The sequence below is a fragment of the Pithys albifrons genome, chromosome 2, assembly GCF_047495875.1.
Source record: "Pithys albifrons albifrons isolate INPA30051 chromosome 2, PitAlb_v1, whole genome shotgun sequence".
In the NCBI taxonomy this organism is placed as follows: Eukaryota; Metazoa; Chordata; class Aves; order Passeriformes; family Thamnophilidae; genus Pithys; species Pithys albifrons.
This window is the reverse complement of record NC_092459.1, coordinates 115,869,761-116,013,939: the sequence shown is the minus strand read 5'-3', so window position 1 is coordinate 116,013,939 and position 144,179 is coordinate 115,869,761. Positions and strand designations below refer to the sequence as shown.

The 144,179-nt window shown below is 44.7% G+C and overlaps 1 long non-coding RNA gene across 1 annotated transcript; it reads right to left on the bottom strand.

Annotated features, from left to right (window-relative positions):
* Nucleotides 1-42,198: 42,198 nt before the first annotated feature.
* On the bottom strand, nt 42,199-132,323 carry LOC139685406 (uncharacterized). Its single transcript, XR_011700103.1, has 8 exons — nt 132,159-132,323; nt 112,974-113,096; nt 104,474-104,583; nt 94,470-94,588; nt 92,844-92,933; nt 51,521-51,613; nt 47,817-47,991; nt 42,199-46,643 (listed from the first exon to the last, which is right to left on the bottom strand). It is a non-coding gene; the product is annotated as an uncharacterized lncRNA (long non-coding RNA).
* Between the last annotated feature and the right edge of the window lie 11,856 nt (nt 132,324-144,179).

The window sequence follows — 144,179 nt, the reverse complement described above, 5'->3', positions numbered from 1 at the left end:
AGCACCGCAGACACGCCGGGCTTTGGACCCTCGCTGGAGCAGCCTCAGTTCTGCTCCTTTGTGCTCCACTTACCCTACAGCTGCCCATTTAGAGGCACAAATGCACCTTGATATAATAACCAAATCCAGAGGATGTCTGGCCTTAAGGACAGCACGGATCGACAGTTGGTCTTAAAGCAGGGGTGGCACTGGGGTGGTGTCCAGAGCAAGGGCTGGGGGGGACAATAAAAGGCTGTTCTGTGTTTCTAAGCTGTGTGTTCCAGAAAAAAAAAAACAACAAAAAAAACCAACAACAAAAAACATGTGGATTTATTTTTTCTATTAAAAAAATTAATCTGCATCATTTTTTCCCACCCCAGCCAAAGAAAAAAAAAAACCTAAAAACACCCCCCACCACCACCCCCATACACCCTGCAGTATTTATTTTGGCAAAAAAGATGTGTTCAGAAGCACTCTTAGTGAAGATGCTGTGGTGAGTGAAGGTAATACTCCCATTACAGTTGAGGTGTGAGTAAAGACTGCAGGATCTGGGCACGATCGGCTCAACCTACTCTTTGTGGCAGCACAGGGTGGGAGTTTGTGGGACTGAGGATGTGGGGCCAGACTCTCATCCCACTTTTGTTGGTGTGATACTACAGGAGCTAACTGGTTCTTACTGATAAATAGAGGACTTTATGTGGCTCCTTTGGTGCAGGTGAATGTACCTGCATGCATTGCAAATTCACCTTTCAGTGTCGGTCTGAATCTCCCCCTTCCAGAATGGAGCTCTGGTCAATGGGCAGAATATTGCCTTTGAAATGATTAATGCTAATTGTGGAACTCCACTGATGGGATGGAAAGAAGAGCATTTGCACATATGCAGTGCAATGCCTGAGGATTGGTTGCAAGTATTTATCTCTTTGGAAACATGTCCATGGGCACAACTTTTAACCCCATCAAGCTTCTGCATAAATTCCGAGGGTCACCCTTATATTTTTACTTTTGAAACCAGGCCTTCCCTCCCTCCATGGAGCCCCATCCCTGCCCAGCAGGGCCTGTGGGGTGGCTCAGGTGCTCCTCTCTCCATGGAAAGGGGAGCTTGGAGCTGTGCTCCAGGTCACCTGGGAGGTGGTTTGAGATATTAACTTGAGCTTAGGGGGTTTAATGAATGGCATGAGGTTGCCAGCTCAGGCTCAGCAGTTGACCCAACAGCTCCTGGACATGTTCTTACCAGTCCAGTTGTTTTGTGGATGTCATTGCCATTCACAGGAGGCTCTTGGCAATTTTCTCTTCTGGTGGGCACAGCAAGAACAATCCAGAATTATTTTTTTGCCCAGACAAACTGGTTTCCAAATGACAGAAGGATTACTGGAGCAGGATGTGGAAAAAGGAGCCTTGGCCAGAGAAGGACCAGTATAATCATTGTTTGAATTAAGCTCCAGCTCCCCACATAGATCTGTGTTCTCATACTCTGTAGTGCTGGACACTCTCCTGCCCTGCTGCCCTCGTGCTCCTCTCCCAAGGGTTTCTGTGGCCCAGAGCAGGGCCATGTGGAGGGCAGGGAATGATTCCTTGTCCTGGCAGCCCTGATCTGCTGTGGTTGTGCCTGCAGAAAGCTGGCATTTATCACTGGAGACGCACTGATAGCAAACCTTCCAGAAGTCTTGGAGTAGCAGTCAGTGCGTCCTTTGTTTATAAGGAGTCTTTTATATTTAGGGATTTTCCTTCCCTTCTGCTTCTTCCTTTCTTAGGAAATGACCACGGGGTACTGATCTCTGCTTTTGTGCTCATAGCAATAGTCTCTCTCTGTTTTACTTGTCTTCTGGCTTTTTTATTTTTTCTCACTGTTTTTTTTTTAATGCAATTTGCTTTTCTTTTTTCCTTCTTTGCAAAGGTTTGCTTTACCCTTCCTCACTCGTGCTACCACAGCCAACCATCAGCCCCTTTTCTCCTCAAGTTGTTGCTGCTGGTGGGGTTCCTTTAGTACTACATTTTCCATGCATTTCCCCCCTTCTTTCCTAAACCAGTTGTACCTCTTGTTTCTCTGTCTCATACTTAATCTTCTTCCTATATCCCGGCAAAATATATGAGAGGTGCCACTTACTTTTCCTCTCTAATCCCCCTCCACAGCCCTCAGAAACAACAGAAAGGGGAATTCTCTTGTTGATTACATTAAAAAAAAGAGAGAAAGACAATTCCTGAATTAAGGGAAAAGAAAACCTGCCAGGGCAGAAGGCACCTACAGCCTCCAACTCCTTGTGCAGAGTCCCATCTGGGAGGCAGAGATGTGAAACCCTCCCCTCCTGGTCCCTGTTTCCTCTGCTCACGTGAAGGAGAGAATGGCTAAGGTATTTCAGAGTGTAAACTGAACTGCCATACCAGAAATTACATTTGTGGATTTACATCACCTGCAAATGAAGTCTCAGAGTTTTATGTGATCCAAGATCTTCATGGAGAGAAGTACAGGCATTCACATCCGAGTTCTTCATGGAGAGAGGTACAGGCATTCCCACAGGCCTGTCATGACACTTCCTGAATTATTTGAGGCGTACATTGATTTCCAGATATCTCAATACCAACATGAATGTGGAAATGCTGAAATTATCAGCATATTGACATAAAACCCATGCAAAACAAGACACTGTTGTTTGTGAGTGCTGTGGCTTGGGCTTTGTTGCTGCTGTCACCAATCTCTGCCATCAGAGCCCTGTGTAACACCAGGCAGTGGAAGGGGGAACTCCCCTAGTCCTTTGCGACGAAAAAAAAAAGGAAAACAAAAAAAAGAGACATAATTTCCTGCCTGCAGGAAAAGAACTGCTGGGGTAGAAGGTTACCAAGGCCTCTGGCTCCTTGTGTGTAGCTGAAGAGAGTATTCAGAGAGTTCAAACACAAGTAGGAGATCTCTGAGTGCAGGAAACAAGCAACGCAGTACGAGGTGAGAGAATTAAGCCCAGAGCAGGAGGGCAGTTACCCTGTGTGCACCCACCCCCAGCAAGGGAGGTGGCCAGCACATCCTTGGAAGAGGCATCTTTCTTGCTAATTTGAGAACTGCCAGGAATGGCAGTATTATTTTGCACTCAGCTGTCGGGATCTGTGTGTGTGTACCTGGTTAAATGGCACCTTCCAAAAAGCACAAATGGTCCTTGATAAAGTCTTTGTGCAGTGCCTGGCAGAATGGCACCCCTTCAGTATAAACAAATGATATTTTAACGTCTCTGTTATGTAGCAAAATCTCAGTGTTGTGGCTGCTGTTATGGGACATGAGCAACTCTGCCTGTTTGCTGCCATAAGGGTTGTGGATTCACAGCAGGACAGCCCATTGCTGGTGCCTTCCTGCCTGAGGTGGGCTGAGATCCACAAAGGTCTCTGAAGTAATTCTAGTTCACTATTAGGAAATACTGGAAGTATGCAAATCATAGGGAAAACCAAGAGCCTTGCATCTGAGGTTTTCCTCCCTCCAACACCACAGATACTGTCGTGATGTTCTCTGGACTTGCCTGGTGACAGTGGGATGGATGTCACAGCGGGTTCCCTTTTGCACGGACACTCAGGTTTCTGAACAGCACTGTGCATATTCCACACTAAAAGGGCATCTCAAAAGGCACATGTGGCTGCAGCTGCTACCTGGAAATCCAGAGGCCGTTGTTTTCCTTATTTCATCTGTTGCTAGTCAGCTGGAAAGCACAGTGACCTATGAGTAATGTGGTCATCCCCAACTCATGCTGATAAAACCTTTACACTGCTGCCTCTTGCCATCTCTCCTTCTCTATCTCTCCGAGATGTTCTGATCCAATCTTGACTTCCTTTGAGGTAGGGCATTCTGTCTTAATGCCCTAACCCCCTTGGAGAGTCAGAGAGAAATGATTTTGAGATGGTTTTTTGTTGTGTTTTTGCCTGATAGACTTGTCTGCAGGGCTTTTATACCAGCAAGAGAGGATGTGACTCCATGGTCATGACCCAGGAGCCCTTTAGGACTCTGCTCCTCTCATTTCGTGCCTGCCATAGGAGGCACAGCAGAAGAACTTCCAAATCCCAGAGTATCCATTTGGTCCCAGGGGCAACAAGCCCCCATGTGTAGCTTAGAGCAACCTGGAGCTGGGAAGTAGCAAATCTGTTTCAATTCACTCCCTCCACCTTCTTGGCAGCACTACACATGTCCTGGCTGCCACCAGGCAGTCACTTGGAATATTTGCAATTCCCTGAGTTCGTTTGTGCCACTAATAAATGTTTCTTGTTGGTTCCTTACAGACCAGCATGGTGGATTTCATGAAGGATTTCTACAGCTGAGGGACAACTCTGTGAACTTCCAGGTAATTGCTATTTCTTCTGCTTCATTCATGAGCTGCTCTGGATGTTCTGACCTTTTTTTTAGGCTGCAGTCTTCTTTCCTAACCCCTTAAACTGGCCACCTCATGATCAGACTGTTGTCCTGAGTTGCAACTTAGAGTTACATTGAAGTGCAAACTGAAGGAAGTTCTCGTTCCCACTCAGCATCCAGCTCTTCTGTCCCACCAGTAGAGTTGGACCCTAAACTACTAACTGCCAGTTCATATCTGAGGGGATTTGCTTGCACTTTATAACAGGATAAGTAGTTGAACATGTACTGGATAAAGAACTGTCTGTCTGTCTGATCCTGCCATGACTGTGCTTGATGGTGGAACTCAACTTTCTTGTCCCGAGACAAACACTCTCACACTCTGCCTGGACAGTCCTCATCTATTCCTCACCTGTTTAAAGGGCTGAGATTTACTGTGCATTTTTGTAGTGGATTTTAAACTATTCTATGCTTACATTAGCTTTGTTCCTTTGAGAAACTGAAAGGTCAGGTAAGGGAGAGCTGCAGTGGGGACCTGCAGAGGAGCAGTGGGTGTGATGGGTTGAGAACCACCACATGATGATCACAGGAAGCCTCAGTCCCGCTGTGCTGCCGTGCCCGTGGCAGCAGCTTTGTGCACTGCCTGACAAGGTTGTTGCAGACACAGCTTTAGGAGTCAGATAAAAGCAGAGTGTTTTTCAGTTTGGCACCTGTCCATCCTCGTTATGATAATGTCGGTGTTGGGAGCTCCTTGGGGCAGGGACTGTGGCTTTCCGTATGTCTCGAGTCTCTCCAAGATTGTGGCCAGCATTCTGTGAACCAGAGCTAATAAATCAAAGCCAGTTTTCCCTCATGCGCTTCAAAACCTACTCCATTTTGGAACGAGGAACCATGTACAGCTCACTGCAGGCTTTGTCAAATTATTCCTCCCCTTCACACTTGGACTCTTCTTCATTTTCCACACACTTAATACTCACCCAGCTCCTTTCTGTAACTGGCAGCTGATCCAATTACACACTAGAGGTAGAAATACTGAAGTCTTACAGTTCAAATGTGGAATGATATGCATAGTCACTTTGTCACTCAAATCCTTAAAAGAAAAAAAAAAGGGAAGAAAACTCAGAGTTGCTGGCCATAATTAAGGGCAGAAAATAGAGCACATAGTTAATATGTCCCTGGTTTGCCAATACTGGGATGTCACAAGTATCAGTCAGGAAGCCAGAGCCATGTGGCTTCCCAGATAAAAACGATGGCTTTTTACTGCTGGGGCTACAGTTCAAATCCAGCTTAAGGTTCTAAATGAAATAAGACCCTTAACCTGTGCCAAAACATGGGATCCCTCCAGGTCAGAGCTGAGGTTATTGGCAGGTCAGTGGGATTAAGCCTGTGTTCCAGTGCCTTCAGCACCCTTAATGGCACAAATAAAGGAATTAAAGTCCAAGCCCTGCCACAAGGCCGGGAAGCCTGAAGTGTTTGAGCACCAGCACAGCTACAGAGACACAGAAAAAGGAGAACCTGGATTCTCCAAGGGCAGGAGAGCAGGCAGAGCTGGGGCACTGCCCTGTGAGTCTCACCTGCTGTGAGGCCACCACAGTGAGGTCCTTGGTGGCCACGGACTCCTCTGCTGCTCAAGGGCAGTGGAATATGGGCTTGGGCAGGCAGTGCTGTGTTCTGCCTGAGCTATTTCCTGGGCTCCCTGACTCACTTGCCATGGCAGGAACAGCACAGAACTGTAGCCACAGTCCCAGGTGGGATCCCAGAGGCACCATCAGCATGGGCAGCTCTTCACTGTGTAAGTCAAACAGCAAAGCTGCACTGAGAGAGAAGTTGGTGGTGGTTGCAAAGGATCCCAGTCCCTCAATAGGGACAGTAATGAAGGCCTGACAATAATGACCCGCTTTGAATCAGAGGCAAAGGCAGGGTGGAGGCAGCTGGTGGCAAACAGGTACCCCTTGCTTGCACTTTGCCATTTGACTGCTGTGTGTGTAGCAGGCCTGCTGCCAGAGCTGCACCTTCGCAGAGTTCTGGTTCAGATCCTGGGCTGGATCTTTGTTCAGAGGGCGTTTTGCATTCAGCAGAACAGGCTTGTAAAGCTGCAGAGCAGCAGAAAAGGGTCTGCAGCATTACCAAAAATGCAGGAACCTTCAAAGCCTCCAAGCTCCTCCAGCTCCCACCAGAGAGCTAGAGATGAGAATCCCACATGACAGAAAACAAGCAATAATTAAAAATGCCAATTTTGCCCAAAGAATTCCTTTGTTCGAGGTATGTAAATGTCTTTGCCTGCTTGTAAGTTATTTCATTTTTGATAGTTCCTTAGCTCAGTAATCTGAGCTTGGGAATAGAGGAGTCTGAAAGGAGTGTTACTCTGAAACAAAACACCTGTCTTTCAGTCAAGACTAAATTGACAAGCAACAATTTAGTTGTCTAAACTCAGAGCTTTCAGGATTTCAGACTACATAAATGTCAAGCTGCCTAGGTAGGGCTCAAAGGTGAGCGACAGTGTAGGCAAATATACATTGGAACTTCAATTATCCAACCCCTGATCACTCTCAGTCACCTGAAGTTTAAGCATGTCTTCCTTCACTCTTGGTTTTTACATTTTTCTGTGAAAACCTTTTGTACTGAGTCACCTCTGTCTTTGCCCAGAAGAGTCTTTAAACTTTTAAGAGCTCGTCTCCCAAGGAGCTTAGTGTGTCTGCCAGATCACAGCACCAGCAACCCCTCTCTGACAGAGCCTGTAATAATCCTTCACCTTACCTGGTGCATTGGGATAGAAGAATTAAAATAAATAAACCACAGTTTTTATCTCTGTTGTCTCCAGCTCAGCTTTTCCACAGGCAGGCATGGTGTTGGTGAGGCACCTTCCTCCTAACAGTGTTGTACCTGCATGGAAATGTCTTTCCTAAATGGTTCCTGGTGGGGAGATCGTGTCCTCTAAGGGGCAGCCAGAGGGTGGGATGGACTTTGCTGGTTAGCAGAATTCACCATTAGTACTTTGGATTTCATGGACCAAAGTCTTCCTTTCATTGCTCTCCTGTAACATGTTTGACACTGACTGATAGCCAAATATGCCTTGATTTCCACAGTTTTGAATCTTTAAAAAGCTGTTGAGATCCCAGTCAAGACCCTCAGAGAAATTTTGCTTTGCATCTTCCTGCCTTCAACACTTTTTCTCAAGACATCCCGTTACTTTTGAGGGGGTTTGTTGTGTTTTTTATCTCAGAGGTACCAGCTCACAGTTGCAGGTTCCTGCACCGGCAACTGAACTAAACCAAAAAGATCTGAGTAGCAGAAGAAAATGGATGACAGGAAAGTATGTGATGCCTCTTCACCTCCTTTTGCACCTTAATGTTTTCCAGCCTTATTCTCGCCCCATTCTTGGCTTGCATTTGCCACCTTAATTTTTCCCAGCACTCCTTACATGTTCTGCTCTCCTCTCTGTGGCAAGTCACAAAGGGAGTCTTTTTCTCTCCCTTTCTCCTTCTTCTTCAGCAACTTCTCCTCTTTATCCTTCAGGGGAGGAATCTAAAGCAGAGAAAGGATAGGAGATTTTTGTTTCATCCCCAAGGAGCATGTGAATAAGCCAGACCCTTCTGTGAAATGAGGGGTGGCAAATGCTAATCCTGGCTGTGGCTCCTTTCCAGGGACACGTTCTGTGGGGTAAAAGCTGCTGTGCAAGTGCTGCTGCTCTGCAGGGAAGGGGTTTGGGGTAGAATGAACCCCCTGAACAATGAACCAGCCCCCCTGAGGAAGGAAAAGGGGATTTCAGGCCAGGTCAGGCAACGTCTGCCTTCCCCTTAGCTGAAGGCAAAGAGCTTGATCCTACCAGAACAAATGGAGTAAGACATGGAGGATCCAGTGCTGCACAGGAAAACAAAATCCTCTTCTGAGTTGAAAGCAGAGTTGCACAACTGAACTAGAAGGCAAAATGCAGCCCAGTCATCTGTTGCTCTGGGAATGGGAAGAAAACAAAATTAAATGGGGATATTAAATGGTAAGTTTTGTGGGTAAAAAGGAATCTCATTCTCCTGGCAGGAAACTAATACTGCAAAGAAAATACAGCAACAGGAGAAGACCAGACTGTGCCCATTTCAATATTTAGGAAGTTCTGGTGTCTTAGGTGTTTCATGGCCATCAAAAATGGAAATGAATTAAAGTTGCACTTTAATTGAATTACACAATGACATCAATTTAAACATTAGTAAACAGATGCAATTTTGTGCAATGCTTTAAATTGTGTCTTCTCACATATGCATTTAATTTAAATTTATTGAGATGGTTATTTATGTTAATAAAATAATTAAAAGCAGTTATTTAAGACTAACTATGAAGTAGCAGTGTAACTACCTATATTAATAAGACAGTTAGTTAAGAGATAATGTCTATTGCTTTATGGTGTAATTGCAATAAACAGCTGCTGAGTTTGATTAAGAGCTGAAGTGGAGCTAAAGTGTTTGAGCAATCTCAAAAGCTGTTTGTTGTAAGTGTACTACAAAGCTCCAGTGATTATTCCTCTTATACCAAAAGCCACAGCAGAAACATTGAAATACACCATGGAAAGAAGTGTGGTGCTTTCTCCTGGGTGAGTGGAGCCTCTCCATATGCAGGGTGAGGCTGGGGAAGGACAGCTGGGGCTTCAGTGCAGAGGAGGCTTCAGGGGACAAGAATTCTGCTCAGAGCCAGATTCACCCCTGTGAGAGTTTACACCTGAGTGGTTGGAGGGGAACAGTCTGTGCTTGGGAGCTGTGTTTGCTCAGGGAGGGATGGCATCACTTGAAAATCTTCAGCTGGATCCCTTTCAAATTTTACAGGAAATTTCCGGCCTTGGCTCTAGATCTGACCTAGAAATTTCTTCAGCTTTTTGTTGAAGGATAGAGAGGGAGAGTGAGGCATGTAGTAAAAACCCTTCTGCAACTTTGACCATGAAATGGCTGCTGTCACTCTATAACTCCATCATTAACACGTGGAGCAGACACTTCCTGGTCCCCAAGCATGTCCTGCTTTATGGCTCTGACACACACCTAAACCACAGGCCATTAATTTCAGTGGGATCAAGTAAGCAAAGAGGCATTCCTTGTATTGTCATTGTTATTTACAAACTCCACACTCCTCTGCCTCTGGGAGATGGACTGGGACATAAGACATTTGCCTTTAACATTTCTGCTATATTAGGGATAGCAAGTCAGGAAAGAGGTGCTTCATTACTTAAAGCTCTTTTATTCCAACTTTTATTTGAATGCACCTTTGAATGGTGAACTCTGACACGTTGATTGAGGCACAAATGGGCGGGAGTGCTCAACTGCCTTCTACTGCTCCTCATTCCTGTACTCCATGGCTGCATTAGCAGCCCAAAAGGGCTGTGAAATGCTGCCAGGCACAATGTTACCAGCAGAGGTCTTGCATATTTATGGTTTTGCAGTGAACAAGGTTGGCCAAGTCCTACAAGAAGGGTTTGTGGGATTGGGAGGTCAGAACGTGTCCTGGGTGTCCTCCTGCAGGGCCGAAGCTCCTTTTCACATCACTGGCACTTGGGAATCCTTCCAGCAGGGTTCCAACTTTCAGCCAGATGCAAACATCCTTGGGAAGGTGGGTGAGTCCATCACTGCTCTCAATCAAGCTCAGGAAATGTGTATCCGAGTCCATGTGATCAAAACCCACCAGTCCATTTCCATCAAGGTTGAAGGGTTTTCACATACAAATGCTAAAAGTTCAAAAGGGGGAAAAAAAAGGTGTTAACAGCAGAGTTACACCTGTTTCCTCCTTTCATAGTCTATCCTGGCAGAGATGAGGTATCTTGGGCTAACCAGTCATGTGTGAGGGTTTGAAAAGTCCGACAGGAGAAGGAGCTTGGCAAAGTCGGGCGCACAGCAATTAATCCAAGTGCCAATTCTCCACTAATCCTGTGTGGCAGGGGTTTGCTCCCGGTTCACTGGGGAGGCAGGCTGGCAGGTGGGTGGGTGCTGTGTGTGCACTGCTGGGCACACTCACAGCTGGGACAGCAGGGCTGCCACAGGATCTGCCCAGACAGTGCCTGGCGGGGCCGAAACGGAGCGCGGGACCCGCTCGGCTCCGCCGGCTCCTGCCTCGGGAGAGGCTCAGGCAGCGGCAGGAAAGCCCACCCAGGGTACTGCCTTGTTAAGCTTCTGGGGCTTGCAGGCCTTCCTAACTCTGCCCTGGGGAAAAACTGTGTAACAATGGATAAAAGACTTGGGCCTCCCAGCTTAGTTACAAAGGATTCTCTTCACTCATCCTCTTAGTGAGAAATCCAGTTGAATGCTTTTTGAAATCTTTCAAATATTAAAAATAAAATAAATCTTCTTATTCTGTTCCCCAGCAAGATTCTTGACTGCAGTGCCATGTTGTCACACACTTCAGGTCCTTTAGAATGTCAGAAGGACCCCCCTCAGTGATGTGGCTGCAGCCAGGTACGCAGAGAAAAGGTTATTCAATTCTTTGTGTGCCTTCAAAAAGTTGAAGAAAAAAGCCCAATGAGCCCTGAGAGGGAGAAGATACAGTGGATATTAAAATAATTGGGTGTCAGGCTGCAGAAGGCTCACTGCTACTGCCTAGCTTGGATGGGATGTGCTCTGGAACAGCTGCTGATGTTTATTTGTTTCAGCCAGAGAGGGGACTGTTGCTGCCTCACCTGGGGCATGAACCATTGCAGTTTGATGCTCTGAACGGCTACTCCACAAAATACTTCTCCAGTCAGTTGTGAAGAGAACCAAACGCTCTTTTCAGCTGCCTGAGAAACAGGTTTGCTTTCCACTTCCTTCTCTCTAAAGTGTCATCTGCTGCCTTCCCTCAGTGCCAAAATCAGCCTGGATGTGCCCTACTCCCTCTTTGCTTTTCAACCCAGAGGGGACACACTTCGACACACACTGAGGTCACTTAAAACCTGAAAGAGCTGGGAAAATGGGAGCTGTCCACATGTGCCTCATCAAGGGAAACCATCAAGTGACTCTGCTACTTGTGATTGTAGAAGTCAGTTTTCCTTGCACAGAAATCTTCGACCAAGCACATTGTTGTCATTGCTTTGTAAAGAAAATTTCTTCCTGGGAAGCTCTTGCAAGCAGTAGTGGGTTGTTCTCTCTGCCTTCTGCCTCTTTACCCTCAGAAGGAGCTGTTGAATATTCAGCATCACTTGATTTTAAACTCTTTCTTTAAAGTCTTTGGTGCTTCTCAGTCACTTCAGAGATCATGCTGGTGTGTTGTTCTACCCCCTGGAGTCAGAGCACATGGGAACCTGAATGTTTTAACAGTAGGGATTTTTTGCTAAAGTTTGTGTTTAGATTCATGTGAAAAACATCCACTTGCCTTAGTTTTGGTTGGGGTTTTTTGGGGTGTTTGGGGTTTTTTGACATCTTGCTATCTCTGAATTTAGCTTTGGTTCATTAGTAAAGGAAATAAATAGCCATATTTCTTATTATTCACACTATTACAGAGTGTTTTCCAAGCCCATACATATCCTACAGCTTGTTAAATAATTCTTTATCCTTTAAGAAATTCCCATTAATTTCTAACCAAGAAGAGCAATAATAAGTTAGTTAGTCATCATATATAAAAATCTGAATCATTTTTACAAGTATCTTTAATGGCTTCCATTAATTACATGTCTCCATAAAAAAGCTACCCCTCTCAAACACAGCATCCTTTCATTCTTCAAGAGGATCTAATTTTTGAAACAACGGAAATTAAGGCACTGATGCTTTGTTTGGGCAAATTAAGCAGAAAAAAATCCTCACACGGGTCAAGCAGAAGGTAGAGGAGTCACATGTTCTATTAACTTGTCAGCTACCTTGGTATTATTAGCAAAATTTCCCCAGTCAGCCCAGCACAGTGCTGTGACTGGTGTTCCCTGACTGCAGAGTGCTCCCTGTGGGTGGGCTGGGGCTTCAGCTGCAGCCCAGGGAGAGGACAGGCCTTCCCTGTGCCCATGGCTTTGCCCCACAGGCCCTTGGCTTGGGTTCCGTGGTGGTTGTGTGGTCACCAAGGACACAACGCGAGCCTTCCCTTCCCTTCCCATGCTATGCCATGCCATGCCATGCCATGCCATGCCATGCCATCCCATCCCTGCCTGCCCTGCCCCAAGCAGTGCTGTGTTTCTGTGTGTTCAGCAGCACCAAGGGGCATTTCTAGGGTCAGGTGATGTTTCCTGTCTTCAAGGGGGCAACAACATTCCCATTATGGCTGGGTGGGGGGGAGCGGGGCGCAGGACCAGCCCCTTCAGGGGCAGCTCAGACTCCTGGTGGATGAAGTGGCTGCGAACCCCCAGCCAGGATCATCACGTCGTTCCCTCCTTTTGCCTGCTCTTTGTTAAACTCAGTATTACTTTGCTACCTCAAACCCACAATAAAGGACAACATTCAGGGCCCTGCCATCAGAGCTGCACTGGACAATGTTTTCAAACCTCTTTCAAAAGGCATCTCCTCTGTGTTCATCTGTCTCCTTCAGAAGACACCAAAGGCCCTGAGTAAGGGATGAAAAGGTCAAATGTAAAACAGAGGCCACCCCTAACCCTTCGTGGCCTCTTTAAACCTTTCCATAGTCCATGGGCTGAGAAACACTGAAAGAGGAAGGATGGTGCTGAAGCCTCTTCCTCCCCTGTTTTATTTCAGGTCAGGTAACCTTGCTCACTCTTGTGGAAAGCCCAAGGAGCTCCAGGAGGGATTTAAAGAAGAGATCTTCCTCTCCTGTTCAGGTGAATAGTCATGAATTAGACTCTTGGGAGACCAAAGCAGTATAAATACGTAAGGAAAACTTTTGATTACACATACTGTTAAAAATGCTACAAATACTTCTACTACAGTTAGGTCTGAATTTTTATGTATTTACTTATTTATCTTAATTTATGCTATTTTCCCCCCCTTCCTTGGGAAGTGAAGACTCTCAACAGATAAGGGAGAGAGTTTTGTGTTTTTGTATGCAGTAGGAGTCCAGTACTTGGCCAAGGCCCAGATCTATTGTGGCAAGAAAGTAATAGATGAACTAACTGGGGACTCAGACTCTCTGGCTGGCGTCCAAGAAACATTAAAAAATGTAGTACTGCACATAACAAGTAGGAAGATGCATGCAAATGTTGATGTCTTATTGAAAACTGTTAAGTTATTAATATGTTGGGCTTACAGACACGCATTTGGATTTTAAAACCTGCTGTCCAAGTTCATGCCTTGGAATTACCTGCTGAACTGTATGTCTGAAATAATATTTAAAGTAGTGTCACATTGGCAAGGTGGTTCTGAAGGGAGTGACACGTCTGGGTCCCTGGACTGTTCCTTCTGGGAGCATCAGCTCTGGAGCAGTGGGACTGGTCCAGGGCAGCTCCCAGGGAGGTTCTAAGCAGTGGTCCTGCTTTCCTTCCTCACTGTGTCTTTCCCCCTGCAAAGCAGCAAGTCATGCACATGACCCTCAGGACCTTGAGGGTCCACTGTCCATTGGCTCACATGAAAGATGTGGGTCAAGAGCTTTTTTTCGTTCCCAGAGGTGTCCTTGCCCTCTTCCACATCAATCTGAATGTTCCTAAGGGTCTCTTGTTGCACACTCAGCAAGATGCCCAAAGTAGGTGTGACCACAGGAGTGCACAGGAGCAACCAGGCTGGAGGAGGGGGAGCTGCAGCTGGGGCAGCTCCAGGGAGCAGCCAGGGCTGGCCTGGGAGGCACAAGGGAACCAGAAAGGATAATTTCCTTCTACCACAGCAATAAGCAAACAGTTTTAGTAACTGCACTTTATTCACAACCATAACTATCATCGCTGATATTCACTAGAGGTGTCAGATCCCTGGGTTTGATGCTTTTGCAGTAGTATTTTATCTTTTGCTGCAGAATTCTTACTTTTTTAGTAGGGAGTAGGGCTAAGAGGTGAATGGTGGGATGTGGGTTTCCACTTTTTTTAACCTGACCTTCCTGACTCCCTATTCCCACCTCATTCCTGCCCAGGGCTTTGTTTGAGCTGGAGGACCAGTTTGATGGTTGTTGTATGAAGTGAGCTTGCTCCTACAGTGGGTTTTTTTCTAATCTCTCAACTCTTAATTGTTGCATGCAAATTGTTTAATAAATAATGTTGGACAGAAAAAAAGAAGAATAGATATTAATTAAGGGAAGGATTTAGGCTGACTCAGTCTCATACATGAGACAAAAGGTTAAGTAAATGCCAAGGCTGCTATGCCTCTTCAAACAATGAATATTAGTTTTAGAATCATTAATGTCTGCTTAGAAAACAGAGTCATACTGGAGTCTTGTATGCCAAAATAACCAAGGCCAGGGCTGTTTCTTTTCAATCTGAAGCTAAATTATTCTCCAATAGAGGGCTAAATGTATGCAATTAACAGTGCTAGGTAGGACAACAGGGAACGGCACTTTTAATATGTAGCCAAATTGAGATCAAGTTTTTCTTTAAATCTGGTAACTTGGACATTTAATATGCACAACTGAGTTCTGCAATAGAATTAGTGAAAAGAAGCAGATAATTAACTCCTTCACTGCTTGTCAATGAAGACAGAATGATTAGTCTGCTGTTTACTCATTTCTGTCTTCTAAAGTTGCTGGATCTACAAAAGCAAAGGTTTTTTTCAAGTGCATTCCATACATGGGAAAAGATGAAGACAAGTCTTTATTAGAAAGAGAATTACCACATCATGCAACAACAGCTCTGTACTAGACATGTTACTTACCATGTTACCCACTTAGTATGAATGTGCCTAATAATAATAATAATAATAATAATAATGATTAATTCTCATCCAGAGATCTCCAGGGGAAAGAATATTTTTAGTCCAAATTTACTGAAGGAAAGTGAAATAAAAGATGGTGATGTGACTTGCATAAGGTGACTGGGTAGAGCAATGGACAAATGGGTGTGAAGCTCAGCCCCGAGTCCCAGGCAGCGCTAAACTGGAAATTCCATGGAATTTGATTGGGATGTCTCTGAGGTACAGTTTTTTACTGGTCAAGAAACCAAATCAAATTGTCCCTTTGTTTCTAGGCCTGGTTTGACTCTGCAAGTTTGAAACCCCTGAAGTTAAAATGTATTTTTACTTCTATTATCTGGAACAAGTCTGCACTTCCTTGCTCTGGGTCCTGCCTGAGTCAAAGCCAAAGGGCATCATTTTCCACGAGATGCAGCACAGCCTTTTCTCCTGCTGAGGAGGCTTTCAAAGCAGAGCCTTTGGTGGCAGCAGTGACCCCCCCCTGGAGCCAAGCGCCACGTGCAAATAAACCCTCGGGTGTGAAAATGGGACACTTGAAGAGCTCAAGTTTTGTTCCTGAGGCTGAAGTGCATTACAACTCTCATTTAACTGAGTAAATACTGTTATGCTGAAGTCCTTGGCATTGTCATCAACAGGAAGAGATAGCTTTGCTCTAGGGCTCCTTTCAGTGAAGGGCCTGTCCTGGAAAGTGTTGTATTTACATTTAGTATTTGTGCCATGTCTAGATCGCCCTCTCCAGTCTCTGGGGCTTGGTGCTTTCAGGAGTGAAGAAAACATGTCTGGAGAACAGGCCCATCCAGGGACAAGTCAAGCCCAATTCTGAGCCTGACACTTTAATTTTAGGCTTTTCACCTGCTTTTACTAGGAAAAAGCAAAGCAGCAGCCAAACAGCAGATTGTCCTTTTTGATACTGAGCTCCTCTCACAATAAGGGGTTTATTAGTTTGTGCTCACGCTTGACCCTGTATAAAAGATACATAAGGGAGCTAACAGGGGGTATTTTACTCTCCATATTTAAATCATCTTCCTTAACACCATTTAGAAATAATCTGTACATTTTCTACTAGTGAGTCTTTGTCTTTCTCTTTCAAGAACTTTATTTCTGGGGACTCTGGGTGACTAAAACGGCTCTCTGCTCCCCAGCTGCCTGAGCACTGGATGGCTGCACTGCAGCAAGCTGGAGGTCCCTTAACATAGTGGTTCTACAGGATGTGGCTGAGGCCACTGGGAACATCTTCCCCTTGGCTTCTCTCTGGTTCACCCCTGAGTGAATATTTGATTCTGAAAATGTTCAGCTTTCACTTATTTCACCATGAGTTCACTCCAAATGTCCAGGCATGGCCTTGTGTTTGCTAAAGGTCTGGCTCAGGCAGCGCTGGCGTGGGAGGATCTCCTGTCATGCAAAACCTGAGGTCAGACTGTCCCCCTGCATTCCTCATATGGGCAGTGCTGTCTCTGCAGCTCTGAGGTGACGTGTTCCATGCCACCAGAGAGAAAATTTGGGGGTTGCTCAGTGTTATGGCTTAGTCATGCTCATGATTTTATCCCTCAGGGACAGACCTCAGAGCTCGCTGTCTCTCCTGACAGGCACTGTTCATTGACTCATCCTTCACCTGCTGGAATTGTCCTCATGGCAACACTGTGTGACCAGCCTGGGGCAGGCAAGAGGTGCCCAGGTCCCTCCTCCTGGGGTCAGTAACCACAGACCCAGGTAAGATCAGGGATCCTGCTGCTGTAGTGACAGGGACTTCTGGGATATATATGCACATAAAGATACATGCCCAAACCAACAGAGGAATCCCTCAAACAGTGAAGGAGAAGAGAACTGAGCCTGTGTTGGTGTAAGACTGCTCAGGGAGGTATTTGTGGTCACAGGGCCCTCAGTGAGGGCAGGCAGCCTTCAGCCACTGCTGCCCTGCTGGAGCCAGTCCTGCCTTGATCTGCCAGCTGCTCCAGTCATCCCTTCCCTCCCTCCAGGCTGCTCCAGGCCTTTCTCTCAGTGCTTTTGCACCCAGCTCTGATCTGTGCTCCCTCAGCTCCTGCTGGTGCCTCCGAGCCCCTGCCCTGTGCCTCCAGCCTCACTTTCTCTCAGCTTTTACCTTGTCTCACTTGGTGCTTCCCCTGCCCAGGTGTGACAGCTGTGATGGGTATCCCGACACTGCTGCTCCTCCAGCCTGCCAGCCTGGCTCGTGGCCAGGCAGAGCTCAGCTGTCACACCCCCCTGAGGGCAGAGGTGCTTGTGTTGGGCTGGGTCTTCCCTAACAGACCTCCCCCACTTTTGTCCCTCAGCCCATCTGGGAGTGCCAACAGGCTGGGCAGGGCTGGGCGCTGCTCCTGGCAGTGTTTAAGCCCCAGCTAGAGGCGCCAGGGCACAGAGCCTGTTGTGTTCCGCTCAGGCATAATCCCATCATTACCTCTGATTTGTTCGCTCACGCTCCCCACGGTGCTTTTAATCAACTCCCCATCTTTGTGCCTTCACACCTTTCCGCTTTTCATGATTGGCTCTGCTACCTTCTGCCTCTGCAATGAAATAGTACCATAGAAATCCTCCTGCCTCTTACATACATTAACAATCCCATTTCTTCTCTCTCTGGTCCAGTGAAGGGATCTCCCTCGCCCACAAAGACACCACTGTCTCTGGCAGGCGCTCGGGGAAGAGCTTCTATTCATTATTCCCAAAGTCCAGTACAATGGGTTATAATTAGTTACTGGCCTCTTTGGGTTACCCTACCTTCAAAGGCTCTTCTATAGTTTAGAAGTGAAGGGAGATGCTGACATTAATTTTGGCTGTCTCTCCATAGCATTGTGGGCAGAAGATAAAACTAACACACAGGTAAAGGGATAAGTAACTCACTGCCCAAAAAAAAAGCAAATAGGGTCATCATCACATTCATTTCATGAAAGTAGTGGTGTTGGGGAGAACTCATTAGCCTTTTTGTTCTGCATTATCACCATCATTTATCAGCAGTTGTATCACATGTCACAGCCACTATCCTTTCTGGCATCCAGAGTGGGACCAGAGCACTCCCAGGGAATGCTGAGTTCCGACGCCAGGGCTGTGCCGTGTGATGCACTAGGCACTGTATTAATTGTGGCAGATAGAATTTTTTCCAATATACTCCTAAAGGGACACTCAATAAAGCAATGCAGTGTGATTTACCAACTCAAAGAAGCATGGACAAATAAAACCACATCATGGGCCTGTCCTTCTTTCCCCTAAACCTTCATTTGGTTGTTAGCACTGAAAGTGGTGCAAGTGGTTTGAAAACAAAACAAACCCAACCCCAAGTGAAGAACAAGCATGAGGCTCATCAGTCCACACAAACACGGGCTGCTTTCAGTGAAACATTTTCTTTTAGTTATGTCTCCAGTGACAGGGACCTATTAAATCTTTAAAGAATCTGCTGCTTCTTCAAGCTGTGACTCTCTGATCACTTCTGTGTACACAAACACAGTTCTCCCCTGCAAAGCAAAGTTTTGGGGAGCAGTTTTAGAAATCAGCCAGGAGCTACTCTATGAACCCTGTCCTTTAATTACCCCGTGGTAATTACCCACCTCTTGCATCAATGCAGAGTCATGGGAAGGGAGAAAACTGCAGCCTTGTCCAAGTGGCTGAAGTTGCAGGTATTGGTTCAAGGCAGCACTTAATGGAAGCATCTCATGTATGGAAGGGGTGCACATCCACCATAAGGAAGTATCTCATGTGTGGAAGGGTGCACATCCACCATAAGGAAGTATCTCACATATGGAAGGGCGCACATCCACCATAAGGAAGTATCTCATGTATGGAAGGGTGCACATCCACCATAAGGAAGTATCTCATGTATGGAAGGGTGCACATCCACCATAAGGAAGTATCTCATGTATGGAAGGGTGCACATCCACCATAAGGAAGTATCTCACATATGGAAGGGTGCACATCCACCATAAGGAAGTATCTCATGTATGGAAGGGTGCACATCCACCATAAGGAAGTATCTCACATATGGAAGGGTGCACATCCACCATAAGGAAGTATCTCATGTATGGAAGGGTGCACATCCACCATAAGGAAGTATCTCATGTATGGAAGGGGTGCACATCCACCATAAGGAAGTATCTCATGTATGGAAGGGGTGCACATCCACCATAAGGAAGTATCTCACATATGGAAGGGGTGCACATCCACCATAAGGAAGTATCTCATGTATGGAAGGGGTGCACATCCACCATAAGGAAGTATCTCATGTATGGAAGGGGTGCACATCCACCATAAGGAAGTATCTCATGTATGGAAGGGGTGCACATCCACCATAAGGAAGTATCTCACATATGGAAGGGGTGCACACCCACCATCCCATACAAGAGGGGGGAAACAGCATCTTTTAAGTATTTTGAGCATGGGGCGCGGCAGGGCAGGGCACGGGGAGGTTGATCCCGACCCTCTAGACTTGGGCAAGTGACTGAACCCTGTGATTCAGCTGCTGGGAGCAGCAGCATTTGCTTACCCCACAGGCACAGTGCGAGGATTAATTAATATTTGCAAAGTGCTTTGAAGATGAAAAGTAGCATGTTAAGTACTATAAAGTATTATTAATAGTGATAACAAACTGATAATTTTGGAGTATGTGAGTCTTTTCTTAACCTTTTGTAGAAAGACCCTACATGGCAAACAGCTGAGCAAGTGACAACACTACAGTCAGGCTGGCTGGTCCTCTGCTTTCCAAAGCACTGGGGTTTTGCTGGCTGAGTGAGGCACTGAGGAAGTACAAACCACATTCCATTTCACCTTTAAAATAAGCTGAGATGTATCTTAAAACAGTATGTCCCAAGCTAATATGCCTGGGATGATTCAAACTGTTCAGTGTGTTGGAGTGGAGCAAAACAGCTTTGGAAAGATCCTGGCCTTTGCATTTGGGGCACGTTCTTTGGTCTCTCTCTGTTCTGAACATGTCCCCAAACTTTTTTCTTCTCCCACGTGCCACGCTGATGGCTGAAGCAGCCCCTTCCTGCTTGTGCAGTCCCTCACCACAGAAACACTCCCTGGGAGAGGTTCACCAAACCCTGAGCCTCTTGTGGAAGTGTTTGTAGTGAACAGGGAGAAGAGCTTTGGTTCTGGGCAGTCTCCCTCCCTGTGCAGCCACACGGGGAAGGCTGAGGGCAAGAGGGAGCCACAGGCAGAGTACAGAACGGGATGTTCCAGTAGTGGCTCCTGCCTTTACCCGTTTGGGGTTTATGCCAAGAAAATCAGGCCCTGGTGTCAGCCACAGTCAGGAGGGAGTCTGTCAACTTATTTAATTTGAAACAAGAAACAGTTTCAGGCTTGTATGGCCCAGGTCCTTAAGGCCAGTTTTCTGGCATTATGAAATATGGTTTTCCTCTGAAAACTTTGAGATCTAAGAATTTTGTCTGGAGTGTAAACAGTAGGACACTCATGAAGAGTAAAATTTATTTCTTAGCTTGATAGGGTCAAGTAACTCTAACTGGGATTAGCTAATGTTTCACAGAACCTGATGTTTTTGTGGTGGGGGAATCCCTGGAGGAAGGAAGATATTCATGTTTGATGAAAAGCTCCTAATAAAATTAGATACTGCTTTTGAGCTTATCAAAGGAAGATGGAAAGCAATGAAAATTAAAAGTGCAGCTCTGGAATCTTGTAAAGTCCTGACAAGATAGCAATCTGGAATCCAGTGTCCATGCTTTTTCCCTTTTTCTGCCCCGTATCCCCATGAACACACAATCCTACACACACTGCTCTGCTTTTTTCTCCAGACAGATGACCTTAGTTGTGCCCCTCTCATTTTCTCTCTCAGCAGCCTCACCTCTAAACCCCCACCAAAGCCCAAAGAAGAAACAAAAAACCCCCAGCAAACTGTCTGGGATAACTTACCAAATCCCAAACTTTCTCTGATGAGGTGTTGCTAAAGACAGGAATCAGCACCAAAAAAAGAAGGTTAAGCTCCAAGATATCAAATGAAGTTGTCCTGTTCCCTTCATTTCTTTCAGAATTATTAAGTGAAGACCTGGGACATTTCCAAAAAAATCAGGAATCCTTTCATGAAAGGGAAAAGGCTCCTGGCTTTGATGATTTGTTTGTGGTCATAAAGCAAACTTAGGGCCCAGTGTTCTTCATGACTTTTACATGAACGAAATAGGAGACAGTAAAAGTAAAGTAGAAATAAGGATGTGCTGAAGAAGGAGAAAGAACTCTCAATACTATTAAAAATATATATTATTCTTAACTGTTTGCCTCCCTCTTTGCAAGCAATTAACTTTTTTGCTCTCTGATAGACTGGAAATAGGAAAGACTTTCTGATTGTTTGTCCCATGCCTGTTTTCTGTGTTCCTGGACTGTTCTTGCATTGTGTGACCTTTATCAGGGAACCTGCTTGTCAGAGACACCAGAAGAAACACTCTGCAGGTTCCTTTTCTTTTCCATGGGGCTGTCCCAAGATAACCTCTACCACTCTTGGTACTGGTTTCTAAAGGCACAGTGTCTAGTTGGATGAATGGGGAGGAATACATGCTGTCAAAATCCAGGTGAGAATGGTGATTTTGTTATTGTCTGGTGTACAACAGGGATATAAAATCCAGCTGTCCAAAATCTGGCATCTGATCACTCTTTGGGTCGTTGCTGATGCACCCTGATACCTGAAGCTCCAGCAAGGACACTGCTCAGGTTTTCTTTTTCCTTTTCCCCCTCCTTTTTTCCCCCAGGTTGCTTTTAATCTGTAATATCAGCAATAATCACTGTGGTATTGTTGCCTAGGCATTCTTGAAGAGTTAGGAGTGGACTGTAATTGAAGAGTTCATTACCAAGATCAGTTGGCTCCTTGATTACAGTGGCAAGGTGAAATATATATCCTCACCAAAAAGCAACTGCTAAACCTTTAGAGAAGTCACCCACTTTTCACTCTTTTTCATTAGGACCCCGACAAGCTTGTCAGCAAAATTAAAGGTATGTCATTCACATCGTGCATGCATTGCAAAGGACTATAAACCTGCCAACCTCTTTGATGAAATAAAAGGGTTTTATTTATGATTCATGTAGGAATATGAGGTTATTTTTATTCTGTCAGTACACTAATAATCAGACAAGAGCTCAGGAAATGAGAAGGCAAACTGACAGGGAAGGTTCTGATAAAGGGGAACCCTCTAGGGTATTTTGCCCCCTTTGTAATCTCCTTTTTAGTGCGAGGTTATAAGCATGGCATAGCATGATCTTGCAACTAGCTTGGCTCACAGGAACAAAGAGAGTAACTACCCAGCAGGACTTGAGGTGTCATTCCACCAGAAAAAGGAAATGCTTCCACCAGAGAGGTCTGCATTGCTGCAGTGCTGTGAGCAGGAACTTCCAGTCTGGTTTTCCAAGAGCTTGGTGAGTTGTAAAGGAACCCTTCTTTTCTACTTGTGTTCCTGCTGGGCAACATAACCAATCTTCACAACAAAAGAAAAGACACTGTAAGCCTCTTATGGAGCCATTCCAAATTTGTTACCTGTTTGTTGTATATTAATTTTTACGGGACCCAAAGCAGGGCATTTTTCCAGGGGCTCCCAGTGAAGCTCAACATGAGACACAGCAGCACAGGAAAGGGAGGATGGGGAAGTGTCTCCTTCCCTGTCCCTGGTCAACATTCATGCCAGCAGAGGAGCTCAGCAGCAAGGCTGCATTTCAAAGCGTGTCTTCCCCTGCATGTTTCCAATGCCTTGGCAGTCTCTGAAGCTGCTTTAGCTGCGTCCCAGCTCTCAGAGCCTCTGGAAGCGCGTTGGAGCTCCTCGCTGTAAGCTGCCACTCAGCCCACGAGCACAGCCGTGATTACCCAAACACTCCTCGGGAGCAGAAAGGGATCACTGTGTTAGCTGGCTGCCCTTAAGTACGGGAGTTTGCTGAACAGTGGTGTGCTGGCAGGAAAACACAGCCTAGCAAAATATATGCAGGATGAAGTGAAACAAAGTTCACTGGAGGAAGGAAAATAATACTAATCCCTCATTCAATAAGCAGCACGTTAAGTACATTTTGCGTGTGGAAGAAATGTAAAAGCCAAGGGAAGAAAGCACACACATAAAGGTGATGGGACTGCCTTCCTCTCTAAAGACAACATATGGGGCATTTAGGGATTAACAATACAGGGAGTTATACCCAAGCTGCTCATAGGAAGGTTTAAGGCTCCACTGAGTTTCAGGGTGTTTGAATTTCAGAGAATCCCCTTGAAGTGAGGGACAATGGTAACTTTTCCAGGGATTGGTAATAACTGAACAGACGTGCAGAGGATAACAACCAGGGTTTGAGGTGGGATTACAGTCACTCTTCAGTGCCGCGATCTCTGCGATAATTTTCCATATCCAGATTTGAGCCTCACAGAGGTTTGGGAGGTTTGGATTTGGCTACATGGGACTGGCTTTGTAAAGGTGGTCCAGGTATCAGATACACTGATCAGAGCCAGTCTGGTTGTTGGACGTGAAGCTGGTCTCTGTGGTTGTTCTGGGATACTCTGGAGTGACACCTTCCATACTCTTGTTGCTTGTCCTGTGCCATCCTACTGATGCTGAGATTAGGGGTGATTTGTAAGGCATGTGTTCCTTTTAATGGAAATCATAAATCACAGAGGGCCTCAGAGAAATATAGAGCCTGATTGCACTGCTGCTTACAGCGCTTTGCCTGTTCCTTTTCTTTGCCTCATGGTGCTTTCTGGGTAGTGACTTGCTTTCTTTTCCCATGGATAGTCATGGAATCCACCTTTCTTCCTGTTAGTGTGGGGGTTTTCCTTCATTTGTTTGTTTTCAAACAGCTACAGCAAAAGGATCTACAACAATGTGAAATTCTTGGTGGCAAAACCTGCTGCCTTAGCAGAGGAGCTTTGGGACAGAGGCAGTGCTTGAAAGTATGTGAAAATGAGATGTCACAGGGGCTGGAAGTGGCAGGCTCCTGCTGTTTGCAGAACGTTTGGTACTCGTCCTTGCCGAGAATCTGGCCAACTGGCGAGAGCCGGCCGGGTTTCTGACTCCTGTGTGATGTTGAAAGGACACAGAGCAGCCTCAAGGTGTTGCTGTCCCTTTAAAAACCTCCTTCTGTCTGTTGACTCGGTGATTTACAACAAAGCATAATTTCATTTCTCTCAGCTAATTACGAACCGCTCCCTTCCAAACTCCTGATCTTTGCACACAGCCAAAGGCGCCGCTTGCAAAGCAGGCCCAGGATTTGGGAAGCTGCTATTCCCGCGGCAGCCGAGCGCTCCTCCTGGCACCTCTGGAGCCTGCCATTGTGTGGGAAGTGGAGCAGGTAACCACTCCAGCAGGCCGAGATTTCATTCTCGTGGAGCACCAAGGTTCATTATACTCACTTTATCAGCAGTGCGGTTTACTGCCGAATCCATGAGAGATATTCATGTGAAACATGAGCAGAGAGAGAGGCATTGCATCTTTTCATTAATAAGCCCTCTTCTGGGATCCGGCATTAGCGAGATTCAGCGGATCATAGAGCACAGGGGTATCATTTTTACATGATTACTCTAAATTCTTAAACCAGAGGCTTAAGAGAGAGGCTTCTCACAAAGGCAGCTGTGGGAATTGTTAAATGATTGGCACAGCACTCACGATGGGCTGAACCACTCCAGGTACCTCCAGTCATGGGGGGTACCAGCAGGCATTTTATTACCTGCCATCGAGGGAAAAGTGGGGAAGAGAGAGTGTATCAGACAGAGGAAGACGTGCTAACCCTGCAAAATATCTCTGTAGTTCTGTCTCCCCTCCTGAGCAGAACTCTTGCCGTAATACCAATGTAGGGTGTCATCCCACTGCACAGGCAAAGCTGTTCCCTTCCCTTTCCATGTCTTCCTTGTGTCCACGCTTATTTTTAACCTGGCTGATCCCACCTTCATTAGTATGGCTGCTGAAATAATCCCCTTGCAACCTCCACCCCCAAATAACTAACTTTTGACTGGGCAGAGGGTCATTGAATTCCACCAAACATGACACTTGTGGGATGTGTTGTGTGCAAGGATAAGCCTTGGGTGGCTCGGAGCAGTGGGACATGGCCAGCAAACCTCTGCTAGGCTGGGAGGGTAATGGCATTTACAACAGAGAAAGGATTCAGGGGACCTGCACTGTCTTCTTGATGTTGCAACATATTTCTTCTGTGATTTCATGTAATTTCATCCAAAATCCTTGCATTCCACTCCCACTGTCCTAACTGCTCAGCCCCATCCAGCTGGGCTGCATGCAAACCCAAATCAGGAAGTTGATGTGGCTGAAATAAAAACTCCCTTTTTTTTCCTCCCTGGATTAGTTTTCAGATGGATAAGTTCCTCAGTCAGTTCCAAAATACAGATGCACAAATGCTTATCCCAGCGTGAGAAAAGGGACCCCCACAGGGACCGAAGGGACTGGGCTGCTCCTGTCACTGACAGCCAGGAGTGTTGGCTGAGCTGTGGCTTCCAGTTCTCATTTAGGAATGGAGACAATAGTAATTCCTTATTTCTTTGCTTCTTATGTTCAGGAAACTGCCGGCATGTGCCTGGGGCTGGATCACAGGGCAGGCACTGACTCCATGCAGGCTGGGGGAGGTGGGTGTGCCAGGAATGGAGCACCTGCAGTGGGAGGTGAACTTCAGAATGGATACAGCGAGTGGAGAGCGTGATGCTGAACTGCCAGCCACGACCTGAGAACCTCAGTGCTCTCTTCCTGAGTCTGTACCTGTCCCAAAGCCACTGCTCTGACAGCAACAACCACCAGAGTCTTCCCAAGGCATCACTAACTCCGAAAGAGGAAGGGGACCATTGCTCCCTTTACTTTGCTTTGGGGAGTGTTAGCAGGAAAATCCTTCCTCAACTGTTTCTCCAACATGTTGAAGTCCAGTTGCAAAACCCTCCAGGCTCCCAATCAGCCTGATCCTGATTGCTAATAGCTAAAGATTGTTTTGAGCTCTGAAGTTTCAAAGAGAGAAGGAGGAGGTGAAAGGAAAGGAGAAGACCAGAACAGACCTATAAAAGCAATAATCCATACTGGAGATTTCTGAGGTATCCTGCCATAAACTACTTTCAGCCTTGGTATAAATCCATCAATTTTCAGGTTTTTAGTTACAATTGATTTTAGGCAGAGATGTCCCTCTTTCAGAAGCCTCCTTTCAATCTAGTGCTTTCTGCAAGTCTGAAAAGAAAAAGAAAAACAAGACCCAAGAAGGCGAGGTCATGTGGAGGGCTGAAAAATCCAGATCAAACAGCAAAGAACACCCGATTAGAAGCCAACACATTTCTCTTTTCAGTATCTCTGAAATTGTTTGGCAGACTTAATTAGAAACAGGTGCAAGCTATAATATTTATTGCAACAATGCATCATTTTTGTCTGTTTCCAAGGTCATTGTTCCAGCCAATAGGAAGCCAGCAACCCACAGGGAGTATAACTTAGTCTATATGGGCAAAACGTGAATTACTTAACCCTTTATCTAATGGAATGAAATACAACATTGCACAAAGAGCAAGCCTGGCAAAACAGAAAATCCTGAGAATCTGTCATGATAACAGGTTCCAGTGAAGTAAGTGACATCACCAGCTGAGCTAATAGTGAGCCTGGGGTAAAGTGGAGTAGGTACAGATAAAGAGTGGGAAAAACACCTTTCTCTTTAGTCCTGCTCTTTCAAAGGCCTGGGTTTATGTAGAATTTGCTGCAGTGGGAGACCATGATTGCCTGTTATCTGGCGCCTACTGTACAGCTGGGGCTCATCCATGAGCTCAGCAATGGATTTCCTTGGCTACCTCTGTCTCCAGAGGGCCGGGGCTGCAGATGCACCTGTACCAAGGCACCCAGGCACAGCCTCTCTGCGCTGCCAGGGGAGTGTGCCAGGCATTTCAAGCGAGAGAAAGTTGATCCTTCCTGCCTTTCAAAGCAGCAGATTCAGAGAGATGAGCTCCATGTGCTTCTGTTCCTCTGAGGAACAGTGTCCCAAACAGGATTCACCCACTCCCACAGCACTTCTGTTGGTTCACAGTGACAGTGCCCTTGGTTACAAAAACAGCCCCATTTTCAAAGCCTCCACTTAATTCCCTCCTGTGAGTTTTTCTCATAATCTTTGCATGACTTCTTTGTGCTTCTGTGCTCATTTGGGAGTCAGGATCTTCTTTTAAATTCTATTTTACTCCTTTTAAATGTGACAAATATAAATATGGAAACAAAGCAGCCAACGTTAATAGGAGGGATGTGTGAAATTGTGGCGTCTTTGCCTTTTTGCAAAAGCCGCGGGAAGTTGCCAATATTTTTGCAGACGGAAACTATTTTTTCCACCTTCAAATCATCACACAGCATAAAATCTGTGGGTATTTGTGTCTTTGGATAGCTGCTAAAGGTAGCAAGGAAATACAGAGTGTTTCTGGAGAACTTACACAGCCTGGAACCTCACTTGTTCTTTTGGCACCCCCAAAGACACCTCAGCATCAAGTCATCACCTTTGCCCAGATAACTGTCCTATGTCTGTAATCAATTACTGATGTTTCATGTGAGCCCAGGAAACATTCTTAAGAGAGAATCATCTGTTCGTTAAATCCAGAAGTCAAATAATCCAAATACATCATACTGATGGATCTGGGATTGAATTCTGAGTGAATGTTTAGGGAGAGACAGATCTGCAGTCATTTGTAGAGAGCTCAACAGAAGCAAAGATTGTTTAGAGAGGACCCCTTCTCTCACACACCCCCAACAATGTCCCAGCACTAAATTCTTGGCAAGTTCAGGCCTAGTTGGAAAGTTTGCAGCTCAGCATCCGTTCTGATTTGTTCCCTTTAGTGATTTTACTATCTCACGCTTCTCAACTGAGCCTGGCTCACGGCTTGCAAATCCTTTTAGTGGTGGGCTGGTGCACTTGTACATCATCCTGTGCATCACAGCTCTGCTTAGATAATCTGATTCTTGAAGACTTTGTCAAATCCCCTGCTCTGTCTCTCCTTCTCCCCAGAAGCAGAAGCCTCATGCAGGGCTGCTCTGAACCTGGGAATCTGTCACGTTCTTCTGGCCCAGGCTCTTGCCAACGTGTCCCAGGTGTGTGCACAATGAGGAGCATGAGGAAAACAAGGGGATTGTGCTTGTCCAAGCCCTGCTAGGATGGCAGCTGCCATCCTGTGGAGCATCCCTGTGCCTGGGAGCCAGGAAAGTCAGGGGAGGGCATCAGAGAGCCTCCCTGCACTTGGACAGGCATTCCAAACCCTTCAGGAGTGCCCAACATGAATAAATGTGTGGGGACCCAAAAGAGCAAGCAGAGCTTCTGTGAGGGAGCTGAGCAACATGTGGAATAACCACTTGGGACTCCCAGGAACACACCGAGGACAATAGGAATGGTGATCCTGAGAGGCTCTGCTCTGTTGGGCTGTTCTGCTTTGTGCCCTAAATGCTAAGCCATACTGGGGTTGTATTTAGCTGGGAGTCAGGCAGCTCAAGTCACAGGTGACCAGCTTCAGTCCTGGGACATTTCTGCATTGTACTTAACTCAGTAATACCTTGCCTTTCTTTTTTTTTTTTTTTTTTTTTTGCTCATTGATCAAGCTGCTTTTGAGAAAAGTGATACTTTGCATATCTGGCTAAGTGCTGTTAACAGCCTCTGCCTGCGGTTTGTTAAAATTAAAAAAAAAAGAAAAAGAAAAAAAAAGAAGTGTGATCTTGCTGGAGAAGTAATTTGCTTCTCTCCAACCAATGATGGCTTGCACTTTATGCAAATTGGTATCTAGGGACAACAAATCCCATTTAATACATATGCATAGTTCATAAAAAAAACGACGTGAGAGAAAGAGAAAAAAGATAAAGCAACGAGTCAGCAAAAGAACAGGTTCCGAGGAAATTTATTGTCCCAAATTGGACATTTGTAACAGATGATGTGAACAAGTGTTAACTTTGTTTTCAGCAGCTCTTCACGTACATTCACTAGACATCACACAGATTATGTTTTAAGGATCTGAACTGTAATAAAAAAAAGTGTCTGTGGGCTTTGGAGTGTTGTGTTCCATATGGTTGGGGAAGTGCGGAGTTATTGCGACAAGCATCTTGTGAAGCTCATTACGCACGGCGGTGTGAGATGCGAATTGCTGTGCATCGCTATAGGGTACGTACATGACATCCCACAGTCAGCAGATAGCAACTGGAAATGAAAGATATGAAGGCACAGAGTACAGCTTCAGGGAACATGTTAGACAAAACATCTGCTGGTATCAGAAAGCTGCATTATCAGATCATTGTGGCCATGAATTTTTTATAAAGACTTTTTTTTAAAAAAAAAAAGCTGCAACTTTGAAAGTGACATTTTGCGAGAAAGTTTTTGATTGAAGTGTGATGTCAGGAGAAAGGCCAGTCTAGTTTATTATGTGTGTAAGAGCCAATATTGGCAGCCTGAATCAGCTCCTTTCTCCCAGCAGTTGAGTTGGCCATTCATGTACTACAAGTGCTGTTTCTTGGCAGCTGATAAAACCTTGACCCAGGTCACAGGTTGTAGCTTTAGCACCAAGATCCATAGCCAGGAGGTTTCAAAGTTTTTGCCCCTGTGGTGTGGCTGGGGGCTGCTGAACAAAATCACCCAAAAAACAGAACCTCTCTGTTTAGAAGGTGGAACAAAGCACAGAGAGGAGAGCGCAGCATCCTCACCTAATGCCCCCTGGAGTGGGACCTGCACAGCCTCTGGGTACCTTCTCAGCCCTGCGATGCTGAGGGCCAGCTGCTCTGTCAGGGATGGCCACGATTAAAAAGTCTTTTACACATCCCTTGCAAAATGTGCTCATCCCTACAGGCTCTTTTTTGGGAGTATTCCCATGAGCTATGGACATCAACATCTCCCTGCTTAGAGGGGCCTCCTACCCACTTAACATTCCTGGCGGTCCTAAGGGCAGTGAGATGTACGTGCATAGTGAAACTATTTACATTAAACAGACAGGCATTTTCCATCCTTTCACCTCTCCTGACCCAGCTGTGAATTCTCCTGGAGCAACAGGTACCAATGAAAAACCTGTCTCTGGTTGCTCTGCAGATGGTCTCTCTGTCCAGTCAACTGCCTCAAAAGTGCATCCAAAAGTGACCAGACTGATTTCCTGTGCTGATCCATGAGTAGGTGCCTCAAAGAAAAGAACATTACCCTGATTTTTTGGTTTTCCTAAGCCTTCTCCCTGTTTATCTCTAGTAGGTAGGAAGAATGGAGGGACATGTCCACAAGCAGAATGGTTTATCAAAGTATTTAGTTGTCGGCAGCAGTTTTTTATGTAAAGCTGTTCATTGTGTAATGGGGCTGTGGAGAAAGCCAGAAATGGTTCATCTGCATCACTTGTGGAGCCTGGAAGTAGGTGAGGGATTTTGCTGGGCTGAGCTGTTGCTGACCAAGGCAATCCTGAGGTAAGGGACAGAGCTGCTGGAACGTCTGCAACGGCTGGAATGTCGTTTTCCCAACTGCTGCCTTTGGGTGGCATTTAAAAACAGCAGGTGTAGAGGACAGACAGATCCAGGTTTGGCTGTGTGGCTTATCCAGACAGGAGCTACATCAGGAAGGGAATTCAGTGTTCTTGCCATTGTATAAAAATAACCTTAATGGGTTTTTGTGATTGCTTCCTTGGGATGAGAGTTTTAGAAGATACTTAAAGATAAATCTAATGGAAAAAAAGCAGATCAAAGCTGAGTAGTTGCTTGCTTGTTCATTTTGTTGGTTTTTTTTATTTTGTTTTGGTTTTTTAACCAGTTTAATTAGAGTTTGGAGGTTTATTATTATGAGTGGAAATTTTGATTTTAAACTTGCTCATATATGTGGAAATAAAAGCTGAATGTGGATCTGCATTCCCCAGAGGTCTCTCCACTGGACTGGCTCGTACGTGTGTGTTCAGGGGTGAAGCTCCCAAACCTTGGGATGCTCTGGTTTGAAAGGGGATGAGAAGGAAGTCTGGCCTTATCTGAATTTAGATGATTAAGGATAACTTCATAGCTGTGAAAATGTGAATCAGAGCCTGGTACATTTTTAATATTCTTTAAAAGAGTACAAAGCTCCTTTATCTGAAGCTCAATGTTCCTTTACTGTCTGCACACCCAAACCTGCAGGAGCCTGAGGAAGAACCTCCCCCAGTGGGAACCTGCCTGAGCAGCTCATCTCTCCACATTGAGGTGTTTTCCTCTGTCCCTGTGTCCCAGCACCCCATAGGAAACATGGTGTTCCTGGGTTAGGAGCCTGGCAGTACTACAGCCCCTCAAAATGAGACATCAACCAAATTTATTCTTAACTGTTGTCGTATGCAGTGACCCAGCACTGAGCAAAAACGAGTCCTGCAGTCAGCTCTGTGGGTGCAAAGCAAGTGGGAACATTTAAGTACCTCTCTGGGCAGGCAGTCAGGTACTGCTTTATCTGCAAGCCAATATATCAACGTATACTAATTGGTCTGTGCTAGTGCAGTGACTTTACTTTTAATTGCAAAGGCTGAAACGTGGACATACAGTCTATTCCCTCCCTTTTTCCACCTTTGCTGTTGGTTTGGGTCTTCACCACATTTCAAAGATTTCCGTGGCTATTCTTTACCTTTTCTTTGTCTCTGTCCTCTCTCCCTGGTAGCAAAACTATTTCTGAACAGGTGAGTGTTTCAGTGATGGAACAGATACAATTTCTTACAGAGCATGTCTGTATGTACGTATAGATATAGATATACATATATACACACACACGTGCATATGTATATGTAAATTTGGCAATGTATATAAAATATTCCAGATGGCTGGAATATGGGAAGCTTGTCAGTGGCACAGGCAGTGTGTGCAGTCAGCAGAGCAAGCGGAGGGGCAAAGAGCTGGCACTGCGATGTGGCGGCAGAGCATGGAGGGATATATGGATGTGCCGCTAACGAGAAGGGAAGGGATGTGGCTGGAGGGGAAAGAGATATAATGGGTCCCAACTGTGGCAAGCACATATGCTGCCATACAGCAAATGCAAAGTGCCACCACGAGTGACAAGTGGATTGCACCTAAGGAAAACAGCTGTGCCAAGCGCCCAAGTCCACAGTCAGCCTCCCGACCCCGCGTCTCCCGGCCTGACGGGGATTAGACTGGTCAGCTCGGAGAGCCTCTCTGAGCACACGTTCCACAGAAATAATGGCTGGGAAAATCTCTGAAATACCCCTGCACTGCTGCCTGTTCTGCATTTGCAATCTTGCATTTGTGGGATTGTTTTATTTTGTTCTGTCTTAATTTATTCTGCTGTGCTCAGTATTGCACGAACACTTTGATTATCTGTGTAGATCATTGCATGGTTTAGTGCAGTTCTGTGTTACAAACCCTCCCACATAACCCTATTATTTGTTAATAATTTTTCTATTTTGAAGAAACACCCTTTGACACCTGAGCGGGATCTCACGTTCTTAGGCATAAATATAATTGTCCCTGGTGAAGAGCATCCCCCTGACTCGTCCTATCTGCTCTGTATATATTTGAATACATATTAATAAATGATGCCAAATGTTTAATCATATCCATTTGACTCCATGAGACTCGGTGTCTGTAGTCTTCCTATGTTAACTGCTTCTGTGATATCTACATACTGCTGATTTGTTGTTGATCTCGAGTTTTTAAAGCAAAATAAAACTGAGGTTTGCAGTTTGATTTGAATTAATCAGGTCTGATTAGATAGGAACAGATCAGGTTGCTCAGGAAATCACTGAATCTCTCTAATTCAATTTCATGTGTTATTAAAAAAGAAATAGTTCATAGCTTAAGTGAAAGTGCTATTTATTTAACACTGCTTTTTTTCAGAGTGGGGCATTATGGTGATGCTCAGGGTGTAGGAAAGATTATTCTATGAAGAACCAGATACTTTAGAATGGAGTCACCTGCTGGTAGATCTCATAAATGTACATAAAAAGATGTTTCCTAATATTATTAGTTTGGTTTTTATTTCACCTCACTCTACTGTCCACCTGGAAGCGTTGATAGCTGGAGTCACAAAACCAGAAGACTGTATTTAGTTTAATAAGCCAGTTTGAAGAGAAACATTGTAATTATGTATGACAGAGGACAATTATGCAAACTGAATGATTCTTCAATTAATAATGAGATCCAGGAAAAGCAAAGGAGCAAGGACTCTCCTCTCAGAAGGAGAAGGCTCGTGGTTCCCTGTGCACAACGGGATGTGCAAGGGTGGGATGTGGGGTGGGGCAGGGGCAGCTCCCTGCCAAAATTGAGGGGCTCTGCTGACGGTGGGAAGTCTCAAATGGGAATTTTCCATTCCTAAACAGGTTCTCCTCTGATGGTGTCCATCTCACAGAGCTCCCTTAGGAAGCAGCAAGTGGACCTGGGCTGGATCTACACAGTGAGTAACAGCGCTGGAGGCACCTTAATCCCAACCCGCTCTTCCCTTCCTCCTCACCCTCTGGGAAACAGGCCACGAAGAGACACAAACCAAACTCGAGAGTCATGAGTTTGGCCTTTGCATGCAGCTTCTATCCTTCTTTTAAATCCCTGACTGTTGTGTGCCAGAGCAACAAGCCATATGTTAAAGATGTTAAAGAGCAAACACTTCACAGGCTGTAGCAGCATGTGGAGTCGGGGGAAGCGGAACAACGCTGGGAGAAGGGGGAAGGAGTGATTATCTGGTAGCGATTATTCGGGAGGGCAATAGTGGGAGGTGCTGTAAGTGACAGGGATTCACTATGGGACGCAAATCACTTAAGGCAAAGCCATTAGGATCAATTTAAAATACCAAAGAGGGAGGCTAAAGTGACAATAGCACATTTTAATTGAAATCACAAATATCGGTCTGCAAGATACGGTTTAAAAGATGAAGCAGTTACTTTATCTGAACAGAGGGAAAAGTTTTCCTTTTTTATTAAAAAAAAAAGCAAATATCTAAATGGAACTATGTTTTTTTTTAAAAAATTAAATCTCATATATATATTTTCCTATTTTAATATCCTCTTTTCTCTTGATGGCCATGTTACAAATGGAATTAGCTACATTACTAATGCTTTTAATTTGGTTTTAATAGAGCCTAGGGCTGAAGCCTGGAACCAGCGTGTGTCCCATTAAAAGAAAAATACAGTTACAGGGACAATAAATAGCATGTCCAGATAAACATATTTATCTGTGTGTTAGTTTTCTTTATTGAGCTAAGTAGCAAAGACAGGGGGATTTTTGAGACACTCTTCCAAAGCTGATGTCCATAGGATGAGATTGTTACTGGTTCTGGCAGCAGCAACATGAACTTGGTAAAAGAGCCTGGCATGGAAACCCAGGGAGTTCTGACATATTCCATTTGCTCCGAACTCTTTGATTCCTGCTCACAGAATGTGACATGTGTTGGGCATTGACCTTGCTCTTTTAAATAAGCTTATTTTAGAAGACCTTTGCAGAACGCTGTGTGTTTGGCCTCGATGTAAGCTGTTAGGGAAATGTAGTACAAACACAGAAGTTGTATGTTTTGAATGCCAGAGATGTTGAGCTGCAGAGCAGTCGGTAAAAGCTGTACTTCTGTCTGCTTTCTGTGCTCTTAACAAGTGTCCTTAAAAGAAAAAAATTACTTATCCTGCATTTGTGTGAAGGGGTTTTATTTATTTATTTTTAGCAAGAAGTTCAGGACCAGACTGCTTTTTCAGTCTGAAATGCTCCAGTTGGGCTCTCAGACACTCAGAGGAGCAAAAGCAAACATTTTGAAAAGTGATTGTTCGGGATGTCCCAGGTCAGAAACCTCAGAGGGTCAGTGTCCTATTGTACTGTAGAATCACTCCCCATAAATGTCTCTCAGTAGAGGCACTGGGAGTGACTTCTGCAAAGCTTGGCCTTTCCTTTATGGAAAACCCACTTCCTCAAGAAGAGCTGCAACCTTCAGAGTGGAGATTTGATTTCCATTTGTCACAGGGGAGCAGCTGGTATGAAAGTTCCCAGTGAAGGTGCCGCAATCTTGCAAATGCCAGCTTGTAGCACTGTGCAAGGAAACAAATCACTGAGCCCCAACATGGCAACAGCTCTAATGAGAGAGGATTGAAAGGGCCTTTATGAAATAGGTAGAAAAAATGTCCTTCATTCAGCCTCTATCTGCTCCATCACTAGAAAGCTCCTGTCAACAGCAAAAGCAGAAAGAAACTTGGAAACACACTTGGGAGGTTGATGTGGTTGACACACTCCTGCACCCTTTACTTGGGCTTTGAGGTTTGGAGCCTGGAAATTCAATCAGCTGGAGAATGTGTCCCTGGAAAGGGTTGCTGAGTTTAGCCTATCCGAGTAAGTGGCAGGAATATTCTACACATAGGAAAGCAGGGATCAAATCACAAAAATAAATGTAAATTTGAATTCATGTTGGTGTGTAGCTCTTTGGGACAGAACCTGGCTGCGTGTGCAGCAAGGAGAGGCAGCGCAGCTGTGCCAGGACATTAATAACCCTCTCCCATGGCCCGTGGACAGCTCTGCACACTGGATTCCTCCCCAAGAACTTGGCTCCCTTGGCTCCCCCAGCGCACAGGAAGGGCATGCAGACCTGTCTCTGTTGACACTGGGTTAAGAGGCTGTGAGGGCTTGACGTGGAACATTTCCTTGGCTAAAGGAGCCAGGAATGGATTTTTTTTACCTCCCTCCCTGCAAACCCCTCTCCCTGATTCAGTGGCAGCACAGGGAAACCCTTCTGTTCCTGTGAATAATTAATCTTCAGCACATATACAGGGTTTGTAGCCTGACCCAGGCAGTTTTTTAGGGAAATAAGTGAGCATCATGCCACCACTGCCAGTGCTGGTGCTGCTCCATGGAGGATGACTTGGAGCTGTGCCATCAGCTGTGCCATCAGCCAGGAGGGGCAGAGCTGCTGCCCCTCCTGCAAATGGGGTCTGCCTGAAATTCCCTGAATCGCCACTCACAGGCTAGTTTTTCCAGGGAAATGGCTTTTATTTGTTGTGAATTCTTCACACAGAACAAAAACTAAAGAATGTAACATATTCTGGGTTCTGGGCAGATAAAAATTGAAAGGGCTGGGGTGTTTGTGCAAGTGGAATGATAGTGACAAGCACCACATGAGGTCCCCGAAGATGGTGTCAGGGGACTCGATCCCCCATAAAATGATGAAAGACTCTGGTGTAATGGTGTTCTGTGAAACAATTCAAACATAAATGCCACTTTCCTTCCCATTAACAACTGGCTGCCATTGTACCAGGATTTTTTATTTTTTGATATATATTTTGAGCACACTGAGACCAAAAACTTCCATTGTGATAGTGCTGCAGAAAGGTTGTGGTGGACTAAGAATTGAAATGCAAATCACACTTAGACACAACCTCCTGCTGAGGCCCAAATTTTTATAGATCAGGTCCTGCAGTCCTGATGAAGAATCAGTGATCTGCCTTTCCTGGGATTCACAAATTAGTTGCAGTCTAAGGTATCATTTCCTACGACAGAATTGTAAGTTACCACATGAAAGTTTGTAACTGAAGACAGCCCCCTGATCTTCCATTAATTTTTCCAGCTGCAGTGCCACTAAGGATCCTTTCCCACACAATGCAAATTCACACATCACAGCTCCCCACTCTGCAACATGCTCTTGCTGAATATGAACATACTCTATGTATTGATCCTCTCCCCCTTGCTTTTTTCCTCCCCCAGTGTGCAGGTGGTAAAACACTGGCTGCCATGAACTTTGTGATGGAAAGAAAAAAGAAAGAAGAGAAAGCTGTGGTTTGGAAGCTGCTGGATAGCAAACTGCAGGCTGGGAATGTGGCTGCTGAAACCACTACAAGGATAACAGGGCATACACACATTTGTGGATAGTTTTGTTTGCTAATTGCTCATGAAATTCAAGTAAGGAACATCCAATTTGCTATAACAGGTAATGGCCTGGGGTTTGCTTTCTGGGGTGTCTTTTTCATTATTATTATTATTATTATTTTTGTTGCTGTCATTATAAATACAGGCTCTCTGTGAGTGGAAGAACACTTCCCACAGAGGCTGGGGCAGTGCTGTGAGGCAGCAGGGGATAGTTTGAGCCATGCCCATGGGAGGCAGTAGCAGCCATATCCAGGCCCTGCTGAATCCCAGCAGTGCTCCTGCCTGGGAGAGGGCAGGCTCCCCTTTGAGGCTCCCTGCCTGCTCTGCCATCCCTGAAGCTCAGCATCGATGACCAGCCCACAGCAGGTACACAGGAAAGTTAAAGGAGGCAGATCCCACCCTCCTCTTCTAGAAATGGGATGCCAACCCATTTTTAAGGGCACTGAGCCCATCTGAATGGCAGCAACGCTCCATTTGTAACAGCTTTGAGCTGGTGCCTCAAACACAAGGAGGCAGCTCCGCTTCTCAGTGTCCTGACCCACAGAGACCTCCCAGGAACTGCTCTGTTCACCCTTTTCTCGACTATTTAGAGGTTCTTGACTATGTAAAAATATGCTGAGAATTATCCCCAACAGTGATCACAAGCTCAGAGCCGAGTCCCTCCAATTTGCATCCACTTGCCATCCTGCAACTTTAACTAGTTCTACTACTTACTACTAATTAGCTACCAGCTAATACTAATAGCTACCACTGCTGCAGCATTCTGGAGCTGCACACACATTAATGAGGATTAGCATTTGTTGACGGCCATGGTGGGAGTTGTCTGTCTGCAGCATTTCAGGGGTCCCCCTTGCTGTAATGTTTGATTGCCTCCTCCAGTAATTATCACTGACACTGAGCAAGTTTTTCACAGCTCTCACTTGGCTGTGCAGAGCTGAAAGACATATTGGGCTCTGTCTGTGGTGAAGAGAGAAGGGGCCAACAGTAATACATTTCCCAGTAACATCCCTTCTTCTCCCCACTCCCCTCACACAGGTCACACGCAGCCAAGGGATGGAGTTGGCAGCTCTAGTGCCACACTTTTCTGTGCTCTGTTGTCCTGCAGGAAACTCACTGCATTTTGAATATGTACAGAGCAATTTAATCATTTTAACTTAAAGTCAATTGCCTCTTTCATTTGGGAATATGGAGGTAGTTAAAATGCTGCAGAAATTTGGCACACCAGCAGTCAGTAACTGCAGTGGGCCTTTCCGTGCCTATGTAAAAGAGGGTGCATAATCAGAATTAAAGCAGAGGGAATACAGAGAATTACAGGCCCCTTGTAACTCTTGGATGGAATATGAGCACATGGCTGGCGCTTCTTTAGGAATACCAATTGCCAGTTTGGAAAAAGAGGTGATGGGGAACGTCCCTGCCTCCCTGGTCGGGCTCCCAGTCCTGCTCTGCACATCCAGCCCGGGGCTGGCTCAGCCTGGCGCTGCAAAGGAGCTTTTTCCATGTGCTACTGTGGAAAGGAAGCTGCTCTCACCCTCACCCTGAGGAAGATGAGCTATAGGAATATACAAGGGGCTTTTCTTATAGCTCGGGGGCCAGAAGGGGAAGCAGTGGTCATGAGCAGAGACTGGAAGTTGGCTTGTTAAGTAAATCTCAGGCTGTAGCTGGTTTTAATTTATTTTTTGGTTTATGTGCAGGAGACTAGGCCTTGCAGGCCTGGCTAATATCAAAGCCTGGAGGTTTGTAGATTTTTAATCAAGGTCCACTTTGGGGGTTCTGCTTTTGGGGCTTGTGGACGTGTAGGGGTTTTTTGTCATGTTTTTCTTTTCTTTCTTCCTGCAGGGTCTGGATTTCTTTAGTTCAACTTTTCCATTCTTCAGACTTCAGCCAAGTGAATGATTTCAAATTACCCACCACTTTCCAGAGAGGCCTTTTTTTTGTTGTTTGTTTTTTTTTTGGTTTGGGATATTTATTATTTTTTTTCAAGCAGACTTGCAGACCAGTTTCTCTGAAAGTCCCAGATGGTATCACAGTCCTACCCCATTGCCTCTCACTAATTTGGCATCCTTCACACTGTCTAAATAGTTTATTGTTCATCAAATCTGTGTGAAAGGAATTTTATATAATTTTTTTGTTTGTTTTGTCCCTCTGCTGGCAGGAAAAGTAAATCCCAAAGTATTTCAGCAGGTGCTATTAATATGCAAATAATGGAGAGTACACCAGGTCTAATAGACCTCCCAACTACATGGGAGGTGTCGCTGTTGGAGCAAATTAGCTTTCCCTAATTTGCATGCTTTTCACAGCCTCCTGGGATTATATTTTAGATCAGAGACAATAAAAGCATATGCTGTTAGTTTAAAATGTAACTAATTTTAGACTTTGAAACCATTTTAACCTAACTTCCCAGTGTTAAACTGTTATTTGCAAAGAAACTTTTCACAGAGCTTCTCATTTTCATGGCCTTTCCCTTTCCCCATTAACTGCTCCATCTCTCTTTTCAGGTTGAAAGAGAAGAAGGGAATATTCCAGGTGGCTGTGGCTTGAAAACCAGGTATTTCTCACAAAACCAAGTCCAGATTGTCCTCGCCTGGTTCTGAGTTTGCATTCGGGTCCTGAAGGGGTCTAGACTGAGCCTTTTATGTCAAACTTCTTCCCTCCCCTTTGGCATCTCCATGAGTTGTAAATCCATCTGGAGAGGATGCTGTGGCCCCTGCTGAGCACTCACAGAGGGAAGAAGCTGATGTGGCACAGATGCCCAGTGCACTTGTTGGAAAACTCTGTTGAAAACAAATGGGAAGAAAGAGCAAGGATTCCAGCGCAGGTCCAGTCTGTAGAGTCAAACATTACAGAACCATCCTGGCACATTATTGATGCCACTTTCCAAATTGATATGGACAGCAAAAATCATAGCGTTGATGCCTGTGGTTTGGGACAGCTTGGATGATGGGACATCAGCTCTCCTGCCTCAGCATTTGTGTCTGTATTTCAGGTGCTGCTGTGGCTGCTTCCTACTTGACCACGCCATGCTACCCAAAGGGACTGGCCAGGTGGGTGTAACTCTGCTCCTTATCCGCCATCCTGCTTCTCTCCTCTGCCCCTGGCTATTTGTGGAGCTGGTAGGAGGTGGTTCTGCTGGCTCCTGACTGCCCAACATCTGCTGCTTGGAAGGACTGAGAGGGGCAGCAGGTTTGGGTGGTGCAGAGGTGCCTCAGCACAGACCCCAGTGGTGTGGGGTGAGGGAGTCTGGGGGAGGGGGAGAGGCAGCCCTCGTGTTTTGTCTTTCTGCCAGCTGTCCCAGTGCCCAGAGGATGTGATTTGTGAGTCTCCTTTGGCACTGCTGCTGCTCCCTTGCTCGTACATCCCCCCACAGGGTTTCCAGGTCAGTTGCTCCGAGGGGTGGTGGCCATCTTTTATTTCAAGAGGGACAGAGTTCAGGGTAGGATCAGAGGTGTGGAGGGGGTGGCAGCCAGAGGGGGATCAAGGTATCATTGTCAGATTTATTTCTGGCGTGGTAAAGGTGAGTGTTAGCAAGAAAAAGTAAGTCTGAGAGGTGTCCTTTGAGACAAGGCCAGGAAAAACCTCTTGGGATGCAACTTTGGCCATAAAGCAACGTGTGGTAACATTTCTGAGGCCACAGCTTTGCCATCAGTGCTTTCATAAACATATTTCATACAGACAATATGGAAACACCTAATGAGTGCTCTATGAATGCTGGATTTGCTCTGGCGTGTGCCACATGTGCCATCCCTGGTGCCCCACAGGCCTTTCTGCTACAGTGTCACTACTGCACAAACCTGAAGGAGGGTAAGTTTTAAAAAAATACCCATTCCTGAGGCTGTAAAACAACGTGAAGGCAACAACGTGCAGGAGATGACTTGTGAAAATGTGGCAGTGAAAATGCTGGGTGCTTTTTTTCCCCTCTCATCTCACCCTAAATGTTTTCTAGATTAATACCAGTGACCTCTCACTTCTGCTGCTTTTCATTAATGGGATGTGGCTTGCCTATTATAAGCCTGGGCACTGGCATTGGAAACACTTGCTTTATTTAAAAATAAAAACAAAAAGGAGAGAAAAAAGGGCTCTGATTACTCAGGTGCCGGTAGAAAAAACAGAGCTGTTGTGCCAGATGGCTGCATTTGTGAAGCAGAGTGTAGTCAGAAGGAAAGTGGAAGGAGACAAGGCAACTGTACATCACAAGTGTGAAAACATGACCAAAATACCTTCAGCCTTGTTTCACCAACACTGGATTAGGAGGCAACTGTGGTGAGATGCAAGCAAAGCAAAGCAGGAGGGGACACTGTTTGGAAAACAAAAATGTCTTTCAGTAATGAACTGCTTGCCTTCCTCCAGCAAAAGCTTGGAAGTTTACAAAACTCAAGAGATTTTGCATTCAGTGGAAGGACTGTGGAGCAATAGAGCACCGTGTCGGTGTCACTGCGAAGCACCACGTGCAGTGCAGTCCACACTGATAGCAGCCTGTGCTGGGCTTGGTTTGCACTCCAGCAGGATGTGCTGCTGCCAGTCATCGGCCAGGAACCACCATCCCCAGTGACTCCCACGCTCCCACTCTATGCAGTGGCTGCAGATGGCCAGGAAGGGTTTTCCAGTAACACGTGGGAGGTGCTGGATCTCACCTCGGGCACGTTCCTGGTGTTTGCTGGTTGCTCTGCCCGTGCCCACATGGGTGGTACCCAGGAGCCCTTGTGCCAGGGTCTGGGGTGGTGTCAGCTCTCACAAGTGAGGACTGGTTTGTACCTCGGGCTGTTTGGACACACTGCTCACCTCATTGAGAAGCCTTAAGCAACTTTTGATGCCAGGGCTAAGTATGTGCTGAGCCCATAAAAGCTTTGGCAGGACTGTGGGTGGGTCCTTCATTACCCTTTTATATACTGAAATGGATCCTGGGTACTTTTGAGCTTTGCTTCCGTGCTGAAGCTTTTGGCTGGCACACAGGGAAAAGTTTAAAAAAATTGGATCTGAGATCAGAAATCCAAATTTTTTTTTCCTTCCTTGCTTAAGCTGGCTCTGCCCAGACTGTTTTGGAGCCCCACGCTCTCTCCTCCTCTGTGGCCTCTCAGAGGACAAGGGGAGCTCTGACATGAGCACAGAGGGGTCACTCTGAAGGCTTGGTCTCCTGGAACTTGGCCTTGGTTTATAAATTTGGGTTTCCACATGAGGGTCTGAAATCCTGGTGTTCTTAGATTGCAGCTTGTTGAGAACATGGCATGGAAAAGCTGAATTAATTTTTAACAAAACCATTTCCACGCAGCTTTCTCATCCCCAACTCCAAAACTACTTCACCTTTCACAGGTACTTTCTAGCAATGAACTTCATCCAAGTGTGTTGAAGGCAGGTCATGTTACTAACAGCAGGTACAGACAGTGTGGCAGGAACATGCCTCTTCCTCTGATTCCTGCTCTGTTGCTACTAAACCTTGAATGTGAAAGTTTCATTCTTTTATTGTTATAAAATCTGAATTTCTGTAATAACTTCGGATCAAAAGTTTATTCTCCACACCAGGATAATTTTTTTTTGTTTTTTTTTCTTTATTTGCTACAAACTGCATTGTCTTATTTGGGGAGTATGTTCACAATTGAGAAAGAATTGCCTTTATTAACAAATCAAAAGATTGTGCTGTCAAAACTGAAATCGTTCTACCTTTTTATGTGCAAATTAGAGCTTCTGTCAAACCTTCAGCCATGGTGCATTTAATTTGTAGAAATATAAAAATATCTGGCTTATTATTAAAATATTCTGCATGAGGAAGGAAATATTTTACATGATGCACTGCAGTCAAGATTCTCAAAAAATCAGATTTGGAAGAAATCAAGTGGTGTTTTAACAGAATTTATTTTCCCTACTTTTGCCAAAGCTCAGAGCAGTCCTTTAAAGTGGATTTAAGTTATACAGGTGTTTGAGTCTCTGGCTGGATCATGGCCTTTGGGAGTGAACCAAGCTAAATGGAAGTGTGTCCAGGGCAGGGGAGGTACATCCGCTGTGTTTTCCTTATAAAAGCATCACAAGATATCTTGGTGTTTGTTTTTTTTTTAATTAATGGCAAAGGTACTGAGAAACTTTTGAGTGTGGATTCAGTAAAGTTAGGCTAAAACAGAAAAAGGAACTGCTGCTTTCACGGTGATCACTTGCGTTTTGGAAGGTCTTTGTAGAGAGGATAAAATTCTGATTAGCTGAAGATGGGCACTGGTTCTGTGTTTAGGATTCCAAAATAAAGTTTGGCTGCCTGTTCTCCCAGCAGTGCCTGGAGGCTGCACCATTTGGCACAGCCAGCATGGTGGGCCTGGTTGTGCTGTTGTTGGCCAGTTTTTGTTGGGAATCAAGGCAAACCATGGTCTGTGGCTGCAGCGTCACAAACCGCCTGCAGAGCCCCCTCTGCAGGGTCTTCAGCAGCATTTTGGGTGTGGTTTTTTCCCAGCATCCCTGCAGGCTACTCCATGTGTAATTCCCAGCTCTCCTCCTTGTGTGACCTGGAGCCTTTTCCATGGCTCTGTGGGAGGAGGGGTCCTGTCCAGGCAGGCTGTGTTTGCCCGGTGGTTTTTTCCAATCAGATATTCCGATATCTCGGCCTGGTTTTAGGGAGGTTTTAACGGTGCTGAGTCCACTTTCCCTCATTATTCCCAAGGCCTGAACCAGGACTGGGAGGTGCCCATGAAATCACAGCCCAAGTGTTGTGTTTCCAGCCACCTGGCCCCCTCCAACATGGAAGAGTCCTTGCATCCATACCAGAATAGTTGTGATCACCCACTTCTCCCATGCAGAGGGTACAAAAAGTGTTTTATGAGCTTTGTCAACTGTCGGGAGTTCCTTTTGGGTGGTGAATTATTGTCTCCAAGCATCCAGAGCACCCAGTCCTCTACTGCTTCTATGCCAATGTTGTTAGCAATGCATAATTCCACCATCCTGGGGTTTAATTTGCTTGATTCTTCTGGGTCATGTCTGTAAGGGAGTTTCCACAGGTTGAATGTGCAGTGCATTAAATGTGAAGGTGTTTATTAGCCCATTAGCCATAATTAATGGCAAGGCAGCTACTGAGGCTGTGGGTTGTCCCAGGTTTTGCCCACGTTCTCTTTTCATATCCACTCCCCAGCATGAATTATATGATCTTCATATTCTGCCTCTCACCATTAGAAACCAACAGAGTGGTTTGGATTGGGATCTCCTATTTCAGGCCATAAACATGTGATCCAGCCACCCCATAAAGCACATTCCTCCAGCTTTCCATGAATTCTCCAGTATACCTGTGGCATGCAGGGGAGCTTGGCTCTGGTCCCTCCAGCTGGAGAAAATCCTGCCCAGCAGAGCTGTGAGGAACAGTGGGACTTGCTCAAGTGCTGAAGTTTCACCCAGAGCAGTAAGTTGTGCCTTTGTGCTGCGGTCATGACTCCCATGGCTCCTCCCAGGACCTTCTAAAACGGTGAATACTGTGCTGTCCCCATGACCTGCTTTCATGCAAGGATTCAGGGAGAAAGGTCTCCAGACTCCATGGTTTGCTGCCAGAGGGCTGGTGGGAGGCTCAGGCATGGAGGTGAGGGCACTGGTAAGCTGGGCCCCTCCCTGACAACTCTTCCCCTGCCAGGAACGCTGCAGCACTTGATGCTTTAATTGGCCCATGTGCACACTGGACAGCTCTCTCTTTATTATTGTTATTATTATGCAATCAGACACTACTTACTTACAGAATGTGCTGGAGATGCACTATTTATACAGAAACTATGTACACTGAAACCCATTTTCTCCATGGTGATTGCAGATAATGTGGAAAGCTCTGCTTTGATTCATTAGTATAGCAAAAGATATATTCAGGATTATTTTGTGTAATTCACGGCACTTCAAATTGCATATATTTTCATAATACTCTAAATCTACCTCTTGGGCTGGTAATTCAAGCATAGGACAACTAGTTTGCCATAGTGCTCATCTGGAAATTGTGTTGGTGCCATTTTTTCACTGAAATGGGCCAACCTGGAAGCTCATTTAGCACAGGATTTGTGGTGAGTGATGTGGCTGTTTGTAAAACTGCTCAGAGGTCACGAGGATCACTGACTGCACCAGAAAAGCCATGGGAGCCCCTCAGAGTGAAGGGCCTGAGGAACTGCCAAACTGAGAACTCGATTTCATGGAATCATAGAATGGCTTGGGTTGGAAGGGAACCAGAGGCTTATTTAGTTCCGACCCCCAAAAGGCACAACTCCAAAGTGATGCTCAGAAAAAAAAAATCTTTAAGTAATTTTGTTTCTTGAGTTGAAAAAAAACCCCAATTAGTTACTTTCAATGAGTTCATTTTCTTTAGGAGAAGAGTATTTCTTAGTATTTTTTGTTGATAAAATGTTGTGCCACTTCTACCTGGTGGTATTTTTCTGGCAGGGCGAGTAAGCAAACTCTTCAGATTAGCAATGAACCACTGGCATCTCCCCTCCCATTGCACATCCATTCCTTTCTTACCTTATCAGGGCCATCCTTGGGCTGCCTGGGCATCACTTCAGCTCAGCAGTGCTGGATGAGCCTCCAGAGACTTGCCACTTACCTTCACATAGACAAAACTCTGGGTTTGAGCATAACTTTAAAAATGGAGTTCCAAAAACTCCTTCTGGCCACTGGTAACCTTTGGCAAATCTTTATAATATCTAAGTATGGATACAGGTTTTTTTTAGAATGCAGATGGCAATTTCTGACAGCCATTTACAATTTTCTCACCCAACTGTCACAATAGACCTCACCACCCTCACAATAAGGATTGTCCAAGGAGCCTTTGGAGATAAGATTTAAAATACCACTACTTAAGTGTTTAAACTTTGTCTTATGCTACTGAGACCATCAAGTGGGGGTTTTTTTCTCTTTTCCTTCCCCTTTCCATTTCTCTCTGACTTTACTGGGCACTGCAGTGTATTTGCACACCTCTGGAAATCAGATGCATAATTTACATGTCTGACTTTAATTGGTTAGTGACCAGGGCTTTTCTTTTAGTATCACAGATTAAAATGTTCCAGTTGTCATCTGAAAATCTCCCTTTAGCCCCTCTGAGTCTCCTTGGCCTGTACCTGGCAAATGGAAATGTGCTCAGGCAGCCTTTTCCCTCAGTCCCAGCTTCTCCCACCTCTGCCCCTGAGGGTGCACATGTACCTGATTTACCCAACTCAATTCCTTCTAATCAGTTACATATTTTTCAATAATTCTTTGAAAAAACACACAGAAATTGTGAGGCTTATTTAACAATGAGAAGCTGCTTTCATTGCAGACATTCCCCCAGATATATATATTTACTTCCATCTTAACACTTGAAATGTTTGGGAAAAAATTTAAACATGGCCAATGACCGCATTTAATGGGGGAGACTTTGCACCTCTGGGCTCTGTATTTATAGTTCTGTCATGTTCCTTTCTTGTACTGACCTGAAGAAGAGGATTTTTTCTTATCTCATGAAAAGGTTGTCTGTCATGGTGTGGTTATTGCAGCACAAAATATTGCCTAAAACTTGACCCTGAACAAATTTTGTACAAGGACAGCTTACCCCAGAATTCCACAGGAGATGAAATCCTCTTCATGCAAGTCAAGGGAGGAAGCTGCTTTGGGTATATAAAACTGGGGTGAGTCTAAAAATCCTTCGTGGAGCCTCAATTTAAATGCATTCTGTGTCTTATCCCAGCTGGAGCCATTTTTCTCCTGGTGTTACTCCACTGAACTTGGTGTTTAACATGGATTAAGGTGGATTTTCATTGATGTGTGATTCAGAAATTTTAAAATTACATGTTTTAATCATTGTGTGGCTTGAAAAAAATTAAAGGTACTTTTAGCCTTATGAAATGATGGTGGTTTAAAACCTTACCCATAACCTTGGCCTTCAAACAGGGGGCTTGTACCCCTCAATCCTTGGGCATCACAGAGGGTTTCCCACTTGTATCCGTTACCTGGCGCTCATTCCTCCTGGAAGGAAGGGAAAGTGTGACCAGTTCTTTTACTGAAGAAACCAATGAGGACAAAAAGTAGATGAACATCTGCAGTGCTCTTTTCACCAGTGCTGACTGGACCCCAGCACGGTCTGTACCCAAAGTCTGCCTGCCTTGCTCTTTTCTGTCTACTCTGCACTCTTACTGCCCTTAATTTAATTTGTGTTCAATGACTTTTGCCAACCAAAATCAGGAATAATTGTTAACAAGTTCATAAATACCACATCCCTTTCCATTCACATCATCCATGGACTGACTGTGATTTTTTTTTTTCCCCAGAATAACCTGTGGAGGGAGGATAATTTTTCCTGCCTCTCTAGGTAGTTCAAAGGTAAAACATGATATTTGTGCAGTAAACAAAAGGTGCTGGGCACATGGACTGGTCACATGGAGCTGTTTCTTTTCCCTCCTTTAATGGATATGACTTAGGGAAGATTCTTTATTTTAGAGAAATGACCTGTTAGTTATCTGTGTTATTCATCCAGAATCTTTTTCTGCAAATATTTCAGGTGTTCTGGTTCACTCACTATTAGAATGGCTGGAGATAACAAATGCAACCCTTAAATGCACAGGAAATATTGCACATGGCAGTGCAGGATTTTGTTCTTTTCAAATACATAGTTCTTAATTAAGGGCTTAATTATAAATTATTTACTCATTCTGCTAATACTTGATCAGTCAATGCTTGTGGGTCCTAGAGGAGCTTAGCTGAGTTACTCCTCAGCATTGGGAAAAGGAACCTCCACTCTGGAAACTTTTGAAGAGCTGTAGTAAAAAAGAAAAGAACTTCAATAAATGCTGTCCAAGTCCTTATAAAGCTGAGTGCATGAGGCAGCTCTGCCCCAGAGGGCTGGTTTTGTTTTCAGTGAGACACAAAGCCAAGAGGGGTCTGTTTTCACATGGTAATGAAACCCAAGGTGACAGAAATTTGGCAGAGCCTGATCCCAGCAGTTACTGGCCAGGATATAAGTGGCCAGGGTGTTACATTGAAGCATCACTGAACACAAACCTGCAGCCTAGGCTGGTCCTTAAACTTCATCTGAAATGATCCCAGTGCCAAATGCCCTCCCCTTAGCCCAGTTTTTTTGGGAAAGTGATTTTCAGAGTAAGCAATAAATATTTTGTTAATTTAAAAGTCCATTGTCCAGACCTTGGACTGTTTGCTTCCTTTTCAAAAAAGTATTCTGAGATGCTGAAAGTCTCCAAACCATGCCCAGTGAGCTTCCAGGGTGAACCAGCAGTACAGGGTGCATTCACATAGGGCAGATGCATTTTAGAGCATGTGTGCTGTACATCATCACTGTTGTCTTCAAACTTTAGCAGTGCTTCAAGAAAAAAAAATTTAAAAAGAATAAATCAGAGGAAAAATCTAAAAGAAAGGCTTTCTTTGGGTCATTTACCCAGTTAACTTCGTATTAACTTTCCCATAAAAAGATTTACATAATTTAATTTTTTTAATGCCGTGCATCCTGAAAGTATCATGTTAGTTGATCCAATGGAAAGAAGAGGTGATACAAAATAATACCAAGTGTATATTCATATCAGGCTATCAGGAGGCAAAAGAAAAAGTCAATTTGACAATTACCATGTCAGGAAAATGTAACATTTTTGGAAGTATTTTTAAAGTTCAGCTCTTGTGTTCCAACCTCAGGCCCCTGAGGTGTAAATGCAAAGCTGCCCCACTCTCAGTCAGTGGGGCTGCTCTGAATCCCAGTCTGGGGATGCTCTGCCAGGCTGGCTTTGTCCCAGCAATGCCACCCCCTGCACTGGGCACAGGAAGATGCACCCACAAAAGCTCCTCCAAAGGAAAACCAAACAGCAAATACCAACCTCTGCCTCTGCCAGACCAAGTGATTTACCTTCAGGTGAACAACGGCTGTTCTTTGCCACTTGTTTCAGGAATTCAGCTCTGCATTTTGATAATAAATGTTTGAAATACAAAATTTTCAGCTGATTGGGAGGAATTTGAAGTTCCTCAAAGTTACTGTGAAACTAGTAAATAAATAATCATGGGGTGTGGTGTTCAGTTCCCTCCCTTTCATCTTTTCCCCCCGAAAGCAGTTTCCAGATGGATTTCCCCCAAGATGTTAATTCTGTGCTGGTTTCAATGCTGATTGAAGCAAGGGTAGCAAGTGGTTATTACAGGCCTGACATGCCTGTTCTGCCAAGAAACAGCATGAGCTTTCAACTCAGAAAACAAGGTGAACTTTGTTGTTTCATCAATCTGCTTTTGCCTGCACTGGCCAGGTATGTGTGTTCCTGCTCACAACAGGGATGACTTAATTTATGATCAGTTTATTTGGACTTTTCTTGGTCAAGGCCTGATTAGTAAGGGTGGAAACAGCATTCAACATGAAGATTTATTTTCTTTTTCCTGGAAAACAGTTCTTCTTTTCTTTTGAGAAACAGGCTGCTGGCACTGTCACCACCAAGTCTTCCCTTTTTGCCTTGAGTGCCAAACTGGTCACTGCCTCACCAAGCCATTAACTTGGAGCTACAGATTCCCTACCTGAGCATTTGCTGTTGTAACAGCAGAGGTTTGGAGCCATTTTGGGAGATTCTTGGGGTCATAAAGTTGCTCATATGACTCCTGTCTCCTTGTCCTGGCTTAAAAACTAACAGAGAGGGAAGTCACAGACTCACAGACTATTCTGAGTTGGGAGGGACCCACAAGGATCATCAAGTCCAACTCTTAAGTCAATGGCCCACACGGGGGATTGAACCCATGACCTTGGCATTATTACAACCAAGTTTTAACCAACGGAGCTAATCTCAGGGTCCAAGTCATTCTTTCACTTACAGTCCTCTCTATGCCATTGGTCTTTGTTTTCTCTGTTTCTCAGAGAGCCTTTGCAAAGGAGAACCAGCCTTTAGCTGTGCCTCTTCAGCAAGAATCCCTGTTCCATCTCCTTCATTCCCCAGATCTAAGTCCATCAGATCAGAGACAGGAATACAGGTCCACGTCAGTGTAATGTGGCACAGAACCAGCACTGCAAATGGGGTTTAAATGGTGGCACTAAGTTAATTCAGTTGGATTTTGACTTAGAAATGAAATGTCAATTAAAGGATTATTCAGAAAGGTGTGTGCAGCACTTTTAATACACCTTTAATTCTCAAGGTTCAAACATTCTTTTTCAGATGCTTCATTAGTCTAATTTTTACTTTGTTTTCTTTCTTTAGGCCCAGTGCTGCTGTTGGGATGGGTGTGCTTGTATTTGGGAGCATGTGCAGGCCCATGATTGTTTCTGCTGCTAGAACAGGCAAATATAGTGACTGTTTCCAAGCTGAGTTACTGTTTTGGCAAAACCTGGATATTCCAGGATATGAAAACTGCTCCACTACCTTAAGGGAAAAAATTCCATAGGTTTTTCATTCCATATTTTCCAGTTTACTCCTCAGTTACAGGCTCATGTTGAAAAATGTCCTCCAGTCTTAGAATTTCTGAAGAGCAAGCCCCAGAAATTGGTGGAAAGCTCAGTGTCTGCAGGCAGGACTGTCTGCTCACAAGGGAATAAACACAAAATAACACAAACAAATAAATATTAACTAAATAAATACACCTACACTTCCGAATTGCTTCCTCTTGTCTAACGCTTGCCGTTTAAGCAGCACAGCAGCATCAGCTCTCCTCACATATTGAAGCCCGAGAAAACAGCCTTAAAGGGCCAAAAGAAGCAAATAAAATGTATTTGTTATTCCTGCTGACCTTAGGCAGGCAGTATGTGGCGCTGCGGGAATCATACACGGAATCTCTGATTATAAGTATGGTGATAACTGGTAAGACTGTGCTGAACTACTGTGAAACAATTCAGGTAGTCAGCAAACAGGGCTAATTGCTAGTTTGGGGGATATTATGGGTAATTTACTGCCCACTGAGGGCTTCTACCTAAAAATAAGCTTTTTTTTTCTTTTCCCTTTGGACAGCACTTGCATGTTAATTTAGAATTCCTGATGCAATTACATGTGAGGAGGACATTCAGATGCACTTCCATAAATGCCCTTCTGCTTCTCAATTGCATTAACTGTCTTTGTGGATCCTTTGACAGAAACTGTATTCTTGACCATTTTTTTTAAAACAGCACTTATTCACTGAGCTAGACCTTGCTGTTACCAAGATGTCCCGATCAAAGGGCTGAGAGTAATACAATAAACACAAGAGAAGAAACTACTGGTGGTTTCCAATGCAAACCAACAGGAAAGTGTCAAGTGAGTGGCTACTGACAATTCCAGCCCTGAACCAAATGTTCGTGTGCGAAACTCCACCTCTGAGGAGGAAGAATAAATACCCACAGAGTGTTTTGGCTGTAATTACTTCATTTAAGGGAAGAAGAAAAAAGAGAAAAAGAAAAAAGTGCTGAATTCACTTTGCCGAAGTCAAGACATTAATATTTTTGGCATGTGAAGATGTAAACCAAATGTTTAAATGAAATGTCATCCCCTGGGTTCACATTTGCCCATTGAACTACGGTGCAGACCTTCATACAATACACATTTTTCAGTCCATTGAAGAAGGCCCCTGCTGCTTCTCAAGGCAAACCAAGTTGCAGAAGGCAAATAAACAGCGGCGTGGCGGCGGCAGCGGAGCCCGGCGAGCGCGGCTGCGCCATCAGATAAGGGGTGCTCAGACATAATCACCCCAGTGTCTGGGACATCCCCCGCTGCAGGGCTGCCCAAGTATGGCCTGGCAGACACACCAGGGTGAGCTGGGCTGAATGGCAACAAGCTGACAGGCTTTCATAACACTGCTGTTATGTCTATAGGCAAGTGTTTGTGTAATTTAGCTTGGGCTTTGAAATAGCTGCAGAAGTCAGGACACAAATGGAGCTTTGTGATGAGTTGTCAGAGATGTGGTACCTGCTGGATGAGGACGTTGGCCCAGGGAAGCAGCAGCCCTGGGGAAGCCTCTCCTGGTGCCGTCATCTGCCATTCCGACCAGCAGGGCTGCGCCTGGAAAAATAGGGATATATTTTTATATATACATGAGAGGGCCACCAAGATGACTAAAGGGGAGGAGCACCTCTCCTATGAGGAAAGGCTGAGAGAATGTGATTCTTCAGACGGGAAAAGAAAAGGCTTTGGGGTGACCTAATTGTGGTCTTCCAGTAATAAGGAAGACAAAGAAAGATTATTTACAAGGACCTGGAGTGACAGAACAAAGGGGAATGGCTTCACGATTAAAGAGAGTAGTTCAGATCGGATATTAGGAAAAAATCTTTATTGTGAGGGTGGGCAGGCCCTGGCACAGGTTGCCCAGAGAAGCTGTGGCTGCCCCATCCCTGGAAGTGTCCAAGGCCAGACTGGACGGGGCTTGGAGCAACCTGGGATAGTGGAAGGTGTCCCTGCCCATGGCAGGAGGTGGGACTGGATGAGCTTTAAGGTCCGTTCCAACCCCAGACCATTCAATGATTCTGTGATATATATATGTGTGTATATATACATACACATATGCATACATATGTGTCTGTGTATAGGTATAAACCCTCATATATATGTGTGTGTGTGTGTGTGTATGTGTATATATGTGTGTGTATATATATATGTATATATGTATATATGTGTGTATATATACCTATACATACACATACATATATTGAAATATATATATGTGACCACATGTTTAGCTATGGGCCCTGCTGCACTATGGCATGCAAAGGTTACTGGTGTCTGCTATTAGGCACGACACCTCTAGAAAAGTGAAGAAAGTATATTTAACCCTACAGAAATACAGCTCACTGGGCCTCTGGTAGTTCCTATTAAGATACACAAAGTACCTCAGCAAGGGAAAATTTAACTTATATACAACACATGATTTTAAGTAAAGAAATATTGATGGGGGGGGGGGGGGAACAAGTATTTTTTTAGCTCTAATTTATGGCTGAGCAGCTTCATTTTAGTTACTTCATGGGAATATTTTAAACCAAGCCTGCATAATATTAAAATAAGTTAAAATGTATGTAAAATTTATGAGAGCATGTCAGGTGCAATGCTTGATAAAGTAAGTTTAATGCCTCAGAATTTTTTTCTTCAGGCAGAGAAAGCTGAATCCTGCAATTCTAGGTTACAGTATAATTTTAGAAACTCTTTTCCATTATACCATTCTTTTATTAATGAGATCCAACCCAATTTAACAAAAAGAGGTAAATTCCTAAAGAGTTTGCGGAAAGTCCTCAGCAGGTTGAAAGCCAGGAGTGTGTGATAAAAGAGGGTATTCTCCTACTGTTCAGAGGATCTATCCCATTTTATACAAACAGAGGAAATCAATTTGCAGCAAACTTTCCAAGTGTGCCTCTCCAGTGCAGTTCTCCTTCTGGAAATGCTGCCTCGCTCTGCAAACAAACAAAAGCTTTGGCAGCTGACAGGGGCTGTACATCACTTTGAAAACTCTTCATTTACCAGGGGTGTGTCATGTTGCTTCATTGTGTGACACTCCCAATTATCGTGACAGAGCTAAATGACAAAGTAGTGTCACCCCACTGAAAATTCAGAGCAGCTTCTTCCCATTTTCCTGCCTGGTCATGGGAACGTCGCTGAGCCCGTACAAAGGAGCAGCAGGAGCTGCAAACAGGGGCTGGAATGGCTGCATTCTGCTCTGCTGTATTAAAAATTCAGCTCCTCGGCAATATTAAATCTGAATTTACTTCCATCAAACAGAAACTTAGCATATCTCATTCTTCCATTATAAAATATTGACACCAGGAATAGTGAATCCTGAAATGAAGATTATAAATGAAAACTATGTGCTTGGTAATTATCCTTTTTTTTTCTTTGTTATTATTCCTTTCCTCTGAGGATTGCACAGGCTGTTGCAAACAGTAATGAAGTTAGCATGCAATGCCAATGCAAAGTGTGCTGCAAAGTTATTCCTTCCCTCATTATGGATGAGGGAAGCAAGACAGCGGGAGGAGGGTGATTTCCCCAGCCCAACTCGCACACAAGCAGGACAGCCCTTTGCCTCACGTCTTAATCACCCTCCCTGGTGATGAGACCCTCACTGCCATCTTGTTTCTGTCTTCTTTTGTTCTGCTATTTCCCTGAGTTGTTTCAGGGCTTTACTTGGGCTCAGAGCTATTAATATCAATGACTTTTTTTTTTTTGGTCACAAACTAAACAGCCAGTTCACAAATCCTTCCACTCCTGACAAATCCACTGCCCTGTCTTGTAACATTCTCAAATAACTACAGCACTGGAAAACACAGTTACATGTTGGAAATAATCTGAGCCCTCACTCGAACAGCCCCTCCTTGACACCATGGTATGAAGAGATCAACACGCTGGACAACCTCCACTAGAATAACCCTTTGGCTCCTGCCTGTGGAGGCACCACACGGCTTGGGATGGTTCCCAACAGAACAGCTGTGTCATCACCCCCTGAAACTCAACCTTGGCCAATGAACTGGTGTCCCTGTCCCAGGTGGTCACTCAGAGGGGTCCCACCCAGCACCGTTTGCAAGTGCTCACTGGGCACCTCCACAGCTCCTGGCCCTGCATTCCCAGGAGTGTGAATTACACACCGAGTGACACCGGACACCACATCTGTCTCACATGCTGCTTACAAAAATCAATCTAAATCAATAAATTGTCCACCCTCCTCACGCAGCATTTGCAGAGGTTCAAAGACAGGACCAATTACTCTTAAGGTTGAATTGTCAGGTGTCAAATGAGAATATAGAAGTTGAAGCATTATATTTAGGAACAGATTTATTTAGAGAACCTGAAGAATTTGCTTTGCTATCAACAGGTCTATAAAAAGAGCTTTTAGAGTATATCTGGTAGAAATTGATTCCTTGCAAAATAACAGGGGGAAGTGTTGGGTTTGGGTTTCTTTTTCTTTTCTCTTCTTTTTCCATAATTCAAACATAAAGCAGGTAAACTCACACCCAGCTCATTGCAGCCATGGGAGCAAAGCTTCTGACCTTGAAGGGCTTTTGGTCCTGACCCCTCTTGCCAAACATATTACCTTTTTCTAGGTGAAGATGCAAATTCCCCAGGCTTTATTTAACTATAATATATAAATATCTTTGTCATGCAATCAGTTTCTTGTGTTCAGTCCCAAAACTGAGACCCCAGCCAGTCTCCAGGTGTAAAGCTCCATGTGAACCTTGCTGTCCATACCAAACCACAGCACACAAATGCCACAGCTTATTATTATTGCCACAGCTCACACGAGATGTTCCCAAGTTTACCAGTTCTCATCTCAGAGTACCAACCCCCCTCTCTTAGCACTCCTGACAAATCAATATGCATTATTATTACGTGCTCAGATACTACATCAGATTTCTGCTCATGCCAAAATTTCAGCTTGCTGTTCCCTGGAGTATTTATGCTTGTGTACTGTATTTAACAACAGCCCATTCAAAATGCTCACAGCTCCTAGGAATGAAATGCACATAATTTAGGAATAGCTGTCTGGCTATTCAGGCATCATGCTGTGTCAAGGAAAAATTAAATCTCTGACTCTTCCCCCCCTTTAAAACAAACCTGTACTTTGCATCATATTTTGGGGAGCTGCATGGAAGTTTCATAAAGAGTGAGAGGGCATGGCTCTTTTTCCTATTTAATGGCAGTGCCTCCCCATTAATGCTCCAAAATGATACAGTAGTTTTTAAAAAATGCTCTCAGCATGCAAGAATTGTATCACATTAAGAAATCACGATTTTCTAGGCACTGCACAGCATTAATTACACTGAGCATGCTGCAAATTTAAATTAAATGATATGCCATGTTCTGTTGTAAATATCAAAATGGATTGCAAGATACAGCCCCATATTTGCTTCTGATTGGCATTTGTGCACTGAACAGGATCAGAAAATCTCTATGATATATAATTTCTTTTTGTTTTAGGCACACCTGATGTAAATGAGATTTTTATTTTCAGGAGTACCTAAGAGCACAGTCATGGGTCAGAACTTGCCTGTACTGAAAAAAACCCCAACCAAATGCTCCTTCAATATTAATAACAATAAAACAACAAAAAACCCCACCCTGTTTGCCTTCATTTCCTTCATAACATTACAGAATAAAATATGTTTCTTTCCCTGGAACAAGTATTTACAATGTAGGGAATGGACTGGCACTGAGAGGAAAATGGGGAATATGAGGGGCTGAATCAGGAGGATCTGATTTCTGTCATGGGGTTTGAGTACCCAGGATACCATTTAAGCAAATGCTGTGTGGGGTTCAAATCACCTCAGCAGAGAAGAGCTGCTCTTAAAGCTGAGTTTAAGGCACAAGGGGAGCGAGAGCTGAGGTGGGTTTGAGACTATCTCAACTCTGCTGTGATTTGGTGATTGAATGAGAAGGTGAAGAGAAAATCCACAATAAACAGCAAGTCTATTGCTATTTGTATTTTTTTTGGTGCAGGTATTTTGCAATTTTGTAATATCAGATTGACTTGTCACAATCTCACCATCCTCTGCCCTCACACAGCTGGAGGAGGTTTATTTCTAGTGTAATTCTGCATATTTCTATGTGATTAAATACTGAACAAATATTTTACAACTTTGCACATCAGGGAATGGATGGCATTTAGTTATTTGTGTAGAGAAGGCATTAAAAAAAATCTGTCCTTTTCTGGGCTGGTTTAAGACCTTTATGAAATGATGAACACTGGGTTGAGAACCACAAAGTGAGTGCCAGTCTGAACAGGCACAAAAGCACAAGACACAAAGGAGGCACAGTGAAAAAATGTGGGCAGGGACATGCAGAGCCACCAATGATGCTTCAAACCCAGGATCACCATATTCTTTCTAAATTATCTTTTTTGTGTCTTTTGCTTTTAGGACTTAACTCCAGATTTCCTGGCCCATTTTGCAGCAGTCCTTTGTGTACAAGAAGTACAACTCTGGAACAACCAACCAAATAAATAAAATAAAAAGAACAGCCTGATCTACCCCAGAACAACGAATGGACATTGAAACCAAGCTGAGGGTGCCTCAACCTTGTAAAACCTCTCTCTCTGATCTGAAGAAGCAAAAATTCCTCTGGAGTCTCCTCAGCTAGTGTGAACTATGCTTCTCCTGGTCAGGCTGTGAAATATTCTCATGAGCTTGCTCAGTAACTACAGGTTGTCTGAAGGTTGTCTGACTTTCTGCTGTGTCCTGCATGAATTAGGTAGTGGTCAGTCACGTGAGATGGTCACCATGAGACAACCCCTCTTCATAAACAGGACACACCTGATGAAAATAGGTATTTGAGCTACTGGCCTTCAGCAGTCTCACCATCTCTCAGTGCTTGCAGAAATAAAACACACAAAAAAACCAATGCCAAAGATAGTTTATGTGCAGCTCAGGAAGCTCTCAGCAATGAAGGTGTGTGTGACTTAATAACAGATCTACCCAAAATGACACTTCTCCTAATATTCACTGAGAGAAAGAAGGCAGAGCAGTGTGGGGCAAAACCAGCACACAAGGCATTGCTACTGCAACAACAAACAGCTAAACTACCACATATTTGTTTTTCAATATGCACAACTGTTGGAATGAGAGAATGAAAATTATTACTTGACACTCTGATGGAACCATAGAAAGCCCTGTGCTTCCCCTCACTCCTATGGTCCTGACAAGAAACAACTCACAAATTCTAATCAGCAGAAAATAGAAATAAATAGTTTAACTACTGGCATCAGGTTCAAATGGTTTTCTGAATCAGGAAGTGCTGCTCGTACGTCTTCCTTATTTCTACAGCCCATAATGGTGGCTCTGCAGAAGTCAGAGCCAAAGTGAGATGGATTCTGCAAGGATCACAGACACTACACTGGGAAACCAAGTATCAATGGTACATCCAGATTTATGGTAGGTGAGGGCAGTAAAGTGAAAGCCAAACTGTTTGCACAGTCTGTATTGTTGCCCATTATTGTGTATTTGCCCTTTTTTCTTGCTTAGCTACGGCTGAAGGAATGGAAAATTGTACCTTATATACGGTATTAGGAGACACTTTCTGATCGTAAGGTCAATCAGACTAGTTTAGCTGCTTGAGGTATTTATGGCACAATCACTCAGTGTCTTTAAGGAAAGGTTAGATACATTTATGGGAAAGGTATTTTGCAGAAGCCTTCCTGCTTCATAGAGGTCCTGGACAAAATGACCCAGGAGGCCCCTTCCAAGTCTATCAAATGTGGTTCCCTGATTGATGCTGTTTCCCCCCAAAGTCTTTTCAAAACACAAAGCACTGTTATAAAATTTAATATGATACACTATATAACTTTAACACAATGCCATTTTCTTATAGGAAATGGTTAGCTGGTAGCACAGGAGCCTCGTGCAGAAGGAAGAAAAGTAGAAAAAAAGAAATTGCAGTGCAGTTTCCCTGCCAAGGGATATCGACTATAACATTTACAGTGTGTCTAAGTATGGACCCTCAGCTGTGCAGGGGACACCAAGGCATGAGGGATATAAGTAACCCAGGCTGTGGTGTGTATTTCTCCAGAAAAGCTCAAAAAGGCCTGAGGTAATTTTCTATGCTGTGCAATAAACACTCCCTCAATGCTGGAAAGCAAATGGACACCCAGCTCTCCTTGTAAATCACTGTCTGGTGCTGTAATTTGCTGAATGTTTCCTAAATTGACTATTTTTTTTTAAATTTCCAAACCATTCACATATTTAAGAGTTAAATTCATGCTAATTATTTTTTAATAGAAAAACAACCAGATTCTCTGGGACATTTGGTTGAGATGTTCTGATTGGCCTCCCCTGCTCTGTACTAAGTTTTAATTTTATGTTCTCACAGAGAAAAAATACCCAGAACTTTACTGAATTAGAGTTTGCTCTCAAAACCATTTTACACAAACCTTTTTATATTCACTCCAGCTGATTTAGTTAAAGGACAAACTCCTCTTCCAAAAAACAGCTCCCAGCCCTCATCTTCTGGGATAGCCCTGACAGGAAATAACAACATCCATACACAGACACTCCAAAGCCTTTTGAAGTCTCACGAATGTGAGCTGTTGCCTTTTGCAGGGCAGCCTGGGATTAACTCTTTTATTAACCTTCTAACCTCATCCATGAGGAAGAAAAATAGCCTTTTTTTAATATTTGGAAGCTTGCTGCCTTCTTTACCTAAACATTCATGAGCTCACCCTACAGACAGGGGGAAAAAAGCCCATGGAAAGCTCCCTTTCCTCTTGAGCCTTCCTATTACAAAGTGTCAAAGTTTGTGCATTCACTGGAAGATATTTTCCCTCTACCATGAGGCTTGGGTCTCTCTATTTGAATCATGTTGGTGGGAGCAAATAACAACCTTTTCTTCCTTTTCAACATGTTGCATCAATGTATTTTCCTGGTTCCTATGTCAAAAAAATGACTTTTAGCAAAATGAAAAATCTGACCTGGCTGTAATCCTGCAACAATTGCTCATCCTTAGCTCCATCCTTGCATTGCAGTGCTGAGAAGACACTCATGTCGGAATAGCTCCTCTCACTGGAGACAAAATGGTAAAAATGAGCCCCAGAGAGTGACAGGAGCAGAAATTTCCAAGGCAGGAAAATTTATCTCCTGCTCTTTGTCTTACAGTATGGTGCAGAGCAGTGGCTGGAAGATTTAGCTCCCAAGCATCCCATCTATATAAATCCTACTGGACAACAGCCTCTGGCTTCTTTTGTAGGGCAGTTGAGCTTAGCTTCTGGAATCTGCCAGGGAGGGAGGGTTGAGGGGAGGATGGAGAAAAACTTCCCTGTAGCCTTCAGGTGTTCATCAGGGGTTGGGATAAGGGAACAGCCAAGGCCAAAGCTCTCTCAGGTTCATCTCCTCGGGGTGTTACAGGAGGTCACAGATTTTGGGCCAGCCCTGTCTCTCCTCTGCTGCAGCTCAGACCATTAACAGCCCTCATGATACAGCCCCTCTGGGGGTTTCCACTTTTGAAAGATTTATACTCTGTTTAAATCTAAATGGAAAGCTCCATTTTAGCTTTTAGGAGGCCAAGACACTTAAAAATCTCTGATGGGAAGGACAGGTGACAGAGGCAGAATCTCTCCCTTGTAAAGACATTCAGACACCACTTTGATGAGAAGTTTCCAGCTGCTTTGCTGGGTAAACAGACACATCACAGTTCTAACCTGCAGGGATGCCTTTCACACCAATAGGTAAAGAGGTGGTGGGAAGGGTAAAGAGGCAGCAAAATAAAAAAAGACAGGATCCAACTGAATTTTTTGCTTGCTTTGATCTTTGAAAATGGGAAACCCATTCAGGATCAGGAATTTTCAGCCTGGGCTGCATGCACCATTAGCTGTGGCATGAAGCAGAGCTGGTTTGCTATTGTTGCCTTCTCCAAAAAAAACCTGTTACTATGAGCTCTTTGGGACTCAGGATCTCCACTTCCCACTTTTCAGTTAATACTTCAATGATTATACATAAATAATAGTAATGATAATCATAACAATATCTGGTTTGCCATTATGTTGTACTCAGTCTTTGTGATGCCTTTCTCATGATAAAATCTGTGTATTAAATACTTTAATTGAAACTCTTAATAAAACAGAGATATTTTCACTTGTGCAGTTATATCCACATAATGATCACAAAGCACTTTACAGAATCAAAAAAAAGTAGCCAGTCTGATCCTTCTATAGATGTTGTGCATCACAGTAGTGTCTAACAAAGCTGCTCTATAGACAATTAATTGTCAAACATACCATATTTTGGGCTCAGCAGCATCCAAAAAGCTCAAGTTTTGTCCTTCAGATTGTTCTGAAAGTGTGTGATGCCATCACAAATGACACAAGAGGGACTGGACAGTCTCACCAACTAGACAAGAGCAGGCTGTGAACATTTGTGCCTCATTATCAAAAGCCCTGGTTCAGAAGGAAAATAACAAAGAAAAGGTTATCATTTTCCTGGTTTATGAAAAAAGCCATGGAATTCTTGATGTGCCATGGAGCTGAGTACTGAGCAGCCTCCATGGAGTCTCTGAGAGAGGACAAGGCAAAACCTGGCACTGCAAATTCAACACTAAATGGTGCCTCCCGAGGTCTGAGAGGGGTCTCAAGCTTTGGGCCGTGTAATAGGTAGTTCTGGAGCTGTGAGATGGTGAAGAGCTTTGTTCCCTCTTGTGTAATTGATAAATTACCATTGTTAGTACTAAACAATACTACTGAGCACAGAATGGCAACACGCTAATGCTTTATCCATCTCAAGCAATTCCTGTGCTCATACTGTTCTTAAATGTGCTAGATATTTGTTTGATGAAACAATAAGTTTTAGAAAAGAGAAAAATAAGAACTTTAAAGATAATAAAAACCTTGACTGCATACTATACGACAGGCAGCTGTGAATAAGCTTCAGTACTCTTTTATTTTTAACATTCCAGATATGTAATTTAACGCAGGTCTAATGACAGTCTCAAACATACTGCTTTAATCGAAATTGTTCAAGCTCTGTTCTGTGACAAGGGCTCACAAGCTACCAGCAGGGTTGTCCATTTTCCCCATTTCTGTAGGGAAAAGAAAAGGGAGGGGAGGGGGACACTCTTGAACTTATGTTGCTATTGATGTGTAATATACAATAAAAAAACAGTTAAATTTCAATTACCCACAGGTAATTATAATTTTATTGTTTGACTGTACTATGGGGATTTTTGTAATTCCCAAGACTAATAATTTTCTATAATTTTACAGGTTGTCAAATAAACTATTAAAGATTATCTTTGAAAAGGATTCTGCAATTGTAAGGACATATCATACTGTTCCTGTACATTATTAGTAATTAGAGATCCCTGGATAGTGAAATATCTGCACTATATGCTAACTGCTGGATACCATATTTTCTCACAGCCTCCTGTAATCTTGAACCAAAGCTTTCAAACTTCTCAGCCATTGTAGCCTGAGTCACGTCCAAACTTTTATTAATATTCACTGAGCACTCATTAAGCAATTCTGGTGCGTTCGATACGTTAAATCTGTGCTTCCTGATGGGGAAAAGCAAAGGCTCTCAGGTCCATCCTGGAGTAGTGGAAATAAACACAAAAGGACTAATTCTGAACTCTGTCCTCCGATGAGGATATGGGGAAGAAGCAACATTTATAGCAGCACAAAAGATCTGAATCTGCCCTGAATGCCTTTTGACAGTGATGTGGCTTGCACAACAAGATGGAATTGTGCTCCCTGATTTTATGATAAAAATATGCATAGATGTGAATATGTTTGGGATCAGCATCGGCCGAACACAAGGAGGGGGGGGAATGGGATGGGCAGAGTCTCCAGCCCACAGGAAGCAAGAGATTTAGGGGTATTCCCACTTGCTCATCAGCGAGTCCCCCCAGATTCACTGGGGTGTGGGTGAGGAACTCCCCAGGCCTCTTTCTTGCCCACTCTGGAGCTCAGTGCCCACTCACCTCAGGCAAGCAGGCAGCAGCCTCGCCCAGGTGAGCTGGCAGAAGCCAAAGGCTACTGGAGCAGCATGTGTTGGGTGACAGCTTCCTTCACCTCTACATGCAGGGTTTGCTGAGACACTCAGCCTTACAGGGGTGTAATCCTAAGGAGGACCAGAGGAGGGATGAGCTGAGAAGCACAGCAGACCCCAAAATGTTGCACAGAGCATCTGGGCACAGGCTGTGAGGGCAGAGAGTGTAAAACCATGTGAGGGGATTAGCAGCTGGAGAGACTGTGGAGATCTCGCCTGCAGAGCCATCAAAAGCACCATTCTTAGCTGGCAGCATTTCTTTATTGCAGCAGCCCCAGGAGACAGTCATTATTTGTTTTATTGGCCTTTTGGACTGCTGTGTGGTGAAGGCTCTGTGTGGAGGCAAACTTCAATGCACTGAGATTTTGTTCTGGGCTGAAATCTCGGTTTCAGGAGGTGAGCAGTTTCACACCCCCCCCTATAGTGGGGTTGCCTCATCCCCAGCCTATTGGGACACCAAGCAAGAGCATCATCTCACAGCACTGGACACCTGCAGGGAGGGGTTTGCCCTCCTCCTGGTGCCAGGAAGCCTCCATGGCAGCTGCCACGCTCAGCAAGGGCCCTGCTGAGGGATCTCCCTCACACCAGGGAGCACAGAGGGTGCGTTGTGTTGGGTTTATGGCAGTGTGGAGCTGGAGCAGCAGTATAAAGATACGGGAGCACAGGGAAGGATTAAGGCCAATGGACTGCAGCCTTCCTCTAGAGACAACTTTGATCCAATCAAAGGTACTGAATCTCAGGAGTCACTATAGAGCTCTCTTTTCCAAGGTCTGCTTGTCTTGCTGTCTTGTGCTCATCCCACACCTATGGGAAGGTGTGGGGAGAAGGACAGTAGATAATTTGGAGAGCTCTTCAATCAGTGGCATTTCCTGCTCCTGGTGGCTTCTCTGCCTACCAACCCATCTCCGTGAGACCGAGCCCATTACTCCAGATGATTGGCATTCAGAATAAATAGAGAGGAGAAAATCCAAAGCCCAGAGAGAAGGCTCAATGTTTCTGGGTAACAGATGATACCATATACAAATACACAGCCTTCCTTCCCCTTAATTTTGGTCTGTGTTTTTCCTGCTTAACGCATTCCTTCTTGCAAGTAGAACACGTTCTGACAATTGAATAGTGAAAGCAATTAGAAACAGAATTAATTGATAAAATTAAAGCCCTGCTTTCCTTATGTTTGTCATATGACTACAAATATTGTCACTGCCATTAATATTAATTAATATAATTATCAATGTTTCTAATCCCTACACATTTTGTTGAAAAGTTACTCTTAGCTGAAGAATATAATTGTTAAGTCGTGGAAATGTTAAGTAGCAGCTAAGCAAGTCCAAAGAATTAATAGCAAACTGTAGTTTATCCAGGGATTAGACTTTTAGCAATACATAATCACCTCTTCATGTGTTCATCCACATAAAATACCTTCCCCATCCCTCACTACACTCCTGCCTACTTGTCCTTTCAGTGCACAGTTTCCAAGAATTAAACAAAAAAAAAGAAGAAAAGAGAAGACAGTAAGTAAATATTCTTTGCAGTTGCATGGTTTTCTTCAAGGTGAGTCACTGCACTAAGAGTTATGCGCCCTCAGCTGAAAGCAATGCCAAGGTCAATTATCTCATGCTGAAAGCCCTAATGCAAGATACTTTTGTGATCAGAATAATATATGTAACATTGCAAAGCCTTTGTATTGGTATTGAGGAAAGGAATTCCACTCTCTCTAGAATTCCCGATACATTGTCCCTCAGTTTTGACTGTCACAGATTATCCCAGTCATCTAAAGGACTGCCCTGCCACGCTGTTGCTGTTTGAGCAGCTTTTCCTGTGCCTTTTTCCTGAGCCTTCCCTCCCTGCCACCTGCCCAGTTCCTTGATGGACACTCCACAATTCCTGCCTGGCAGCAGCATCACAGCAGTAGTTCTGGGTGCAGCATTAATCAGCTCTTTTGGAAAACAGCCAAAGTGCTTTAAAGGCCTTCATTGGAGGTTGGAGGTTTTTTTTTCTGCTGGAAGAGAATAATGTAATCATTTTGCTATTAATTTTTAATTGTATGTTGCTATGCTTTATTACCAATCTATCCTGATTTTCCTAAGAGAAATGGGGATGCTGTGCAAGCGGTATCTGTTAGGAGAGTGTTGGGCCACACTGGAAGAGAAGTGACAGAAAAAAGCTGTTCTTTAAAGTTATTGCAGTCACCTGCTGCTGTCAGTTCCTCCAAGATATCACATTAAATACTTATAAAATGTACGAGATTAAGAAGATTCATGGAGAAGTGCCACAGTTTTCCCTGTTTTCAGGTGTTTTTCTTTGCCTGTTTTTGTTGGGGTTTGTTTCTTTCCTTTTTTCTATGGGCCACCCTTTGAAAGGAAAAGTTACTTCTGAGAAATCTTTTGTAAGCAAACCAAACTCACTGCTGTGGATGAAATCAGCAGCAAGAGTAAGAAATACTTACACATGAGTTCTTGGAAGACAATCATTATCAAAAATGCAAAGATTCAGGCCACTGATACAGGAGATACTGGTAGAAAAATGATTGTATCACTCACTTGTATCCTTCATTTCATCTAAGGGAAAGCTGCCCATGAGGACACAGGAAATCTTTAATCTGCATTTCTTCAAATATCTGGTTCTTACCAACCCACACTGAACATGAGCAACACGAAAACTAAATGATGTGTCCTCCTCTTAATAAAGCAAATGCAAACAAAGCACAGGCAGTTCTACAGTGTGAGATGGATTAACCACAACAAAATATTACATGGGAGCAAGTCTGCAAAGCAGTTCTAAAAAGGCAGCAGGGCTGCAAATTCAGAAAGAAGAAATCAATTAGACAAAAAAAAAGTATGTAGAAAAGTCTATACTTTGCCACCGAGCTAAGTGGCAGGAGGAGGGTTAGAAAGGGCCTTCATCTGTTCTCCCCAATATTTGAATATTATTCTTTGCCAAGAAAAATCATGGCTTTTCCTTTTTGATTAACTAATAATAATTATATATTTCTATATAACACTATTTTATGATAGAATGTTCTATAATGAACAATGCCTATAATAAATCACCCTATAATATTTTATACAAATATTTATTTACATTTTTATTTTATAGATAGCAAACACATGGCAAAATTATTACTATTTGTATGAAATATCTATCAATAAACATCTATTAATCTTTAATAATATTTCAACTATTAATTAAATTATTATTTGGTAATTGTTTGTTAATATTTGTATAGCACATTTATTAATAAATATTTGTATGAAATCTTTATTAGTAAATTTTTACCCATTGTTTACTACCCATAATATTAATTCATGTTAGTTTAAATATAAAAAATAAATTATATAATAACTATATAATACTATCAATTTATTTTATTTTTTGGTAGATATTGAGGGCTGCCATAACTTTGCAGACAGCTGAGAAATTCTGGTGAGAATTTGTGAAGTTTGCATCCAATTCAGTTGAATTTCTTTCAAAATGGAGAAATGGATTCTTTTCATGAAAAAAAAAAATAGGAACGTTAATTAAAAAAAAAACAACAGCCAAACAACCAACCAGGAAAAAACCCTACCCAGAAAATTTCTACCTGATGATTTCCAAATGACAGTTTTAGTCCTGGCATGAGCCCGTGATCATGTGACAATGTGCCTTTGCCTTGTCCACCCCCAGTGGCTCCAGGACTGGCTCAGAAAAGCACTGACACATCCCCAGTAGGTCCAGTAAAGCACCTTCCCAAATAGTGATTCTTCCCTGAGTTGGGGCCAGCATAGATCAAGTAAAGGGCACAGCAGAAATGCAGATAATGAAGCAACTTGCCTGTAATTCCCCAACAAAAGAGAGCTTAAACCTCTGGTACAGTAGCCAGTCCTGTTGCTTAGTTAACTGTAGTGTTGTCCCTTTCTAGGTCAGAGAAAGACCCTCTCAGTCACTTCTTTCAGGTGCTGACAATGACCCTGCACACTCCTTGATTTTATGAAGCACAAGGAAGATGTCAAAGTGAACAACATTTTTTGCTACTTCCTTCTTTATGGCCAAGAACTTCCTTTTTTTGAGCATATTTAACAATATCTGAGGAGCCAAATCTACCTCTCCTGTTGTGAGCACAGACACAGGGCAGTCTGTTTCCTTTGCATTTATCATCACAGGAATTTTAATCAAAGTATATTATTGTAAAACACACAGTATATTATTAATCTGGATTATCCTGTTGCTTCACAGCTTTGAAAAAACGAAACAGGAGAAAAAGCTCCTGAATTTGCAGTCACCTTTGGTAGGCGGGTTCTGTTCCTCTGCTTACTTGAGAAATTTCTTTCCATCTATTGCACCATCATGTCTCAGTTCCTGAGAGCTTACAGATATTTATTCAGTGCCCTTCTATCTTGGCCATCATAAATAGCTCCCTGATAACAAATCGTGCTCTCTGAGCATCATTTGCTACCAGAAAGGATCTTCAAGAAGCACATGCTCTGTGATACAGGATGTCCCCTGCTTTGTTGTGAATGCCATAAAGACTTTCACAAAATCAGCTTCCTTCCATTTAGAGGATAAGAATGTATCATCTTAGTGGCTTTAGCACTTCTTACTGCCTGTTTAGGCTTCATACTTAGTCACTGCTCCCTTGCTCTTCAAATGAATGCTGCTACTTAAATATAGAGAATGGTGTGTGCTTATTGAGAGATTCAAGGATTTCAGCTATCAATAGAGGCTTAATTATCCGCTGGTGATGCTCAGGTACTCTAAGATGGCTGTTGTATAAAGCCAGCACAGAAGAGACCACTCACAGCTCATCAGACGCTCTGATCCAACAATTTCGAAAAAAAATAAAATGTAATGCATAATATTAACTTGCATCTTACTTCCCTGTGTCATAACCCATCATGTAATGTTATGTTATTTCATGTCATGTCATGCGTAACATGATGCAATGCAATGTCACACTTCAGAAAATATTACTAAGTGAGAACTGATTCTTGTTATCAGTTCAGAATATGAGTCTCTGATCCAAATGTATTGTGGCTTCAGCTGATGGGAAGGGATCAAACTGAGAGCTACATCAGGCAAATGTTTTTCCTCTCCAGTTTGGCCAGCAGATGTCCATTTGTCAGGTTTAGGTTCAACTGAAATTTCTTTGTCACGAGCGCTTTCTCTTGTGAGAGAAATAGTAATTTTATGGCAAGCCAAATGCTGAAAAAAAAAGCCCTTAGAAATACATAATAAATGTGTATTAGTGAGACAGAAAATTGGAAAATGGCCACCTGCCAGCAGCCACATAAATTTTGGAGGCAATGCATTTTTCTGCCATTATGCATTATCACAGGACTTGCAAATATTTATTAAAAGTATTAAAATGGTGAGAATGTTAAATGTTTCCTTCAGTAGTGGAAATTCGCAGTGCCACATAGAAGATAGGATATTCTGATACAATGTTTATTAAAATGACTTCATTTTATTAGACTGTCGTACACAATAAATGTGCAGGTACAGTTAACAAAAGATCTATTGTGGATACTGGAGATTTGTGAGTAACACTTCAAAAAAATAATCTCTTCTGAACTCTATTCATATAAAAAGCATGCTCCAAACTTTCATTAACTTCCTTAGAACCAATTATTTTCTGAGCCTAGTTTCTTTTTCTGCCACCCTGCTGTATTCTGTTAGTCAATTTGTTTGCTTACGTTTTAATGCTTAACAGGATTAAATGCAGTTTGTCCTTAATTTATATACAAGTGAGCTGAGTGTATACATGCAGCAGGCAACAAAATATTACCATTATTTTGGGGTTCATTTACAGGTCTAAACATGAATGGCAAGAATATATTGGGACACCAGTATCTTTTCATCCACAAATAAAACATTATTAAAAGAGCGGTGGGAGCTCCATAATATTGACTGAGAAGAAATCACATTTCAGTGATTCCAGCACATTTTCTGCTGGGATTAATCACAGTGATTTTGTTCATAAGGTTACAGTGAGATATGGACACAGTGAACAGCACTGATGTCCCAAAGCCTCACGGAGCAGCTTTCCTGGTTGGCTTTGCCCCTTCCAGGAGGGTCTGAGCACTGATGGGGACAGTGACACCATCCCTGCAGCAACAGGTGATTGGAGCAAGTGAAGGGTTTAGGTCTGTGAAAAGTCTTTGAGTAATCGGCTCTCGGAACAGAGTTGGAAACCAGCTGGATTAGAAGGGATATCTTGAGATAAACAACATGATCTTAGATGATGACAAGATTTGAGAGGAGATTGTTGCCGTTGGATGGGAAACAACACCACTCCTGTGCTCAGCAGTTCCCTGAATCAGCAGTGAAAGGAAGAAGGGAAATACCAAAAGCTGCTGCCTTCACAGCTGAAAGTGTCATCTTAGTAGCTTTTAAGTCTTTTTTTAAGAAATGAGCAAGAAATAAGAAACCAGTACTGGTTTTTTCTTCCATGAGGGTTCCTCAACTCCTAATAGTCCATTAAGAGGTAAAATTGGAGTCTATGTTGTAGATAGAGGGTGAATATATCGAAGTTACAAGACCTCAGATTTATGGAGAGCCTTATGCAAAAAACCCCCCACCTGGCTCTGAAAGATAATATTTCAGAAATAAAGGATTTTTCTCTCTGCTTTTATATGGTACAGTTTCATTCCTTGCTGACAAACACAGAGTGTTGGTGGGGGGAGTAACTTTCATGAAAAATAACATTTTGTCTTGATCCAGATGCTTGGGAAGGATTTGTGGAATATCAGAAGTGGTGCATGGGATTTAACACAAAATGTACATGTTGGACAGAGACCTTGGGCACCTCACAGGCAGAGGGAAACCCTCTGTGACATCCTCTCACTCCTGAAAAAAATCACAAACCAGAGCTGAGATCTGCTCTGTCCAATGCACTTGTATAATTCAGTCAGTGCAAAAAGTGGAGTCAGCACTTCAAGCAATGCAAACCCATTTGCTTGGCCAACCTTATTTAATATGAAGCATGTTTTATCTTGATTTAGGTGGTTGTTGTTCTTTAATTAAAGAAATTATGGGAGGTCATTCTCATTAGTTTGGAAGAGTCCTCACAGAAGGGGTTTGCACTGATTTAACCTCAGGGTAAGCTGGCACAACTTTTGCATGTAAATAAGATTTAACACTGGACACTTCGTGCATAATCCAGCTCTTCACTTGTGACATTCAAGGAATACTTGGAATACTGACTGGAATAAAAAGATAATGATGATAAGCTGGGGTCTTACCGTGAAATTTGTCAAATGATGTGCGATGGCAGCCGGGAGCCTCTGCAGCAGCGGGAGGGGACAGCACAGGGCTTTGTGCTGGGGGCAGTCCAGGCAGCACTTCCCATCCCTGCATGACATGAGGCGATACTGCACTCAAACCCCACTGCTCACGTCTGGCCAGATGGAGGACTAGCCAAGGGGCACAGAAACTGGGCAGCAAGAGGGTGTTTCCCCACTAGCCAAGGAAGTCATGCCTTGGGGCTGGAGCCTGGCACGGGTGTGTGGTGGCACAGGGGCCACCACTGCCATGGAAGATTTGCTGTGAAAAGGACAAGGAAAGAAAGGGGAAAAAGCAGCGGTGTGAGAAGTGCCAACGGAATGGCGCTGTCTGTAATTGGTACCACCAAGGGCTTTGTGAGGCCAGCACGCTTCTCATGTTTATAATAGAATCCCCAAATTCGACTGATCTGAAGGGCATCTGGCTGTTTTACATTAATCACAAGCTCTACAGCAGAGGCTGAGAGCAAGTGGGCAGATACCCTGGTGGAGTAGCACTAAGGAGCTCTCATTATAATCATCCTGCCAAATCAAAAGAAAAACCCTAAGGCTCCTAATAAAGGAGACCACTGGACTAAACAAATTGAACAAGTAGCTAGACATGCATGAGCTTCAAACTACTGGTGTCAATCATGTTTTTCTGAGCCACTCATTCTGCTCAGTGCTCCAGAGCACAGGCAGATGAAACACAGGCTCGGGCTGTACATACAGGTGAGGTGCCAGCACACACCCCGAGTGCTGGGCAAACAGGTACAGGTGCAGTGTGTAAAGGCACCTGCAAGAACTCATTATTAAACACTCATCAACCAACCCAGCACTGAGGGAATGGACAGTGTAAGTGGGGATGTCTGAGCAGGCTTTCCAGTCCTGCTGGGGTGGGATGTCACTTCCATCAGTCACAGTTGAGAAGATACCAAAGAAAGGCTTTGGACCTCACAGATCTGTGTGTCTCTAGGACAGGGGAAAGGTGCAGTATCCTGAAAGCCTCGAACACTTCTCACCTCCCTGCACCTGCTGGTGGAAATTATATTTGTTACATTCCCTACTGGAAGGCAAAAAAAATTTAGTAATAAAGGTGGCTCGTTGCTTTCTGAACAAATGCAGCTGGCACTAAGGAAAGATCTCCAGAAAGGGGAGAAAGAGAAAATTCTAAATTTAGAGGCCATATATTACCTACTGGGTTTTGTATTTCTTTAAGACAAATGATCTATGTTTCCTTAGCTATCACCCCTTCTTAAAAGCCATCAGGCAGGAAACCAAGACTTTGAGGTACTTCCTCAAACCTCAAAAAAATGGTGCAAAAGAGTAAACATCAGGGAAGAAAAAGAAACATAAAATATCAAGGTCAGTATTCAGTGCAGCAACCAGGGGAGGTGGAAAAAAGAAAGGTTTCAGTAGGGAACATGGACAAGGGATGATGCATTTGAGGAATCCAGGGAAGGCATTAAAGGAGAGGTTTTATGGAAAGAAAATTCACGTGGAAGAACTGATGGCTAAAACATTGCCAGCTTTTTAAGTTTTGGGAAATTTTACCTTACCTGCATCATGCACATTGTCACACACATTGTCACACACATTGTCATTGCTATGAGGGCTCTGGTTGCTGTCCCACTGTCACCATCTGAGTGGCTGCATCTCAGTATGAACCTCCTTGTGGAGGAGGCAGAACTGGGGCTCCCCTTGCTGGTGTCCTTGTGCCTGAGAAATTATTATTATTTTTAAATGTAATCCTCATTTTTTTAGTTAATTTCTCTTTTTTCTGCTTTGTTTTTTTCCTATTCCTTCTCTCTCTGTTTTGTTTTTGTTTTTTTTTTCACTCCACACTGTAATAAATCAACATATAAATGTTCTGGATTATTTCCACCTGGAATGTTGGAAGACAAATAGTACAAAAGATCAGTTTGGTCATTTACCATATTGGTTTAGCATGGTAATACTCGTGGGTTTTTTTCATTTCTCATTTTGAAACTGTAAACAAATGCTGCAAGAACAGATCAAATGCTCCCTCCCTAAGACAGTACCTTGTGCAATGAAAACATCAAACCTGGTTTTTGAAGACCAAATTGCCCCTCCTTTACTTTTTCACAGGAAAAATCCAGAATTTTGGATTAGCCCAAAATCTGAAACTACATTTTGCCAAGCAGCAAAACCAGATGCACCCTTAGCCACATTAAATCACAAACACATACACACATGGAGATGAGGAAAATGCACATTAAATATGAAAAAGTATTCCTTTCAGGCAGAAGATAAACAGCCCTACTACAAATTAGCTCTCGGCCCCGTCAGGTGTGAATCTCTCTTGTCAATACGTACCAAATTCCCTGAGATAGAACCACATGGTCATGAATTTTATTTCTCTCCTGCTTAATTCCTAGTACCACTCTCCCTTGTGGATTTACTCAGGGATGATTTACAGTGGGAAAGGTGACATTAAACACGTCATTGAGCATGCAAAGATGCTGCACTCAAAGCAGCATATGCTTGACTTTGTTAAAAGATGAATGCTGTCAACTCCACAGTGCCCACCAAGATCTGGCCTCCTTTTTCTTCCCAACAAACTTTGAGGAAGATGCAGACATGAGTCTTGACACTGAGAGAAATAAAAGTTAATGTATTCATGACATGATTTCACTTGCAGCCTGATTTAGCAATGTCTTGTCTAGTTTGGATCTGCTGTTGCTTTTCCTAATTTACTCATTGCACAAAGAAAATAAATAAATAAGTGCACTATAGTCTTATTTATCCTTCTTTGGACATTTCTTTACCAGGCAGATGGTCAATTAAGAGCACTAAACAATGACACTGTTTTCTCTGTAAACATTTTTTTTCTAATAGCCTAACAAATGAGAATCTGTGCTGCCATACTGCTGAATACCATCTTGACTTTCTAATTACAAAGAACTGTGTCTTGATAGTAACAATTACAGCTGTAACAATGATGCTGGTACTTGAACAATATAGTTGGAGGCAAAGTGCTTATCGGAATATTCACAAATAAAGGCTTACATTTATGCCAGCGCCGGCGATGGGAGGTTAAACAGTTGGGGGTGGGGAGGTGTAGAAGAAAGGTTGAAAACATTGGTTTAGTAGCTACAGATGTGAATTTGAATCCAATTACATGAAAGGCAAAGGGGGGGCAAAGCATGAAAAGATGCTGTTTCCTTCTGTTTGGCTAATCAATAGGTTAAAGGGTTAGTAAATTAACATGTTAATAACATTCATTTTGCTATTTATATACCGGTCATAGTATTTTCAGAGAATTATGTCTTGTGGGTAATATACATATTATTATGCCTGCTTTTCCATTTCTTTTTTTTGTCTGAAATGGTGAAATGGTCAGTATTTTTTCCACCAATGTGATGGAAATTAGCTTCTCAAGTCTTTAATTTACCCTAGTTTTCTTATTCAACTTCTTAAATCCAACCCTTCCATGGTTTGAGGGAGTTGGTTTCTTTTTTTTTTTTTTGTTGAAATGAAAGGTTTCCTCTACTCCCAAAACCAGGGTGAGCTCAGCACACATCCCCAGCACTGATGGCCATGGGGAGCAGGTTGGCACCAGGGTCCCAGGTCACCATCGCAGAGGGAAGAGGTTGCCTGGAGGAGACTCAGCTCCTTCCTTCTGCTCCTCTGTGCCCCCCAGCACCCCTGGTGCCACAGGGCCCCCCACCCCACCCCTTGGCACTGCTCTCTGCCCACAGACAGGATGGCTCTCGCCTCCTCCTCCCCTTCCCTGGCTCCCGTTCCCACAGCGCTCCACCCGCTCTCCGAGCCGTAATTTAGCCCACACTTATTAATCAGTGCACATAATTTGTCTCTAATGCTGTCAATTTAAGATGGCAACCTGACTTTTTTTTGGAGGGGGCAGGGTCAACAATTTAATGAATCTCGTCTGCATTTTAATTCAGACCTAATAATCTGCCTCTGGCAGTTTTCTTAGAAAAGCACAACATTTTCCAGGATTTTCTTTCATCAAATCCAGCACAATGGGATGTTTACCTTCCTGTCCTGGGTATGCTCAGCCCAGGGAAGTCACATACAGATCTACCTAAATCAAACTGGGACATGGACTAAAATCTACTGATTTGGCCTTTGAAGGATTTTTCTGGGGACATGCACAGCACGAGGAAAGAGAAACTTGGGGCTGTGCAGTCCCTTTTCCACACTGATTGGTGCAGACTGTAGGCAAAAAAAGCCACAGATTTCCAAGACTTGCTGCCCCTTATGGAAGTAACTTCACAAATGGTCAGAGCATCCAAGGCACGACTCCAGAAGCACTTTCTTTATTTACTCCTGTGCTTTTCTTTTAGTCTTTCCTACAGTAAAGTCCAGCAGAAGGATTAAAATGTACTGAAAGGAAAGAGGGGAGCAGAAAATTCAGTCTGCCTGATGAACCGGCGTGGTTGGGTTTGTCTAATTCCATGGCAGGAGGCTGGAGCTGATGGAGCAGCTCAGCAGACTTCCCTGGGTCAAAATAAATAAAACTCCCCAAACAGGAGGCTGTGGATCCGCGTGTCAGATGTAAACGGAATAGACTTTGTTATTAGGAGCGATGTGCCTGTGCCTGGCGAGGGCTGCGCTGACAGGAGCCCCGTTCTGGGTTTCAGTCAGTGCTGTCACTTGCCCTGACAACACGGGCAGTTAATGTATTCACGGCGTTCCTGCACACGCATCTGCAATTCCCAGCATATTGTATTGTTTACCCCTGCTCTTTTGTAGTAGTGCGTGTAGTAATTTGCCTTCTAGCAGCAGAAAACTCCTCAACTTAAAATTTACCCTCATTTTGTTTGCCCTTAATAGAAAACCCTTTTGCAGCCCTGCCATCAGCACAGCTACAGCATCACACACAGAAAAATGGCATATTTCACATTTCCATCAGGAGTGTCTTCTACATATTTTTGTGCATATCCTTCATCTTTCTCTGCCACATGTTATTTTTCCCCTCTAACAGCTGCTTAGCATATTTTATGCCTTCTGGACTGGTTCTAAGCAGCACTGGAAGGGGCATTCCTGCAAGGTACCTGAGTATTGACAGTCACAGCAGAGGGGTTTTTGTCCCAAATTACCTCCTAGCACTGGTGTTCCTGTCTGCCAGCACAGCAAGGTGCTGCTGGGGCAGCCACTGCTTCACAGACCTACAGCAGCTCCAGTCCAGTGGCTCGTTGAGGTTTTGGGGAGAAAGTATCTGTCATTTAACTGATTTACCACTCATATTCATTATGGTCCCCTATTGCAAAACCTGCCAGACTCAGGTGTCTGTCCTCACTACATATTACAAGGCAGCCCCATCTGCCATACCATAAATATCACAAAGTCTACTCCATTTTCAAACTGAAGCTCCAAGCTGGCAATGAAAGGAGGCAGAAGACCAAATTCCCACATCCTGAGGTACTCCATGTAAAGCGTATCATTTCCTGGTAGATAAACACCTTTCTCTAGGAACTTAAAAATCCCCAAAAAAGATAAAATATTTCTCTTAGTTCAGGCATCTTCCAAACACAGGGGTAAGGTCATTAGAAAGACGCAATGGGAAATGCAGTGAAATTCTCTCATCTCAGTTGCAGGTCTACGTTCAATAGACTCGTGTTAATGCCCTTTGCTTCAGCTGCTGTAGTGTCAGAGTGATATAATCCAAGCAGAGTCACCTGAAGCAGTCCATAACACGCTACTTAGTTTAAATTCCTTTGTCTGGCCACAAATGTCCAGTTCTAGCTAAAAGCTTGAAAGTGAGACAAATGGTAAAATAGACACTTCAAGAGAATAAAATTGTGAAGTGCTCAGGTAGCACTGTGGAGAAGGGAGTTTCAATTCAGAGGGCTTTCCAGATGAAACAGACAATTAAACCCTTATTGAAAAGACATTCCTCCCTCCCCGCTTTTCCTTTTTTTTTTTTCCTTTTAAAGCAAGGGGAAAATAATACTGGGAATTTAGAAACATGAATTTTTAAAACCTAATAAGCTATACTAACAAACTACACAATTCCCTTCCGTTAAAATATTCATTTGGAAATACAAGATTTGTGAGGAGGGCAGGCTGGGTAAGCAGGTCTGAATGCTGCCTGTGCAGGGGTCTCCGTGGTCCCCTCCAAGGCCAGGCCTGTCCTCGGCCATCCTTGGCATAGCCCTGTCATGGTTCTCCTCCTTGTCCCTCTACATGTTGGAAAACAACAGGCAATGAATTCATAGTGCATTTATGAGGCAAGGGCTGTAAACTGCCCTTTTATATCTGTGGGCACTGTTGGGCAGAGAGAGAGAAAAAGCTGAGCAGTCTGGAGGAATGGAGACCTGGAAGCGGGAAGTTCCAAGCCTGAAACACTTTCCATGGCCTTGCCAAACCCCCCAAGAGCTCCTCTAGAAGTGCTCCCACAGACCAGCTTGCACCTGGCAAAAGATTTTGATGTTGATAGAGACACATTCCAGGGATTTGTTTCCTAGGCACCTCCAGCCACACCTTCTGTGTTGCCCACCATAGGACCATAATGTCTGCTGTACTGTTACTACAAAAAGGCACTTAGAAACTCTTGGGGAAAAAAAGGGGCATTCACACATTTTAATGAAACCTTCAAGAAAATGGAAGAAAAGCCACTCTTCAGTAGTTAGAAAAACTGAACAAACACTTTTCTACTAGCCTGCTTCATGCCTCATGCTTTTGTCCTGTCTTTTTTACTGTAATTTTTTGCAATCTGTTTGACCTAGCCCAGTTTTCTTTTCCCTCTGCTTCCCTTTCCTTATATTTATTTCCATGTGACTAAACTCCAACCTTCTCCCTCTCGCTCTCACACACAATGCTATTAAAATTAAATCCTTTTGTGTAACTCTCTACTTCATTATTAGGTCTTCAAGCCACTCCTGATATCCCAAGCCAGTCTTTGTGAAGTCTTAGTTCATCTGAAGGCACATGGTTTGCTTCAGATAAGTCACCTCCTTCCCACCCATTTGCCACATGATTTGTCGTAAGATTGCCACATTGGAGCTCCAGACTAACATAAAATGATCAGACAAAAGAAAAGTGCATGTTCCTTTTTTGCAACACAAAACCACGTACAATATAAAATAACAAAAGAAGGGGTCTGACTGAGGAGGATCACTCCTGAAGGAATGTGGTGCAGAAATCAGTGACAAAGTGCCTCTCTGCACCAGAAATATTGCTTTATGTTTACCAGAGATGAAAAATGCTCAGACCTTCCTGAAAACACCACTGGCTCCCAAGTGCCAACTAAGTGATGCCTTACATGTTTGAAGGAGAAGGAGGTGGCAATTTAACAACAAGGTATTCCACCATGTACTCCACACACCTGGGCACAGGTGTCACTGTGTTCAGCAGGGAGGATGGAGCTCACCTCTTACAGACCTCACTAGTTAGCAGGACTGAAAACAAGCATTTCTCACTAGTCTTCCAAACCATTTCTAAGTCCCATTTATTTTCAGCACCCAGACAATGCTGTGATCTTTAAGTCCTCAGCAGGCTGGAAAGTGGTGACAGAAGTCTCAGTTGATATGTACATGACTAACACACTCAAGGATATTCCTTTGGGAGAACAAAGATAACAGTGCCCAGGGCAAAACTGTCAGGAGAAAGAGGGAAGGTTTGAATGAGTTTCAAAGAAAAAAACTCTATACTGAACTCACCAGTCACCAAGTACTCATGCAAAAATTACTTTTCTTCTTTTTTTTTCTGAAAAATAAACTTTTCTTGCAAAAACTGAAGGTGACATCATCAGCATTGGTCTTGCCACTATTAATAATAAGCTCAGGTAAAATACAGAGTGGGAGAAAGTGTTAGGGGAGAAGACAAAGATGAGGCCATTGACTGACAAAGTGGAGTGAACAGAAAAGTAGACAAGAACCATTTCATTTGGACACTCCTTATTCCCAGTTCCCAGGTGTCCCATGACCAGTCAGGTATGTACCACAGATGTGATAAGAGCTGTGATTAAGCAGCTGAACTGCCCCGAGCTGCAGCAGTGCTCCCCTTGGCCTGTCTCTCCCCAGAGACAGTGCCAGGACAAGGACCAGAAGAAGGGATTTGGAGGGAGGCAGCAGTCAGGGAAGGACTGTGAGGGGTAATGACCCCAATTCAGGATTAACTAGCACAGAGGAATGAGCTACAGCCCTGGGTGCAGAAAGGACCACTGACATACAGTCCCTGGGGGAGCTGAATTTAGAGAGCTGCCCACAAAAAGCCCACAACACATGGGAGGGGAGCCAGTGCCCAGGTTAAACACTTGTCTGCAGCACGGCCTGCAGGAACAGCAGGAGGGAAGCCCACCAGGAGCAAACAGTGACAAAGAGGCTCCTCAAAAAAGGGATGGTCAAATGCACACCCTGAATGGCCAGTTCTGATTCAAGCCCTGTTTGATGAAGAGGGGAAGTGGGAAGACTTCACACATATTGCAACAAGAAGCCATGATTACTGCCCTGAAAATAATGATTTTGCGGTGTGGGCTGTCCCACTTGGTACGGAAGTACTAGAAAGAGTGACCAAAGGCAGAGGTGTCTTTCCTACACCATGAATTTGTCAGGGTGCCTCAACCTCCTTTCCCTCGTGTGCTGCAATGCAGTGAAAGCCAGGCACGGCACTTTGGAAAATGAAAATGTTGCAGAAGCTCTAGCTGCAAATGCAGCATGTGCAAAAGCCTTTTTATTCAAACTGTGCTACTTAACGAAGTGGTTTGTGAAACCATTTTCGAGCCTTCAGCAATTTTCCCTGCTTGAAGAAATCGTTTTAGCATCTTCTTCATGGGTTGTTCATAGACTTTAAGCCTCCGAGTTCACCCCACGGTGTCACCTGAAAGGTCACTGAAGGCTGTGGATCAAAAGTACAGCAGAACTGGAAAGTTAATTTCACATATTGTTTCTACCCCAGTACTTAATTCTGGGAGGAGGTGATTTTGCATCAGAATAAGACATACTAGGTACAAACCACAGATTACTTTTCAGAGGAGTTAATCTTTCTATCCATTATCTAGAGTAATTCAAAAAGCACAAAAAATTGAACTGTTCTCGAAGAAAGAATTCATGTTCAGGTAATTACAAATAACAGACACATCTGGTTATCTTAATTGTTTGGGAATGTCTCAATTATCTAAGGATGTTTTCATAAGGACTCAGAGACAGTAAAACTTTCTCACGGCAGATTGCATTCACTGATGAGAGGAAATTCAGTCGAGCTTACACACTGGAGTGTGCTTAGACCCAGAGAGCACTTTCAGTCCCCTTGCCAATGTGCTTTATTTGCCCCCAATGAACGACAGACTATCAAGTGAGAAATGGGAATGTCCCACGCAGGCGGCAGCAGCCCCTTTCCCTGCTGGCTGCAGCTCTTACAGCACTCCTGTGAAAATGAAGGTGGTTTTTTGTGTACTGATGGTTTAGCCAGAAAAATGACAGCAGTGATTTTTTAGACATCTGCCCCAAAGAGAGGTGAGTCAGGCAAAGGCCCTTGTCCTGCTGGAGGGCAGTGCAGGCGTTTGGTGGCTGGTGAGTGGCACTCCTTCTCTCACAAATATTTGAAGTGCCTCTTGCCCGAGGGGACCTCATTGCAGAGGAGCTCAGAAGTTCCTGCAAAGCTGAATTCACCTGCACAGAGTGGTGGCAGCTCATCAGGAACACAGAGCCAAACCCCAGAGAGGGGGACCTTTCAGACCCCTCAGGCAGACCCTGGCTCCAGGAGTCCATGTCTTTTCATCATGTAGACTACAAAAATCTGCAGTTTGCCATTGGGAATTACCTCCCCCAGCTCCAAAGCCTCCCAAGAGGTGGCAGGGAAGGGACAGAAAGGAGTTCTGCACTTATGTCAGGGTGCCTGCACCCCAGTGAGGGAGGGTCAGAGGGTTTCTTACACGTTTCTGTCCCAAAAATCATCCAGCTCTTCCACCAGGGCCACAGTCACTTGGCTCTAGCCTTGTCTGCTAAGGGCTGAAGAACCTCTCTGCTCCCAGCTTGCTTCTGTGTGTAGCCTAACTAGCACCTTTGCATGGCAGACATGATTGGGGTGAAATCCTGTAACTGGAGCAAAGGTACCCCTGTGGCTAATCAAACCAGCAAGGAGGGGTGTTGCTGAGGTTCCACACAAGTCCCAATCAATATTATTTATCTGGCTGAACGTGCAAGCCAGCCACGTCCCCACCACCTAATGCCCACTCCCATCCCCTCCACCCTGTGGGTATCAGCAGGAGGGAACCTGATGTACGCTGGTAATTATCTGCTGCTGAAAAGAAGTGCTATTTCTCTTATTTTTGTAATGCAGATCAATGCACATGTCACTACTGAAAAGCTGTGTCATTTAGGATGAAGCATTAACTGCTAGGAATGGATTCTGAAGCTCCCCACTTGTGGGTGGAATATTTTCTGGAGGAGTTGAGCCTTTCAAATGCTGAATTTCATTTACCCCACTGCCTCTTTAAGAGTAGTCGGTGGAGGGTGTTTGAGAAAGTGACAGTTTGTCATCTCCTTCCCCAGCGAACTGGAGCTGGGGACAAAGTGGTAGCAGGGAAAGCAGCAAACTGGCACAGGGAGGTGAGTGGGGGACATGGACAGCTTTCCTGGGGGAAAGCAACAGCCCAGCAGTGGGGCTGAAAGGGAGCGGACTCCAGAGGATGGTAAATCATGTGGGAGAGAAGGAAGGTGTTCCTGTGAGTGGAAACATGGAAAGCACCCAGGGAAAGAACAGAAGGAAGGCTTGAAAAAGGGCAAGAGCTGGATGCTTCACTGAGAGGGGTGCAAATCTGGAAATCAACACGCACACACAGACACCCACACAACCCCCTCCTGCCAGAATTGCTACCCAGGAGCTGTGCTAACAGGGACTATCCAGAAAGGAGACATCTGATTTGCAGTGTGAGGGAAGAGTTTTCCAAGTTTCTTTCTGTTCCGCACAGGAATGAAACAGAAACTTCTCCAGATACTCACTAAGAGAGAGCAAACTCTCCTGCCTGCCATCAAGCCCAGGTAAAGAGGAGCTCATAATGGTCACAACTGGGGTTCACTATGCCCTTTCACCGAGGAATTCCTCAAAATCTGTCAAAAGGGAAGCTATCAGTTTACAGTCATGTAAATTATGAACTCCAATCTTCTAACTGGGAATTTTTATTAACTATCCTTTACACCTCCAGAATAACCTGGTCACCATCAAACTGGAAAGAGAAAGAGTTCCTTTAAAATAAAGATTTTGGCAAAGCAATTACTCAAGTGCTGCTAAAGTGCTGCTGTTCTGCACCCAAAATAATTACTCGCTGCATCTCCCCCCTCACGCTGCACCCTCCCCTCAGGCAGGCAGGTGTGCACAGCCACAGGGAGGGTGTTGACAAACCTGAGACACACTAAGCATTAATAAAATGTGGCCCATACCTTTCTCTACTTGCTATTTGCCATTGTTAAAACAGGCATTTGCCTTACTTTGCAGCTCTGATTTTTAGAGCATATGCTCACTATGTACGGCTCCTCTTTGAAAGTTCTGTTACTCTTTGGAATTGCTCAAAAATGTCAATATTCTTTTGAGTACTTGATATTTACAGTTTGATATTTAAAGTGTGCAATTTGTTATCTAAATTGCATAGCACACATTCAGCTTCCCGACTGAATGACCTAACTTTTATGAACCTTTCCAGCTTTCACAGGAAAAGGTTTTGTTTAGACACGAAACACCTTTCCATGATTAGACAAATATCAGCTACCTCAGAAAAGCATTGCAAAAAGGGTTATGAACAAAGAGAAATAGAAATTATATTTAGAACTCCACAGAGATGCAAATAGTTATTCCTTCCTTCACCTACAGCCCATACGTAGTGCCCAGATTATTTTTTTTACTGATGTTGATTTTCTTTTCATACTCAGAAAAGAAGACACATGGCTAGTTTGAAAGCTGATCAGATTCCTCGTTCATTTGAAAAGCTTATTTCTAAATAGTACTTGCAAATATGTGATGAGCATAAATTTGGAAACTGCTGAAAAACTAGTTCTATGTGTCATAACACAGGGTGTTGGGTTTTTGATGTGGGACTGAAGAATGATGAAAAGCCAAAGTCCTACCAAAAACCCACTCCCTGATGACCAGTCAAAGGAGGATCGGAGAAGCAGCATTATTTCTGGACACATCCCGTGTCCCTTTTCACTCAAGCAGACAAGTACATATGACCTCTTTGCAGCGATTCAGGGTTTCAAAGCTGTCTCCTTAAGCCTCTTGATCACCACTTGTCCCTCCCCATTGACAAGCTAAGCACTTACAAGTTTTGAAGCCTCCTTGGCTCACTTTTAAATTTTCCTTTCCACATCTTATGCCAGCAGTTACCCAGAGGGAGAAAAAACCCTCACCATATCCATCCTTCAAAAAGTCTAACTTTCACTCTGCTAGTTCTAATCCATTATCTAGGCCCACTAATGTGTACTACATCATCAGAGGAGCAATGCTCTGATGATGTAGTACAGCCCATGTACATGTACATCATCAGAGTTATATCCTTCTGATCTGCCTGTGGGTTTAATAAGCATTCCAGATGGCTTGCTATGCCTGAAGCAAGAATGGATAATCACACAGCTCTACCCTCAAAACAATAATAAAATAAGGACACAGTAGCATAGGGGCTCGTGCCTGCCAAAAACACTCAATAGACTGTATAATACAATAGTCCAATGTGATTGGTGAGGCACATTTATACCCTCGCTGTTTACAGGTGAAAGGGACCTGGTTTTAAATAAAACAGAGGTTACAAATATGTGGTGTTATTGTTGTTATATATTGCGGTGCAGCTGCAGTGCCTGAGCCAGGAGAAGGAGCAGGGGGGCCACTGGAGGGTCCAGAGCTGCACCCCATATCTCACCCACACCAAGACACAGCTCTGCATTGGCAGCAGCAGCAGCAGCAGCAGGAGGGCGGCCGGAGCTGAGGATCGGCGCGGCAGCCTCTCCAGAGCCAAACAGGACGTGCATATCTAATCTGTTATCTACTGGATTTGCAGGGTATCCATCAGCCCAGCTTCCAGCCATCAGGTACAGCACCAATAAGTGTCAGGAAGCCTTTCCTACCCAAGTAAAATTATTCCTTGGTGGGGCTGCTTACAGAGAATAACCTGAGTGGCACACACCCAGCTGCCGATGCGGCCGGCACTGCAACAGCCGCTGCTGCCACGGCAGAGCTGCTCCAAAAATGGTGTTTTCCATTCAGAGATTATTGCCCCTTTCTTTCCACGCTGCTGTGCCACAACCAGGCAAGGCATGGAGTGCTATCCATTAATCCCAGAGATTTTTACATTAAGTATCTTCGTGTTATATAAAGGACCTGTAACTTCAAAGTGGTTGGGGTGGGGGTAGTTGCTTGTGTTTTGGGGTTTATGGAGAAGGAAAAAAAGCCTGCATGACCAAAAAGGAGTTAAGAGATGGAAGCTCTGTTCTATCCCTTCTTTCAATGAGTGAGAATTGGAGGAAGAAGGAGAAGCAAAGCAGCCCTTTGATTCAGTCCCAGGAGGGCCCTCTCCAGCAACTGGATATAGGGTATGTGATACAGGGATGGTGACTTGCTCCCCATTCCCAAGTGGGGAGCAAACCCTCAGAGCTGCTGAAAGATATACCCTCAAATTCATAAGAAATTTTGGCATGAACTCTAGCAGGGATGGGATTTCCATCTTGGATTGCAGAGAAAGACCAGATACCCAGATAGGCCCAAGTGTATCCCTCTCTATAGGAGGAAAAGGTAAATCATCCCAACTCTCAGCAGATTTAACTCGGAGAAGAGTAGCTTGTTGATGTCAACCACTTAGTGTGCTGATGGATAATTTTTTCCCTGGCCAAGCAAGAGGGTTCTACTTTAGTTTTAACATTAAACGCTATTAAATGAAATGAATCCAGCATGTTTCCATCGTGCGTGGCTGCTGGAGCTGCTGTGACAGCTCAGAGGCTGCTAGGCATGATGTGTCAAGAAAATGTACCAGGAGAAAAGTACAAGGAGCTACTGTCAAAAATACAAGCGGGATTGTGAACGGCAGATCGGCTTCATGGGCTGCTGAAATTATTTTTTAATTGCATCTGTATACCCAGGCAGATATTTAAGGGTTAACTGCACACAATGTAATGAATTCAATAATGTTGAGTTAAAAAAGGTCTAATTAGCAAGTAACCACTTTATTATGAAAGGAAATGGTAATGAATTTAATAGCTCAAAATCATTAACAATATTTAGTTTGCTGGTACTTGTTCTCTATTATCCTCATTAATATGAACATTTAATATGTTTTAAAATGGATTTGTAATACTTTCTGTACCATGAGGTTACACTGACAAAAAGAGTGTAATTATTCTGTTAATTGTAATCTCTGTCTGTTTGTGCCCCAAATAGTAGCATATTTAGGTATTAATAAAAAAAAATTAGAGTAATTAATGGCGGGAAATTTAAAAATGTAATCAAATAAAAACTGTTAAATTACAGACTGACTAACTCTGAGGAAAAACTTTTGGAAGGGAGATGTCTTAAAAACAAGTTTCTCCCACTGAGATGTTTTCTCATTAAAAAAGAAGAAAGGATAAAGGAAATGGAAGCGTTACTGATCTTCATTGACAACAAATTCTGAAACAGTCCTTTCCTGAGTTGAAAAAAGCTCAGGACTGTATTTTCTGGGGCCTCTGCTTGTGAGCAGAGTGGCTGGCAGGAGAAGGTGCTCTCTGACACTGCCCCATGAGTGTGAGGTCACAAGATCATGAGTGTGATGTCCCTGTGTGAGATCCTGTGGTCCCTCAGTGAACTGGTTGCCCACAAGACACCCGAGAATATCTCATACCAATCCCCACTGATATCCAACTCTCCCCAGAACTCCCTCCCTCTGCTTCACAGTGTAAACAACTTCATTTGTTGCCCCAACCCTTTTATTTTTGCTACACCTGCCTCCAATGAGGTGTATTCCTGTTTATAAATCCTGCATTAGCCAAAGCAAATCCTGACAAGTTTCCTTTTGTGCTATACTGAATGTCAGTTTCTCCTGGATCCACATGGAATTATTGCACCGCTATTACTCTTTTTTTCCACTCACCTCTTCCCTACCACATCAGTTTTTAGTGGCTGATTATTACCAATCAGGACCCTCTTCAAAATCCTTTCCATAAAAATTAAATCAGTGCTCAACCTTCCCTAATACCAGGAACTTTCATAGCAGTTTGCTCCGTTTACAGCACCATCTCCTTGCTGGAAACAGCTGTTGCTGTGACTCACCCCATGCTGGTGGGCAGAGCAGCAGGAAGGGTGGGAGGGCAGCACCCACGGGGTGCTCCACGGGTGGGTGATCCCCCACCTCCCCAGGGCATGCTGGGACTCCCCACACAGCCTGGCACAGCACTTCCCATCCCTGGCAATTGACTTAATAGGCTAATTCAAGAAACTGAGGATAATGCGAGCAATCATGGGAGGTATCGGTTATTCCTCGGAAATATTCCAGCTAAAATCTCTTTAATCTTGCACAATTTGTGGCATGTGCTGGAGGTGGGAGCAAGGTCCACACACGCGCAGGCATGTGGATCAGCCCACTAGGGACACCTTTAGTTGTCCGTGTGTCCATGAGAATGTGCTGGCCAAGAACCCCCACCCCATCCACATGAGCAGCCAGCCCACAACAGACCATTTCTTGTTTAATTTTTTTTTCTAAGAAAAGGAAGTAAAAAAAAATAAATGGTGGAATTAAAGTGAAGCAGCTCATTTGCCCACAAATGACATATTTCAACTTTCCATTTTATAGAAAAAAAAGTTGTGAAGGATTCTTTTTTTTTAAACTTATTACAATTTCCAATTTTTATTTTTTCTTGAATTGCCAGCGAAGAGAAAAATATGTGATTTGCAGAGCTCTAAAAATAACGAGTTAAAATAGTTTCTGCCTCTCAAAGGAGGCCTCTTAGTCCTATAATTTCTGCAGATTTTGCCTTTCAGGATGGGTATTTTAAAGAATGATATAATGTCATTTCTATAAGTATCGCCTCATAATCTGCTGCCACTGTTGGAAATGTAAGTTTAGAGACAGCTTGAGCAGAAGAAATACCAGCTCACCCAGCCACACTAAAAGAATAAAGTATTTTAAGGAGAGGAGCAGGATGTATATTGCAAAGGTGAGCAAACAGTGCCAAACATTTTTGAGAATCTTTCTTTTGATTTCTCTCTCTGGCTGCATTTGCAGCCCTTCTCTGTTTGTCTACTGCAAACAGTTCAGCAATGACTATTATGGGGGAGTTCACTCCTAGAAAGAAAATTTTAGAAAGAACACTCACATTTGGGCTAGAAGGGTGTGTACAGTGTTTCATTCTAAAAATAAACAATACCAAGTGTCCTGCTGCTCAAATTGTAGATATTTACCTTCAGCCAGCTAAACCGAACAAATTAAAAATAATATTACTAGAATTGAGAACATTTCGATTTACTATTAAAAATTAGAGTTACTCAATTAAAAAGGAAGAATAATCAATCTATCGTCTGTCTAATCCATCTGATCGATCACACTTTTCATTTTTAACTGAAACTAATCATCTGTGCTCAGCAGGGACCTTTCTGGCCCCCATGCCCAGGACTCACTCTGGGTGCAGAAGGCTGGGAGGGGAAGGTGGGCAGTGGGGCATCTCGCCATGGTGCTGTGAGGGAAACCACCACTTCCTCCTGCATGGCCAGCAGAGCAGATGTGCCCCTTCAAGATTAGCCCCTGTCTAACAAACACCATCCGGGGCCCACAGCAGCAGCAAACATTTGTGGGTTGCAAGGAAAGAGGAAGGAGGCAAATGCCAGATGGAGAGGAAAAGGAGGCTAAAAAACTGCTGTTGTGCTGGGAAATGAAAGAAAGTGGGTAGGAAGAAATTGGGGTGAAAAGGCACATTATATTTCATGTACCACTCACAGTGTTTCAAACAGACTTGGCCACAGGCACCCTGACTGTCGACTGCCACGGGCCAAGGGTGAATCCATGCAAGAGAGCTGGGGGATTATTATTTTGGTTTGCAAGCTACCCCCAGGCTTACTCTTAACAGAGAGCCTTTCAGGCTTCAGGAGCAGGCAGCATGGAACAGACCAGTCATCGAGAGCCATGTAGTTCTGTAACTCAACCTTGTAATAAACCTTGCCTCAAATTTGTGAGGATTTCAGGAAGGAGCCTTAAAGGTCTTGCTTTGGAAAGCTGCACTGCCCTTCCTGGTTTCCTTCTCACGCTCATCAGGACAAGAGCTGATCATATGAGAAAGATTCAGGAATTATTGAAGGAAACTGTGCTGCCCCTTGGACCTTAAGTTCATTTGGAAAATGGGAGGTTTTTTCTTGGTAATAGTGAAAACAGATGCAACTACAGCCAGAATGTCTCCCTCTTTCCACAGAGGAAAAATGGCAGTGAAAGCCAAAAAAAAAATAAAAAAAGGTTTTCTTTTGGTGCCAGCAAGCTTCTGGTCTCTTCTGCAAAACAAACAAGAAAGGACATTATATTTCTTCTCTGTGTCCAGGTTTTATTGACTAAGATGTAGGTTTGTATTATGCTCAGCCTTTGCCTTGCAAGTGCACAGTGAGATGTGTGGTGTGTATGCCGAGAACAGTTTCTCCCTGACAGGCAGTGCTGGTTCCCAGAGAGGGCTGCTATCCTGCTTCCTTCAGGAGAGCTGTTACTCTTTAATCCTTGCAATTGCTTTCCTTATCCTGCCCAAAGGAAGAATTGCTTTGAGAGATGAACCTTTCCCCATGGAGACATCAAACTATCTCCTCATGGAATTGTAAGAAAACTTTCATTGCAGAATGGGTGACCTTATCAAAAAGAATCTCTCTGCTCTGGGAACAACAGTGAAGAATTTGTCATCCGCAGTTAATTTTCCTAATGGAGGGCTGATTCTTTTAAGACTATTCCTTAGATGAGAGCTAATTGGAAAACAAACATCTCCCCAGCTTGGGATGCCTCTTAAGCATGCAGATCCTGACAACTTTCCAGAAGATAAGATGTCCCAAATGTCTGCTCTCCAGGGATACCTGAGCATGTTCGTCCTTTGAAGAGGGACTCACACAATTCCCAGGCACGACAGGCCCAGCACTCAGGTATTTTTGGCATAACAAACTCTCTCTATATGTATTTCCAAGCAAACAATTGTTGTTGTAGGTATGGATAGGAGAATCTTCATCTCCACATCATCAGGAACTTATCATCAGCACCTATCTTAACAGTCTGCTCATTTTATGGCTCACAAAACTTGGGTTAGTCACTGATCTCTGGGTGCTTCTAGAAAATCCTAGAATTTCCTAGCTCCCACTCTGGCTCCTACTCCAGCCTTCACTGAAGCAGATTTCCCACTATAAATTCAAGTGATCCATCAACTGAACTCTTACATAAGCCTTTTTACTTCCTTCTTATCCTTTAAGTCATAACTGCCTAAGCCAGAGGTAAATGACAAAGGTTTTGGTAGAGTTTGAAAGAACACTAAAGGATTCCCGTCCCCCCCAGTAACTTCCTGTAAACAAAAAACACTCAATCTGGACTTGCTTGAGGCTCAGAGGTACATTTAACACCCAACAGCAGGAAGCAGAGCAACGATGCAACTGTGCATTTGGCAGAGCACCACTGTAATAATTTCCAGGGTAAATGGACTGGCAATTTTAGCCACATGAATAACATCCAGGCCAAGGTGGGTAAATTCAGCCTGGCCTGACAGAAGGAATCTGTCATACGTCAAAAGACACAAAGATGCACATTATTCCTGACTCCACCCATGACATCTGCCAGTCTCCATCCTTTGGGTTATCAAAGCTAAATGTGAGCAACCACAACTACAGTGACATTGAAGGAGGCTTGCATAGCGCTCTCCTATGAGCTGTGATTTATTTTACTAAAAAAGAACACACAAAAAATTTTAGGAAGGAAAACAGAGGTCATAAAGTTGTCTAAAGCAATCAATCCAATTCTATTCATGTCTAATCTTTCTTTGCACGCTGATCATTACTAACTTGGTTCCTTTCCGGGCATCCAGCAGGGTCTTTTCAGCCATGTTGTCATCTTATGTGTAAGCCAGGAGAGGGTGGGAACACCCAAAGAACATTATCCTCTTGGAACGGCTGGAACATCACTGTAATAGCTCTACCCATTGCAAAGCAGACCTTCCGTTCCAGCTGCATCCCTGGGCAACCACACTGCCAAAGGAATATCTCATGTCCCTGCCTTTTTGAGGGCTGATACAAGAACTGTTACTTCAAACAGTCTGTGGTTTTGGGCCTTGCACATGGGGTTTGTGAGCAAGGGCTGTGCCTCCCTGAGTTAACACAAGGATGGTGGGTCCCCAGACTCACTGGTAATGAGGTTTGCCTCATTTATTAAAAACACCTTTTAAAACCTCCTCTTTACAAGAGAATACCATTAAACTACTGATGCATACCAAGAGGAGTGCAAGTCCAGAGGGAAATTCGGTGCTTCTGGGCTCTCTGGGAGAAGCCTTTGCATCCCTGCCTCACTGCATGGAGAATGTACCCCAAAGGAAGCACAAGGTGCACGTCCTTCTGCTGCTCACTAGTGAAAACACTTTGAATGCCATTGTCCCACCACCAAGCACATCCTATCAACTTTAACAGGCCATTACCATCTCCCTGCTGCCTCGTTCAGTTCCCAAGGGAACCCACCAGTGACTCACAGGACATTTCCAGAAAGTCTGTGGAAAGCCTTTCTCACTGTCTTTGTAATTCCAGAGGCTTCTAAAAGAGTTTCCCCAAAGCCCCAACGCATTTCTTTACCTTCCACAGCTTTGATTGTGCAGGTCTTCTCCACAAAGCCCAGCAGGCAGGGGTTGTGCTCCTGGCTCCTCCAGCAGCAGCCCTGGCTGCATCCTCAATCCAGATTTTAAACTTTTTGTGTACTCTGGCTATTTGTAGGGTCTGACATAAGAATGGACTTGGCTGGTGACAGTAGCTTGAATTTTTCTTGGAAAAGGGCCATATTAACAGATCAAAATACTGTTGTGGTGGGGGTTTTTTATATCTTTAAATATGTAATTTTATAGTAAATATGGGACACCGGTCCAAGGCTTCCGTAGTCAGTGAAATGAAACATTTTTGAAAGATGAATTTGGTGCCATGACCTTGAATCGCTCTCTATACACAGAGGAAAAATTGTGAATCTGTCACATAATGTCTTTTAACAACTTTTATGCCTCTTATTAGTCCTGTATGGTATTGCCATATACATCTCTATAAATGTAATCCAATGCTATACATATACACGAAATCCACAAAGGCATCTGAAACACTCCTGGGTCATTTCCACATTCCTATACACAAACAGGAATTTCAGTGCTCTCTTGGTGCAACCCACAACAGCCCATACCATAACCTGGTTTTTGGTGGTAGCCTCCTAAAAATCCCAATCTGCATTTACGAAAGCAGCCTGTAGCTTATGCCTTGGAATGGAAGGAAACCCTCGACTTGCCCACGCAATACTTTACCTGGCATTTGGGTGGTCTCAAGCCAAGACTATACAGAAAAGGCTACAGAAAACCACTCCATTTAATCACATGAGCAGTGTTTTTCTTGAGTCACAGGCAGTGGAAATTTTGTCTCTGATTACAAGCAGTCTAGGCTGAACACACACCAAAAAAGACTGAAGAAAATATTCCGGGGGGAGACTGCAACGTGTCCACTCCCAATTTTGACTTTTTAGGGCACTCCTGACAACATCTGGCTGTTTGCTTTTCCACTAAGAAGCTCAGGAAAGCAGAGGGCTCACATGATTTGAACACTTCCTGTGTTCCCATTTTCTCCTTCTTCTCTACTCTGCTCTCATCTCTTGGGGTTTTGATCCACAGAAATCTTTAGGAAGGTTTATTTTTTTCTACCTATAGAAGCTTTGCCCATTAATGAAGGACTCATCGAGATGACATCATCATGTTTCCATAACCTGCTATTCCCTCAATCACCACAGCAGGGACTTTTTTTTTTTGCTTGAGAAAGCCAGTACTTAGATAAACATGCTACTTGTAATAATAAATTAGTTCTGTTTAGGGTTTCTGAATAAGTTTGGATAAGCATCAGAATAGAGTTTTTAAATGTTATTTTCAAATGCAGCACAAGAGTAACTTCCAAAGAGATGGAAGCATAAAAAGTGTTCCTCATTTATACTATAAATCTACACCACCCCTGCAAGGGGAAATGTCTACAGACTCTCCTTGGATAGCTGGAGACAACCTCTACTAGGGCATATTTTAAGCATCTTCCAGGGCAGTATCTGTTCTAATGAAGAGCAACAACACTTTTTTGTTTCCTGGTGAGGTGTGCTGTTTTATCCAGTTTCCATGTATCGTGTCCTCTCTGTGCAGACACTCACAGTCCTGGCAAACCTGGCCAAGAAACACTCTGTTTCCCAGAAATGGAGGTTTGCAGCTGACAGCAAAGAGCCAGGCAAAAAAACTCCAAACCCAACAGTGGAAGAGCACAACTCTGAGCGCCCTGCTACTTTCAGCGACCAAAAAGTTCTCTTAGAAAGCACAGGGACAGTGCAAATATATGTATCTTAATTTTCTCATTTTAAACACACCCAGAATTAGCACACTGTCAGTATCCAAAGGTGCAGACCTTGTTGCTCCAAACCTCCTGAAGTTGTATTGCTGTGGGAAAGGACAGGAACCATAAAAAGCCTAAGCTGGGAGGCAGCTTTTATGCTCATATTCAGGCCCTAGTAAGTTGTCCCACGAAATGTAATGAGACCTCCTGCTTAGCCAGGGCTCTGATTCCCACAGCTTGTGCCTGCAGCACTCCTGTATTTTATAAGCCATATTAACTCACCTCTTGCACTGGGAGGTTGGGCAGTGGCACACTGTCTAATAATGGAACATATTTGTTAATACTAATAGACATTTGTAAAACTACCACATGCCTTCAGCCCTTCAAGTCAAAGCACAGGATGCTTGCTAAGGTTGTGAAATGTATGATGTAAAACTTGGGATGTTTTGGTTACAACATATCTCATTTATTTTTACTGTCATCACCCTCCCTGGTATATAATACCTGCTGCATGCAGAGTGAAATATTGCAGATGTTTTCAAAATAATTCTGGGCTGGTAGAGAAACCAAAAGGTCTCTTGTGCACAAGGTCTGGTTATTTTCAATTCAAAACAAGTAGGTAACACAGTTTCTGTGTGCTGGTATTTTAAAAGGCCTGGATTCCTGTGCACTGACTCATGCTTGCACTGCCCACCCAAAACCTCACCTCTGAGAACTTTGAGAGAGACTCCAGTCACCACTTTGATACCCACGGGATTCAAGAATGAAGAGTAAAAAGATAAAACTAGTTTTAACTATTCATTAGTTTTTGGTACTTTAGATAATTTGTGCAATGGCTTCAGGGGTTTAATTGAATCACTTTTCCCACCTTGTCTTAATTTTAATTATGCAGCAATCATTTTTACCAACCTGTGCAAAGGAGCCATATGAAAATGTGACATATGACAATATACATTTACCTAAGCTCTAGGACTACTCTGACCTACAGGCAATTAGCTACTGCCTCCAGCACTCAAACGACCAATTAAAGAGTTAACAAAATGCCCTCCAAATCACCTACATGTTCAGGTTTTTGGACTGCCATGAACATTATACTTCAACTGATATAATTTTTGACTGACTGATTTAGTAAGTCTGCATGGGCTAAAATTCTAGAGCCATGCCTGTAAAACCAAGGAATCAGGTTTTATGAGGTGCTTTCATTGTCATTAAAGATGATCCCACCTTAGCCCTTTCCCTAACAAGACAATCTTGCAGCAGTCATTACAAAATGTGATCCCAGCTTGTCATCAGGGAAAAAAATGGCTTGCTAGGTCAACGAGGACTGCACTAGGTTCAGCTCAAGGATGTAAGACATCCGTCTGAATGGCCACCAGCCAAGAACAAAAATATTAAAGAGATGTTTTTTCAGGACATGGCTCCCAGTTTTACAGGTAGCCAATTGCAGAAATCCAGAGAGATTAAATCAGTAGTCACAAATGGATGCCTTTAAATCTCTCCATGATTTACAGTGTACTAGTGAGCATTTCACTGCAGACAACAGATCATTAACAGCCAGAACTGCACCACTGAAAGGCCCCCAGGATGGACAATTTCAAAGAAAAAGGCATTCAGATGTGTTCTTGCATGGGAATAAGAGATCGAGGACATTGCTAATTATACCACCTGAGGGAGAAGTGAAGGGTGGTAATCTGCCCAGGAAATCCTGAGTTCCAGTCCTGCTTCCAACAATAACTCAAGATGTAGTTTTGTAATCTCCTTTCCTCCCTTCCTCAGCTGGCAATGGGGTTTAACAATAGTCCCTGATATATATTATACATGATGCCACAAGGACTGACATTCTGAAAGTGCTTTGTAATCAACAAATTGTCTGGGTGGCCCCCCAGAATCTTATGTGTTGGGTATTCTGTCATAATTTAGGAAAGTTCTGCCTTCCATGAGCAATGTGTTTTCATTATGCTGTCTCACAGGCAGAGTTTGATTTGCAAATCCACCATCAAGATTCCATGCAAGGAAATCCTGACTCTGCAATGAAAAATGCTGATCTAGGAGATTGGTACAGACCTGAGACTTGCATGCTGATTCTCAGGTAGTCTGGTGCTGTTTCTCTGGAGCTGACTGACATCACGGTCGTAATGCGCAGAAGAAACTTTCCTGGATTTGAACAGAAAGAGAAAAGTATTACTGGTGTTCCTTCTGCGGCCACAAAGCTGCCAGTTCTGTCCAGATTTATACAGGTGAAGTCCTGCTCTCGGAGATGCTGCTCTTCTGAACCTGAAAGCACACCGAAAAGCCAGCCCCAAAGCCAGCCCAATCTTTGGGATGCCATCAGAAACTGAAGATAGAGCTAAGTGATCCAGAATGGAATTTCTTTTCCACCCTCTGCACTTTCATTACTAAGACAAGGCCCATAGGGCATGCTGGCCAAACAGCTTCACTACACAAACATGGTAAGGTGAAGTGAATGGCATTGCAGAGAGAAATTAATCAGTCCAGTGACTTAAGGCTACATGTCTTCTTGCCTACCATGTGGGAAACCAGTGTCTGCCAACAGCAACCTCAGTACTCCTGTTTTCCAAGTCAGTGGCTTCAGGGAGCATCATGGAGGTGACACTCTAGGCCTTCAAGGGGTTGGAGAAATCAATATTGGCAATGTGAAGGACACTTAATGACAGAGGCAGAAAAATGGTTTTTTTATAAGTGGAGGAGATATGAGGGAAAATAGGTAGTTATAAATGGCCAGGTAGGAAAAATAAAATAAAGTAAAATATCCAAAGAATTCCCCAACCAACCATCACAACCACAAATCAAAAATAAAGACAAAAAATCCAAAGAAAACCAGTAACAACAAAACAAACACAAAACCACAAAACAACCCCCACCCACCCAACACACAAAATTCTCAATGCATTATTTTCTTGGCTGTATTTGCAGTAAACCCCTGTGAAAGGGAGAAAGGCAACTATTTGACACCCAGATCTGCTTTGCTCTGAAAAATATGGAGACAAACTTAACAATGAAGAGTCGGGATTCCATAGGGTTGTTTATGTATGGAATACAGGCAAATGCAGATGATTATGTAGAAGTGTGTCTGTGTGTAATGTAGCATTAACACCAATTCTAACAGCCCTATGAAATGATATATTAAAAAGAAAGAGAGGAAGAAAGGAAAAGCAAGCTAGATTTTTTCCCCTCTTTTACAAATATGGTGCAGTTTACAGAAGCATGGTCCTTTTTTAGGAAGAATTCTAAATGCATCATTCAAATATTGTTTGAGCTGAATACATGATATACATATCATGAATACATATAATCACAGCATGGTCTTTTGTGGAAGTTCTGAAAATAGCATTGGAAAAAGCTGACCATGAGTTTCCATCTAAGGATTTGCATTTGGTTAACATGTGTGAACTCCATTCATCTCATCCTCACTGTGAACTATCCTGCTGCTCCAAATGGCCAAGCTGAAAAGTTTGGCCTGAATGACAGGAATCGTTTACGTGGGTCTGATGTCAAGGACAGCACCTTCAGCTGCCAGGTGAAGTTATGGGAATGAATTTGGGAACTCCATTGCACTGAAAGATCCCTACAGGTTATGTACCATAACAGCTGCTGCCTTGCAAACTGCAGGCAAAATATGAGGAATCTTGTGGCAAGTTAAGTCCTAAGTTATCTGCTGATTTTCCTAACCTTTTTCCACCAGTCCCCCTTTGGCAGGAAAGTTTAAGATTGCTGTGAAGGCTCAAACTTCCTTCTCTCCATCTCCAGTCTTGCAGGATGTAGTTTCTCTCACTTTTCCAACTGCAGTGCTGGGGGGAAAAAGAAAAAAAAAGGAAAGGCATAAATTAGAGAAAAAAGGCAATTAGATAAGTGAGCTTCAAAATCTTCACAGCCCTCTCTGCTCAGCTGGGAAGGTCCGTGCTGGGGGTGCCCGAAGGGCAGAGGGGACATCACTGCCCTCTGCAAAACCTGTGGGAGTGGGTGAACAGGAGGAGGCAGGAAGGGTGGCAGGGAGGGCTGAGTGCTCTGAGTACCATGTTTCCTAGGAAACCTTCGACAGCAAATATCACATTAGTCCTGCCTTGTGGCCCAGCTCATGTGATGTCAAGAACAATTTCTCACAACTCAGCTCAGGAGGTTGGCAAGAGTTGGTGAAATGTTCAGTGACTCTGGCCTGGCTTTCCAGCAGGGAACAAAACAAGAAGCTGAGGGTGTTTGCATTGTTTTGGAGTTTTGTGACAAGTTCCTAACCAAGTGTTTGTCACTTTTTTTTAAACATTATGCTGGATTTCCCCCACAGGTTTGCAGAGACTCATCCAATTGCTATATTAACTCTTAAGGAACTTCATTTTACAAAAGAAAGAAAAAGAAAAATGGAAAAATGAGCGATCTCATGGAAAGCCTTAGAACAGTCAGATCACTGTTCAGCTTGTGCACTGATTAAAAAAGCTCTGTCATAGGCTTCTGGCATTACAAAACTTTGTTTACAACTATCCTTTCTAATTTCTGTCAGCTGCAGCCTGAAAATACCCATAGTCTAGCAGATTTAACAAAAAAAGACGTAAGCTCTGGCAGCTACACTCAGACACAAGATGCACTTCAGCCTCCCAGGAGGGCTCCCAGTAGCTCCTTAGGCTGGGACCCAATACCTTGGGGTGGGTCTGAGTGCAGAGATGCAGAGTTTTGGTTCTCAAGGCTGCACAGCATTCTGAGGTTGAGCACTTGGGGGGCTGTGTGGTACCACAGACCCACCCACAGTGTACCTGTTACGCACAGCTTGGAGCTTTCTGCCCTGAATTCTTGCCTGACTGGAAGGCAACTGTGGTGTGTTGTACAGGAAAAGTCCCACGCTGCTGCCATTCCTACTGGCTTCACGTTTATGACTTCAGTAGCGTTGGACTTCTAATTTTTTCAGAGAAAAGATACTAAAACTGAAAAATCTTCCTCTGGTGACACACTTCATCTCATACTTAGTGAAATATAAAGACCTTTTATAATAGAAAGTAATAAATTTAAACAAATTAAAAATAGCCCCACTAATTTCTTTTTAATCATAAGCTAACTTAGGTGTTTGACCTCTTTATTTCCTTTTGCTGCTTCTCCTCTTCAGTGATTTGAGCCCTCACATCTAGAGGATTTTTTCCTTTTTTTTAATCCTTCCCAGGGAAATAAGCAATGAATACAAAAAGAAGAGGGTTGCTTGAGGTATCTGAGAAACACCAGTGCTGAAATAGGTCCATCGCTTCTTTTTATCCCATTTTAGGTACAGGAGGCCTGATGGATCAGCTTTTCCTCCAGGAAAGCCAGGATTAAGGAGGTCAGGTCAGCAGTGTGAGAACGCCTGTAAGAGCAGTGTGGGAACACAAGGCTCCCTTATAAGCACGTTAATGTACTGAACCTGAAGCTCATTGCAACAACAAGGAGACAGTGGAGTTCTCCCCCCTCATCCCAAATCTGCTGTGCCCTCAGAGCTGTTTGATCCGCCAAGCGACAAATCTCCGAAGCCAAGCTCTACTGGGAATCTCATAAACCAGAGCAAGTTCAACACTGGGATTCACTGACCACTGCAAAGGTTTCTCTTAAGATCCAAAAGCAGAGGTTGAAGCAGGACAGCTGCTGAGATTACAGCAGGTGAAAATACAATTTCCAAAAAGTGTTCAGTCCCCTTAACCCTCTGAGAGGCTTTGTGGGCAAACAGTGCTCATGGAGTGACATGGCACCCACCAAACCTGACCCCCTCAGCCCTCATGGAATGACATGGCACCCACCAAACCTGACCCCCTCAGCCCTCATGGAATGACATGGCACCCACCAAACCTGACCCCCTCAGCCCTCATGGAATGACATGGCACCCACCAAACCTGACCCTCTCAGCCCTCACGAATGACATGGCACCCACCAAACCTGACCCCCTCAGCCCTCATGGAATGACATGGCACTCACCAAACCCGACCCCCTCAGCCCTCATGGAACGACATGGCACCCACCAAACCTGACCCTCTCAGCCCTCATGAATGACATGGCACCCACCAAACCCAACCCCCTCAGCCCTCACAGAACAACAATGCACCCACACACCCCGACCCCCTCAGCCCTCATGGAGCAACATGGCACCTGCACACCCCTCAGCGCTCATGGAGAAACATGGCACCTGCACACCCCTCAGCCCTCACAGAGTGACATGGTATCCACCAAACCCAACCCCCTCAGCCCTCACTGAACAACGTGGCACCGCACACCCTGACCCCCTCAGCCCTCAGAGAACAAAATGGCACCCACATACCCCGACCCCTTCAGCACTCACGGAACAACATGGCGCCAAACACCCTGACCCCTTCAGCCCTCATGGAGTGACATGGCACCCACACACCCCGACCCCCTCAGCACTCATGGAGTGACATGGCACCTGCCAAATCAGACCCCCTCAGCCCTCATGGAGAAACATGGCACCTGCACACCCCAACCTCCTCAGCCCTCACGGAATGGCATGGCACCCACCAAACCCGATCCCCTCAGCCCTCATGTAGCGACATGGCATCCACCAAACCTGACCCCCTCAGTCCTCATGGAATGACATGGCACCTGCACACCCCTCATCCCACAGCCCCCAGCCCCGGCTGGCACCTCCAGCTGGCCTCAGCTCACCTGTGCTTTCCCCACAGGGCAGGTGTTCTCACCTGCCCCAGGTGTTTCCATCATCCCCTCACGCTGGGCCATGTCCCCTCACGGAGGCTGTGAGGGGAGGAGGGAGCCGCCATTTCCCGCCATTTCCCACCATTTCCTGCTGCCCTCACCAGCGGCGCCACAGGGGAAGGGCAATGAGGAACGGCACTTACCAAAATCAAATGAAACATTTGCCAAATAAAAATAGTAATAACAATTAAAAAAATAAAGTTTTAAAACCACGGTGCTCCAGTATTTCTCGTCTGACAACACCACCTGCATTTGTTTCCCCACACACTCCCTGCCCTCACACACACACACGTGAGCTCCACACTTGTCATATCTCCCAGACATGTAAAAGTTTGGAGGTTTTTTTCAGTTAACTCTATCCCAAAACAGTTACAGATCTTATAACACTTCCAGCAACGCTTCTTGTTCACTAATAACCTGAACAAACCAACATTTAAACACTGGTAATGCATAAATAGAGGCACCACCTTTACCTGAGACACCTGGACAAACATTCCCTCTTTGTCCCCAGCTCCCAGTGGTGCAAAGCCACATGTCACCTGTGGGACCCTCTGGGGCCCCCACCAGCACGTTGTCACCTGCAAAGGACCAGGATGGGATGCAAAGAGCCAGATTAATACCAATGCAGACCTAAATAATATCTCAGCATCTTATAGATAAATGATTTGGAAAGAAATATCTGTTCTTATCACACGGAAAGATCTATAACTCACTCTTAGCCTTTCATCACCAGGAGGAAATATACTGCGACTTGTGCCTATCCATTATCTGTTCTTATTTCCCTCTGTACGGGTATTTATCTCTCGGGCTCCCTCTTTATCAACCTGCCCACCCGCGACCCCCCAACTCCTGTGGGGCCAGGCCAGCCCTGCCATCAGGTGGGGTCTCTGCTCTTCTCTGACCAGTAACAATAAGAAGCTCAGAGCTTGTTTTCATGCTCCTCACCACATTTTCCCAGCCTGCAGCTGAAACCCCACCCTCCCATGATGGCGTTTGGTCATGGTGGGACACTGGGTGGGGAAAACCTGCATGGCATCGATCTCAGCACTGCAAATTCCAGCAGGAGGGGCTGGAGCTGAGCGTGCCCCAAGACTGTCCATGTCCCAGCCTGGTGCTTTAGGCTGGGCATATTCTGAATTCCAGCTTGGCTCATGCACCCACCTGCCCTCCATCCACCTCCCAGAGAGGATCCGGGACTGCTTCCAGCCCTTGCCTCAGTGGCTTCCAATCTAATATTGGGATTAAGATTTGCAGGTATGGTTCTCAATTCCCAACCCTCTCACTCTGCGTTTCTTTCCCAGAAGTGCCAAGATCCCTCCTGTATAGATACGTGTGCCTGGTAAAACATGAATCTCTAGGATTTTGAGGCAAGATCAAATTCCAGCATTGACAGTCACTCATTCATTCATGGAAAAAGATACAGGGACTTCATCCTGCCTAAGTATGAAAGCTATTTCTTTGAGGCATATTGCATGCTGCAGCCAGCAACCTGGGACTGTGTCCTTTGTAGAAGATTCCCCCATCAAATCAGCTTACAAGAAAGCTTCCAAGTAGGAAAGTGTGTGGTATTTAGTTTGGCACTGGGATAATACTACTAGTAATAAAAAAGTAAGCATTTTCTGCTATAGCCTGGAAAGCATTTGCCAAAAGTCAGGAGTTTGTGTAAAAATAGCTGCACGTCCACATTGGTTAGTTTCTCTTGGAAACTTTAAAAAAAGTAAAATATTTCTTGATGGCTTTCCCCTGCACTGCCCAGCCACATTAAGCCACAGTAAACTACATTCTTATGGTTGTCATAACATTTCGCTCTGTGTTGCTTGTGACGCGAATAATCTATTAAGATACATAAGGTGCAAAGTGCTGCCTTTCTGTCTCCAAGTTCCTGTAGCAACCCCAGAATTCCTGCTGGAGAGGTGCAGGAGCAACTCCCTGCCAGTGCCACAGCCGCCCAGAGGATCTGGGCCAGCAACTCCAGGCGGACTTGACCCCAGCCATGGGGGCTGTGGGGCTCAGCCTTCATCCCACTGCACTCCCCCTCCTCCTCCCCTCTCCCAGCCTGTCATCAATCTCACTAAAATGACAGCAGACAAATGTTAGCCTTTGCAAAGATCAGATGAAATCTGTGGCTCTAGGGCTGCTCACCAAGGAGCGGTGTAGGCTACACCAGACACGGGCACCAGCAGTCACCTCCTCTGCATCAACCCGCTCAAATCAGCTTGGCAGCCATCACAGTCAGCTCTCCACAGGCAACCTGAGTGCTCAAATACATTCTGACAAACTTTAATGCTTCAGCCTCTCCACAGAGTTGGGGTTTGGGGTTTTTTTACAGCAACATTGCTCATTCAAAACTTTTTTTGGGGTGGGGGTTTTGAGTGTGGTTTGGGGCAGTGAGGAAGCCACACCGACAGCAGCTCCGGAGTGCTCAGGAGTGGAGTCTGTTTGGGTTTAGTGCACTTGGCCCTCACATATTCAGTAACCTCAATTTTCTAGCCAAGGGGAAGGGAAGGGGGGGAAGAAAAAAAAAGATTACTCCATGGCATAAATATGCTGTATGTGCCCTTGTCTCATGCAATTTCTTTACATCGATGTGCAGGAATATTTATCCCCAGTAGAAATGTTTAACTAATCTGGTAAATGTCAAGCCATATGGTGTACATTGTAAGGATTTCATCAGGCCTTTTTAACTCTTTGTGAAAGTCTCTCCCTCTCTTTCCCTCTGCTTCCCCCTTCCTTATTTTATTCTTTTTTTTTCTTTTTACCCTTTCTTTTTTCCCCTTGTTGCTGCCCTGCCAGAGCCTGTGAGGAAGGGAGATAGTGCAGGGAGTGTTATTAACTACAGTTAGATCAGGGATGGGATGTTCATGGTTTACAATAACAAGCTGTATTAACCAGAAGTGCAGCTCAGGAGGTGCCTTTACACTGGGCAAGGAGAGGCACTGAATATAATTTTTTATCAGCAGTGACCTGCAGAAGAAGATCACTAATACTTTTTTTTAAACCAAACTGTCCACCCCAACAATGCACAAAATTCCCAGGGGCTACCTCATCTCTCATCTCTTCCTTTGAATAATCAAGTCTCTGCAACAAATAAACGGCAGTTCTCCAGCACTTTCGAGTAAAGGAAACGTTTCTGGACTGTAACTATCTAGTGTATCTCCCAGAAAGATAGAGTGCAATTTACAATAAGCAATATCAAAAAAGAATAAACTGTTATGTTCGTGCCAATCCTTATTCATGGTTTTATAACAAGACATATCTGTTTTCTTCCTATAAATCTTGACTCTATTTTTAGAGTTTGCAAATAATGACTCCAGTCTTTGGCTGCCTGCCACTTCTGTGAAAAACTAGAATAGCCACAGTGCAAGACTGTAATATTAAAAATTTAAAAAGAAAAAAAAAAGAAAAAGAAAAGAAAAAAAGAGGAAAACCAAAAAGAGAGGATGATCTTGCTGAACTCTGTGTATTCCCTACCAGGACAGACCCAGTCACAATACTAATAAGTGATGCAAATATGCAGAGTGTGTCATAGAAAGCAGGAATGGGACAGAAATTTGGATGAACTTCAGCACCTATTTCTGAATAAAACAAATTGCTTGTGCCCAGAGGAGCCCTCTGCTGTATCACCAGTGGGCACTTGCACCCAGCAAGGCATGAGCAAGCCTGGACTTCTCTGCTGGGCACTGCTGCCTTCTCTTAGGGGCCACCAAACCTGTTTTTAGCATCTGTTGATGGAGACAACCTGTGAGGCCAAGGGACTACAGAGCATTTCTCACCATAGCACAGCTCAGGAATGAAAAAAAAAACCACCAGGAGAAACCACCACCTTGAGCCGAGGCCTCCGGACATTTCAGAGCCATGGAAGGCGAGGGAGGGGGAGCTGCAGGTCAAGGAAAGGATAAGATCTGGGTGGCTGGGAATGGGGAGGGAGAAAGAGGAATGCAGTGAAGGAGGTAGAGAAGGAAAAGCAGGGAAATGACAGCATTCAGATAAATTTAGCTCTGAATCCAAACTTCGGGGGGAGGGGAGGCGTTTCCTGCCCCCAAACCTCTGAACTTTCCAAGATTCTCCCATATTGCAAGTGATTTACCTGTAAAGAGAACTGGAAAGGAGGAAAAAAGAGGGAGAAAATTGAAATAAACAGTTCTCTGCTGTTTAAACAATCTTTCCATCCTACTCCCCCAGGGTCAAATGTTCAGGCACAAGGACAAAATCAAAAAAAAAAAAAAAGAAAAAAAAAGGAAAGAAAGAAAAATCATTTTAAAAAGAGGATCTTTACACAAATGCATTAAACCCAGTTTTTGTAAGTGTAACAACAGTATATCAACTGTTAACACAAAGTGCCTTCCCCATGTACCTGCCAGTTCCCAAGCTCCAAAATATTTATTGGTACATTATGCTTAACTTTTCATCATTATTAAGGCAAGTAATAGCACAACAGCTTACCAGTGTAGTTATCTGGGCTTTGTTATGTGCAAGTGATTTGGAAAAAAAAAAGAGAGGCAAGGCTAAGTTGTAAACACACCCAAAAAAAAGGAACAGGATGACAAACATTAATTATTAATCACAAGCACTAGTCTGAGACTTTTACTGTGAAAGCCATAAGATGAATGTATCTATTAGCCATGTATATCTATTTTATTTTGTTTTAATTTCTTACACTAATGTGTTTCTAATAACAGCATTATCTGGCTGTATAGACAGCTTATGCCTGAACAGCCTCTCAGCATTCAGGAAGTTGTTGACAAAGACTTCTGCAATAGCCTGTCTGATTTTGTGTTATTTCCTTTAATTGAACCAGTAAGACCTGCACTCCTGCACTCCTGACCTTTGCTCAGAAGGCTAATTTGAGATTAGGGTAGTCTGAGAGTAAGAAATGGGGAGTGTATTTTTAAAGCACAGAAACATTTCTACAGTAATAGAAGATTAAGATCAATTTCAGTACAAGGATCCTTTCAGCCCCAAACCACCCTGCTCTTAAACGGATCTGTGGAAGGACTTCGGTGAGACAATACAGTCTCTTAATTTCAGAAAAGTTAAAATCACTCAGCTTTGTCTTTGTACTGAGTGTTTTAGGGCTTGTAATAAAGATGATGCCCCTGACTTTGAGTCCTTGGTGTCTTTACAGTCACCCACGAGGACATTCAGAATTCCCATAGGAAAACTTACACAAGAGCATAAAATATGTCATGCCAGATAAATGATTCTTTGTGGTTCTTACATTATTCTGGTCTAGTACTGAAGGTTGCAATACTTAAGCCTTGGGTACTGCCAGGGAATGAATGAGAGAGGCTCCTCTGTGGGAGAGGGAGAGCCCAAGTGATTTGGGAGAAGACGGGAGAACAAATATTTTTATTCCAGCTGTGAACATTGTGCCAATAGAGTAGAGAGAGTCTGCTGCACAACTCTGCCAAAACACAGAGGAATGACTAAGGCCCAAGTGAAATATAGGACCAAACTGCTGGGGGGAGTGTGTGTGTTTTTAATATGTGTGGATTTACTCCGTGTGTTCTCAGGCACAGCGATAAACAAACAGAGGAGCTGTCTGAGGGACTGACCATGACCCAGGATCCAGCTACTCCTGCTCCTGCCTCTCTGGGCCTGCAGCTGCAGGAGTGCCTGGGTGTGCTGTGCCTTCAAGGGAGCCTGCCCTGATTGAAAAGAAAACTTTGGGAAACTGATAAGGAGTTTTCTCCTTGGGCTTCCCTTTCCCCCAGCACTCCATTAGGACCCAGCTCACATTTTCCTCACACATGGAAGTCTGGAGATGTGCTTTTCACTGCAAACAAGGGATTGGAATGAGCTGCTGTCCTGAATCTGTCCCCTCTACCATGCAGAGAGGGGACAGAACAAAAAGCACTGCACTATTCTGCAGTGCTGTACACAGAATATTCAGAGCCAGAGCAACATGTTTCCCTCAGCTGCAACGTTCCAGTGGGGCTGATCGTGCTGTCCTACACAAGGACATCCACCAAGTCTGCAGGAACACCTCAGGCAGGCAAAAGTCCCAACAGTTGCTGCTGTAACGTAGATTTAAAGGCTGTTCCTTCTATTTACACATGTAGATAGTGTAATGCTGCTGTGCAAACTTTTGCTTGTGGATTTTCTTATAGCACATTCCTGGCTATGAATGGCACCTTTCCTCTGCAATATCTGCTGCTGTGCCCTTTCTGTTTTACCTTCTGACTCTCTTCTGGTTCTGTTACTTTTCTTGCTGTCAGGATTTAAAAAGTAGGAAATGAACTTTCCCTTCTCTTCTCTAAGTGATGCTCACGGCATGTGAGCCACAGTTGCATTGTGTTCCCTGAACTTTGCAGCCACTGGAAACACGAACAGTATGTCAACTTGTTCCTGTCTTTGCAAGAGAATTCAAGGTCAAGCTGACCAGTGAACTCTCGTATTTAAACAGAGTAAGTCAATGCTCATCTACAGCACTGAAAGCGCCTCCAGGAAAGACGTTAACCCTGTGCTGGGCCTCCAGACAGCACAGCCCGTGTCACGGCTTTTAGAGCCGTTTGCTGCTGCTGTCAATAAGGGCTGGACATAGTGCACATGTCTACCGGGCCTAAACAAGTGTCCCTTCTTTGGATGTGCACGGGAGGCCCTCAAGGGGTTAACACATGCCATTCCTGAGTTCAGTGAAGGGACAGGGAGAGCCGAACAGCGGGAATTTCAGGATGTTAATAGCCTCTTCTCTTCCGATTGGCCCAGAACGAATGCAGGGTACAGTAAATTGTCCTTGTCAGCTTAGCTCACATGATGATATGCTTTATTTCTAGACATGCCTTGAATCTGTCCCTTGAATTTATGTTCAGAAAATAAACACTTCCAGACGGCAATAAAGCATTCAGTTGTAGCTGGCTGTTGCATAGTCTCAAGCCAACCAAAGCCATTTACTTCAGAGCTTCTAGAGCTTGCAGAGCTTTGGCTCCTTCAGTTCCTGCTCACATTAGCAAGTGCGCCCCTCACCCAACCCTTGGATGTGATAAGATGACCCAACTTACTTAGGGAAGCTCCAGAGAGTTCTGCTTGGGTTCTGTGCAGGCACCTTTTGAAATATGACATCAGGCCACCTCATGCACACAGGCAGATCCTCCTGTCTTTCACAGCAACACTGAGAGAAAAGAAAAGGAAAAAAATAATGTCAGCATGTTGCAAAATAAAGATATCAATGATTCAGGATATGAATTTCCTACCATAAAAAAAAGGTAAATTAAACAGCTGTTCCATTTGTGCCTGATGTGGCTAAGGAAACAATCGGTGGCTGGCTGATTTACTGATTAGGAAGGTTCTATGCAATAATCTCCAGGTGTTTCTGAGAAACACCCAAATAGAGCTGCAGTGTTTGTTTGCAGCCAGTAATTTTATGGCAATCTTTTCCCTCCTCAGCTTCCCTCAACAGCACCAGTTTATAACTGAATAGTTACAGTATAGGGGAGTTTGGCAAAAATCAATGGTAAATGCGCAGAGGAGACAATAAAAGAGCAACAGAGAAAGCCTCGTTACAGCTATAGTTTATTAGAGGTGTGTGGATATTAAAATGCTTTTTTCAACCCACAGGCACTAGAAGAAGAAGTGCTAAGTTCTATTCACCACATTTAGGGCTGGGCAGCCAGCACTCAAATGTTACACCTGGAACAACCTGGAAGAGCCTCGTGTAGAGGTGGATTTAATTTTTCTCCTGTTTGACATGACTCAAAATTTCTGCTCAAGTTCATTCCTACCAAGAAAAGCATCCAAAGAGGAACCCACACGGGGCCAGAAGCAGCTCTGAATGTGTCTGATAGTGAAATCATTTGATAAGAAGGCTGGAGAACAGCAAGGGTACTGTTCTGTTCTAGATTATAAACTCATTAGGAGATAAGGACACAAAAATAGGGATACTCCAGGTATCAGGTGGAGCTGGAGTAAATTCCCACAGACTGCTTGTTGGTGGAAACGACTGCCTGCTAAAGTGCCAGACTGGCCTAAAAAGAGTGTGACCACAGAGGTGCTGGATCTCCCACCTACAAGGGAGGGATGACCAAGGGTCCTAATGCAGAGATCAGTGCAGAGGTTGGTGGTGGGGGACATTCACTAGGCAAGATATTCACTAGAAATTGTGTGAACAGAGGAGGAAAATTCCTGCTGAACCTTTTCTTTCCTTTCTTTCCCCCCAGCATCAGTCCAGATGCAGAAAAAAATCCGTGTGGCTGGTTCAGCAAGAGTGTTCAAAAAAGTTTTTACAATTTCACAGGAAGCCAAAGGGCAATTACACTTAACATCCATCCCCTTTCCTTTTCTCTGGCTATCTTGCTTTCTTCTGTTTCTCATTGGCTCTCATTCCCATCCTTCCTTTCCTCTTCTCTTCCCTTGATCCCATTCAGGGACTCCAAAGGACTAATTCAGCACAGCACTGGCAGAGATAAGTTAAAACAATGAGGAGATTTGCAATTAGGGAGAGTTTTAAGGATTGGGAATTGTGCATGTTTTACAGTCATCTCTCGGTGAGGGGGTTTTATCTTAGCCAGATAGAGCTCCTTCCTCAGCTGCCACAGCCCCACCCTCCTGCACCAAGTGAAATTCCACATTTTAACTAAGGTGCTCCTGTATTTCAAACATACCCCACTGGGAAAAAGAAAAAAAAGTTTAAAATATACGATGTACTTTGGCCAGGGCTGATTATCAATGGTGTACATGCCTTTAAAATCCTTTGTTAATGAGGTATCCTTATTACCATAATCAAACACGCTTAGAAACTTGTCACAGATAAGCAAAATTCTTTACATTCTTTGCTCTGCACTTTCTTTTGGCATCTCTTCCCCATCCCCCTCGGTGACTGCCGAGCTTCTGAAGGTTGGGGACCGGCAGTGCTGGAAATGGGAGCCCTCTGTTTACCCACCCAGGCGGAGGAACAGTCAAAGCTTCCTCCCTCTGCTGCAGAAATGACCTGCACAGTGACCTGAGGAGACCACCCTCCTGAGAGAGGGGAGGTCACCCAGCCTGCACACAGGACCTGCTCAGGGCATCCTCTGCTCAGATTGCCAGGCAGAGATTGCAAATCATCCCAACTGTGCCAAATTATGTGTGAAGGTTTTGCAATGCAGACTACTGTCCACCAGGGATTAAATTAAGAACATCAAACCCAACACAGAAAGAATTTCATTTTATCCTTAAATTCGACTTGCAGTGTTTTATTTAATGCTTCTTATCAACCCTCGTGACCCAAAACATCTCGCCACTAGAAAATACTTAAATAAATTGGGAAATTTGTGCAGAGGGCCATGCAAATTCAGCATGAAAGACTCCTGCTTTTAATTTGTTCACACAGAACTTTAGAGCCACTCACTTGACAAAGCTGCTGGAAAAGCCATAATATACTTGGGATGGGGAAAGTCTAAAAAGGTGAAATGGTGCACCAAAAGTGTGGGGGGAAAAATGCAAAGAACATGCCCCAGGGCTGTGGATGTATCCTTGGAGATCTAAATCCCAATTTAGACCAATAATTGTAGCTATAGACCCCAGTGTGATCTAGACCATATAGGTGATCTAGAACTGGCACGTTCTAGAACGTGACCTAGAACCAGGAGCTGACCTAGACCTGCACCCACTCTGGAACCGGGTCTAGAACCTGGGTGTACCTGGAACCCTGGCCTGGGACCGTCATCCTGCTCAGAAAAACACACAGAAAGATCAAAAACCTCAGCCTTTCATCCACCCTAAAAGGCTCGACATGTGGCCATCTAACACCCAGGAGATGACAGAGCACTCTTACAACGCCAACCTCTGCCCTTTGCCAGGTGCTGAAAACCACCTGCCCTTCCCCTCTGCTCTGGGGGAGTTTACACGTAGCAGGAACACCATCTCTAGTAGCTTTAGATAGGCCTCAAATAGCAGGCTCAGACAAGCTACGCACTGTAACAGAGACAACTATTCCCTCACTAACCAACCAAACTAATACTTCACACCACATGATGCAAACCTGACATGGGAACGCACCACTGGCAACTCTTCACTCACTTCCATCAGGGATCAAGGACACGCAGGACACGCACCTGCTCTCTTGCTGCACTGGGCCCTCATGCTGATCAGACTACTGCCATTACCTTTCACTTCAACAAAGCAGAAACATTTTCTTCTTAGACTTTCTTCCTAACTGGCTTTTAAGCTCCTTAGAGATCTACAGCAATACAATCTGGGTTTCTGTGGGAAGGAGAAAATTGTTGGTATATCTAACTTTTGGAAGTGTGTCATATTATACTTGACTCTTCATTTTCTCTTTTCTCTACAAATAGAGATAGTTAGTTTAACAAGTTTCTAGGTTTTTTTCCTTCTCCCTTTTCTTGGCCAGAAGGAAGGAACCTGACTGTGTTGGGCAGTTGGCATTTTACCAGCTCAACCCAAGACAAGAACCTGGACTCCGACAGCTACTCAGGCAGCCACTCCCAGTCATTCCAGAAACCATCTCCTCTCCCTGTGTTTATAGAGTACCTGTCTAAATAGCACAAAAACTTGATTTAAATGTGAGTGGTCTGACATGAACCAAGTGATTGATAATTAGAGCAAAGTTAGAAATATACTCAGCTCAGTCAGGAGAGTTTGCACATCACCACATGTCAGCATCCAACAATTCTTATTCCGAGGCTGGACCATTTCATGTGGAATTACAATCTACAACAGCAATTTTCATAAATCTGACTTCTTGTTACATAAATATACATCCTATTACTTGGGTTTGTTTGGGGGTGTTTTTTAACCTATGGGGAAGAAAAGAGGTTCTGCTTTACTGTAGCCTTTAACATACAGATGTGTCTATTTTTAGATTTGAGAATATTTCTGAGAAATTACTTTTATAAAAGAGACAACCTGCAAGGGTAGGAAAAAACCAACTAAAATCTCTCACGGAAGGGTATGAGAACTGCATATTTTTAAGTACTCTTTGATGAGCTCATCAGGGCTAGGATAATACATCAACCACATTCTTAGGGCTCAGTTAACCCTTCAGCAACTGGGAAGGACAGTCAGTGGCTCTGCAGGGAGCACACGTAGCCAGAAACAGCATTTATTGCCTTTTTCCAAGTGTGGCAACGGAGGCCAAGGTTGTAGGACTGTGTCCTATTGTTGTCTGGTTGATTTCAGACATGAAGCTGCCTAAGACCTTTTGCTTTGCTGATGTTACCAAGAGCTTTTCAACTGCTTTTTGACCTGGTATGGAAGCAAAGGGGGAGTTTCTTCCCCTGGGCACCACAACTAAGACCAGGAGAGATTTGTGGATTCTCACCAGCCCATTTCCAACATCAGCTTTCCCTGAAACTATCCTTCTCCAACCAGAGAACAGCAGATAAACACTGAATAACCTTCATGTTACCCATGAGTGCAATGCATTACCATTACCTTACAGCTGGGAAACTGAGGCATAAGGATTGAATTATTAGTTTATGGCCACATAAAGAACCTGAAGTAAATCCAGTTATGAGTCCTGAGGATCCCTTCAACTCCTTTACTGCAAAACCACACTGACTTCCCTGCAGTTCCTTCCTCTGAAGGAAAAAACAAATAACCCAAACCTTACAAGAATAAAAAACCCCAAATCTAGGCTGGTAGATAGGACAGTGAAAAGCAAAAAGCTGAGGAGAATTCAAGCTTCTGAATATATGAAAATTTGACTACTAAACAGAATGTTTGCAAGCAGAGCTAACATGTACAAAGTGAATAGAATAGATGAAGAAAATAGAATATTGACCATGTATATATAAATAAATATATATACTTTATATTAAACAATAGTATTCTGGTTCTCCAGCTAGTAGGACTCAGTTAAACTCTTTCACCAAATATGGGTACTCATGAGCACCTTGGTGGCTGAGTATCAGTAAATGAGTGAAGAAAAGCCTCTGAAAACGTACATGTTACTTTGGAAAGTGAAACAACAACTCCTAAAACACGCTGTCATGTCATTAAGACTCTTGATACTCCCATCATCCTGTGTATTGATCCATTATGACTGCTCATGACCTTGTAAGGCAGTAAAAATCCTGTCATTTGGGATGGCAGGGGACCCAATCCTGTTCTGGAGCTCTCATCCCCAGGGTGGTTTGGGACAGGCTTCTGCCTGAGCAGCCAAAATGCTCATGAAAGGCTGCGTGGATTGGGGCTTATAATCCGACAGTACTTGGCTGCAATGCTGCCTATTAAAAGTCAGTGCTTGCCAGGAGTTACCACACAATTACAGGGATGGCTGTAGCACCTCCAGAGTTACAGGGTAGTATCTCTGACAAGCCAGTGTGGGAACTGCAGGTTAATGGTACCTCTTAATGGTGATGGCTGTAATGTAGGTTAATGGGATCATAATTTCCTTTCCCTGGGAGAATTTGTGAATTCTTCCATTCATTGCCATTATTTTTAGTAGCAAAGGAAGGATTTGATTCAGACCCAGAGATGTGTGCACCGGGAGGTTTGTTTTTAGCGAAGAGCCTGTTTGACTGACTGAAACCAAAGCCAGAGGAAGCAGGAGGGGTGGTGAGGAAGGCTCAGGGCACACACTGGCACAGCTCTGCCCCAGCATTTCAGAGAGTCCTTCTCTTGGGCTCATCCCACAGTGTGTCCCAACTGTAGTCCTGCTGGAGAACACTGACACAGCCCACTGAGCTCAGTCAAAATCCCGTGGGGTGGAGAGGGGAGTTAAAGTACTTTTTGGCTTCCAGTTGAAGTTTACCAGTGTCCTGAAGGCAGACCTTCCCCATCACATTGCTGTCCCTGCTTATTCCTGCTCTGCCCACTCAGTCTGCCCTTCAAGCCCTGCTGGGGAAGATGCTGGAGGGCACAGGCTGTTTGGCCACACAAACCCAAACTTTGCTGAGTTGTCAGAACGAGGCATGCCTGGCTGTCAGTTTATCAGCCAGAGGAGAGGGCGGGGGGAAAGGAGCGGAAAAGCACCCGGCTCCCCTCATTTCGTATGCGCCACCAAGGGCCCAGCTGGAAGGGGAGGGGGCTTGGTGGTCTGCCAGTGGTGAGGCATCACCCCCTTCCAGTACAGCCCCCAGTGCTGCCCTCCAGGTGGGTTTGCTGGGCACTGGTGAGTGTCACACTGCTGGCACGGCACACCGCGGCAAAAACACCCTCCAAGGGGGATCCTGTCTGCCCTCCCATCCTTTTTTTTGCTGTTTCCTCCTGCCCCCGCCATAACCCACTGGCTGTGGTCGGGGGTCTGTCCCTCCTGCAGCCCTGGCCAGGCTCTGGCAGGGTGTAATTGCCCGTGGGCTGCCCGCCAGTCCGTCCCCCATTTGGCGCTCGCCGACATCCCCCCGTGAACGCCAGGTCAGGGCTCGCCGGGGCCAAGTTCAAGGGCACAGGCTGGTACAGACGTATAAACAAGGGAATGGTATGTAAGCAATAAAGACATAAAGGTTAGGAGCAGGGCTAGCAGTACAATAAACAGCTGTGATAACCCGGTTTGTTTATAGATAAAGAATTTACTGTAAAATCTGCAATCTGGAGGATCCATTTGTTAACACTTTAAGGGACGTGTATTTTTTAAACCTCGTTTTATTTTTTTTTGCTGGCTCAGAAAATGCCTCCAAACACCCTCTTTTACTTCTGCTTTCTTTTAATTCAAGCCCAGGAAACCCATGCTTATCATATTAGCTGGAAATTTTCCCTTCAAAAACCCCTCCAAACAAGCCAACACGTTCCACAGGAGTTTAAAACTGCAGCTACAATAAATGCAGATTAGCCCAGTCCTTAATATTTAGAGCTTCCTGCTAAAACACCCGTGTTTCAAGCAAGGAACATCCCTTTATGCCCTATTTTTCCTAATTCAGTTTTAATAAAAGAAAGTAGAGTAAGTACAATTTCATTAGGGCTCTTGTAATTTCACACAGTGCATGTTTCGCCAACTTCTGCTTTTAAAATATATTTCAGAGTGTAGCCAAGTGTTTTGTGAAATTACCACGGTGCTGCTTAGATGTCCTGTGAGGCTCCCATCACAAGTGCCATATATTGTACTGCAACTATTGATCCAAATGGCTACATTTCTAAAGCAGAAAATGATTGTGTAGTGAAAGCAGTGCAGAGGTGCAGTAAAATGCCCTCAAGTATATAAAGACATAAAGATTAAAGTCACCCTGCAGGTTCCCTTTAACTCCTCCAAATCCACTGTGTAATGTGTTCTTTTAGGATAAATCAAAAACTTTGTACAAATTAACATGACAGGTGCCAGTGTTCATAAATAAGATTGCTCCTCACCAACAGGAGGCTCCAGGAAAGTTTACTTTGCTTTAAATACATGCAAACGCTGTTAATTAAATTCCCAGATGTCCAAAGAACATCTGAATATCTAGAAGGCAAAATAACACCCCAAAATCTCTCAGCCAGAACACGTATTCAGGATAAGAAATTGAGTCTTCAGTACGCAGGATGCCCTAGAGTGTTAATACCAACAATTTTCAGTTCTGTGCTTAGTCTTCGATAAAGTTCAAATGATCTTACAAAGAAAATACATAAGTGGAGCCCATCATAGGTGCTTTCTCCTCCACAGCACCAAAGTGCCTTTTCTAAACTGTGGAATACACTTTTTAGCAGCACGTGTGTTACAAGGACTTGTAAAAAGCATTTGACTGCAGGACAAACAGATTTGCCCTTGCATTGCTTTCACATTCACTCTTGAGATACTTTTTGGTACCAGCCATTTTCAGCACCTTTAACCTTCTCAAAATGACACAAAAAAGTGGGATTCATGTTACAGGTGTCAGACAGGGCTTCTGACACACCTGAACAGCACAATCAAGCTCAGACCACGAGCTGGGCTCTTCAGCTCCTCTTTAGGCTCATTAATAAATAACACCAGCATACCAATAAACTATATAATTTAGTGTCTGCTCTGAGCCAGATTCTTCTTTGTCCTGTTTCTGCTTTCACTGTACTCAGTGGACAAACACTCAAGGTGAAATATTTCCCCCAGTCAAGCTGATGGTTGAATTCTCCAGAATTATAAGGGAACTGGTAGATCCTAAACAGATTAATCTTTGAAGAAGGAAACCTTTCAGACCCTGGCTCCTAGCTGCTCCTGTACACAAATAAGGTATTTTCAGGAGCTTGTACTTCAGGAGCTCTGTCACTGAAATAATCAGTTGATCAAAACATCCTTCTAAGTCAAATTCTGGCCCTCTCCAGCTCTGGTCAAAAGACAGATGGATGAAAAGGCATTGCTAATGCAAACCCCTATCACGTCTGGGGCCTTTCCCCTGCACAATTATCCCGCCTGGATTATTCCTCCAGGACTGTGACTGATTTACACACTACAGGAGTGTATCTCATCTGGGAAACGAGTGCAGCTTTTTAATTATTCTCTGCACCACGGTATCACCCGCAGGGTTTGGGGTGGGGCTGCTGTGCTTGGTGCTGCACACTGCAGGGGGACAGCACGGGGCCACCCAAACTGCTCCCTACAGCTTGGGCAGAGAGGCAACACAAGGCTGCAGTGAGATGGGTGCAGTTCAAATAATGAGCAGTTGTCATTGCACCTACCTGCCTGTCGTCTTCAAGGGCTTGGAGGAGTCTCTGCCCAAAAGGAATCTGAAGGGGGAAGCTTGGTGTGAGTCCTGGGGAGCTGCACGGCTAAAGCCTGGAGGTGCTGGCCAAAGTTAATGTCTGAGAGCAAAACCAAAAGGACAGCACTTTAGGAAGGGCTCTGACAAGGACAACAAGGGTTTGATGTGGTGTATGAGAGCAAAGAGGCAGAGGATGGAGGAGACAGGAGATGGCATGTAGGCTGTGACAGATAAAGTCCCCCTGAATGCAGAGCCATGCTGGGGAGGGGGTGTGGTGGGCCAAGGTCAGACCCCAACAGGGTGTCCCACTGCCTGCCAGGGTGGAAGGAAACAGGGCAACGTGAAGGCATGGTGTGGGCCACCCGCCTCCAAACACCCTGACACAACAAACCCATCCCCTACAGGTACAGCAAGCAGTGGTAACAAGGAATTATTTTGCAACAGGGTTGGTTCCCACAACTGCACAGAATCATAGAATGGGTTTGGTTGGAAGGGACCCTAAAGCTCGTCTTATTCCAAGCCCCTGTGATGGGCAGGGACACCGTCCACTAGACCAGGTTCCACCCAGCATGGCCGTAAACACTGTCAGGGATGAGGCATTTACAACTTCCCTATGCTACGGCCTTGCCATCCTCACAGCAAAGATTTTTTTCTAATATCCAATCTAAACATATTCTCTTTCACTCTGAAGCCATTCCCCCTTGTCCTGTCACTACATGCTCTTGTGAAAATTCCCTCTCCTTCTTTCTTCCAGGCTCTCTCAGGTACTGCAAAGCCACAATTAGGTCACTCCTGAGCTTAAGCATCCTCACTACCATAAAGGAAAAAAACAACAACACAAAAGCCCTGCAAGGAACCCTAACTCATTTCCCAAGCCCCTGATGCATCTGACCTGTGGAGGAAACTGTTTGAAGTGAGGCAGCAAGTCTGTGTCCTTCCCACCCAGCCACCCGTGCCCCAGCATCCCTGGGCTAAGTGGGAACAAGCACAGAGGACTCAGACAGGTTGGACACGGTGCCTCCAGGTCCAAGCTCCAGCAGCTGCTTTTATCCTGTGCATCTGTCTGAGAGAGGCACTGCTGGAGGGGACCCTCACTGGCCACAGGAGGCATCATTAGAGCCAAGAGCTGCCCTTCAAACCACTGGGTTCACACTTAGAGGAAATGAAGGAAGAACACAAGAAGGAATAGAGCCCCAGCTCTGGCCTGCTCAGACAGGTAGTGTGTGGAGGGGTCACACATCTGTCGGGGGCTTTGCGGTGTTTCCCTTTGGAAACTGGCGGTCCCAGATATTACATGACAATTATGTAGGAATTCAGATTTACGAGATTCCTCGCCCGGCCAATAAAACCAGGAGGGAAATATAGAGATGTCCATAAATGACATATTTTCATGCTTTGTGCAACCCGTCCCTGCAAAGCGCTTTTGAGCAGCTAAGCAATTTACATCTAATAGCAAAGTGTTTTTTAATCAGTCAGATCAATTTGTGAAGAATTGGTACATTAGGTATAGCCACATAGCAGAGATCCTTATAGCAAAGGTTTAGAAGTAATTGCTCCCTGACCCACTGAACACTGTATTACTATAGAAGTTTGTATTCTATTAAGAGTTAATAAGTGACCAAAATCTAGACTAATACACTGTCAGGGTTCATTATCATTACAGGTTCTTGCTATTTTTCCAGTCCCTTTTGCTCTGCTGTTCTTGCTACGTATGGAAAACCTATATCAAGATGGTTGTCATGGCAATGAAAAGATTTGCATGTGTCTTATCTATCTATTTAAATACCTTCTTATGGTTTATAACTACCATAATACATCCCTCCAGCCCTGCTCATTGCTAATTTAGAGCCAGCCCAGTGTGTCTGAGGTCAGCGATACCATCAAAAGCATGTTGTCCAGACAACTCCAGAGCCACTGTCCATGGGATAATTGTTTTATGCAAATAAAAAAGTACAACGGTTACATGTTCATCCATGACTTGTGCAATGCACTTGTGCCGGGGCCGGACCAAGTCCCTGATCACATCCCCATCAAGAGTGTTTCCAGCATCCTCCAGCCACAGTGTCAGTGGTTTGATGGCCTTTTTTTGATACCAGTTTCTTCTGCTTGGGCCTGAAGCTGGTTTGAGATGAGGCTGATAGTCTGAGAAGAGACATTGTTGGAATCTGCTCCCTGTGTGTGTGCACTTTTAGAGAGTTGAAGAAAACCTGCCAAATCCAATCCTCTCATCCAAGTTACTCATTTTTGGAAGCTCACTTTGCACCCAGCATTGTGGCAGAGCACAAGTACATTGAGTTGGTACCAAGGGTCTCTTGGGAGGGTATTAAAATTTAAAAACAACCTGGTAAAGATTCCAGTGAGTTCTACAAAAATATCTAAATTTTCTACCTACCACAAATCTAAATTCTTCCTTTCTCCAGATATTTCCATCAATACACACTGGACTGAGAGAATTCTTTGAGAAGATTGTGTGGAAGGCATGGAAATACTTTGCAGACAGAGCAGAAGGCTCTGCATCACTCTGCTTCCCTCTTTTATCTTTACTCCTTCAGGAGTTCATGCTTTGCTGCCACATTCACGTGGCTGCAAAGGTAAATATGGCTATTACTGCATAAATCCATAATGCACACAAGGCAACGAGCAGTGTGAAAACACAGAGAGAGGCAGCAACAACCACCACCATGAAAGGATATCTCTGAAATCCAAAAAACCAGACTCTTCATTCCTCCTTGATCTCCTTGACTCAGTTGTGCCTTTTCAGGATGTCCACAGATTAAAGCTACTTTTTCAAGTACTATAAGATCTACTGAGGATTTATTTTCTGGCAAATTGTATGCTGTTGCAACCAGAGATTAATAATAATATTGGAGCTGTTTAATAATTTGAGAATTGACTGATTTGTTACCGGCATTTGAATCGCTCGACCACATTCACAGATTAGAAATGTATTTTTCCTCGAGATAATTGACATTTGTATTCAGAGTCTGAGGAAATGCCACCTATTCCTGCAGCAGTAAATCAGGAGCCATTTACCCTGCCAATACAGTTAGGCAATGTTTACATGCAGGACTACAGTCATTGTTTGACTAATCCGTAAGGGGTAGATTTTCTATTGCAGTTCAATAGCTCATCTACTTCAGACTGTTGTGAACTTTCTAAAGATGTGTTTTCACCGATAATAGCAGATCTTGGAGTGTAGTAATCTGGAATTGAAGCTTCAGTGACAGATTTACTCAAGTAGCATTTTGCATCAGGCATTACTGCAAACATTATTTTATATGTGTGCGTGTATAAATATATTACAGGTACACGCGGAGCTGACAGAAGCTTCCAAAGATAATTTCTGCAATTTAACAAACTAAGGATTTCAAGTCAAGCACCGGTTTCCGGGTGTTTTTCATAATGGATTTCACAGCAGATGACCTGACAGCTAATCTCAGGATCTGAACTGCACAGACCCAAACAAACGGCCTCAGACCCTCAAAGCATCGCTCGGCTTTCACATGCCCGATGTCCAGAGGTCCAGACTGACCTCTTCACCCCCTGTCTGGGAAACATTCCTCCTCCAGGCAGCTCTTTCTTGCCGACAAACAGAGCAGGACCAGTGGGCACTCGCTGAAAAGGGCCGAGAGAGGGGCCATGAATGGAGCGTGTCTGGTACAACAATGCCAGACAATGTCTGTGAATGGGGTTGCAAACCGTGCTCCTGTTAGAGGGGCTGCCAGCAGCTTCCCTGCCCCCTCTCCCCCCTCCCTCTGAGGGTCTCTGCTCCCCTCTCAGAAATACATTAGACCCCAAAGAGGGGGACAAAGTCAAGAGGTGCTGTTGCAGAAGGGGAGGGCGCTCGGCAGCAGTGCCGGTGACTGCAATTCCTCCCTGCACCACCTGCCCCTTCTGCCATTAAAAGTGGTGGCAAGGACAAAAGCAAAGCAAAAATTTGAGAGCAAGCTCTGCTTGCAAAAGCACCAGCACCACACTCTGGGATGGGCCACTGGCCCCCAGTTTAGGCCTTTTTTGAAGAGCAAGACAAGTGCACCACTAATGAGGTGTGGGGTTCAGACCTGGCTCTATTTCTCTTTGGTTTAAGTCGTGGGGTTTGAAGGAAAACAAAGAAAAGGGAAAAAATCATGGATCTACACTGTGATGTGCTTCTCCCATCTAATTCACAGCAAAGGCAATGACTTATTTAACAGAGAAAATAAGATAAAAGCAGGACATGCTGAGACATTTTGCAGGATACAGCTAAGCTGTCATCTCATGCTCAACCAAATCCTGAGTAACTCTACCAAAACCAGGGGAGAGAGTTCAAATATTGCTGGTGAAGATCACTATCCAACTATCCAGAAGTTTGGAAAGTATTTGGGCCTAAATATTGTCATTTTTGTCCTATCAAAAAACTACAATTTTCATTAGAAGTACTGAAAATAACATTAAATAGAAAATATATTTCTAATACTTATTACCAGTACTGATCTTGAGTGACCATTATGCCTACAGGATGAGCCTTTGAAACTGCATTATCCTCTAGTTCAGAGTGTCAAAAAATGAAATAAAAGGAAATTATGGAGCCACACAGCAAGTACTATATGAAACCTTCTTCCGAACTATATTCCTTAGTAATTTGGGATTTCTGCTCTTGGGAACCCACCAGCAACTCTAGCTCTACAACTGCAAATGCCCTTGGGAAGGAAGTGATTTGGTAAGGCAGAGTGATAAGGATGACTAAGACTGGGAGGCTTAATAATACACAAAAAATTCCTTCAAAGACTGGGAGCTTTCAGGATGATCAAAGCCTGACTGATGTGTCCATCTGTGCTTCTCTGTCTGCAGAGCTCTGCATGGGTCTATCTGCAAAGTAAAACTTCTGCCTGCATTTTAGATCATTTCCCAGAAGCATTTTGGGATGTGAGTGTCCAGACTGACCTGCCCAGAGCTCAATCAGCAGCTAATTTAAGGCAGCAAAAAAAGCTGTGACAGCGAGGTGGGGGCACCAGCACCACCTGCAAGGGCAGGTTTGTTCCTACTTGGCCCAAGCAATAGGAGAATCTACCAGGTCCTGTCCTGGTGTAAACAGGGTGCCTGGAGAGAAGACAAAAGCCACAGTTTACTGGGAAAGCTGCCTGGCAGCTTAAAGAAAAAATAATTCAACATAAAATAAATAAAACAGCAGAGCACCTTGGACTGCACAGCCCAGCTCTGGCTCCAGCTGCTTCATGCAAAGCAACCAGACAGGAAAGCCCAACCCAAGTGGCCGTGGGGCGAGTCCTGGCCACAGGGGGCCCAGTGGGACCAGTCCCATGGCAGTGCCCTCCCTGGGCACTGTCCCTGCTGAGGACAAGGCACATGAGGAGGCCCTGCCATGTCCAGCTGAGCCCTCCTGGCACAGTGTCCCCCGGGATGGGGGGCAGCTGGGGCAGACACAGAAGAGTCCAGGCTGCTCTGTCTGTTCAGGGGGCTGGCCCCAGGGGCAGGAAAGCGTAAAGGTGGTTTCAAAACCACAGCTTTTTTGTTGTTTTGGATTTGTGGGGCCTTTTCTCTCCCCCTCCCTGAACATCTGGGCCTCTCCTGGAGCGTGTGCTGTGGGCAAAGCAGCCCCTCTGGCCCTGAACCTGCAATGCCCAGAGGAGAGCCAGGACTGACGTGACTCTGAGCAGATAAAAACAACAGAGCGGGGGGGGGGGGGAAGTGGGAGGTTAAAACAATAAGGGAAATTTTTTTTCATTTCAAATGCACGCTCCTATCTGTTTAGTATAATATTTTAGTTGTACAGAGGGATTTCAAACACCCACAGGAGATTGATTTGCAGTTAAATTCAGAGAGATTCAGGTGCCTCAATCCAGGAATATGCCAGTCTGGACAGAACTAGCACAGCTCTTCCTATGGGTTTGGAGGCAACAGCCACAAAAGCAGTGCCGACCTCCACAGCGTAACAGACCAGGGCCAAAGTGACCTCCCTGCTCACCCTGCAAACTTGGCCCTGGCCAGCTGCTCCCTCAGCCCTGGAGGCGAGACAGGGACTGAGGGAGGGGAATAGCCGTTCCCTCCTCCCCGGGCTCATAACCAGATAAGTTTTTGTCTTGTTATGCCTTTTAACACAAGTAAATCCAAATAACTGGGCAGTAATGAATTATAAATGGAACAAAAATGAATATACTATTAATACTACTCCCAGAAGGGGATAAAAGGGATCAGCAGCTTTATCCCATGCTGCAGCTGAGAACTGACAGGCAGGCTGGGCTGACATTCAGAGGCCACTCTGTTTTCATGAAGGAACAAAAAAAATCCCTCGGTGAAGGCGAGGAGATATTTGACCTGCTCCTGCAGCCCCAGAGCCTGTTCACCAGCGCTCCATCCTGCAGCTGCCCTAGCACAACTCCTCCTCAGCCCGTGGCCCCTCTCACAACTCCTCCTAAGAGGACCATCCTAAAATGGATGCAGAGAGGATGCTCACGTTGCCAGCGACCGAGCCTTCCCTCTGCTTCCCCGCTGAAATTTGCTCCTGTAAAAGAGGGAGTAAACAAAATTCGGTGCTTAACAATCTCCAGGGCTTTCTGTGCTCCTGCAGCCTGACCCCTACCAGGAGGGAAAACAAAGCTGAAAGCACAGCCTGTCCCAGCACTGACCTTCCCCCAACCAGGTGCCACGGGGCACCAGGGCTCCGATAAGACCCAGGCACAGCCGGAGCTGCTGCTCCGCAGGAATGACGGGAGATAAGGGCAGTGTTTTCTCAATTATTTTCTTCTACAAGCAGGTTTGAGGGAGGGGAAGGGCTGCAGCCACGTGGTGAGGCCGCCCCTGCCACCTCACTCTCTCCAGAGTGGTTGAGGGGACCCCTGAGGATCATCTCTGATCTTTAACCCCACCCTTAAGGACTCATCCAGAACAATGCTAAGCACTATAGACCCCTCTAATCCTCAAGCACTGGGCAAATGGGACACAGACTTAAACTCTTTTATACACTTTAAAGTGCAGATAAACTTCAGCATGTACTGAAATCTGTAAGGCTTCAGTTGGAGGTACAGTAGGTCCTTCCACAGTTTTCCATGTCTGGCCATGGTCCCCCTGAGGGGCAGTGGCTCCAGGGCACACTCCTGCCTCCCGTGCAGCCCAGTGGTCACAGAGCCCGTGGGACCAACCCAAGGGTTCCTCTGAACTGCAGCAACACAAGAAAAAAGGCACTTTGGTGATGGTCTACTGTGGAGTTTCTTTGCTCATCAGTCTCACTCCCAACTTCAGCAAATTCCCAGAGGTTTTTTACCTCTGTGCAATTCTCTTCCTCTTCTGTGGGAAAAACCTGCAGAAACTGCCAAGGGAAAACTACACCAAGCAAGGGAGCTGGGAAAACCAGGAGAAGCATTTTCCTTTTCTCTGCCCTTGTTCAGAGCCACCTCCCCAGGTGCCACCTGCAAAGCAGCAGGTACAGGGAGACTGGGGGGCTGTGACAGGGGCTTAGTCCAGCTGCTTTCCAGTCACACAAAGCTTTACCTTGGCACAGGTGGACCATGTTCAGTTCGAAATGGGTTAAAATGTATGGAAAGCAGCAGAAGGTTTTCTCAACAGTGACTTGGCTAATTTGGGCAGAAAAGGAGGTGCTTCAAAAATTTTGCATGTGTTTAACTAGAAGTGCTTGAAGTGGACAGATTTTCTTCCTAATGGGCACATGTTTGGGCTGAACTCCACCTCTCCAGTCCACTTTCCTCATCTGCTCTGTCTTTGACTTGGCACCATCAATTTTAGCACAAATTAATCACTCCCAGGTTAATCTTTCTCTCTGTTGCCTTCCCCCTGCCCCATGGGGGCAGAGACACCAAGATAAACAGCCATACAGGGATTGAAAACAGATCATCCAAAGCATTTTGAGCAAAGGAAAAAACCCTCCACCCATGTCAGATGAAGACGATCCTACGCTTCCCAGAGCCCTGGGTGACACTAACGCTGTTTACTATTGCACTTAAGTTGCACTTATGTAACTCTTTGCCCTTACCAGGATTAAATAATTTGAAATAATAAACTGCCATTCCTTCACCAACACTTTGGAAACAGCAGCAGTCTATGCCTTTGCTCCTGTGTCTCACAGCCCATGGTTTACCTGAGAACTGGCAGGTTCTTTCATGGCTAGGGCAGTACAGCAGGGAACGTTCACACCAGAGGAAATGGGAAAGCAGCAGAACTCAACCAAATTAATGCAAGGATAAAAGCAGCCAACAAAGCTCCTTTCACTGCCCACTGTTCAAGAAATACAAAGTTCACCTTCAGTGTCTCATTTACAAATTAATAAATAAATAAATGAAAAATTTAGCAGGTGGATAGATTATTGTTGTGTCTGACCTTACCCCTGGAGCCTTCCCTGACACAGAAGCCATGCCTGACCACCAGGATTTGCTCACTTAAGCATGTTGTGCTCGGTACTGGAGCACCTGTGTATGGGTGGGGTGAGCAGCCTCTGCTCACAGGTGGGCTGTGAGGGGGTTCATGGGCTGCTGAGGCTCAGGCTGAGCAGGTGTTTGGTCATGTAACATGAGCCAAGCCAAAATAAAGAACCTGTCTGCAATGCTGAGGGGGTCTTGCTCCTGAGCTGCCCTGCCCTCCTGGGGACACTGCCACCTGCATGGTGTGGGGACACTGAGACACCGACCCCACCACTGCATGGCACAGGGTGACACAGAGGGAGGTATCTGGAGCCAGGTGATTAATGGGGCTGGTTTCAGGTCCTGTTCCCACAGGGAAACTGCAGGCCTCAGGGAGGAGATGCTCTGTGCCCTGAGGCTGGCAGAGTGACAAACCGTCCTCCAGCTGCTGCCCATGACCTGATGTCCCCTACCTGCTGCTGTCCCCAACCTGCCAGCCCCACTGCCCCCCAGGCCCCTGTCCCCTGTCCCAGGACAGCCAGGTACCCCAGGCAGCAGCAGCAGCTCCCCATCCCACAGCCAGGGTACCGCTGTCTCCATGGAGACCGGCCCCGCTCTGGTCACCATGGAAACGCCCAGCGGTGCTCAGGTTGGTGATGCTCAGGCACTGGGGGAGCTGCAAGAGGTCTGTCCCCTGCTGACTCCACAGAGGTGAGAGCATGACCCCGACCCTGGAAAAACCAAGAAAACCCAGAAAAGCATCACAGGAGAGATGCAGAAACACCGCAAATCTCTTCATCCTTCCTCCTGTGCCACAAGGTCTTCCACCAGGAACGGCAACATTTCCCGAAGAAACCCCAAGAAGAGAAGAGAAAATAATGTGGCTTTTCATGACACACGGAGTGGCACCATGAAACCTTGTCCCAGCTGCGCTGGCCAGCTCCAGGTCACAACCAGCTGCTGCCCTGGGAGACAAACACAGCCCTCAGGTCTGAGCAACTGCATAAACAGCTTAAAAACCAACTTTCTCCAAAGGATATGAAATGTTAATTGTTGCCACTGCTGCTCTCAGCCATGATGTTTTGCATGAGAAAAAGAGCTTGTTTCTACCATGACAGAGTGACCCGGAATTCACGTTGGATACGTATGTGCCTACACACTGTTGCATTTATTTACTACTTTATTGGATGTGCACCTCAGGCTGTGTCCACTTATGTCATGGAAGAGCAAGTCAAAAATTACTAGAAAGGAAATAATTTCTGGATGATATTTCTATTACAACCCCAAGAAGCCTCTGTACGCTGGGCTGTGTCAGCAGCACAATGTGGCACTGCATCTCTCCTGCCCTGACCATGGGGAGCAGGGGAATATTCCAGTAATTGTATCAAATCCCCAGTGCGTTGGGAGCTGGACTATCTAGAATAACCAATTTTAATAGCATGTCACTGCTCTGTTTCATAAAGTAGGAGTGAACAGGCTGTGAGAGATGCATTGGAGGGACCTGCTCATCCCAGGACCCCGGGGGTGACCTGCCTCGTGAGGGATTTAATTACCAGGATCTGTACATCCACCTCATGGTGCCAAACAGGACAACAAACCAGAACATAAAATGTCAAACTTGAACTTAAGCCATTAAAACTTTGCTTTCTATTTTAATGGTAAAAAGGTTGCCTGTGCTTTAAAAATAAAATCTCACACCCCCTGCCCAGAGCCCTCCAAAGCCTGAAAAAGTTGGGAGAGAGAAGGGAGTTCAATTTTCTTCCCCCTGCACCCAATTGTCTTCTACTGACCATAAAACCTGTAGGGACATCCTTGTGAAGTCCAAATCCCCAGAATGAACTTCAAAGCATTTAAAGCTAATATTAGCATTTTTCATAGCGTTACAATGATTGTATTGTGTTACAAAACCTTAACAACTATTTAAAAGGGGAATTTTTTTATATATTAATATTACAGACCAGGCAGACAATTTGCATGACCTCAAAGCTGCAGCTACCAATGAAATGACGGGATGAACAACGATGCTCCATCGGCATCCATGGGATCATTGCTGTGACAAACAACCCACAGCCAGGCACACTCCTGACAAATGTTACCTTCCAGGGATTCAGAGGCAGATTTTTTTTAAAAAATGTTAAACTACATCATGTTCACAGTGATATTAAAAATCACCTGCTGCAGATTGACTAAGTAACTGCTCTAAAAGTCAGCTTAGACACAAACTAGTCCCAGAATCCAAGGTACAGACACTTACAGTTCCTAGAAATAGTTAGACAGTCTTAATGAGAACACATACAGGATTTCTGCAAACAGAAATAATGCTCTCTGAAAAAAAACCCAAACACCAAACTCCAGTATTAATCTTTTTAAAGACTGGAAATACTGGAGGGGTGAGGGGGTTAATGTTTTTATGATGCAGTGTGATATTTCCTCAATTATTTGACTAATGAAAAATAGTTTAGCTTAAAAAAGTATTTGGTACAGCCTCTGCATTCAGCACTTTTACTGCCTACAGAGAGGGTTTAATTTCAGAGGTCTTGTCCACAAGGTCGGTAAGAAGAAAACTACAGGGAGTCTGATCCTGATTTACTGTGAGTCCCTTTCCCCACTCCAGTAGTGTTAAAGGTGGTTTTCCACTGTAACATAATTTATACTCACTTTGAAGATACCTCATGGGGCACAGGGAAGTGTGGGCTCTGTTGAGGATGGAGCTGCAAGGATTTCACCTGGGCTAAAGGAGATGTGTTATTAACTGGAATCAGGTCCGGAATGCTGCCCTGCACCTTGTTGGCTTTATCCAGGGCAGGTTGAGGGAAGCCAAGGAAGAGGGTCCAACATGTCCTGGGTGGCTCTTGGCCAATGCAGTGCTCCCACAGGCACTTCCACACAGGTCTGGCTTTGGAAAAGTGACTACAAGGCGGGTGTTGCACTTTTCTGTGGGACTGGGGGGTCAGGAAGGAGAAATTCTCCAAAGCAAAAGAACTGAGAGAAAAAAAAACCTGTTAAAGAGGAAGCAGGCTGTGGCTCCAGGAAAGTATATTTCTTTAAAAACACCTCAGGAAGTGATGTTACTTGAAAATTTTCAGCTGCCACCCTCTGAAGAAGCACACGCTTCACTTTGTCATGCAAAGGAAAGAGAAAACTGAGCACCATAAATCGGAGTTGTGCTTACAGCAAAGGTGCTGTTTATCTGTCTGATATTTAGACTGACCTTTGCTGGGCTGTGGAGTTTGTCTGTCTGCAAATCCTCAAATCTCAAACAGAGAACACTGCCGAGAACCAAGTGACCCGCGGGGAGATGAAATATTATCTCTCCACTGTATACAACTCTTTCCTGGGAGTCTCACCAGCGCCACGGGTTCATCTCCAACCTCTCGCAGGGCTACATACCCAGGGGGAACTTGTTGGCCCTGGCAGGGCAGATTTAGCCCTTCCCTTTGTGCCAGAACCATGGTTTGGTTCGTGCCAGGGCTGTTCACTTCACCTGTTCCATCAGCAAACTCAAAACCTGGCAGATCCTCACCCTGTTCTAACTCCAGTCCCAGTTTATCCCTGATGGCACCTTTTTCTGCTCCTGCCCACTGGGGATATCTCAGAAGCCAACACATGCAGCTCACATCCCATCTGCATTTCGTTTTCCCAGTGTTGTCTCCTTCCCTCCTTAAAACACTGGAGGGTTTTTTTAAAATCATCCCTTGGAAGATGATCATGAGACAAAGATGGCATCGGCGCTACTTTTGTTATCCCGAGGAAAATGTATTGCTGTGTTTTTGCCAACCATCTCCATTGCCAGTGCTTAAGATTCAGTGCTGGAGCTTGTGCCTTCCCCTTGCTTAGCCTTCCAAAGCCTTTTGCAAACATTTAAATAAACAGCCCTAGGAAGTAAGTATTAATAAATACATTTTACAGGGGCTGATTTAGTCCAGCCAGTAGGAGTTATGCACACACGAATTAGTAGCAGACTCAGAGAAGCAGTGCCTGTGCCTCGAGTCCAAGTGCTGCCAGACAAGAGCTGGCTGCAGTCACATCCCAAGCATCCCAGAAAAACAGGCTCTTGCTCCTCCAGCCAGTCCCCTTGCACATTTCTTGCAAGAATATGAGTTCCCATGAATAGTGAGGTTCACCAGTGTGGGCTGAAATCAGCTGCACCCTGATCTCCATCCACCCCTCCAGGAAACCCCTTCCAGTGCAACACCTCTGGTCCTTCCCTCCAGCTGCAGGAGGAATCCCCTAAGGAGTTAACACTAAAGGAAGCAACAGGCAAGATTTGTGAATGAGGAGGCCACATGTCAGGCCAATCTTCTCACAATGATGGCTTATTCACAAAAACTAGGCTTTGAACAACTTAATTAGGATTAAGAATACATCATCTGGACAGTACTGAGAAAAGTGAAATATGTTGCAATTGCCAACGCTCTTTCTATTGTCTCCAGATATCAGCTGAGCAGCCAAGGAAACCTCCTTCCTCAAGCAGGAAGAGGGCACAGCGGGCTCTGGGTGCCTCTGCTTTTACAGTGTGGGGACCCCCTGGTGAAAAGCCCGGGTGAGGTGCAGCAGCCAGGCCCTTCCCCAGGCTGCAAACCAGCCCACCTGTGACAGCCCGGTCCACCAAGACCTGAGCCAGCTCTGGTGGTGGCCACAGTGATCACTCCACTCCCCAGTACGAAAGCCCAGGATGGAAAGTCACCCTTAAAACCCCCTTTGAGGGTGCATTTGGGGGTACAGCACCTGCAGGCAGCAGTAGCCCAACCTCTCACCAGTCCTTGCTTGCATCCCTCTGGCTGATGCCCCATGCCGAGGGCACTGCAGGGCTGTGAGAGGGTTATTGCCTGCCCTGGGGAGAGGAGGGAGAATTTTCATCCAGAATCACAGCAATCAGAGAGCTGTCCTTTCCCTCTGAGGTTTTCCCTGTCCACACCTTCACCAGCGGCTTCCCTGCCACCAGCCAAAAAGCGGCATGGCAAGACCCAGGCGTGAGCTGGAGGAGTTAATCCTCCAGCATTTAAGCCCAGATGGAGCCAAGGAAGACTTTCTTTCTTTAAAAGTACAACTGTTGTTTGGTTTCCCACAGGTACAGATTCATTAGCTCTTGACTGGCTCTCCTGGCTTGCTGACTACTTGTGGAAAAAGCCATTTACCCTGGTGAATGTCAAGGTTAGTTCAAACCGTCCTTGTCATCAGTCTCTCTGGCAGAAGGTCAGGGAGAAGCTTTCCTCAAATGGGCAGCATCAAACAAAGCAGAGCCTGACTTAACTCACCTAAGGGAAGGAGACCTTCTCTGCTAGGCAGTAAACATTCCCCTGGGTGAAGAGGACAAGAGATTAACCCCTTTCCCTCCTCCCAACTCCTCTCTGACTGCCTTCAGGGAGCCACCTCCATGTCTGTGGGGCTGATCACATCCTCATCTCCCTTTGCTGGGCAAGACCACGTGGGTGCACCAAACCCTGCAGGGAAGATTCAGCCTCCAAGGATGTTATCCCAGCAACAGTTTATGTCCATTTTTATTTCTTTAAACTTAGAGTTTAATTCTTACACCTCCAGCAGCACAAGCCTCATCAGTAGATCATATGGGAAGTATTAAAGCACATAACTGAACAATAACCACCCATTTAATACCTGTTAGCCTGGGCTCCTACAGTACGTGCTGTGATGTCTTCAAGGTGGTGGGAAGCCCCTTGATATATGCAAAGAGAGGCACATGTGGTACTTAAGGGAAAAGGAAAAAAAAAAAGGAAAAAAAAAATCCCACCAAGCCTCTGTACCCTTTTGTGTTCTGTGAGTGAGCTGGCCCAAGGGATAATTAATGTTAAAAGGAAATGGTTTTGGAGGTGACACTTTTGATAAGAATACCATGGGTAAATTACAGGAAAAGTTCCCTGGCACCTGGAATGGGTTTTGTCCACAGGGTTTTAGCATAAGAAAATGAATGGGAAAACAAGAGGAGACTTTCGGTGCTCCTTTCATGCTCTCCATTCACATGGGAAGAATTAGAGAAATTTTTCAGCAGGAGGGAATGGTGGTAAATTATAAACGGCCTCATCACAGGGAAATACTGAGGTTTTGGACACTCAATCCTGCAGCATTACCAGCTTGCTTCTAGGGTTTCACTCTCAGCTGCCCCTGTGAGGCCGGAACATGTGGGCCAGCTCTGAGGGTCCCAGAGAGCCACCCCAATGCTTGTCTGAGGGGCTGCGACCACAGGAAAGCAGAAAGGATGGACATGGCCTTGTTACAAAAGCACAACACAGAGCACACCCATGGCAAACACTGCAGACACTATGAGGAAGAATGAAGATTAAGGAAATAAAGTCTCCAGTGCTTGTGTCTTACATAATTTCTCAGCTGAGAGACTGAGAGTCCCCTGTAAAAAGCTCATTAGAAATCTTAACACAGAAAGAAAAAGTCCTGCAATTATGCAGCTTCACTGGAAATCTTTTTGGAGATTGTAGTTAGCTTTTGAATTCTCTCAATCACCTTTTAGGCACTGGAGAAACTTGGTTTGAGAGTTCTGGTGCAGAAGAGCTCTCCTGTAAAGAAATACTCACCTACAGTCAATTAGACATTAGCTGGTGCTTTGATGTTTAGAGACTCTGAGATTCTTCAAAGAAGGTCTATTTTGAACCAGTATTTCAGCCGAGGTCAAACATGACACCCAGACCTTGCCTCAGACTTCTCTGCCCTCACGACAACAAACATGGTTTGTGGTATTTCTAATTTGTGGAGGTTTCTGAGAGATGAGCAGATCAAAAATGTAAATGGCTTCAGCCCTCAGGTCAAGCAGGCAATCTGTGCCAGCGTGTGAAGGAAATGAGTATGACAGTTCACAAAACGTTGCTTCCAGGAATAAGAGCTCTCCATTTCCTAATAAGCTGATGGTGGGCTCAAAGAGGACGCTCTGAATCCCTCTCTCCCTGCGAATTTCCTCTGGGTTGCAGCTGGAGAGCAGACCCTGAGACTGTCAGAATTGAGGAGGGCCCAGGCTCGGACCTGCTGTTGGTTCCCTCATGTTTCAGCATCTGCCTCGCCGCGGATGGGATTCAAAGGAGCCGGAATCTTTCACCGTGTGCAAAAGAGTTCTGTGTAAAACCCTTCCTGGTTTTATTGTCTGCAAGGCTCCTTTCCACACTAATTCTCCATTTGTAACACACTTCTGTAAAATGAAGCCAGAGATGTACAAGACCTGTCCTGTCTGGTTCCATTAGAGATGGGGAGCGTTCCTATCAGTTTGAAAGTAGGTCGAGGCCTTTTCATGTTCATTCAGTTTTCAGGTTTCATTTTTACACACACTCACGTACATGTTATAGGTGGGGCTGATGGCACTGTCTGTTGCTAAGGTTGTGTGACACTTCCCATTATAAAAGACTGTTTCATTTGCTTATAACTTTGACAAACTCAAACCAGACTTTTTCTGCAACTGCAGCTTCCAGCTGCAGGAAAAGGGGCCTCGGAGAGAGCAAGGGGAATTGGTTTTCCCTGGGTATCTCCAGGTCTGAGAAACACAGAAAAGGAAACAACTTCAGTTAATGGGGGGAGAAGAGGACATGTGAGGCTGGAAAGAAATTCATGGGATAACAGGTCAAGCACAATTGAAATATGGGATGGGAAAGATGGGTTACAGCTGGTCTTGCTTGGGTGGACACCGACCCTGCAGTGAGGAGCTAATGCTAAATGATGAGTGGAAGAGCAGGACTGTTGGGGCAAAGTAATGAGACAAATTGTATGAATAATAATTATAAAAAAAGAGTCCCTGCACCTGGCCAAGCAAGGAGACCTGGAGTCAGCTGGTGGCACCAAACCAGTGGAGCTGGACAAGGATGTGGTTGTGGGGCAGGCTGGGTGAGGGAGCAGGAACAGAATCCAACCCAAGTGTTGGTGCAGAAGGTCACTGAACCACACCACTTGATCTGTGTCAATGGGAAAATGTCAGGCATGTCCCACAGTAAAGGAAGAACTTTGAATGAACTTCCCAACCTATCCTGGAAAAATGAAGCAGCACAAAGCTGAATTCAACAGACACAGAGTTTCCTTTGCTTAGAAACAGGCACTATTTGTGCTCATCAGCTTATGCAACAAGAGGTGGAAAAGCTCTTCCAGCCCCTTTATCCCAAAACAGCACCAACTTCTGCCACTGCTGCCAGCAAAAACACTGAGGGGGGGCGGGGGGGAATCATACAAAGATGATGAAGATTTAAAAATTAGCAGGGCTATTGTTGCTCAAATCAAACTGAGAAAATGCTTTGGCACCAAGATATTAGAGGATTTTTCTTACCCACGGTCATATGGTGTCCCTATTCAAGGCAGAGGGTTGGAAGTAGATGCTCTTTAAGATCCCTTCCAACCCAAACCATACTGTGATTCTGTGATACTGTTGGCACATGCTACAAGAAACAAGACCCTACATGGACAAAGTCTACCTGACTGCCAAGAGGAACGAGTTACAGAGGGAAACCAGCCAAGCAGCCATGGGCACGCACTCCTTTTGGAGGTCCCACTGTCCCTCGAAAGGCAGATGAGAACTGAGGTGCCCCAAAACCACAGCCAGTTCTGTAAACATAACAAGTTAAACTTCCCTATCACTGTATTTCCAGATATAACTCTTAGAAACTATTTGCATATCCTGGGATTTAAAAAAAAAAAAAGAAAAGAAAATTTTAAAAAATAAGTGAGATCATTAGGCAAAAATAGATTGGGTGCAGATGGGAGAAGGTTAAAACTAGTCTTTGCCTTCATGTTTGGAGCTGGGAGGCGTGAGAGCATCTCGCGGTAGGAATGCACCACTGCGGAGATAATTTGTGTCAAATTGAAGCTCTGCATTGACAGATAGCTAAGTACAATAACAATTATAATAATAAAAGCCAGGCCCCAGCACACGCTGCGTGTGCGGACATCTCTTGCCCTTGACAAGAGCAGGAGAATGGGAGAGCTCTGCGCAACTCTCGCTGAAAATGTGAGAGCTAAAAGTGTGTGTGTGTGTTTCCAGAGGAATTAGAGGGATGAGTTTGATGATGTAAAGTCTTAAATACAGGTTTGAAATGGCAAGTACACTGTAAAGCATTGGAAGATGTCACTGTGGTTTTGCAAAAGGAATCAAAGGGAAGGTATTATTTAGAAGGATTCATCAGAAGGATTCGTGCATTATAAAGGACTGGACATCACTTCAGAGTTTTTCTTAACCAAGTGGCATTTAATGCTGCAGTTTTGAGGCCTTTGCCTCTCCTGTTGGAGGCTGTTTCTTAGCAATTGTTTTGGACCACACTGAGCTTGGAGCAAACCTCAGGAATATGAGTCACCACATTCCTCTGACACACTGGGAAGTGGAAATGGTGAAGGGGGGAAATCCAAAACCAAAACCACTGCCAAAAAAATAAACAAAAAGTTGGGTTTGGAAGGGAAATAAAAATTATTCCTGAGGGTTTAAAACAACCTCTGACTACTCGTGGCTTGGGTGAAGTCTTCCTGTGGACAGACTGTTCTACATATGTGTATTAATTTCTTTCATTTTCTTTGGTGCATCTGATGTAGACTAAATTCAGTGCCCATCTGACACAGCATAACAAACTGTACATAATAACAACCCAAAAAGTCACACTGTTCCCTCCTCAAAGGGCAGTAGATGAAAGTTGTACCCTCTGTCCCAGTGGTAGGTGTTTGGGAATCTGGGATTCCACAGTTTCTGGGCTGAAACTTGGATTGTGGCTAGAGGTGAGCTTGGCCACAAACCATCAACGTGCCATAAATTCCCTTAGGGAAAAAAAATCTAAGATTGCATTGAAAAGGAGAAATAATTACAGAAAATTGATTGAAATCAAGTTCTTGAAATTTAGGAAATGCCAAACAGAAAGTTGCATGGTCAACTTTAATTTAGGCTCCTTCCTGGTACAATGGAATTTTGAGTCAGTCTTTAATTACACGATCACTTAATGTTTGTTTCACAAGATCATTTCCTCATTCAGTGCAAAGCAGTTGCCCAGGCAACCTTCATCTTTGCATTTTCAAATTTTGAGTGCTCAATTCAACAGTCTCAAAAAAAAAAAAAAAAGAAAAGAAAAAAAGGGAATAATCATAAGAAGCAACTGTGGACCTGGTCTAGGTGGTTTCCTTGGGGACGTGCGGCGCTTCTCGGAGAGGAACGAATTTCTGTGTGGAAGTGCCCATTTTTCCCTGATTGCTGCAATAATTGTTCTGGCAGCCAAGGGCTCCTCCCCTTCCCAGCCAAAACAAGGCTGGGGATGACAAGCGCTGCCGGCGTCTCTCTCCCGAGATCCATCACAACACAGAGCAACCCTGAGCCTTCAGAGCGTGCTCAGGCTCATCTCCAAAGACACCAGACTCCAAAGCCAAAGGATGGGCTGCTGGTCTGAGCCATGGGGTGGTTGCCCAGCTGGCAGCAGCTCTGACACCGGCACGAGCAGGACCAGGGACGCGGCCGGCGCAGAGTGAGAGATGCTTTTGGCTATCACAGCACTACGTTAGTTACTGTTCCACCCTGGCCCCCAATTAACTCCCTGCTCCAGCCTCAAATCAATTAGGTTTATGCCCCTGCCCAGTTCTCAGTGTGCTCCAGTCTCACATCAATTCTGCCTGCAGTGATTTAACAGTGATTTAGCCCCTGTCTCAAACGTACCACTTACCCCCCATGACATTGCAATCGTTCTACATTTATTTTCTCCTCTTTTTCATGCCTCTCCCCGCCCCTCCTCAATATGGGGAATTTGTCAAAGCACACCCTTTGCCTGGAGTTGTTTGGCTTTCACAAATTAGCACTTTCCAATAACAAAATGGTTTGCCTAAAAAGAAAAAAATGGAAAACATACATCTCCATACAGGCTCTGGTGAGAGCTCTGTGGCCTCAGTTCTTCCTCAGCTGATGGTTTCTTTCTCTGGCAACCTTTTGCTGCAACTCTTCTGCTTCCCAGCTCTCCTGGCTTTCTTCTGGGAATCCTGCAGCCCCTGTGTTTTCTTACGACAGTCAGTCCATGTTTTAGTTTGGGGAATGCAGGAAGGTTTGCAATCTAAGCTGATTTGCACCTGAACTGCCAGATAGAGCTGCGAGCACAGGCAGCCTTGTCTCAGGTTGTCATGCATGAGCTTCAGAGCAGAAGACAGCAGCTGGCAGGAATCAGGGGTCTGGGTGTTCAGGAGTGCTCCAGTGGCAGCAGAAAACTAAGAAAAATTAAGAAAACTTCAAAGCACAGAACTGACTCCAGCCTTCTCAGTACAAACTCTGGGTTTTGGTAGCAAAAGCCTTCAGGTGTTTTGCTCTCGGGTGCCTGAGGTTTATCTCGGGTCAATAACCACTGAAACAGCACAAGCTCTCAGGGGATATCCAAGTCTGCTCTGGGTTTTATCATTCTTTGGGTTCCCTTGTGGTTCTTGGGTAAAAAATTGGACAACAGGATAAAGACTGACTCAGGTTCACCTTTACAAGGCTTCATTCTTGCAGAGTTGCTCTTTTTGTGCACCCTGAGTGCAATTTCCCTGTCCAGGAACTCAAATCGAAATGACTGTGGCCATAAACGGCTCATTTTGAGTTCACTGGGAGGAGCTGAAACAACACTCCAGCCTTGCTGGCAGGAATTGCACTGGGCCTGGGCCTCCTGGGGCACTTGGGTGTTTTGGGAAGGTGGAGGCATCAGTGTCAGGCTTTGGGATGGATTTTACCGTTTCAAATGGGAGCTCAATGCCATTCCTCACACACACAAAAAAGTGTGGGGGGGAATATTTTATATTCTAAGTCTCATTTCAGCACTAATTAGTATTTCCAGCCCCCTATGCCCAAATGTCAAAGTCTGCAGCACTTCCCCAGAGTTCTCACTGTGCAGGAGGGTTTGATCCTGCCCCGCTCAGTTCTGATGGAGTTATCCCCTTGGTGTCAGTGGGAATCAGCTTTGGCCTGCAAGCAAACTGCTCCTGGGCAGTGTGGAACACCCAAAGCTGTCCCTCCCTGAGGGCTGGGCTGGGCATGGCAGCTCGAGGTGCTGGCAGGGTGGGCAATGCCAGCGCTGGGCAGCAGGCGCGGCTCCAAGCGTGGCACAGCCCCTTCCCAGTGGCACAGATTCAGCGCCAGCTCAGCTCCTCGGCCCTCCCACCCACCCCTCCCGGAAGCTGCAGACATTATATTTCAGGGTGCTAAAACATTTGTATATCCCTGCCTTATAAAACATGCAAAAATGCCATCTGCAGTTAGCATGACTAACTCCAAGCACGCCGTCCTACTACAGATCCCCTCGCAGCTTTCTTCCTTTCATTGCTAAACACTCTTCAAGAAAGAAAGAAAATCCATTTTTAGTGCTAATGCCACCTGCAGGTTGAAGAAAAACAGTTGCAAGATCCCTGAAAACTGAACAAACATGCCTTTTTTTCCTCCCCCTCCTCCCCTATCTAACCACAAGGAATGTTATTGTGCAGCTGCACCTTTCTCTGGACGGAAGCGACTTTGTCCGTTGGAAAAGTGACCTTTTCTCACTGCTTGTGGCTTGTGTGGAAACTTCCACCTGACTGGTAGCTAGTGGCTTATGGGAAAGTAAAATCAACTATCCATCAGTGCTTTTGTCTGATGTTCCTTTTGTAGCTGCTCCTGGTTCCCCTGCTCTAATGGGATGTAGGGATCTCAGTCGCCGAAGAGCCACTCCCAGAATGTCTCATGGAGATGGAAGCTCAAATGTGTGCTCATCCACCTGTGCTCTCCCTGCCAAGACACTGGCTGGAGATGCTCTGTGCTGTATTGAAATACTGGATGCAACACCTCAGTTGGATAATGGACCCCATCCCAGACTGACAGGGCTGGACACTCCAAACACAAAACTGGGAGCTGCAAATTCCTTATTTTGACACTGAGCACCTTCACTGTGGTGCTTTCAAGCTTCATCTCAGTTCCCACTTCTTTAGCGTGCGATTAGTGACCTCAGCCAGATCCCTACCAGGAAGAACCTCCTGGCTCTGATGAAAAAACCAATGCTGAATGCCCTTACCCATCCTCCCATTATCTGGCACCATGTTAGTACCACAGCAGGACCACCAGTGGCTGCCACCTGTAGGGACTAGTTACACGTTTTTCCCTCCACAAAGACCCATCCACTTGTTCTCCTCCCAGCCCCAGGCAGTGCAGCTTTGAACCCAGCTCTTCCCCTCCCAGTATTGCTGCTGGGAACCTCATCACCACCGCTGGTTCATCGTTGTCCTTCACAGTACGTTTTCAATCACGCCATGGACTCTGCTCTCAGTTGTACAGTCATTTTTTCCTGCTGTGTGAATTCTGTCTGGGATACAGTGAGCAGAGCTGGAACAGTCAAGTGTATTTGACTTTGCCCCCACCCCGGAAAGGGCATCTTGGACTTACATTCTGTAACCACTGGACTTAAGTACATGAGACTGCACAACCTCTGACATGACGTACCATGGAATATGATGACATAATGTTATAGGAACAGACAGAAATAATGTGGAAAAGCCCTTTCTGACTCTAACAGGCAGCTGGTGACACAGGTGAAACACCTACTGTACCACTTAATAAAATTATTTTAATTTAGAATGGGAATGAAGAAATGGAGCCAATTACCTTAGTGGATCTGACAGGCAACCCTAAATGGATCCTCAGCATCCTCGGTTTGGGCCATTTTTATCCCTATGAATAATGATAAAATGACTCAGAAGAGATGCCTGAGGAAACACTGTGCGCTCCCAGCCCAGATAATATTAATAAGGCAGATTCCCAGCTGCAGAGAAAGAAACCCGAACAAATCATCCTGTTTTCACTTCTGCCCCCTTTTCTTTGACCAAATTAGAGGAGAGGTGGGTGGGGATGGGGGGACCGCCTGCCCCTCCGCACCTGAGCGGATGGAAATGTCCCTGTCACCCCCGGGCATGCTCCAAAAAGAGTTTGCAGAAATAATATTGGTGGCTGCGCTTAGCTGGGTTAAAAAAAAGTTTCAGGGCAAAGAAATGCTGATGCCGTAGGGTGCAAAGGGACTGTCAGTCAGGAGCAAGGAGAAACACCGTCCCCCCCGTGATAAATAATAAATAACTGTGCAGGGTGCAAGTATAGGAGAAGCGATTTGCCACCCCCACGGACAGTTCCAGGCTGGCTCAGTGCACTGGCCTGCATGGACAAATGGTCTGTTCCAGTATGGCAACTCCTATTTTCCTGTGAAAATACAGATTTCATGGTGCAAGATCAGTTCTGTCAGATTAAATCAAAATGCAATAATCACTGAGCAATTGCCATCTGATATCTAAATACCCCCACCAGCCTTATCCTGCCACTAATTTTAAAACAGACACCTCTGAGAAGGAGGATTTTCTTTTTTTTTTTTTCTTCCCAGGGAGAGGAATAAAAATCCTCTGAAGTGATAAAAATTAATCTCAATTCATGTTAGTTTCTGTGACAGCAACAGTACCAGGCACACACTCTGTCCGGTGGCATTTCTGGATAAATTCTGCATCTTAAAATAAGGCAGAGGAGCCTCAAAGATGTTGTTTTGTAGGAAGAAATTTCCCCACCTTCTCCAAAAAGCATCTTCCACTGCAACTTCTGGGGAGAGAGGCCACAGGAACCGCTGTGCCTTTAAGACCAGATGTAACTTGCAGATCAAAAGGGCACAGCATTCACCCATGTCATTGTCCCCTGAAGATCAAAACCTCATTATATACTTGGTGCAATATCTGTTCTTTTAAGGCAGTTTACATATTTCCTCTCTCATTTTTTTTAAATTTTTATTTTATTTTCCTTACAGCCCCTGCTTCTCCTTTTCTCTCTCTATTCTTATCACTTTCGAATTACAGAGATCTATTTTCAGATGAACGCGCCGAACAAAACCTTCATCTGGGGGCTTTTTTTTCCTCTCCTCTCTCTTTTCCCCCCTCCCCTCTTTTTTTTTCTTCTTCTTCTTTTTTTTTTTTTATTTCCCAACATGGCGGTACGTGCTTATGCCTGCTATCTGCATAAGTCTTTTGTGTATTGCTAATGGAGTGCTGGAATTGTGGCAGCTCTGAGCAGGGAATACATGTGAGCAACAATATGCTGACAGACCCCTCGGTGGAATCTAATCTGTTCCAGCTCATGCACTCCTCAGAAACTATTTAACTTTCATTAAACTGTGTTTGATATCAGCTAAATAGAATGCATACGGCACCAATATAGCTCATATGGTCTCATTCATTCGATCACAGCAGTGCTTTTTTCTTATATTTTCCCCCCACTTGTGTCAGTACCCGGTATAGCTGGGTAAATAGGAGACCTTTGAAGATATAGTTAGTACTCAGATTTCTTTATTCTTTTGTGCTGGTTTCTTAGTGTTGAAACAGTGATTCATGTATGTCTCAGACAGCCTCCATTAATTTCATGTAATGTAGCTTTTATCTCGTAGCTGGGACAACTATCTCCAGCGCTGTCTCCCTATAGCATCTCTGGCACAGCAGCCCCACCGCCTTCCCACCCCCCCAGCGCCCCTTTTTCTCTCGCCAGCAGCTCATTTCGGCAGAATTTACTTTTGTTTTCTTACGCTGGGTGGGTGGGGGGAATAAATAAAGAGGCTAAGATTGCAGAGGAGAAGTAAGGTAAAGCTCTCGCTGTCCGTGGATGTCTTTATGTCTCACGTATGGAGGGAAACAGGCAGGGGGGAGCGGGGAAGGGAGGGCGTTGTGGGGAGTGGGCTAAAATATCTTTGGTGGCAGCGGCGGGATAACAGTTTTTTTAACCTATTCACAGCGCACTAATTTGATTATGAATGCAGCACAGTAGGAGCACGCAGTTTCTGGGGAGCGGGAGGAGGGGGCCACGGGCACGGGATTTACAAGCCGGGGCTGTTCAAAAGTTTGAACAGTCAAATGCGTCAAAAAAAGAAAAAAAATTTTAAAAAATTATCAAGAACAAAACTCCCATCTCTGAACTGTCATGAACCCCCCCAAAATTTTTTTAAAAAATCCCCAGAGCCAAACCAGGCAGCCCTTCAAACCAAAGGGAGATGCAGCGGGTGCGTTACCACCACAAATAAACACTGTGAGTCCATTTGTAAATAAATAAAGAAAAAAGCTGCTTCGCTTTTTTCCTTTTCCTTTTTTTTTTTTTACCTCTTGAATGGTCCAAACGCATTAAAGACTTCTTCACCTCACAAGGAGGATGGAAGAGTGAAAGCAACATCAGTTTGATTGGGAAAAGTGAAAGCGATTACCTTACGCTTTCTTTAAAGATTTTTTTTTTCCAATTACGTTTTATTAAGTCCAAAGGAATAATCACAAGTTTTTTTTATATATTGCTTAAGAGAAACAACATGGGGTCCTTTGGTAGAGGGAACCCAATTATTGGGGATATTATTTTGCGAAACCTTTTCATTTTATTAGTGTACCAGAGGGTTTTCACATTCGCGAGGCTAAATCCTGAGTATTATTACTTTTTGGGGAGAAATGTCTCACCGGGGCAATTAATTTTGTACATTAACACTGGTCGCTGCTGTGTCGCACGTTTTGAAAAGGAGAAGGAAAGCAAACTCCTCGCACGATTTATCACCCAGTTCATAACGGGGTCACCGACGCCAGCCCAGGTAGTACAAAATGAGCTTTTTTTAGAGAAGATTTTGCTGTGCAGCAACTTTGCAAAGTCCTGGGCTGCGCCAAGTTCGCCGGCGCTGCGAGCACAAGCCCTGGCTCTGCGGGCAGCGCTCCGGCAGCCGCTGCCAAGGGGAGAGCAGGAACGTGCCCTGTCTGCTCTCTGGAAACCAAATCCTGCTGCGGCAACTTCACTCCCGAGCGCGGCGAGGCTGCGTCGGGAAGGGCTCGCCGCTCCCAGCCAAAAGGCTCATCCAAACATTATGGAGATAAGCTTATTGACATTTTTACTGTGCGGTATTAATCTTATTAATAGCGTTAACAAAGGCTAATTGAAAAGGCATCATCTATAATCATGTTAGTTTTCAGTTTAGGTGGTTTTGTCAAAGTAAACTCAAAGAGAGGAGTAATTCACGCCCTGCTGTTATTTGCCCCCAGTTTTGGGCAGGCAGTGGCAGGAAGGAGGACGGACTGATTTCACTGAGCTGCACACAGCCCAGAGTCAGAGGCACTGAATTTAACAGCCATGGTTTCCAGTATCATAAGCCCAAAGATAAAGCAGCTTTAATGTTGCAGGATGAGCATGCACAGGACCAGGGGTAGCACAGGCGATGCTTGCTCATTTCTGTTGCAACCAACACAGCACCCCTGGTTCTGGCACCTCTTTCCCTGCTACAGGTAGGCAGAGACAGCCACAGCCTGTCCTGATGCTTTCCTATTTAAAAACCAGGCCATGATAAAAATATTCTTGTAGGACAAGGGGCAAGCAGGCAGGCACATGGCAAGGGCCATGGCTGGGGAGTGAAGATACTTCGCTCTCCAGAGAGCAGGAGGAAAACCCAAACAGTGGCCCTTCTCTTTTGCACCTCCTGCCATGTGTGCCAGCACCACGAAGCCTCTCCTGAGGAGATGGTGCCAGCACAACCCCCAGCCACATGCAGCCCAAATGGCCACTGTAGAGACCCTGCTGCAAAGACTCCTCAGCTCGCCAGAGGGAAAAGTCCCACTGGTGTCCTTGCAGCATCATCCTATGCTGCCTCAGTTGCTTCCACATTAGAATCAGCACGGCCCTGACCTGTACTGTGGACACCCCACAGGGCTCCCTGTGGATCCCCAGAAGGATGTTGGGTGCAAAGTTACCCCCTCTCTGGTCTCCTGAGTGCTGCACCTTACAAGATACACACGGTTGGGGCACTCAGACACACAGTGTTACTCCTCCTCTCTATGCTCCATGTTATTTTACTTTCCTCTGCTTTGAAGGAGTTGGGGAAGCCCCACTGAACCCTCTCATCCAAAGTATCATATCATAGAAATTCGAGAACTTTGCAAAACCCTCCAGCAGCTCACACAAGCCCAGATCACTCCCCAGGACAGGGACAATGAGCTGCACTGGCATAACCCACAAGGTTTGGGGGTGCAGCCCTCAAGGGTTCACACCTCAAAGTCAGAAAGAAGTGTGCAGTGATGCACAAGCTTCCTCCCCTCCCTTTTGTTTTTTAATTATTCTAAGTTTTCTGCTCCCAACAGCAGGGAAAGGGGAGAACAGCTAAGGCTGGAGCGGTGGGGAACGGGGGCAGCCCCAAAGAGCCCCCTGCCCAAGTGCTGTGCAGGCAGGTAGAGCCCAGTGAGGCGTTTCTGCTTCACAATCTCGGCTCAGCACTCCTCCCGTGCTCCGATGAAAACTGTGGCATATTGGTCGCTCTCGCTGCCAAGTGCTATGGCCATGCCCTCTCCACAGCATCCAGCTCCAAACACGCTTGATGGGCACTCTCCGGGGGCACCGCCTGCGCTGGTTTTACATCGCTAACATATGTAGGTACACCTGAAAGCTGCAGCCTGCCACTTCTCGTGGACCTCGCTGGGGTACCTTTGCTCTTTTGCCACCAAGGGTTAATTTTCTAATGGCTGCTTTGCTGCTGAAGCTGGCCAAGTTTTTCATCGCCTGCAGAGCACCACAAGCTGTGATTTGGAGCCAGAAAACACCATTAATTTTCTAAATAGGAAGGATCACATATGTAAACTGTCTGGGTCTATAACCAGTTGGGCAGGTAGAAGGCAAAGAGAAGGAAAGTGGATTTTTTTTTTTTAGGCACCAAAGCAAAATAAACCCAAGGCTGCTTGGCTGTGCTGAAGTTTGTTGGCTAAGCTGGGCTCCCCCTTGCCCTCCCCCACGTCCCCATCTCACACATGCACTCGGTATCACCCGTGGCAGTGCTCGTTTTTACTGGAAAAGGTCAGGCTGGTGATTTATTGAACAGTTATTGAAGTTTTTTTACACGAGGCTGTATGGAAAAGTTACTGGAAAATTCAGGGAACGACTCCATAAAGGTAGCGGGTCGCAGTTCATAGAACTGGCCTGACAGCCTTCACAGGCCAGCGTGGCCCAATCCTGCCCCACATGTGGCACTGTGAGTGCCCAGTTTGTACCAGTGGAGGCCGTGGGTGGCCTTGGACCCCGACTGGGGCAGAGAACCCTAACAGTGGGATGTGGGTGTTTGGCACCCACACCACTCTCCTTCCAAACACCCCTGGGCAGTGGGTGCCTCAAGGATGCTGCCTTCTGCCAGCCAGGCACACAGAGAAGAACAATGTTCTGGTGGTGTGGGGTGAGGAGAAGGGGCCCGACGGGCTCTCCTGCCCCTGGTGCAGCTGCCCACACCCCCTGCAGCCCCCGGCCCTGCCTTGGTTTCTCTGTGCAGGAGCTGGTGTGCAGACACTGACCACAGAGGGGTGCTCTGGGTCTTAATTAATTAATTAACACCTTGTGCAAGGCCTTTGGTGAAGGGTACTACCAAAGTTCACATTATTAAGTGATTTTTAAGGCAAAAAAAACCTAATCTATTTTCTTTTAGCGATTGTTTACCCAAGTCTTTCATGCAACACTTGGCACTGTGTAATTCAGCCTTCCACCTTTTGCTTGCCCCTCCACAAATACTTTGGGGCTGCCTTCTCCTCCCTTAGTGAGCTGAAGAGGGCAGGTCCAAGGGCTCCCTCGACTGGCAGCCCCAGCACCACCTGAATCACAGACACCCCAGCTCCCCAGGCCAGAACAACTAAATTCTTTCCAAGTTACTCAGTGCAGCAAAGACACAAAGGAACATGAGGTTATTTTGCTTTCAGGTGCTGTGTAAATACTGAGCCAATCATAGGCTGTTTGCAGCTGGGATTGCACCCTGACCCCCTTAGGCCTGATCCTGCACACATTCCCCACTGCAACAGCCATGCCAAGCAGACACAAGAACCACTGCAGAATTGGGTCCTTAATTAGTGCAATATACTTCCCCCACCCTCTGCCTTTTACCACTTTCCCTCCCAAGGAAGAGTATTATTCATTAAGGGCTGAGCAGAGCCCACCAGAGCTCATTTTAGCTGAGCTCTCCCTATGATCTTCCCAAGCCTTTAGCAGGGAGTGAGCCTTGGACTCTCTTTCATGGGCTGCGTTGTGACCTGGCTTCAAAGTGTGCAAAGAGGTTCCACGGCTCCCTTTGTGCAGCACAGTCTCTTAATTGCACTTTTAAACACAGTGTAATTTTTGTAATTAACATTATGGTTTCAGAGGGCAGAGAAGCCTGCACTATGCTAATTACAAACTGGAGTAGTCGGAGTAGAAATCCAAGGCTCCGGTTGCTGGGGCCGAATGCAGTTTTTATGAAGGATTTCAAAGCTCCTCCGTGGGCTCTGTGTTCTGAGTTATCATTAGCATTTGATAACATAAAGAATTTTTATAACATATGACAGATTTCGATGTGAAGATTTCACCTGATAACTGGAAAATTTACATAAAGACCTTCATTAGCTCTCTGCTCACATTACTGTGAGCAGAAGAACTACAGCACACTGTCTCCCTGCAAGATGGGGCTTGGGAGCCCAGGAACTTGTGCTTTAGAATAAAATTTATAGTACGTCACGAAGGGAGGTTATAATAATGCTCGATGATGTTGGGAATCGGAGCAATTCAGAGAGTGAAAGAGCGCGAGAGGTGACGGGAAGGGATATTTCAGCATTGCCACGGAGCGAGGACAGGCTGCGGCAACGGCGCTGAGAACGGGGCCATAAAACACCCTGGAGCAGATGCTGAAACCTCCCCCACAGTGCCAGCACCAGTGCCAGCTCCCAAACACGGGCCAGGACCCACCTGGGCTTGCCTATGTTGCCACCACAATGGTTTGGGGCAGCTTTTGGGATGGGGCAAAGGAGGAATTATCCTGACTCCTGTTGCTTCTGCACTTGCTGCGGGGCACAGAGCACAATGTGTGGCTGCATTTCGGTGGGATACACTGTCCCCCACAAGGAAAATGTTCTCTTGGCTGGTATGGAGCACATCATTACAGTGTTCCTACCCAGAAACCATCAGTATAAGTTTATCAGTTACTCTCACATCCTGTGGCTTCTCTTGGGACAACATGGTGTTTCCCAGATTTCTGCACTGCTCCAAGACCTTTCCATTGCCTGGTGAAGGCTGCCTGGCTGCATCCAGTGGACATTTTATTTCATATTTATTATAATCTCCAGCAAGTAACCAAAATTGCTCACCAGCAAAGTGCCACAGGGATTACAAGTTTGCATAATTAAAAAAAAGTAAGTTATGAACTGATGCACATGGAGCTGCTCCATGGCACGCTCCTGCCATGCTGAACCAGCTAGGGATCCCCCCAACAGGGATCTGAGCAAGGGAGGACAGGATGAGTCCTCAACAAACTCCTCACACTAACCTCAGCATAACTGGCCTCCTCTTTTGATGCCATCACTCCTGGTTTTCTCAATGTCTTCCCAGATAGAGTAAAACTTCAGCTAGAATAACCCACCGTGCTCTTCCCTCAGGAAACCCAAGCAGATCCATAACCTTCATCACTCCTGAAGTCTCCAATCAGACTGTTAACACCACACATGGTACCTTTGACAAGCCTCACTGCTCCTGTTGCACAGGGAACAGCCACACTGGATTTCCAGAGTTGCCTCTGCAATGGAATCTCCCTTTTCTCTACTTTTGCAAGCCCAGTGGTTGGAGGAACCAAAAAGCAACCTTAGATCAATGATCAAACTTTGGTAGTGGATGGCTTTTATTTTTACAAAATATTTGCTTCCAGCAGAGTGTATCTTAATTTACGAATGCAGAAATCTGTCATTAAGCTTTGACCCAGCTTCATGGCATTGTCAAATGCAATAATGTATCTTTTAATAGTTTTATATCAAGTAAGGATATAACATATCATTAGTTTAAATGTATTTGCAAGCAATTACCCCCACCAGGATATTTGTGAATGCTCATGCAAAATTGATGAAATTCTGACATGCTTAAACATTGTTCATTTAGCTCTATTCCTTATGTATAGAAAAAATAGAATAAATAATTCTGCTGCCACTTGCAAACTACTGCTCGGCATTTTCATTCTGTTCGTGGCTTCTGTCCTGGCTTTAAACTATAGCCCTTGGTGATCATTTGGAAAAACAGTTTCATATATGTTTAATTTTAAATAGATGTACTAGATTATTCATTCCTCTTATTATTGTTCAATGCAGTAATTTAAACATGGACTAGATTTAGTGCGTGTCAGCTGCCTTTCTTTTACAAAATGGGATAAATTATTAAATGAGTAGAGGTTGTTTGACAACGGGTTTTCCAGTACTTCACAAAAGGAAGACCTTTGACATTCAGCTGTCTTTTGAAAAGAATAAAGAGCAAATCAATTAAGCCTCTATCCTGTGGTTCAAAAACACGCTGTTATGGCACATTCTTGCTTACCTCTAAGTTGACTTGGGAAGACTTAAGCCATCACAGTCGTTCCACTAGGTAAATTATTGATTTAATCCTCAGCCTGTCTTGCAAGCAGCACTCTCTGGCCCAACCACCTTCAACACAGCCACTCCCACAACTCCTCCACTCAGGAAATCATTGATATCAACCTCTGGTGACATTTGCCACCGACTTGGAAGATGTGTTTATTTTTGGCTGCCTCTAGCAGGGACTCTGACTTTCTAAGAAGAAATGTCTCCACTGACAATGTTGGGGAACCTTTGTGCTTAAAAGCTTCTATGTAAGAAGATGTTCAAGGGAATGGAGATGTGAGCTGCTCAAAGCTCAGACAAAGCCTGGATACTGGAAGACCAAAGAAACAGCACTAATGTTTTCTCTCTCACTTGTGCAACCTCTAATACTTTACTGCAAAGCATTTGGGGTGCTTTGAAACAGAGAGAAACACATTGGATTAATATACCATGTCAGCAAGCCTGATAGATCCTTGAGCCCAAGCAGAACATAACTACAAAATAGAAAGTTTAAAAAAATCAAGTAA